The sequence below is a fragment of the Amblyomma maculatum genome, chromosome 5 (genome assembly GCF_055883805.1).
Source record: "Amblyomma maculatum isolate TAMU_Amacu chromosome 5, ASM5588380v1, whole genome shotgun sequence".
NCBI classification, from domain to species: Eukaryota; Metazoa; Arthropoda; class Arachnida; order Ixodida; family Ixodidae; genus Amblyomma; species Amblyomma maculatum.
This window is the reverse complement of record NC_139348.1, coordinates 35,997,481-36,141,659: the sequence shown is the minus strand read 5'-3', so window position 1 is coordinate 36,141,659 and position 144,179 is coordinate 35,997,481. Positions and strand designations below refer to the sequence as shown.

The 144,179-nt window shown below is 47.0% G+C and overlaps 1 protein-coding gene across 1 annotated transcript; it reads left to right on the top strand.

Annotated features, from left to right (window-relative positions):
- Positions 1–29,223: 29,223 nt before the first annotated feature.
- LOC146188021 (diacylglycerol lipase-beta-like) lies at positions 29,224–98,881 on the top strand. Its single transcript, XM_084603605.1, has 14 exons — positions 29,224–29,539; positions 74,147–74,282; positions 75,094–75,262; positions 79,018–79,164; positions 82,359–82,555; positions 83,206–83,296; positions 86,324–86,471; positions 88,080–88,293; positions 89,231–89,481; positions 92,139–92,382; positions 93,419–93,551; positions 95,473–95,613; positions 96,618–96,736; positions 97,567–98,881. Exons 2-14 carry the CDS (start codon positions 74,188–74,190, stop codon positions 97,694–97,696), a joined length of 2,079 nt encoding a protein of 692 aa, XP_084459731.1. The 5' UTR covers positions 29,224–29,539; positions 74,147–74,187; the 3' UTR covers positions 97,697–98,881.
- Positions 98,882–144,179: the final 45,298 nt, after the last annotated feature.

Sequence of the window (144,179 nt, the reverse complement as noted above, 5' to 3'; positions counted from 1 at the left end):
TAATCATAGAAAGCAGCAAGAATACTAGGAGCATCACTATATGTGCAATCACCCTACTGAATTTCCAATATTTCCTTCGTAAGAGCATTCTCTCTTTCATCACTGAGGGCCCGACGTGAAGGTTGCTCGTCAAGAAACCTTCGAGTCCTAGATCTTATTAGGGCCCCCTTGTATCTTTCCGTCGCAAATTGTTGAAGCTCTGCCTTTACGTTATTAATTTCTTCAACATAGGCACCCGGGCTAACCCTCTCTAGCACATGTAGCTCAGTTAGAGTGCGCCCAAGCTCACGAAGGTGGTGTCTCTTTAGGAACGCGATTCTTGCAGAGGCTTCAATTGCTAAGTTTTTGGTTTCCTGTTTAAACAAGTCCCATTTTTGAAAAACTGACAGATCATGGCGTGACCATATGTATTTCAAACAAGTAGGTACAGCACGCTTAAAGATTTCATCTGAGAGCAGACAGTTATTCATTTTCAACAGTTCCCACCGAGGGTGAAGTATCTGCCGACTGCACCTCCCTACCTGAAGAGACACCATACAATGGTCACTGAAGAAGATGGGCCGCACCCAGTAACCAAACACATTTGCTAACGTGTCTGCAGAAACATAAATTCTGTCAAAGCGGGCATTAGAGGAGAACTGAAAATGAGTGAAATGAATACTGTCGCCTTTTTCCTGCCCCACATCCACAAGGTTATATTCACAAGCCAAATCGTTAAGTAATGCAGCACTAGGATCATATCTCTTACATAAGGCTGATCGGTCCTCATCCTTACAAACACAATTAAAATCTCCCAACAACATAATTTTGCGATCTGTGCACAAATGATTAACTAATGAAAGAAAAAAATGCCTTCTGTCTCGCTGTTTTACAGGGGCGTAAACACAAATAATTCGCCACTGCACACCTGAGATTGTGAGGTCACAGCATATAAGTCGCCCCTCGTCATCTATGCAATAAGACATGGCTGTCATCTCTAGTGTTTTGGCCAGGAATAGCATACACCCTCCGGACAAGCCTCTAGCGTGGCTAACAATAATGTTATATTCCGGCAAAAACGGCTCAAGAGCAGCTTCCGTCTCTTCATCGGAGGACAACTTTGTTTCCTGAATTGCTGCTACAGACACACTCCATTTCTTTAACAGATGTCTTAACTGCTGCTGTCTCCGACGATTACGCATACCCCTGACGTTAAGGGTAGCGACTTGATATACTGCGACGCTAGCCATTTTTGGTACTAGTCCTTTTAAACATCATCCCCTGGAATGGGGTGGCCCGCCTGCAAATTGGCGGCCTTTCGGGCAGACATCGCCCTCCTCTTTAAAGTCACCCTTCCTGTGGCCTCTACACAGTGTGCCTTCTGGCCAGCACCATCGATACACACCTCATCACCTGCGGGACGCTTCAAAGGCACTGTGTTGTCCATGTCCTCCTCTGAGACACTCAAGGCTTCGGCCCACGAACCTGAGTGGAGCACATCGCTCGCTGCCACACTGACAGCCGACAGAGAACCGGACGCACCAGAGATCGGCGCCACAGACGACTCACGGTTACCCTCCAACGACGAAGGAGAATCAATGACGAAGGAGGATAGGCGAGCATCCACTGGCAGTATCTTCTCCATTGACTCCACAGGAGGCATATCCAGACGTCCTTCAATGACAGGTGGTTCTTGGGCAGCAAGCGCAGCACTCTGAGTGGCACTCACAGGCGGGTCCGGTTCCGGCGGTTTTGGCTCTGGAGACGCTGGTTCTTGATGGCCAGTCACTGCAGATTATTCTGAGTTGATGTGAGGTGCAGAAAGCTTCTGGTCCCCATCATTTTGAGGTTCACGACCTAACTCACTAGTTACATCAACAACCTCTGACATACATCCATGATATGTTCAGACGCCACGTCATCTTCTCGTGACCACTGGCCTTGACGCAGTCTATCGGCATAGCTTAATACACAGTTCTCCACAGTATGGCCAAAGCGCCGGCACTGGGTGCATTGAGGCGTTCGGCACTGACGCCGTACATGACCTACCCGGCTGCATCGAAGACACAGTGGAGGTCTCCCTGAGATAAGCACTAATGCCTGCACCCTATAAACATTAAGAGTGTGAGGAATTGTACTTGCTGACACTCCGTCCTTGAGCGTGAGGGAGATTTCACGGTTCGCCGTTTCCATGTGCTCCATCCCTGGGCACCGCCACTTTTCACGCTCCACAGATTGAATCGTTCCATAAGGCTCAAAAGCTTCCACAATCCTCCGGTGCTCCATATAGCGGGGAACCCAAAGGAGCTTAACCTTGGCATTCTTTGTATCCGGGTCGAACACCATGCACCGAAGTCCTTTCACAGGGAACTCTGCTTTGTTAATTAGCTTCTGCTTTGAAGAACTACTCTCGCAGGTAACCATCCACACGTGGCTCATTTGGTACTGACCAATGCACAAAATTTCCGGGAGGTCCAAAATCTGTGCAAGTGCGTCTCGAAAGTCAGGTGCTCGGTACGGGCGACCCGTAAGGTGGGCATGCAGGAAAACGGTATTAAGGACAACATTACCGGTGGGCAGGCGTGGAAGGACAACTTTGTACGTTTCGGTAGTGTCCTGAGGAGTCGAAAGACCTCGGCCAACGGCCGATGCGCTGTTTCCAGCAAGCAACATTTTCAGGCTCAGCCGCCCAGAACGCCCTTCTTCAACTGAGCGCTACAGTGGCTAGAATACTAACTGCGCCACGGCCCGGATTTGCCCCTGGATTTTTTCCGGATTTCCCCGGATTTTTGCGGAGTTTTTCCGAACGTTTTTATTTTTCCGGATTTTCTTTCGGATTTTTTTTTCTTTATTGCCTGGCTTTGACACACGACATAACACGAAAGGAAACTCCAATCAAAACACAAAAAAAGACACAAGGCAATGTACATGAATTAATGCCTGATCAGCCTCGTCGCATTAAAACTCCCGCAGCGACAACAAAGCTATTCGGGAGGTTCTGCAGCCAATTTTTGAAAGGGAATATAAATCACTCCATACTGTCTCGAAAATAAATTCGAGCAGGTCTGGCATCCCTGTCACAGTGACAGCCTGCCATTTTGGAGCGCCATACAGTGGATGCATCTTGCCTGTACTCACCTATGGGGCTGAAACATGGAGGCTAACCAAGAGAGTTCTACTTAAGTTGAGGACAACCCAGAGGGCTATGGAACGAAAAATGGTAGGGGTAACATTAAGAGATAGAAAGCATGCAGAGTGGGTCAGAGAAATAACTCAAGTTACCGACATTCTAGTAGAAATTAAGAAGAAATGGACATGGGCAGGACATGTAGTGCGAAGAGAGGATAACAGATGGTCGCTGAGGGTAACAAACTGGATTCCAAGGGAAGGAAAGCGTAGCAGGGGGCGGCAGAAAGTTAGGTGGGCGGATGAGATTAAGAAGTTCGCAGGGGTCAAGTGGATGCAGCTAGCACAGAACCGGGTTAAGTGGAGAAATATGGGAGAGGCCTTCGCCCTGCAGTGGGTATAATCAGGCTGATGATGATGATGATGATGACAGTGGAGGCCCATAAGAATTACGTCAAATGGAACTCCATCCTCATTCTCTATGCTGAAATATCGAATGCCGTGCGAGTGTAGTGAAAAATCCTTCTTTATGGTCTGTTGTATTACATCCCAAAAATATACCCCTTTCCTACAATGTAAAAAAAAACATGATCTATTATTTTCGGCTGTTTACAAATTAAACAATGTGCTCCCCACGGTAAAAAAAAAAGCCCCTTCCCTCCAAAAACGTCTTTACTGGTAATGCTCCGGTAGGTAATTTAAAAAGCTCCTGGCGGCACTTGCATTTTTTTAACTCTATTTAATTTATCTGTGCCTCCTCTGTATATGGCCCTGCACAAGGGTTCCGGGAAGACATTATCTCACAAAATGCAGTAAAACTTTTTTCTCTTTGCACCGAGCAAACATTCCAGAGAGAAATGCGCTTAAAGAAATCCGACACTCTCGATGACCTCCCTGTAATATCCAGAAATTCCACACGCTACTTCTTCGGTAGAGACAACAAACTCAGGCAACCGGCGCCGCAGACTAACTGTGCCGGAAATGTCGCGAAAAAAACAATTGATCGATCACCTGGCGTAAAAAGAGGTGCCAGAGCCCCAAACCCCCATATTTAACACGCCGGAACAGATTCCTCCTGCTGCAGCGTTCTCATTCCGCCGCCCAAATGAAAACGGCAAAAATCCTGTAAAGCCTTTGCAAGTTTACACGCGAACAATGCAACACTTGCAACACGTAATTGCTGATGAAAAAAAAGATTACATACAGTAGCTCTGGCGAAAATGGATATATTGGTGCCTTTCCACTTCTCTGCTTTCTCCTGTAGCTCTTTCGTCTTCCCTTTCCGATTTTGCTCGCTTTGGCGGTAACTATCCAGCTCGATACACCATTAATGGGTTTAAGTTACAAGCAGCCGAGGTGAATGAATGAATGAAAAACTTTATTTACACAAAGGGAATTCTCCCGGCGTTGGTGGGGCCCTCAGTCCAGGGCCCCAGTGGCCTTTGCCGTCTTGCGCGCTCTGTCAATCAGCTTGAGCTGGTCGTCAGGCGTCGAGCAGGACAGCGCAGCCTCCCATTGCTCCGGTGTTGGTGTGGTGTTTATTGGTGCTACCTGTGTTTCTTGACAGGCCCATGTAACATGGTAGAGTGTAGGGGGTTCTCCGCATAGTGGGCATTTATTTTCATATGTAGTGGGGTGGATTTTACTGAGTAGACTCAGATTGGGGTATGTGTTAATCTGTAGCTGTCTCCAGGCAACCGACTGCTCTCTATTGAGGTCTTCGTGGGGAGGTGGATAGATCCTCCTTAAGGCTCTTTGATGTTCAAGGATGGCTCCATAGCGTCTAGTGACTGCGTCCGGTTCCCCGTCGTTGCGCGCCCCCCGGTGGTGGTTTGCCTGCCGCTTCGGTCCCGGTCTCCGGAACGGCAGTCAGCCTCGATTTGCGGTATTTTGCGACGAACCATCCTCCGCTGTCGAGTGTCTTCTGTGAGTCGTTGGTAGCGTTCTCTTCGTGTTTTATCTCTTGAGTCGGTGTCGTGGCTCCGGTCGATGCCGCTGCGTTGTCAGCCGCCATCCTTGGAGGCTCCCGCGTGAGCTTGAGCAGCGTTTCGTCGGGCCGATGGCCCGAAGCTGCCAGGCTTAGCGCGGCGTTCTCCGCTTCGGATCTGCGAACGGCCAGAAGATGGTGAAATCTGGACTTAGAGATGAAAATCTGTTATCAGCAGATTCAGCTTGATTAGTGGAAGCCGATGGAGTATCCCACTTTCTGTAGCGTTGATATTTTCCGGGTAAAATACGGCGTCGAAGCAGGAGGTCATGTGGAGCGCATCCGCTCCATCTGGCTCCCTAGCGGTGTCTCCCCGAGGTGAAGATGTTGGCGTACACGCACGGTGTTGCTGTTTTTACGGTTGACCAGGAAAGCGTACTTTGGAACACGTAGCACTGAGGCGAGGTGGTGAAGCGTGGCTGTTCCTGACCCTTACGGGGCTGTTGTTGTTGTGGCTGCAGAAAGAAGGAAAAGAAAATACACGGGCCTGCTACTGGCTCTACACCTCCACTGCCTGATTTATTTATTTATAGGAAGGGAAAGGCGCGGTAACTGTCTCACTTGTTTTCTGTGGACACCGCAACCGCGCCGGAAGGGAAGGGAGGAAGGTGGGAGTGAAAGTGGAAAGAAAGAAAGAGGAGCCGTAGTGGAGGGCTACGGAGTAATTTCGACCACCTGGGGATCTTTAACGTGCGCTGACATCGCACAGCACACTGACGCCTCTTCGTTTCGCCTCCATCGAAACGCAGCCGCCGAGGTCGGGTTCGAACCCGGGTACTCCGGCTTATATATATATATATATATATATATATATATATATATATATATATATATATATATATAATGTGTGTGTGTGTTGTTACGGTGTGAAATAAGAAAGGGGGTGTTTATTTACAGTGCTGTGGCAGCGGGAAAAGGTGAAGCCTACTAGCCCCCAGAGACCAACGCTTCTTCCTCTCCTTCTGACACCATCACAATCCTTCATCGTCGTCAGTAGCGTGACATTTCCCCCCTACTCAGACGAAGCCCTCTGGGCGTGTTCGTGAGTCGTGCGAGACTGACACCGCTTTAAGCGGGCAACATGACATAGTTAGGTTTTGGCAGACCGATGACCTGACGCTGTCAGGCGGGCTACTGCATAAGGTAAATCACTGATGCGTTTGACGACTAGATATGGGCCGTCATAGTGGGTCAAGAGTTTTTGATGTAGGCCGCGGCGCCGAATTGGACGCCCCAGCCAGACTAAATCGCCTATACAGTACGCGGCACGCCGGTTACTGGCATCGTATCGCACTTTAGAACGTTCTTGTGAAGCAACAGACCGTAAACGGGCGATTCTCCGAGCTTCTTCGGCGAGACAGAGGGTCTCAGCCAGGCAGGGCTCTTCACGGTTTTGAGAAGGGCAGGATAGTATCCAGGGAGTAGCGTGGCGGTCTGGCATAAAACAGGAAGAATGGACTGTACCCAGTCGTCTCATGCGTGGCGGTATTAAACGCATACGTGATGAAGGATAGTATGGTGTCCCACATACATGGCTAGCATGTTGATAAGCGTTCTGTTGACGCGCTCAGTCAAGCCATTTGTCTGGAGATGGTATGGCGTCGAGTGTCGGAAAGTTACGGCGCATAAACGCATGAGCTCTTCAACAACATCAGCAGTGAATTGCCGGCCCGGATCAGTGATGACAATTCGCGGCGGCCCGTGTCGTAAGTAGACTGAGTGCAGCAAGAAAAGCGACACCTGATGCGCCGTAGCAGATGAAAGAGCGGCGGTTTCACAGTAACGTGTGAGATAGTCCACGCAGATTACAATCCAGTGATTTCCATCCACGGACTTCGGAAACAGACCTACGAAGTCAATTCCTACTTGATCAAATGGAGCTGTCGGGGTCTTCACAGGGTGCAGCAAGCCAGATAGAGTTGCAGTTAGACGTTTGTGGCGTTGACATTGCTTGCAACTGGCAACGTGTTGTTCAATCGTCGAGCGCATTCTGGGCAAGTAAAATCTTTCTTGAGCACGGTGGAGTGTTCGAACCGACCCCAAATGCCCAGAAGTTGTTTCATCGTACATAACACGCAATACGTCCGTTTTGGGAACTACGAGTAGGTATCGCTGGCCGACAGGTGAATAACTTTTTCCATAGGAGGCCATCACGCACACAAAAACGGCTTGTAGCTGCGCTGGCTTGGGCGGCGGCAAAAAGAGGCTGCAGACTGCTATTCTTTCCTTTTCCGTTTTGAAAACATTCGAGTCGGGGAACGGTGGCTCGAGGGTCGATATATAATTGTCGAAATCGTCGCTGTCAGATTCGGTCACGGCCATTGGCATCCTAGAAAGACAATCTGCGTCTGCATGACGCCTCCCGCTTTTGTACACCACGGCAAAGTCATATTCCTGTAACCGGAGGGCCCAGCGTGCGAGGCGACCACATGGGTCTCGAAGGTTCCGCAGCCAAAGAGTGAATGATGGTCAGTTACGATAGTAAACGACCGTCCGTACAAATATGAACCGAAACGCTGCACAGCGAAAACTACAGCCAGGCATTCCTATTCGGTGACTGTGTAGTTTCGCTCCGGTTTGCTCAGGGTACGACTTGCCTACGCGATAACCTGCTCTCGTTCATCGTGTCATTGTACAAGTACTGCCCGAAACCGATTCCACTAGCATCCGTGTGAACTTCTGTCACTGCAGCAGGATCGAAGTGACGTAGGAGGGGTTTCGATATTAAAAGGAACTTCAGTTGAGGGAATGACTATCATCTGCGTCGTAGGGACGAAGATGCACTTAATAGCATAATTAGAACAACATACAAAGCGGCCCTTGGCTTGCCAGTATACACTAACTCAGATCGACTACTGCAGTTGGGAATTTTTAACATGCTACCTAAACTAATAGAAGCCCATAAGACAGCAAGTGACCCGCTTGTCACGCAGCCTTGCGGGACGCGTAATTCTCGACAAGCTTCACATACACCCCACTGGGGAGGTGTGCGCAACATCCCATTTCTCGGCTGACATTACTAGTGGACGAGTTGTTAAATTAATAACCAAAAACATGCTACCAGGCAGACATGACGCCCACAGGAAGACAAGGGCACAGACCCTTGAGAAACAGTACGAGGACTATCCACAAGCAGTGTACGTGGATGCAGCTCAACACATAAAAAACGGAGCGTACGTGGCATGTATGGCCACTCCAAAGTCAACCTTCATTAACGCCATAACATTTCATGCTAGCTCCATATGCGAGGCAGAGGAAGTAGCTATCGCACTGGCCATCGCGGATACTCGCACTAAAACTATTCTAAGCGACTCAAAAAGCGCCGTTCAAAATTTCGCCAAAAATTCTGTAAGCGCACTCGCGGCGCGAATTCTGCGCAACCGATCTCTCAATCACAACATCAATCTCGTATGGGTTCCGGCTCACGCGGGTAACTCCGGAAACGAAGGGGTCGACCGTCTAGCCCGAGGCTTAACCAACCGGGAGACAGGAGATCTATCGGGAACGGACGCGCCTGTCGAGGCGCCGCGCACATACGTGGAGATAAACTTTTATCGCGAGCTAAGATGCACGTACCCCGCCCCTCATCCCGATCTCGACTGGGCGCAAGCCACGACACCCAGACGCCTACAAACAAAGGCCATTCTTAGCCCCTACAGACTATCGTTAATTACGAACGGAGAATTCAACCCTGCATGCCGGCACTGCGGTGACGGGACGCAGGCCACTCAAGACCATATACTGTGGGAATGCGCCAGCAATCCCCTCCAAAGACACTCTTGCCAGCCCCCTCAGCGGAGGAATGGGACAAGCTGTTGGCCAGCCCAAGAAAAACTACTCAACTGGCCCACGTCACGCGAGCTCAAGAGGTCGCCCCCGACTGGAGGCCACCCTAGACTCACCCCAGCCCGAAATAATTCCTTTCATTTTGTGGCAATAAAAGTTGTTACCACCACCACCACCTCCCTTCCCTTACGGCGTGGTTCAGATGTCCACAGAGCAAGTGTGGCAGATACTGCGCCTTTCCCTTCCTGTGAACCAACTGCTAGCACTTCGAGCCTTTGGTGTGTCGTGGCGCCTCCATACATGACCTTTCACGTGACCGTGTGACGTCACGCCATACCGACAGACGGGGCCCCAGCTCGCGCCATCGGATGGTGGCGGCGAGTTCATACACGGCGCTGTGTCGCAGCTGAGAGAGGGAGCTCGCTGTTTGTGACGTCATGCTAGGAAGATAAATGGGGCTCCGGATCCTAGCTTAAATAATAAAGAGGCCATAGCCTGGCGGCAATTACAAGCCGGAAATTTCCCGAACCATGTCTGGTTGTTTCACACCCAGATAGATGAGAGAAAAAATGATAAATGTAAAGCCTGCAAAGCGAGGCGAACCCTCGATCATATAATTTGGGAATGCCCTAAGTCTCCGGGCGCTAAGGACAATAAAAGTAGAGAAGCCTGGGTAACCCTGCTGCGAAGCGACGTCCCCGCTGACCAGCAGAAAGCCGTCCGCCTGGCGGCCAAGGCCGCGAATAACCAATGTATATTCGCCAGTCCTTAGTCGCGGAGGTTCCAGCCCCCGTTCCTCAGGCCTGCGTGCCAGGAGCGGGGAGTAGGGGGCCTCCTAAATCGGTGGAAATTAAAGTTTTAATCAATCAATCAATAAATGGGGCTGTGGCTCGGCTCCTCGCAGTAGTCGGGGCGCAGCCGCAGAACAAGGAGCAGCCAAGGGTTTTACTTTCGCAATCTTCCGCCCGCCCGACTACTGTGCCGGAGTACCCGGGTTCGAACCCGACCTCGGCGGCTGCGTTTCGATGGAGGCGAAACGAAGAGGCGTCCGTGTGCTGTGCGATGTCAGTGCACGTTAAAGATCCCCAGGTGGTCGAAATTACTCCGCAGCCCTCCACTACGGCTCCCCTTTCTCTCTTTCCATTTTCACTCCCACCTTCATCCTTTCCCTTACGGCGCGGTTCAGGTGTCCACATAATAAGTGTGACAGATACTGCGCCCTTCCCTTCCTGTGAACCAATTTATTATTTCGCAATCTTCTAGGCTTAACCAAGCTAAGCCTTCAGCCAACTTTTTTCTTTCTTCTCTATTTTCTCTTGTGTCCGCACGAGGTGGCTGTTCCTGGCCCTACGGGGCTGGGACGGTAGGTCAACGCCACTTGCGGCGGGGGCTAGCCAGCCACAGAATTTTTATCTGTTGTAAGCCATCATTGCCCGCACCACCACTTAGGTGGTGGACGACGGCTGTTGCGGCGGCGTATTTGGGTTTGCTCGGTACGGTGGCTCCGCAAGGGACAAAACGACAGAATAGACGAAGAAAACGGGCTGTTCCGACTAGCATCTACCACCCCCAAGAGCCAAGCAGCCAAGCGATTAGCGGCGCATGCTTTTTCAATGGGCGTCTCGTTGGACGCAGCACTAGCTTGAGAGAGCCTATAATACAATTACTACTACTACTACTACTACTACTACAACTACTACTACTACTATATAATAATAATAATAATAATAATAATAATAATAATAATAATAATAATAATAATAATAATAATAATAATAATAATAATAATAATAATAATAATAATAATAATAATAATAATAATAATAATACACAGTAATATTTTTCTTCTAATTATTATTATTAATATTATTATTATCATTAGTAGTAGTAGTAGTATAGAGGAAGACTCGTTTCACGAAGTTGGCACTAAATTGTCTAGTTAACGGCCGAATGAACTGGCTAAATATTATCTTCACAGTTAATTAATAATAATAATAATGATTGGTTCACAGGAAGGGAAAGGCGCAGTATCTGTCACACTTGTGTCTGTGGACACCAAGGGATGAAGGTGTCCACAGACACGCGTGTGACAGATACTGCGCCTTTCCCTTCCTGTGAACCTTTCCCTTCCTGTGAACCTTTCCCTTCCTGTGAACCAATTAATATTATTATCATTAATAATTAAAACTTGGAAGATATTTAGCCAGTTAATTTGGCCGTTACCTAAAGACAATTCAGGGCCAACTTAGTTAAACGAGTCTTCCTCTATACTACTACTACTACTACTACTACTACTACTACTACTACTACTACTACTACTACTACTACTACTACTACTAATAATAATAATAATAATAATAATAATAGTAGTAGTAACAGTAGTAGCAGTAGTATAGGCTTTCTCAAGCTAGTGCCGCGTCCAACATGACGCCCATTGAAAAAGCATGCGCCGCTAATCGCTAGGCTGCTCGGCTCCTGGGGGCGGTAGATGCTAGTCGGAACAGCCCGCTTTCTTCGTCTCTTCTGTTGTTTTGTCCCTTGCGGAGCCACCGTACCGAGCAAACCCAAATACGCTTTGCGGCGCGCGTCTTTCTCTCCCTATTTTTCTTCTCTACTTTCTCCCTTCTGTCCGCACGAGGCAGCGGAGGTGGCTCAGCTACAGAGCCATAGCAGGCCCGCGCGTTTTCTTTTCCGCCTTCCTACAGCCACAAGAACAACAACAAGCCATTATAGCGCGGTGGATCGTAGCCCTCCATTACGGCACCTATATCTCCCTCTCTTCTTTCACTCCCACCATCCTCTCTTTCTTTACGGCACGGTACATGTGTCCGCGGAGAATTGTGACAGATACTGCGCCTTTTCTATGCTGTAAATCAATTTCAAACGCCGCTGACGCCTCCTGTACTAACGCCTCCTATGAAGTTAACGGAATGCATACATTTTAACGAATCAGTCGTTTGACGAGCTTATAGCGATACCAAGGCTAGTGATGAAAGCTCTGGGGAGGGCGTAAAATTCTTGTCGAACCAGTGGCATATAAACCAAATGGCTTTCTTTTGCATTGCCTTGATTTGGTTAATTTCACATAGTTTATGCGGGATCCGGGTCTGCTTCTATTTGCTGTGTGATGCAGTGTAGGCTAGGACGGTTAGCTCGGTTGCGCTGCTGTGTGCTCGCGCGATGCTCGCTGCGGTTGGGACTTGTCTCGAGCCCGTGCCAGTGTTCGCCTGATCTGTCCTTTCGGCAACTCAACCGCCTCTGTCCCGGTTGCCTTTGTTTCGGTTGATGGTGGCGCCATTCCATTAATTGAGGCTGATGTATACAGGAGGGGCTGTTCTATTTTTTTAAACATCTCGGAGGTATAGCGATTTGGCTAAACAGGCGTTCTGTGCAGGTCATCCAGCGTTCAGTACCTGAGATCTTCTAGCGTGTGGCAGGTTACTTCAGCTGTAAGCATTTTTGTTGTCCCCCGCACCTCGCTTGAGTGAAAGACATCGCCCGTGGCGTTTCCGTGAACAGTTCCGCTGCAGAACTATTGAAAACGCATTCACACAGAGTGCGCCATTTTAATCTTCGCCGGTCTGATAGCCCCGTCAGAAGTAAACGCGTGGCTATATCTATTTTGAGTTGGGGTTTTGGGTACTCGTCCGCTACAATATGCCGCAACTGCTGGTGTTTTGGTCCCATGCTGTTGTTGTTGTTGTGGCTATAGGAAGAAGGAAAAGAAACTGCACGGGCCTGCTACTGGCTCTGTAGCTGAGCCACCTCCGCTGCCTCGTGCAGACAGAAGAGAAAATAGAAAAGAAAGAGGGAAAGAAAGACGAGCGCCGCAACAACAGCCGTCGTCCACCACCTAAGTGGTGGCGGGTGCAATGACGGCCTACAACAGATAAAAATTCTGTGGCAGGCTAGCCCCACCACAAGCGGCGGTGACCTACCTGTCCCATCCCATCAGGGAAGCTGCAAATGCCTGCAGGCACTCGGTTCGCTTTTGTTCATGTGGTGGTCCGCAACAGAGTGTGCTTCCGATGTGCTAAGTTGCTGTCTATGCTCTGCCTCGCACGCTGCCCCTGACTCCAGCTGTCCCGCTCTCAGAAACGAGACAATGCTGCTTTCAATAATTGAAAAACGTCGTTGCTCACGTGGAGAGGCTGCTGCAGTGTTAAAAGAGCGCAGCTTTGGGTTTGCTGCTGTGACTGCTCGTCAAACAGCTTCCTGAAGCTTCTTCTGCTGTGGCTTCTGCCATAGAGAAGTCTATAACGGTTGTGGTGGAGTGCTTCTTTGTTTATTTTTCGGAGACCTTTTCAGAGGTGTTTGTGGCAAGGACAGATACTTTTTTTCAGTCTTTGACAGCCAGTGCTCCTGTAGTCCCTACTATGCCCGTGGTGTTCAACGTGAAAATGCCTCCCAGCAAATAAGCCTCTGGTACTGGCCATGTAAGTAATCCTCAGGCGACCGGCACCCTAAGCTCCGGCGCTTAATTCTAATCCAAGACTCGCTGGAGCATGCAATAAGTGCAGTCGCTCTCCTGTTCAAAACCTCGCGAGTCATCCTTTTAAATCTTAACCCATGATAAATTCTGAGGGTGACCCCAGCAGGTATACAGTCCATCTTTCATATACAACATAGGCTTCCTAAAAGTTTTGCAACTGAACTGCAGCTCAAAAAATTCTGGTTTTGACGATCTCCACTATTTATTTATTTCATATTGCAGATCATATTGCAACTCAAAGCAGAACGAGTAAATAAATAGATATTCAGGGGGCAGAAAGTAAAACGAAAAACAAAATGACACATGCAGCATCACTATGCGATGATGATGGTGGCGTGTAAGGCGTGTAGTTAAAATGGATACGTAGGGTGCAGGATCAAGCGTCCACTTATTATTTATGAGCAGGGAAAAAGATTCTCGACGAATATTTTTTTCTTCGTGTCTCAAGAGGATGGCTGTTTTTAAAATTCGTAAGCGCAGACGGAGAATCGAATGGCGAAAATTTTGTATAAATAAACCTTACGGCTTTTCTTTGGATTTTTCAAGTTTTTTTTTCAAATATTGGTTTTATTATAAGGATCCCACACCACGCACGCATACTCGAGCATAGCCCTGATTAGTGAATTATAGGCGAGTAATTTAACTTGAGCGGGGACTTTAGAAAGTTTTTTTTTTCCGCAGAAAACATTGTTTGCGCAAAGCAGACGCGCAGTTATTTCCAACATGTGAATTCCAGGACAGTCATCATTTATTTCGAGGCACGACATAGCACACTACTGATGACGTCATCAAACTAAAGTGTTACGGGCGGACAGGCAAGATCGTGGCTGCGAGAATAAGCTATTAAAGGCACCTTAAAACTGGATACTTCGTGCAATGGTGATTGCCCAAGGCGATACCTGTGATCAAAGGTACCTTTTTTTACATGTCGCGCGAAGGAAATTGGTCATTTCTTTGTTTAGGGCCAGGTCCCATTTCTGGCACATGCTAGGACGTTAGAGAAATATCCAAGATCGATCTCGTAATTAAAACATGTGATATCACGTTAAAGCAAGAAATAATCTGCAAACAAACGAATTTCCACGCCAGGAACAACTGGGTCAACGGTGTTATTAATGTAGATCGTCATCCTTAGCCTAACTATACCCACCGCAAGGCGAAGGCCTCTCTCAAGAACGCACGAAAAATCCGGGCAGATGTTGCTTACAAACCACAAGCAAGCAAAGATCAGCGACGCCTTTGCTGGGAAAGAAATTTAATCGCCTGGGACCCTTCTTGCCGAGGTAAAATTCTCGTTGCTACTTTTCGTACGCGCTGTTGGTGGTTGCGTGGGCCGCAATTTCATTGTAGCAACGTGGACAAGATGACGTTACAGTACAGCTTCCTTGGGTCTCCGTTTAAGTTATCTGTTACATCCTTTCAAAACACGATTTCATTTTCAGCGCATTTACGCTTCGCAAATATGATGCTGCGGTACATCCTTGATGCCGCGACACCATATATAATAATCGACTGTATCAGATTAAGCGACCGAGAAATTCCTCTTTCGATTTAATGAAGTTCCCGATTTAACAAAATATTCCGCGGCTCCCCTCAACTTTGTTACATCAGGTTTTAACTGTATAATAGTTAATTTATGCGATTGGCAATAACGTGCTCAATTCATTTATAACACGAAAAAGTCAGGGAAACTATTGCCACATTCAAGCATAATAGAGGCTTTACAAAAGTTAGCGCCATCTAGTGAAAGAAACAGAAACTGTGTGCGGTGGCCATGTTTTGTTCCGTCCGCCCGCGCCTCCCATCGAGTACGCTGTCAACGTGCACTTTCGTAGAACCCGTGCATGCACCGAAAGGTGCATTGGAATGCTCACAAGCGATTGTTTCATTTTTTAACATCACAGAAGTCGCTGTTAGCTCCAAGCTCTATTCGGAATGATGCCAGCATGTTGTTGCGTGCCCTTCTGCAGCCAGCGCACCGTCGTAGACGCGCACGGAATCAAGGTGTACGCGTGTATGCGAACGTTAGTTTGCAGTCCTAATCGACTTTACAAGGGTCACTTGCATCATGTAAAGCATTACTGCACGTCCCTCTGACTGGGAACTAGCTCACAGAATGGGCTATCACCTAAAATAGCAAGGTTGTTTTGCGCGCTATGGAGCCTTGTGAACTTGAAGGATAAGCTTATGCTGTGATGGAGGACACGGGAGAAGGAGCAATGCATGTATAACGAACGCTATTATGCAAATACGTTCTTTGAAACTTTTTGTACGTAGGTTGCATTTACCATTGTGTATTGGATTTAAGACACGGTCATGATTACCGAAACTACGTTTCACATTCGTACGAAATGGTAGTGCTTGGTGCAGAGAGCAATACGGTTGTCTAGTGCGCCCGAGGTGCGTGTTTCATGCTGCAAAAGCAATCGGCTGCCAAACTCGCGGCGTCTAGAAAAGCAGGAAAAGATGACATCCCACTAGTGTGTTGTAACATGCTCACGTGCAGCCCGTTTCGACCGGTCCACGTCCAGAGCGCGCAGCTCAGGTTTTATACCTGCCATTGCGGCTGATAAAATAACGAAGCGTGCGCTTCACTTTTGTGTGTTTTTTCGAGTCACCCGATGGTTCGCTAATTCAGAGCTACCTGAAATTCACTGGAATTTTTAAATAGGTAAATTTCTTGTTTATTCCCTCTGTCAGAAAGTAAACATTTGAAGCCGTAATTTCATATGAAAGCGCTGACATTGGAAGCTTCGAGGCACTCTGAGGAGGAGGAACTCGGCTGAAACGAAAATAAATTTGAAAAGTCAACTCATATTACTGCGAAGTGTTTGTGCTTTGTGCAACTGGCTGTGTTCATAAAATCAGATTTATATTATATCACATCGTTATATAAAAATTAGGGGGTCACTTATGCTCCGCCGTTAAAGGTATAACGCGATAGTGTTTCTCTCTCATACACACACACGCGCGATGTTTTCTTTCTTCACGTGTTATATTTTAGCTCTTTTATTTATTTATTTATTTATTTTATTTACCAAATACTGCAGGCCCTAACTGGGCCCTAGCAGGAGGGGCGAAAGGAATACAATGCAGTGAAATATGAATTCATCAAAAGTAACATGCTACACACAAGTGTAGTATGTTATATGTTGTTATGTATGTTATATTTCTATCATTTTATTTATTTTTTATTTTATTTGACGTTTTACATTCTTATACACCAATACGCATGCGTCAGCAACAATCGGCTTTCCATTCTGAGCAATTTGACACTTTTGAACACATTCTTCTATTATTTCAGTTATTCAATTACACATTCTAAATTTTATTCCTTAGCATCACTAAGCACTGGTTTTTCATTCTGACACCTTTAAACCCTTACTTTCCAACTTTTCCTTTTTTTCGTGTCCTTATTTCATCAGTTGATAAATTAATTACACAGATTTTATTAACTCGTCATCGCCTATCACACACCAATCAATATTCAATCACTGGAAGCACAAATTACCATGGCACTTTTTTTTACGCAGCCCCCGATTATTTCGGAGACTAATGCCAACTACTGCGTCGACGGCATGGGAAGGAAAGTGCTAAGCGCCAGTCCAACTTACGTCAAATTACGCACGATCTTTTTATCATAAATAAAATGCATTCTCGCTCATTTCACCAACCAAGTATCTTCCAGTGGGATGAGCGACGGCGATTGCGCAAACCAAGGAAACAAACTCGCGATGATCTCTCATAGGCATTTAAGTAAACAGCAATGGCGCACAGACAAAAAAAAATCCATATTACAGAACTCTGGATACTGTACCTGGATTGGGATGACGCTGCGGATTGCCGAGGGGCCCATGCACGATTCGTAGAGCAATTTGTAACTTCGCTCGGCAGCGCGGCTGGTGGGCCCCGCCAGATCTCGGCTGTCAAAATACGCTTCTAGGCGTCGCTAACAGAAACCGCCAGAGACCGAAGAGAGGTCCAAGCACAGCACAGTATGTTAAAACGTGAAAAACGCGAACAGAACGGCGAGCGCTGACGGACGGACAAGAAGGGAACGGATGGAGCGAACAAAATATGGCGGCCAGGGCGGGATCAGCGTGCCAGACGTACTTTTGTAAACCCTCTATTCTAACATAAAGGCGTCGTTATCTCTTCCATCCTTAGAATTTCGCAGAACAATAGCACTTATCTGCCTCTTCCATAAAATTGTTTACAGCCATCATTCCTTCACACTACCTCTTACAAAACCAGCCCGCACATCTAACCTATTGCATAATCATCTCAGTTTTAAACGCCTTTCGGGAAGAACCACTACATTCAAGCCCTGCCCCGTGCAATCATTTATTGGAATAGTCTTCTGACAACATTGTTCACATTTCAGATTATGTTATTTTCAAAGAAAAAATAAGCAGCATTTTGTTCTGAAGTGCGTTCTATAGTGTGATTTTCAAATTTTGTTCCCCTTTCTTGTGCTTGTTTGCCATTGTGTATAACGATAACGTTTTGAAAATACCGATGTTAAAATAACCACCTTCTAATTGCTTCTGTTTCGCAACCCAGTTATGTAATCCCCCTCACATAATAGTCCAATTGGAGCCCGTGAGGTATTTGAATAAATAGATTTGAATAAATAAATAGGCCAGCACTTAGTTCACAGCAAGCGATCACCTTTCTGAGGTACAGGGACGACTCGGGCGGTCTTTATAGTCATCCGGAAATTTTGCAGTTCGCAAGGATGTTTTGAGCAGTACACACAAGAACTTTGCCAAAATTTTGAATATCACCGTAGAAAGATGTTTGAAGTGTTCTCAGGGCCAATGCTTTTTTTTCTTTTTTGAAGTTAGCAGCATAGAAAATACGCCGGCGTAAGAAACAAAATTTACTTCTGCGTCGTAAAACTGGGCGGCTGAGCGGGTACATCAGCTAGAATTCGAAATGACGCTTTGAAAGTATGTGTCATTACTTCGATACAGGGACGACTCGGGCGTTATTTACAGTCATCCGGAAATTTTGCAGTTCGCAAGGATGTTTTGAGCAAGGATGTTTTGAGGCGGAGGGGCTTGCGAAACTCGATGAAGTCGTGAGCTCTGCTGTGTAGGGCTACCCAACATAGACAGGTCACGGCAGAGAGTTCTGACAAAATGCGATTCACTGGAGAAGGTAACGGCAACCCACTCCAGTATTTCCTGCCAAGAAAACCCTATGGCCAGTCACAATAGCATTAATGATATGGCGCCGGAAGATGAGTCCCTCAGGTTGGAAGGCGTCCCACGTGTTTCTGGGGATGAAAAAAGGGCGATTCCTAGTAGCTCCAGGACGAATGAAGCGGATGGGCTAAAGCCAAAAGGACGCTCAGTTGTGGATGAGTCGGGAAGCGACCGGAAAGTCCGATGTTGCAAGGAGATATATCGCATAGCAACATGCAATGTAAGATCTATGACGCAAGGTAAACTGGATGTCGTCAAGCGAGAAATGGACAGATTGAACATTGATATCTTTGGTATCAGCGAGCTCAAGTGGACTGGAATGGGAGAATTTAAATGCGGCGACCATTATGTCTTTTACTGTGGGCACGAATTCAAGAGAAGGAATGGGGTCGCTCTCATAGTAAACAGAAGAATAGGCGAAGCAGTGCTAGGGTACAACCCCAAAAACGACCGAATGATTTCACTTTGGATCCAAGGTCACCATTTCAACATAAGTTATCCAAGTCTATGCACCAACCACTACTGCTGAAGAAGCTGACGTTGAGAGGTTTTATGCGGACCTGCAATGCCTTTTAGACCGCACTCCATCATCAGACGTCCTTTTTCTCATATCAGACTGGAATGCTAAGGTGGGGAGTGAAGAAATATCCGGAAAAACAGGCAATTTCGGTCTTGGTGAGCCAAATGAAGCTGGGCAGAGGCTAGTAGTGTTTTGTCAAGAAAACAACCTGACCATAGCGAATACTCATTTTCAACAGCACAAGAGGCGCCTGTACACATGGACTTCATCGGACGGTCTGTACAGTAATCAGATTGATTATATTCTTTGCCGGCAGAGATGAAGAAGCGCTATAGAAGTAGTAAAAACAAGTCCTGGGGCTGATTGTGGCACCAATCATCAGCTTCTTGTTGCCAAATTTAAGCTTCGATTGAGGAAAACGCAGAAAACTGGAAGCCTTTCAGGTATGATTTGGATCAAATTCCATCAGAATATGCTCGGCAGTGAGGAATCGATTTCAAGAATTAGATCTAGAAGACAGAGAGCCTGAAGAGATGTGGACTGGTTTTCGTGATATAATACAAGAAGTTGCTTGTAAGGTCGTTCCAAAGCAAAAGCAATGCAAGAAAGCAAACTAGTTATTTGAAGAGGCTTTGCAAATAACTGAGGAAAGGAGGATGGCAAAAGTTATGGGGGAAAGAGAAGCATACAAGGTTCTCAATGCGGATCTTCAGAAAATAGCAAGAAGAGATAAGAATGCCTTCCTGAACATGCAGTGCCAAGCAGTTGAGGACAACAGCCAATTGAGGAACACAAGAGCTCTGTATAAGACAATCAAAGATATCAAAGGAAGCTTCTGTGCTAAGCTGGGCGTGATAAAGGACAAACGAGGCAGGGACCTCACGGAAGCCTCAGAGATAAAGAAGAGGTAGCAGGAATACACAGAAGAACTGTACAAGAAGGACCCGGATGTGCAAACCCAACATAAGACGGTTGTGATTACTGATCTCGAGTCGGGCATCCTGAAGAGTGAAGTTGAATGGGCCTTAGCCAGCCTTGCAAAGAAAAAAGATATAGCGGAATTGAAGGCATTCCAGCTGAGTTGCTTCAAAACCTCAACCATGACGCTGTTAACATTCTGCATACATTATGTCAGAAGATTTGGACAACCCTGCAGTGGCCACAGGATTGGAGGAGGTCAGTTTACATCCCCATTCCAAAGAAAGGCAGTGCCAAAGATTGTTCCAACTACCGCACGATCGCGCTTATTTCGCATGCTAGCAAGGTGATGTTGAAAATCCTCCAAGGTAGGCTGCAGGAGTATATGGATCGGGAGCTTCCGGACGTGCAAGCTGGGTTTCGCAAGGGCAGATGAACTGGAGACTAGATTGCCAACCTTCGCTGGATCATGGAAAAAGCAAGATAGTTCCAGAAACCCATCTACTTCTGCTTTATTGATTATGTGAAAGCATTTGACTGCGTAGATCACAGCAGATTGTGGCAAGCTCTCCAAGAGATGGGAGTTTCAATTCACCTCATCTGTCTCCTCAGGAACCTGTATGAAGGGCAAGAGGCCACAGTCAGAAATGGGCATGTTCTTACTGACTGATTTCCGATTGAGAAAGGAGTGAAACAAGGCGGCATACTGTTGCTCTGCCTATTTAACCTATATGCTGAGTGCAGCATGAAGATGGCCAGTTTGGACGAGTCTTCAGCTGGAGTGAAGATTGCTGGAAAACGTATCAACAACCTCAGATATGCGGATGATACCATTTTAATGGCAGAAAGGGAAGTGGAACTCAAGAGACTTCTGTTGCGCGTACAAGAAGAGAGTGAAAAGTTTGGGCTTAAAGTGAACATTGAAGAGACAAAGATCATGGCGTCTTGCCCTATCAAGACCTGGAGCATCAAGAGACAAGAAGTGGAAGCTGTGACAGATTTTCTCTTCTTGGGCTCCAAGATTACCCTGGAAGGACACTGCAGCCATGAAATTAGGAGACGCCTGCTTCTGGGAAAGAGAGCCACGGCTAGCCTTGACCGCCTAGTAAAGAGCTGAGACATTAGACTGCCAACCAAGATCCGTATAACTCGTGCTATGGTCTTTCCAGATGTGATGTATGGATGCGAGAGTTGGACTGTGAAGAAGGCTGAGCGGCGAAGAATAGACGCGTTTGAATTGTGGTGCTGGCGGAGACTCTTGAGAGTTCCTTCGACTGCCAGAAGATCAAATAAGTCGATTGTCGACCATAAACCCTGACTGCTCATTGGAGGGTCAAATTCTAAAGTTAAAGCTCAGCTACTTTGGTTATCTGATGAGAAGAGAGGAGTCGCTGGAGAAAGATTTGATGTTGGGAAAGGTTGAGGGTCACCGGAGAAGGGGTAGGCAGCGAACGCGGTGGTTAGATGGCATTCTCGAGGGGCTGCAGATGAAGTTATGTGATGTTAGAAAGATAATGAGAGACCGGAAAGCGTGGCGTGATATGGTCCATAGGGTCACGAAGAGTCGTACATGACTGAACGACTGAACTGAACGGATCATTACTTAAAGGGCCATGGTCCACCCTCCGGTCGAAAGTATTTTCTTTCCCAGTGACTCTGCGGCTTCGCCCCGGAACGCAGGAAACATTTTTTGAAAATAGTAATTAGTAGCACAGTTATAGCCACCACAAATAAACCGATTGTGGGATGTTTCTCTCCTCCCGTTCCCTCGATGAGGGTTTTCATTCTCCTGCCTGACTGTCTTCGCAAGTCAAATTCCCCTTCCTTCCTCCGCCGCGTTTGGCGGGAGGCGTGGTGTCCGTAACAACGGCGAAGCACACAGAATGTCCTCGGAGCACTGACACCGCGTGCGCGACAATGATACAGGCGAGAGGGAAGCGAGTGGCTCACACAATTAGTGGCCTCTCGCCCACCACTGACCCATCAATCAGAGAGAAGGACCAGTGGATACCGTCCTGGGGGAGTCCTGGAAGATTCGTGGGTTTTGACGTCACTGATTTATTTATAGGAAGGAAAAGGCGTGGTAACTCTCTCACTTGTTTTCTGCGGACACCGCAACCGCGCCGTAAGGGAAGGGAGGAAGATGTGAGTGAAAGTGGAAAGAGAGAAAGAGGAGCCGTAGTGGAGGGCTACGGAGTAATTTCGACCACCTGGGGATCTTTAACGTGCGCCGACATCGCACAGCACACAGACGCCTCTTCGTTTCGCCTCCATCGAAGCGCAGCCGCCGAGGTCGGGTTCGAACCCGGGTACTCCGGCACAGTAGTCGGGCGTCTTACCACTGCACCACCCCGGCGGGGCATTGACGTCACTATCCAGGATCGGCGGCTAGAGTAGAGAGTAAGGAAACTGGCTTTAGAAGGGGAGCATGAGAGAGTTTTGATTTGTATTTTTGTTGCGTTTTGTCGCGCGCATCGCTTTAGTACTTTGCAGAGACAATCTCCGATAGTTGATCGACGCTATTTTTTTTTTTTAAATGCCATACCATGGCCAGTGGCCCTTTAAACTCCACCCTGACATTATTTTACTTGAAGAGCTTCATCTCAGAAAATTTTCGTGCTTTTCTGCTACATCGTCAGGCAGGGGCGGTAAGTTAATAGTTTTAGTTTCGTCTAAACTGTGTCGCAAGATTTCGGTTTCATTTGAATTTGCTTGTGAAATTGTTGGTTTGTAGCTTATGCTGTCCGGTTGTGCCCCTTTTCACTTTGGCAAATACATGCTTTGCAAATGGCGTTCGTTGTACTTCGCAGATGGACTCTCTTTAAGCTCGTTGTTCTCAAAACATTCTACTAGAGGGTGATTTCAATTTTCATCACATTTTTGGGGGGTCTGAAAACGGATTCTTCTGGGCGCAAGTTGTGGGGCTGGGTGGCCTCTATTGCCACATTTCCAGGGATATCACTTACCAGCGAGTGCAGAGCTCATCAGCTCATGACTACTTTTCCAACTAATGGAGTATCATCGTGGGCGTTTATAGATATAATGGAATCAGTGGAGATCATGTTCCTATAGCCTATGTTTTACTCCTTTCAGAGTCTGACTACGGTGCCCGCCAGAGATTTTTTGTAAATTTTGGAAAATACGAAACAGCTCTTCGGACTTCCTTTTCGTGTTTTACCCCTTCTAACTGACGTGCGGCGTCTGTGATATCATAGTTGCTCGATGTCATTGAACCTGCTGATTGATTGATTAATTGATTGACAAGCTTTATTAACTGATAACTGGGGGTTAGGGGTAGTGTGCTGGGAAAGAGTCGGTGAGGGAGCAATTAATGGTCGGCAGTCCTTGTTCTGCAGGAGCCCGTTGGCCTCAGCTGCGGCTCTGGCTCGCTGCACCAACACGAGCTGGTGCTGCGCGTCCGAGACAGCAATTTCTGAGGACTAGGGCTATCTATTTTAGGCACTATGGGGCTTGCCCTACATCTCTATGTTGTGTAGTATAGTGTAGCAGTGTCTGCGCACCAGACACATTCGCTTTTGTATCGTGTTGGCTATATCTTGTGGTACAAAGCTCTACTTGCATTTGTTTTTGTAGGCGCCTAAGTGTAGCGGCCTGCTCTTGGCTTAGTGAGTACTTTCTGAGCCTCTCCCTACACGCTCGTATTGCTTCTCCGTATGTTTCTGGTGTTGTGAAAGGCTGTACTGATCGCGTTTTCTGTTTCATCATCTTGTCACCCCCCGTCAAATTCCTCATGATGGAATCCTGAATGTTCTCGTGCTTATCGGAGCCGAAACGCTGCGTGGAAGAGTCTGCGTAATAATCAGTCCCCTCTAATTGCATTTCAAGCTTCACGTTGCCCTTTTTAAGCGCGTTGTTCAATCTAAATCATAAAGCTGACTTGCATTCCTTTTTATCCTACTAAGCGTCGGAGTGCTGTCTTTCGTTTCCTACACCGGCTCAATCTCCGCAGCAGGCAATCGGTCTTCATCTGTGCTGCTGAGCCTTAGCGAGGTGACTAATTTATTAGATACCGTTGGTCGTGGTCTAGAAAGTTGCTTTTCGTTGCCATATGTACAAGACCAGCCGCATTCCTGGTCGCTGCGACAGTTTATCCCGAGGTGTCTTGTTTCAGAGTTAGAAACTATAATCTCAAAAACCAGCCCTTCGGCCTCAGGCTTTGACGGTATTACAACTGGCAAGTTAAAAATCTTCTTCCATATTTCTTCACAGAAACTGTTCAATAGTATTTTCAATTCTCCTTTATACCTATCTCCTGGAAGCATTCTATTACTAAAGAATCAGCCCTGGCGATGTCTTTGACAATATCGATAAGACCGGTCTATGTAACTTCTGTACTGGTGAAAACAAGACAACGTTTAATTTATGCGCCCTTATCTCTGTTCATTTCACACACACAAAAAAAATATTTCTCCCAGACAGATTGCCTTCCGTCCAGATTGGCCTATATGGCCTGCGCACATTGACTTGGAGAGCAGAATTCGTTTGGCTAGCCGGGCTCGTGAAATCTCCTCTCTATATTACTTTGGATATTTCAAAAGCTTATGACAGCGTTGATCCCAGATTTCTGACCTCTCATTTGATAAATTGTAAAATTCCAAACTACCTAGTTGTCTGGATTCCATCGAATTTCTTCCAAGAAGATTTTTTTGGTGTATACAATCTAAATTCGTTTCTCAAGGTTCAATCCTATCGCCTGCTTTATTCAATATTTTCGTTTATTCACTACCTCTGCGAGACGATGTTCATCTGTACGTCTACGCAGACTATATTTCCTTCCTTTTCCTCGTCCACAGATATCCATATCTTATATCATACCTTGCCAAATTATCTAACCGATCTTGAATCCTGGCTATCCTTTACAGTAAATATCAGTAAATTATTCATTCTAGTATTTCCGGTCAATTAATCTGTTTCTATTTATCTCTCATACCATCAAGCGCCTTTCGTTCAGGTTACTTCTCTTAAGTACCTGGGCGTTTTCTGATTCTTAAATGAGTTGGCGTACTCTTATTGAGCGCATCAAGCGTAAAAAGGAGCGCGCCTTGGGTCTGCTGCGTCGCATAATCCACAAGAGGTATGGGATGAAAAGATTTAAGCTTAATATGATCTACAAACTTTATATGCACCCTTTATGGAACTTTATGGAATGGCAAGCATTGCGGCTTTGCCTTGGCCCACCTAGCTTTGTGGCTAGAAACGTTGTGTGCTCTGAGGCTCGGGTAATTCCTTTGGATTTCCGATTTCAGCAACTTACAGTACAGCTGCACAGACCATTCTAAAATTATATAATTTTTTTCCTGTCGTGTACTCAAATGATTTTCATTACTTCACCAAATTTATTTTTTCGAATTTATCGGTCTCCCCATGAAAGGCCGCAGGCCGCATATGTGCAGGTGCGCTTATCTCCTTTGTTATTAGATATCTGTAGTCTTTCACAAGTCAGTTCTCGACTATATCAGTTTAATTTGGTCTATGATGACATTTCTCCCAATCATTCCAATTCTTTGCCAGTCTCTACCTTGCTTTCCATTTTGGATTATATCACTTAGAGCATTTTGCATCACACACCGTGATTGCCACTGATGCTTCTCAGAGTGGGGAAAAAGCAGGGGTTGACGTTTTTTATGCTCAACGATTGGGCTGTCTCCTTCCGCCTACCTGATTACACCTATATTTATTGCGGAATTTTCAGTTATAGTATTAGCCACCCAGAGAGTTAATTTGTTCAGAGCACTGAAACTATTCTAGGGAGAGGATGCTTTTTTAGTTTGTACTGCTCTGACTTCTGTTGCACCTGCTTCACGTCGACAGTTTTATGATCTTGTGACGTTGCATATCCATGAATTTTAACTTGTGTGGGTTCCAGACCACTGTGACATTTCAGTTTTTCAGTGAACGCGATTCTGGAATCTCTTGCGTGAGCTTCCTTGTATAGGCTTATCCTTCCATCACTCCCATGCTTCCTTTATGGGTGGATGCCCGATTCAAACAATTTCTACCCCAATTCGCCCTTCCTATATTTTGACAATTTCAGACATTTGAAGTATAAATAAAATCCTGGATTGCCTTTCACACCACTGCGAGGTGTCTCTGACAAATTTCAGGTGTAGGATTCCTCCCCTCAACGTTCATCTTCACGGATCTGGCTGTTCTTAGTTCATACAGTGACGAACCCGAGATGTTGGATCACTTTTTATTCCTGTCTGTCACCGTTCTGTCTCCCTCCGGAAACTCTTCCTCGGAATTTCTTGTAGAAATTTATCTATATATTTATCTACACCTTTGACTATGCCAAATATATTCTCATTTGGCGCTACCCAGCTGGGCTTCAGCAGCGAAACAATGTGCTCCGCGGTACAAAAAGTTATTAATGCATCTGGTAGGATTCCCTGCTAGGTGCGCCGATTCCGCTGTCTCTCCCTAATAGTTTTTCTTTTTGATCAGTAGGGATTTCTGTCTATTATGTGGCCGTGTGTGGCCAATTCTAGTGGGTAGCTGCCATTGTTTAGGGGCACAACAACAATAGCAATGAGGGAGACATTTTAGCTCCGCATTATTACTGGAAATATGGAACTCTATACTCACTTCAAAATGGATAACATGGAGTCAAGGCTTATATTAAACCCAGTAATGATGGGTCCCCGTGAGGGAATGTGTCAGGAACATATGTCAGGAATAACAATTTTACGGATAGTCACAAAATACTGCTAGTTGGAAAGTACCTTTAATGGTGGGATAATCTCTCTCAGATCTTATTATGTATTGACGTTTAGAATGCTATTCAAATTGAACATGTACCATGTGCTATTTGTTAGTTTGTAACATAAAAGTAACCCTTAAATGTCAGCGCTAAAATAATGCCTACCTTGAATTTTAAACTATAGTGTTTTTTTCTTTGTTTACGTTGATCAAATTTCAATATGTTTTTATCAGGTTATTATAAGTTTGGGGCTACTGGATTATATCCACTATCATTACGATTTTTTTTTTAGATCTGAACGAAACTGGAGAGGTTTGCAACATATCACTCTATATACACCATCAAGTGATGATTTTTACAATGCGCTGAATTTTTCACGTATATTTAATTAATAGGCCCAGTGCTGTAATGCGATGCAGGTATCCCAAAAACAATAAACATTTAGTATGATTATTTGCAGTGGAAAATTTCTGTGAATGGCTAAAAAAGTCTCATGCATCAATAATTTTCATGAAACGAATAGGGAAGTATGTACATTCCACAATGTACACGGTCCAGATAAAACTTATTCAGTGTTACGTAAGTCGTCACAATATAGACTTGCACAAAACTTTGCTCAAAAGTAATAGCAGTGTCTTCTTTTGCCTAAATACAGTTCAATGAAAATTCTAACGAAATTTATAATTTAGAGGAAATACTAGAACCTGGGTTTCGGCTTGTTGGTCAGAATGCATAATGATAAGAGGCGCAGCACGAAGGGAGACAAGGACGAAACACAAGACAGCAGCGCCAGTAATGTTGTCTTGTGTTTCGATCATGAATGTAGCTTGAATGGAAAAGGCTGCATTTTCTGGCCTGCACAGGCAGTGACACAAAATGCGCAATCTTGGCATCATCAATGGGACATGAACCAGTGTACCCGTGAACCAGTGAATGAATATTGGTATCGACAATATGCGACATGAATGGAGCAGCCAGTGCACCTGCAATGACTAACCATTGGTATGATATTGGCATTAACAATGGGACATCAAGGGAATAGCTGGTATTAAACAGATATCGGTAATACCATGAGTGTATAATGCTATACAGTATTGGCAAGAATCATGGCGCATGAATGGAAAGTCGAATATCGTGCTTATATTGGTGACTCCAGCTTGGTTGAACACTGGACCGGTCTTGGAACGAAAGATGGGCCAAGAATAGATATTGTAGTAAAATGCCCAAATGCCAGTATCAGTTCAATATTGATGCCATTTTTTTCAGTCATGAGCCATTGTTGGACCAATGCTGGTGTGCTGTTTGGGGTCCTTGTCTGTTCGCGCTGCCTCTTATCATTATGCAGAAGAATAAGGCTGCGCTAGGCATCGAGATGACCCATTTATTTCATTCTTCTTTTTTCTTCTTTTACCTGACGTAAAATAACCATTCAGCTTTCCTGTGCGGTACCTGTCGCTCGGGTAGTATTTATGGCTCTCATTCATTTTCATGCACGTATTCTAAATATTCAAGCTGAATTAATACATGTTTTTATAGACGCTCACACGAGCGCGCGAATTCTCCTCACATGCTTACGTAGTCTCCCTAACGCTTCATAGGACAGAAACAAAAGGAAAATGTATCAGCTTGCCCATGACAGGAGGGCAAATATCGCAGTTTAATCGCCCTCTTGTGCCGCTCGCCTAGACCACAAAAAGCGGTTGTGTGGTCTACCATTTACTCCGAAACATTACCACACACTTCTGCACAAATACTAATTACCACACGATGCGAGCCTTGGAGAGGGTCAAAACATCCCGCTTTATGCTATTGTAGCAGAAAAAAAAAAAAAAAGAAAACCCCGAAACGCAGTTTGAGCAATTATTTGCGGTCACCGGGTTAATCAACATTGCAATGATCAGCTGTTAATTTACTTCTTTCTATTTTGCTTTGCCAGCAGCGTAATTTTGGCGTTTGCGGCGTACGTGCTGTGTTACAGCCGGCTTGTAATGAGATCCAGTGGTTCCAAATTTGCTTGTCGTAAGGTTCAGCTGAGATTAGATTGTTTTCCTGTTTTCGTAGCATGCACTGCGCGTGTGTTCCGATGTTAAATACAGAGAAAAAATCCATCTTTCCTCTCCCGTGCACGGTACTACGTGAATCCCAGGGCACAAGTCCAAAGGCTGCTCACGCACGCTACGCATACAACTGCTCTTAAATTTAGTGGCGCGAAGATAATTCGGTTACAAAGAACTTGTTGCAGACCGAGATAATACGAGGAAACGAGAACGTCATAAGTATACGCGTACGCTAGCGTTCGCTTTCGAAAATGAAGACGGCAGACGAGCGGGGATCTCCTTCCTCCTCCTCATTGGACGAGGGTGCTGCGGTGAGAACCAATGGGAGAGCGCGAAAGCGCGAACGTCGTCTGTTATTATAAATGCGGTTTCTTCGTCGTCTGCTCCGAGTGACCGTGACTGGCGACGGGCGTTGAGGGCTGTGGAAAGCATGTGTGAAACCGTGGCGAGCCCCGTGACACATCGCCTGGTCTTCACGAGACTGTGAAGGAACTAGAGCTTTATTTTAGTTTTCTTTTTTGGTCATTGTGTGCAAGTTGGTTCTGGTGTGACGATCTGTGAGGACATGGATAGGAAACATCCGCACGCTTTGTGACAGCTGTTGCGGTTGGGAAGTGACAGAAAAGGGAAGCACCGAGTCGAGGAACGAAATTTATTCGTTGTTGTGCCGGTCTACGTTCCCAACCGAAAGCCCGAGTTTGCAGGGACTGGCGACGAGACTTCAGTCGGGATCACCTTTTTGGGTAAGCGCTTTCATTGCTCTCCATGTGTTCTTCCCTTCAGCAGCGTGTTTCTCAACGCTCTGTTAATGTTACCACGTTGTCATAAAGCCGTGAATGTATACACATAGACTTTTATGAAGCGTTATTCCTATTTGAGAGACCGCGGGTGTTTAAACGTGTCGTTTTTGGTTTGACGTGTAACGATCGCGGCGGGAAACAAAACCTAATGCCTTGCGGACTGATATAACTTGACCCGATTGCAGTGGTCAAACTGAAATATATTCCACCTCCATTGTAACCTTTATTTATCAACGAACGCTTAAATTTGAAAAAGAATGCAGAAAAATATCGCACGGGACTTGAGTCCTTGGCAGACAGCGAAATTCTGCTTATTAACGGGACAGTGTTCTAGTAATCTGTCATTTTCGCCTGTACCTAACGTAAATAAGAGGTTATTAACCTATTTAATTCCGAAGAGCCTGCGCTCCAGGCTGTGCATTCAAACGTGCATTCGGTGAGTACATTTTTGACGCTTGAACTTAGTAGGGGAGCACTTCACGTCTACACCTTGGAGGGAACGCAGATAACCAGAGATTGAGCGACAAGGTTTACTTTGCGGACGGTGATTGAATCCTGTCGTCATGTAATTAGCTTCTGCCATATGTCTCTCTTTGCCGCTATACGAAGTGCATATTGCGCTGATGACCCTACAAAGGTTTCGATTTGGTCGTCTGATGGGCTGACAAAGGCACCGCATCCGCTTCCACAGACAGTTCTTCGCGCACCATCACTGAGATTCAATTGAGGGCGCTGTTTGGGAGGTGCGGTGCTGCATAGCAGCCAATAAAAGTTTATGGGACACAGCGTTAGAGAGAGAGAAAAAAAACCCCACTATGCATACATTACCACGTGTGCAGTCATTGAAGGCTGCTTACGTAAGTGCAGTAATGCGGAAGCTTTATATTTTTACGTGCTTACGCATTGAGGGGGGGGGGGGGGGGGGGTTAGTAGTCGGACAGGTGGATAATTTTTTTTCCGTTGGTAATTGTGTTCGGCGCATGTATTTGTGTATTTGACGTACAGTGTCCTGCTTGCCAGGGCATCTGGGAGCCGTTCGGTTTGAAGGTACACAATTAGAGGGATCAGCCCACTATCGCCGTAGATAAAACCTGACCCCGTACCGTATGAACTCATTGGTGGTCGTTGTTGTTGCATAGATGAACCTGTAGACCTAGACTGTTGTCCCTCAGGCAAGCTCGATCAAAATATGATGAGCGAATATCCGACGAGCCGTACCACAGAATGTATATCTGCACTTGGAAAAAGAATGGCGATTGAGATGACTTGGGCAAGCCTTGGTTGGAGTAATGCCGAAAGTTGGGCGAGTTGGTTAACATTCATGATGGAAAACAGCGCGAAAGTACACGAAGGACGGAAGGAAGTAAGACACGGACAAGCGCTAACTCGCAACTGCAGGGTTTATTGCTGGAGCACGCAATAAATACAGGTCACTTGAAAAAAATAACAGAAAAAACAAAAGGAAAAGGAAAAAAAAAAAGAGAGAGAGAAGCAGCCTCTTAAATGGGAAGCTAGGTCATAACATAGGCAGTGACACACAGTAACACGTGCCACTCATTGCTGGGGTGGGAAGAAAGAAAAAAAGCGCTTGTCCGTGTCTTACTTCCTTCCGTCCTTCGTGTACTTTCGAGCTATTTTCCATCATGATTGGTTGGAGAATTTAGTGCTTTCGTTTTGCTATAATAGTGATTTGTTGACTGCTTCTGCACCCGATTTTGTTCTGAGTATGTGCAAACAAGGAGCTAGTGCGTCGAATTCTGCAGAACCGCCCAGGACTTTGATTACCCTCACAGCAGACACGCATATTCCGAGGCAGAAAGCATCAAAAGTTAAAAATAGTACAGGTATAAAAATGAAACGTAGAACACAAGTGAAGAAGGGCGACAAATCGCAGTCATAGAGAAAAGAAGGTGCATGAATACCGAAAAGCGGTATATACGAAATGCGAAAGAAAAAAAAAAAGCGAAGAAGGACGTGCAATAAGAGAAAGAAGACATACAACAGCGAGAATATAGTGCAAAAATAAAACATTAAAAAATTTGGCAGGTATTTCAGCTGCGAGGCAGGGAGGGGGAAAGAAAGGAGAGGAAACATTGCTCGTGAATGTTACGCACAGCAGGAGACTAATAGCGCAGACGTATATACCCGGTAATCTGGTACATTTGTACGCCTTGCTAAAGCCCTCCAAAAACACCACGGTAACTTGGTCAAAGAATGGCACGACGCAAGATATTCTCGTCTACTGGGCTATCTTTTTCCGTCTGATTACAGATATGACTATGAGAGGTACCTTTGTGCAGTTCGCTCAGGTGCAGGGCAGTTTTTATATTATAAATCTGTAAACAGTCTAAAAAATCGCTTGTTATGCACAAGCGGGAAAGAAATTCAGCGCTGTAAAGCTGAGAAGGAGAAAAGAAGCTACGCGTGGCGAGCTTCAAATTAATTCGGATCGCCTGTATCGATCTCTAACGCCACCGCCCCGCACACAGGTTCGTTTTGCGTGCATCGAAACGCAGCCGCAGCGCCAAGATTTAGTGCGGCGTCAGTTCACCAAGTTTGAAACGCATCGTGCTCGAAAAGCCGCAATGAGTAAAAACAAGTTTCCAGTCGCTTCAGTTCATTCGCAGCCCGCGATTCGGAGCAATTAGCTTTCTAACTCGTAGTTCGTTTCACGCATGGACTCGGCGTCTAATCACGTATGTGGCTCCTCCGCCATCACGTCACTGGCTGAGGACACAGGTGTCGGCGGACTCCCAAATTGAGGGCTGTGCACAAGGCAAGGTTTTCTCCAGGGCTGTGGGGTCGGCGAATACTCTTCTCGGATGACCTCGTCTCCTGACGCCTCCGAAATGATCTCTGCCTCCTCTTTAGCACGAAGCCTTCATGGGAGTGCTAGGCTGTCAGAAAAGCGCTGCGCGAAGTGGGCTTCAACTTGTATCCGAGTTCTCTCGAACACAATGTTCGCTAATATTGTACACAGTACATGCCCGGGTCTTTAATTAGCGTGGCGCTCTTCTCAAAAGGACGACCGGTGGCGGAAGGGCCTTCTAGACAATAAGTTAACTTGCACCCAGTAAACAAAAGCACTTAGCGCCATTGTCTCCTTATACGCCCATTACCGCGTTACATGGACACCGGATGTCAGGGTGCTCGTAACGCCTACTGTGAGAACTTGAATCCAGCTGGGCTAGACAATGTCCATCAAAATATTCCCATGCATGTCCCTTCTTACCGTACGATGTGGCAACGGTCGAATGACAATTCGAACTCGAGGGCAGCCCAGTATATGCTAGAATTATACGTAAACTAAAGCGGGGGGGGAGGGGGGGGGGGACGTCGAATAAACTTGAAGTTCGAATTAAGCCAGAATTTAGTTGTGGCGATGTGCCACTACGCCCTCCGGTACACAAAGCAGTCCCGTCCCAAGACTGCGCGGATCAAGTGGTTAAATGGGCCACCTCCATGACAACCCTATTAAAGTTATCACCTATCAATTACCCTTGGCTTAGATGCTGTCATTTTCTGGGCGTTATTTGACGTAGTCCAAAAGCACAGTAAATTGCGATCGATAGCATTACTTGATCGACTAAGCATATTCCTTAATCGCTGTATCTAGTGCTATAAACGTCATCTGCTCTCGCTGATAAAAGTACAGAATCGTGTTAGAACGATGAATTAAGTTGAGCATGACCGCCTTGCAAAATGTAAAATCATCGTTTCCACGGGTGCCATTGATGCCAGCTCCAACACATCAGCACAGCTTGAACTGTGCGCGAACAGTGGAAAGACGAGACAACCGAGAAAGCAGCAAGTGGCTTCCACGCCAGCAGCTTTCGTGAGCAGCTGCATAGAGATGTGGATTGTTAGCTCCACTCGGAATTCAAAGCTACCAAGGGACGATCAGTGTGGGAAGTTTTCCTTCCCTTCAAAATGTTTAGAAAGCTGAGGACACTGCAGCTCCTTAGGAACCCGCATACAAAAACCTCTAACCGCGCACTTCCGCCTGGGCTGTTTTGCGTACGAATACACCGGCACAAAGTTTCAAACAATGCCGTTCTCCCCATGCAGGCGCGCCCCAAGTACCTGGCCATCGTCACTGGCCAGGCACCAGGGAATCACCTAGACTAACCTAACCTAACTAGTTTCGTTTTTCACGCACCTGGCCTGCCTGAAAACCTCGGCTACGCAGTCACCAGAAGAGGCTGCGGCTTCAGGTGACTGCGATCAAGGTTTTGCGGCCGCACCTGCTACTTGCCTCAAGAATGACCTCGGCAGACGTAATGGCGTCCTTGTTTATGTTGCTGGCAGAGGAGAAAGGGGGGATCATGTATGCCCATGCTGGCAGTACTGCGAGGTACGATGGTCTGAGAGAAGCTGCCAGGCGCATTTAGTCGCGTTGCGATGTTTTAACTTAGAAGCTTGAATGATGTTGCTGCGCAAGCTCAAACAAAGGCCCTGAAAACAAATATACACGTGAGGGGGAGGGCACGAACAAAAGCTGTTGTTTAAGCTCTGAACAAAACGGCTGGGGCGCCGTCTGCAGCATGGTCCACCGTCGGGCCCGCTGTTGTGCCCCGGGAAAGTTGCCATCGTCAGCATACGCGATGGTGGCACACACGTTTGTTTTCCACTATGCTCACACATGCCCCTACCACTTCTTCCTCTGCTTTAATTGGGCGCATAGAAACAAAAAGAAACGACTAAGGAATGTCGTTACGTCACACCATAGGAGCGCGGGCAATGAAAACGAGATATGAAGGCAGAACCCAGTTCGGCCGGCGGTTGTGCAGCTGCAGCTTGGCTATAAGTTTTCGGGAGAGGTCTAGCGGCGTACTAGTTAGACGTGCATTCTCGTTATGGTGTGAGACACATAGCTGCGGCTTCAGCTGTACAAAAACACTACCGCGAGCACCTATTTTCCGGGGCTCACGCTGATCACTTGGGCAGGACCGGTCAGCACCGCCACATAGTGCACATTTTTAGATCCTTTTTTTAATGGCGATTTCCACTGGCCGATCGGAGCTGGGCGCCCGAGCCGACCTAAAGCGCTACAGAGCGAACCAGCCTTGGTCGACCAGCGGAACGTGTAGAGCGCGCGGCGGAAGTAAAGCTGAGCCGGTTTCGAAAGTTGTAGCCGCATCCCAGCGCCAAAATGTTTGCGGTTGATAAATAGGTAGGAGTGCGGGCCTCAACAACTTGCTTTCTCATTATTTTAACGCTGCAGACGTTTTTCGATAGACGCACTTCGACATATTCGCGCAAAAAACGGTGACATACAGCGTCCCCTGCCGATGTCGCTGAAACGGTCAAAAACAGCCAGAAGAATCCAGCAGCATCCGGAAGTGACCGCGTCAGCGACTAGGACTTCCGGCGAGATCCGACTTCGGTCGGCGGATCGAGCTGGAGCGGCCCGAGCTGCCCCAAACGACCAGCGGAATACGCGCAACCTATCTTGGTCGACCAGCGGAATTCGAAATCGTCGTCCCGGAGCAAGAAAACGTGCTCCGTACCGACCAGTGGAAATCGCCATTAAATGCAGAGATCCATTCTAGGCCTTCATCTCGAGCTTTTCACGTTTCGTCATGGAGTCTCCGCCTCGCCGCACATTCATTGCTGCTGATATATGCATCGATGCTGTGTCACTTGAAATTTTAACAAATTTAATATAGAATTTGAATACGGCATACTCCTGGCAGAAGTACTGGACGGTTCCGTGCCCTCAAAACTTTCAGCAAATAAATTTTCGCATCACTAAACCAGAACACTGCGGCCCCAGAACGAAGTTGAAGTGCGCCCTGTTTTCTGTCGACTTTAACTGGCTCCGGTTGGTACTGTTCTGACATGCACCCACTGTAAGTCATGTATGAGGAAGGGGTGCCAATAGTCTCATCTTGAGGGAAAGTTATGTCACTGATATGAAAATACATTCTTGGGTCTCTGATTCATACTGGCGAAACTTGCATAGTCGCTGCAGAACGTAGGCTGAATCAAAGATGGGGCTTGAAACAACCAAAATCATACATACTGAAGTAGATCCAGAGTAAAATTTTTAAGAGGACACTTAAACTCCGGCTTTAAGGGTAAGACGCGACTGCGCTGATGTCTTCCGTCGGCCAGTTCCCCTTAGTGATCCTCGTTCCCACACCAGCAATGTTGGGCTCGTTTCACGTACTTATTTAACCATACTGGTGGCAATGCTTTGGCACTATCAGGAGGAGCATTACAACAAAATAGGTTGAAGACTAAAAACGACGTACAACAAAAAGGACAAAAACCATAGACACGATTTAAACTTTGGTCATCTTGACAAAAAGGACAAAATTCAAGAGCTCAGTACAACTCAAGACGCTTTTGGCTGAATAAAAAGGCGTTTCAGTGTTTCTAGGAAATCATTCGACTCAAAAACAATTGTTGAAAGTTCGTCGCACTCCGTCACTGTTTTAAGAAAAATCTGTTCTTAGAGTTTGATTTTGCAGATATTGGAGTTAGTGTGTGTTGTGTTGTATTGTTCGTGTAGTATAATCTCCAGTGTAATCTCAAAATTATCTTATACATACTCAGTGGAATACACAGGCAAGCTATATACCACATCATGTGAAAGGCCATCTCACATAAATTTAAAGCCCCACTTTAGCCAAGTCATGCGCGTACGTATCTGTGAGGATATATTTCAAAGTATTATATAGAATAGAGTTATCACTCACTTCGCCTGTAGGTAGCGTGCCAGACTCAGTATCCAAGGTTGCCGGAAAATTCCATTTCCATCTCAAAAGAGCTGGCAGCTCCTGCTACGTTGTATGGTCTCGAGCAATGAATGGCCGGTCATGCATGTCCCTGGGCAACTACCACTGGCGCTCGCGATTTTTCTAGCATTGATACCTACCTTGAACGCTCCCCAGAAGATCGATGATTATACGCATTACGCCTTTAAAGTGACAAGAAACAGAGTTATTGCTCTACTGCGTTCTTGAAGCGTCGCTACTTAGCGCAGTGCTCCAAAAAAGACTCAAGTAACAGTGGCAAGACATGCTCCACTGTCAAAAGACTAGCAGAAGTAGTCCGACAACTCTGAAGTGTTGGTCGATGACATGCTTCCTGCTCATATCCTGTCAATGCGGCCAGTTCATGCAACGGTCGCGTCACACTCTGTGGAGCACGCTGATCTTGGTACATGCACACTAGATAACCAGGTTGCAGCTTGAGTGTATTTCTTCCAGAGATAGCTTCAATAGAATTCTGATCGCAGGCCGAACAAACATCTCGATATCGACGACATTTCAAATAACAAGTTCAAACAAAATTCTGATGCCCGTTTCGGCATCCTTCATTTGATTCGGGAAATATTCAGTCTGGTGTGTAGACTGTTGTTGAATTTCTTTTAAGGGTTGACAGAGATATAAATTCGAGAAATAAGGACTCATTTCTGTTTTACCAGACAAAAAATCAAGAAACACTTAGTGATTGCTATGTCATGTTTCCAGCATTCCATCTCGTTGCCAGACGTTGCTGAATCGTTCTGCTCTGTGAGCTAGAGTATCCTCCTTCTGATGTTCCACTGGTTGGATTTTTGTGGACCACTTTACGACCTACTTGACAATTTTCTATTGGGTCCCTCCCAAGTTGTACATAGTGCAGTTGAGTACAGCAGGGTCTGAACAACCTTCCTTGCCATGCGTCAAACTGCACGATTTTTGAATATGCCGACGATATTGTTGTGGTGATCCAACTTGTAAAATGCAAGGCATCAGTGAAGACCTTGCGTGACAACGCATACAACTACTGTCAGAAGGTCTGCAAGAAACCCATTTACGTCAACGCCGCTAAAGCAAAGACTGTGCGCTTTTAATCATCCCATAAGAAGGCCTTAATGGATAAACCATTATTTTTTACACATGGGTGACTGCTCTCTTCGTTGCTGAAACACTGCTCAATATATGGGCTCAAAGTAATATTTGAATGTATATTTCGACTGTGATTTCGCATGAAGCGGTCATGTCACGTATGTGTGTAGTATAAGCCTCAATGTATCCTGGGTAATGTTAAAAAAGAAATCAGTCTCTACTTTTCACTTTGGTTTTCAGCACTGTACTTACGTTACTATAATCCAGTCCAATACAACAGACCATATAGAATTGGCAGAGATATCAAAGATAATCAATAAGCGTGAAGTGGCCGATATAAGGAAGTATAGCATGGAGAAAATTGAGCATGCTGTAAAGAACGGGGGATGCCTTAAAGCGATGCAGAAGAAATTGGGCACAGACCAAAATCAGATGTATGCGCTAAGGGACAAGGCGGGCAATGTCATCTGGAAAAGATAGTCAAAGTAGCCGAGGAGTTCTATACCGATCTCTACAGTAGCCAACGAAGTCACGAAAATAATGAAATTGGCGGTAGGGAAATACAGACAGACGTTCCGCCAGTGGCGAAGGACGAAGTTTCGAAAGCATTAAAAACTATGAAAAGGGGGAAAGCAGCTGGAGGGGATCAGGTAACTAGATTTGTTGAAGGACGCGGGGGATATCGTGCTAGAAAAACTGGCCCCCTGTAAACGCAATGTCTGGTGTCATCGACGATACCGGAACTATGGAAGAACGCAAACATTATCCTAATTCATAAGAAAGGGGACGCTAAGGACTTGTTAAATTACAGGCCAATCAGCTTACTGTCTGTTATGTATAAGGTATTTACTAAGGTAATCGCTAATAGAATCAGGACAACTTTAGACTGTAACCAAGCAAAAGATCAAGCAGGTTTTTACTCTACTATCGATCATATCCATACCATCAACCGGGTGATAGAAAAGTGCTCGGAATATAACCAGCCCTTATACATAGCATTAATTGATTACGAAAAAGCTTTTGACTCGGTAGAAACCTCGGCGGTCATACAGGCATTGCGAAATCAGGGTGTGGACGAGCCGTACGTGAAAGTGCTGGAAGATATACATATAGTGGCTGCACAGCAACCATAGTTCTGCATAAAGAAAGTAACAAAATTCCCATAAAGAAAGGTGTTAGGCAAGGAGACACGATCTCCCCAGTACTATTCACAGCTTGCTTAGAAGAAGTATTCAGAGACTTGGAATGGGAGCAGTTAGGGATAAGGGTAGATGGAGAATACCTCAGTAATCTGCGATTTGCTGATGACATTGCCTTGCTAAGTAACTCAGGGGATGAATTGCAAAGAATGATTGATGACCTAGACAGGAAAAGTAAGAGGTAGGCTTGAAAATTAATATGCAGAAGACTAAAGTGATGTTCAATAGCCTAGGGAAAGAACAGCAGTTTACCTAAGGTAGCGAAGCAATGGAAGTAGTAGGCGAATATGTATATTTAGGACAGGTAGTAACCGCAGAGCCGGACCATGAAAGGGAAATAACAAGGAGAATAAGACTGGGATGGAGCGGATTTGGCAAGCACTCCCAGATTATGACTAGCAGTACCGGTATCGCTCAAGAGGAAATATACAATAGTTGCATCTTACTGTACATAACTATATGGTGCTGAAACGTAAAAGCTAAACAAAGAGGGTTCTACTTAAGTTGAGGACAATGCAGAGGGGCATGGAACGAAAAATGGTAGGGATAACGTTAAGAGATAAGAAACGTACAGAGTGGGTCAGGGAAATAACTCAAGTTACCGACATTCTAGTGGAAATTAAGAAGAAATGGGCATGGGCAGGACATGTAGTGCGAAGAGAGGATAACCGATGGTCGCCGAGGGTAACAACTTGGATTCCAAGGGAAGGAAAGCGTAGCAGGGGGAGGCAGAAAGTTAGGTGGGCGGATGAGATTAAGAAGTTCGCAGGGGTCAAGTGGATGCAGCTAGCACAGAACCGGGTTAACTGGAGGAATATGGGAGAGGCCTTCGCCCTGCAATGGGTATAGTCAGGCTGAGGTGATGATGATGATGACGTTACTTTAATTATAATTAGTTCACAAGAAGGAAAAGGCGCAGGATCGGTCGCACTTGTTTGTCTGGACACCTCAACCGCCCGTAGCCATTTTTGGAAACTGCTTTGTGTACCTTCAAAAACGTGTTGATATTGTGCCTTTGTCTTCTTTTTGTGCTGACAGTCATCTCATGCTGCTTTCGTGGTTTAGATTTTTTAGAATGTCGACATCCCGCTTAGTGCATTTAGATAAATCCTCGCGTATACTATACCGCATCACTCTATGTATTTTGCTACGGAACGCGGGCGATATGCACCCTTACTGCTTTCAATCTTCTTCCAGACGACTACGTCCATGCCGATTAAAACATCATATTCAAACAATTCGTTAAAAACTCAAAACACTCAATTTTCTAATTGTCTGATATGGCAACCCAGATTGTCAGAATGAACTCATTCTCTTGTACTCACTTATATTTTTTGTCGTGCATTCCCTGTCCATAAACTGACTGTGGTTAGTTGACATATCTTAATCTTAATAATTTCGATACATTTGCGGAGATTACGAGGAAGCAGGTGAATGGAACAAGACCGGATTAGTTGGAAGGACCGGGGAGATGCGCATGGCCAGCAGTGGGCACGTTGTTTGGCTGCTGCTGATGATTATCACTTGAATAATTGTTTTTCATGTCTTATCTGAACGTATATGTAATCAAATTTGAAATGGATTAATTATTTTGGGCTAAGACTAACAAACTTCCCTTCTAGCTTTCACAGGCCCGTCTCTTTGTTAAGTTGCATGCGATTTTGTACAATAAACATTAAATAATATCGTTATTATTAGAATTACAAAGTATATAAGAGCTAAATTATACTCATTTACAAGTAACACACAAACAGGCGCCGAAAACCGCTTCCAGAACACAAAAATGACTCGTAAAGCACACTCTAAGCATGTAACCCCGAACTGAAAAGTGCGCTTTGTAGCCTCTTGGACAGCCTGAACAAAGCACCCGTTCATATTGCGATGTTTAGAAAACTTTAGCTGGCACCTGCATACGGCGATCAAAACAGCCGTATCTTGTACAGGGCAACGCTCGTAATTTGCCTCCTTGATAATGGTCGTGCTTCGCTCTCCGCTTCCTGGTAAAGCCGGCATCATATTCCAGGAAGGCCGTAAGAAGCGCGTCCGACGTTTTCCTCAGCCGTAATGCACTCGTGACTCAGTTTGAGCAACACTCCTTAGCCATCAAGCTAGCGAGACTCTGTATTGTTTCGTTTCGTCTTGCCACCAAAGAGTTATCCAGCTCAGGAGTGTTACAAAATAGGGGGAGTATGCGTGGCGTCAGCGAGTATCGCCTCTCGCACCGAGCAAGACAGCGAGATGTTGGCCGTGCAAGAAACGTTGCAACAATATCAACTATCCAGACATCCTCCCGTCCTTGATGGAAGGAGTAAGATGGCATATTTTTTGTTGCTGCATCAACAGCGTTGATGTTGGTTATCACGCCTTTCGTCGTGTAGTTTGAATGAATTGGTGCCTACAGTAGCACTTTTTGTTTGGAAAGGAAACTCCTCACTGTAGCGAAAAATTGAGCCCTATTCGACCTCGACGTTAGCCTCAAGGATATGTCATCACTCCGTCGCCCCTTTTCATTTCCACGGGCTTGTCGTGCGGAGAGAAATTGGACCCTGTAATTTATTATAGCCTCCTGTTGGTCACTTTTGTGTCACACATTACGAGCCACTGCTCCGCACTGCTGCGTAGTGCCCAGTATAATGTTTCGTTTGTGTGTTCGGGAGCAGCCACTCTTTTCACATTATAAAGTAGCCACAGCGAACAGGTGTGCAGACTAGCACAGCTACCCTCGCGCGTATACGTAGAACAGTTCACAAATGGGATCGAGCCCGTCCCCGGTCCAGTTGTGACACAGTCAGGCGGATGCTCGGACAATTGCGCGCGAGTGACGCGAACTCATTGTCCTTTTTGTATTTTGTAAATAATGTACAAACTTCCCCCGGTCCTTTCTTGCTATCGCTCCCCTCTGTACTTTCCCTCGCTGTCCTTTCCCTATCCACTTTTCTTTCCCACCGAGCGCAGCTCGAGTACTTCAAAATTTAGGTAGCAGTTGCCGCGGCCGGCAAAACTCTTTTCCTTCTTTTTTGATTACTTAACGAACCAGCAGAAGTGACCGCCGCAACACGCAAACAACGCTGTGAGAATTCACTTACCGGCACTTTCTTTCTTTCTTTCTTTCTTTCTTTCTTTCTTTCTTTCTTTCTTTCTTTCTTTCTTTCTTTCTTTCTTTCTTTCTTTCTTTCTTTCTTTCTTTCTTTCTTTCATGCATTTGCAAGGCGAGAAGAAAAGATGCACCTTCATTATTTCCCCTCGCACACAATCTGGCATCCTCCCCCTGTATTCTGATAAATCCAACTTTTGAAGAATCTTTGAGAGTATTTTTTAGCTTATGAAACAACTGCCCCATAACAACCACTATTTCCGCAGACTGCATCTCGCCAAGTTTAGCTTTCTGCTATTTATATTCAAAAATGCACACCTTCGGATTTCTATGGCAGCCCGAATTAATCATTGCGAGCGCTGGGCGAATTTCAGAAGCAGAAATCTTATACGCATTGGAAGCTAACAGAGCTTATACTAATATGTTCACGAAAGTAGCTGCTTCACAAATATTCTAGAAAAAAAAACGCAGCCCAGTTCTTTTATATATATATATATATATATATATATATATATATATATATATATATATATATATATATATATATATATATATATATATATATATATATATATATAAGCAGATCAATCAAGGGGAAATGAGGGTGCTCGTTATAATACATGAAGGAAAGAAGCCAACAGTCGGCGAGGCCAAGGAAAGCGTTGGGGATGGTATCTTTATGTAATTTATTTATTATTATTTTTTTTAATGTTTACTACGATAACCACAGAAATTAGTAATGTAATCTGTTTAGGGGAAAGATAATTAGACACAAAGTAGAAGAAAAAACAACGTGCCGATGGTGGGATCCGAACCCACGACCTCCGAATAACGCGTCCGGTGCTCTTCCAACTGAGCTACATCGGCCGCTGTCCCCCCTGCTACTTTCTTGGGTATTTATGTTGTCTGTATACGAACCTTGAGAGTGTTCACCAGCGCCACCCTCAGCCATAGCGGCGGACGTGGGACGTCCTTTGTTACCGCCAGCGTCACGTAGAACGTGATCAAGAGCGAGGGCGAAAGCTGTGCTAGAACCCTCTTACGCTACCCATGGCTTCAAGACTGCCAGAACCGAGACCCCCCTAAGCTACAAGCAGATCAATCAAGGGGAAATGAGGGTGCTCGTTATAATACATGAAGGAAAGAAGCCAACAGTCGGCGAGGCCAAGGAAAGCGTTGGGGATGGTATCTTTATGTAATTTATTTTTTATTTTTTTTTTAATGTTTACTTCGATAACCACAGAAATTAGTAATGTAATCTGTTTAGGGGAAAGATAATTAGACACAAAGTAGAAGAAAAAACAACGTGCCGATGGTGGGATCCGAACCCACGACCTCCGAATAACGCGTCCGGTGCTCTTCCAACTGAGCTACATCGGCCGCTGTCCCCCCTGCTACTTTCTTGGGTATTTATGTTGTCTGTATACGAACCTTGAGAGTGTTCACCAGCGCCACCCTCAGCCATAGCGGCGGACGTGGGACGTCCTTTGTTACCGCCAGCGTCACGTAGAACGTGATCAAGAGCGAGGGCGAAAGCTGTGCTAGAACCCTCTTACGCTACCCATGGCTTCAAGACTGCCAGAACCGAGACCCCCCTAAGCTACAAGCAGATCAATCAAGGGGAAATGAGGGTGCTCGTTATAATACATGAAGGAAAGAAGCCAACAGTCGGCGAGGCCAAGGAAAGCGTTGGGGATGGTATCTTTATGTAATTTATTTATTTTTTTTTTAATGTTTACTTCGATAACCACAGAAATTAGTAATGTAATCTGTTTAGGGGAAAGATAATTAGACACAAAGTAGAAGAAAAAACAACGTGCCGATGGTGGGATCCGAACCCGCGACCTCCGAATAACGCGTCCGGTGCTCTTCCAACTGAGCTACATCGGCCGCTGTCCCCCCTGCTACTTTCTTGGGTATTTATGTTGTCTGTATACGAACCTTGAGAGTGTTCACCAGCGCCACCCTCAGCCATAGCGGCGGACGTGGGACGTCCTTTGTTACCGCCAGCGTCACGTAGAACGTGATCAAGAGCGAGGGCGAAAGCTGTGCTAGAAGGTTCGTATACAGACAACATAAATACCCAAGAAAGTAGCAGGGGGACAGCGGCCGATGTAGCTCAGTTGGAAGAGCACCGGACGCGTTATTCGGAGGTCGTGGGTTCGGATCCCACCATCGGCACGTTGTTTTTTTCTTCTACTTTGTGTCTAATTATCTTTCCCCTAAACAGATTACATTACTAATTTCTGTGGTTATCGAAGTAAACATTAAAAAAAAAATAAATTACATAAAGATACCATCCCCAACGCTTTCCTTGGCCTCGCCGACTGTTGGCTTCTTTCCTTCATATATATATTTATATATATATATATATATATATATATATATATATATATATATATATATATATATATATATAGGAAGGGGGTTGAAGCTCCAATGGGTCCGGTAGGGCATAGACTTAAGGTAGGTGACACACGGTAGAAAAAACAACACTTTATTCCGACGTTTCGGCCGGGGTCCGGCCTTTGTCAAGGAATGTAGAAAGAAGCTGTCGGTTCCCATTTCTTATATACATGCGCAATCGAAGAACACGTGACCAGCTAATATCAACAAATAAACATCAAAATATCAAAAACAAGATTTCACACGCGTGATGTAATGGCGTGCAAGTATATAGACAGAATGACACGTGTGGCGCTTAGGTCATGCATCTTAATATGCTGCACAAAGAAAGGAAGATATATCGCTTAAAAGATTGTTGTCACTATCAGCGCACAAAACAAAATATCACGAGGTTAGGATGGGTGGAATACATGCCACACTTAATTCTGCAATATTCAGGAGGGGGGGGGGGGGGTTCATCTACTGAAATATCATTCTCATTGATAGGCGACAGTAGCAGATAACACGTCAGTAGAATTTAACAGTGAAATATAACTGTGATTTAGCGCGGTACACACACAAAAAAAAGTAAACAGTCACTGAAATCGCGGCATGGTGACAAAACTCGATTTTGTGCTCAATGCTATGGGGACAAAGAGAAGAAGTTAAAGAAGTTAATTGTTCGTAACAGTGTTGATTACACAAGGAATCATGTGCAAGGTTATTGGATAAGTTGTAATGATCAGTGCATGTTACGGCAGGAAGCAATATGATCGTGAGAAACTGGCAAACATGAAAAAGATCAGTGCAAGTAAAGAATGACATCCTGTGAGGGGCTTTGGGCTGTGACCGTAACAGCGCAAGCGGAGAGGCAAACAGTGCAAAATGGAGGCAATGTCGATTAAACATAATATCTTTTGAGACGCTGCCAAAGGTGCTATCATTTAGTTAAAATGCTACGACGAGAGACAAGTTAGCTTGCCAATGTTCTCATTCAGACCACAAGAAACCGTGTTAAACTTGTGTATTAAAAATGATTCGCGAACTTCGCGTTCATGGTGGGTTCTGAAACCTGATTCCAATAAAGTTACTTGCATTTTTTCAAAGGGGTGCTTGGTAACGTTTACATGCTTAGAGATAGGAAGGTTAGGAAGTGTATTACAATGAGCTTTATGGTTATTAAATCGGTATCTGAAGGGTGTTTCGGTTTGGCCAATGTACTGAATTTTGCAGATAGAGCATTCCAGCATATAAATCACGTTGTCCGTATCGCATGAGAAGTTGCCTCGAATCTTTACATTAAAGTTCGATGCAGTGCTGAAAGCTTTCAGTGATGTAGTCATTTGTGCACAAACTTTGCACCGTGACTTGTTGCAAGGATGGCAGCCGATTGGTGCAGTGGGGCTAGTTTTAGACGAAGTTAAAATATCACTGAGGTTCTTGTTACGGCGATAGACAACACGGGGGGCTTGCTCATAAATTTCTTTTAGACGATCACTTTGCATGAGAATACTATGATGTTTCTTTAAAATGCCTGCAACGTTGGGGACCGAGGCTGAATGCGTTAGGCTGAATGAGGCTGAATGGTGAATGCGGTCACAGCCCAAAGCCCCTCACAGGGTGTCATTCTTTACTTGCACTGATCTTTTTCATGTTTGCCAGTTTCTCACGATCATATTGCTTCCTGCCGTAACATGCACTGATCATTACAACTTATCCAATAACCTTGCACATGATTCCTTGTGTAATCAACACTGTTACGAACAATTAACTTCTTTAACTTCTTCTCTTTGTCCCCATAGCATTGAGCACAAAATCGAGTTTTGTCACCATGCCGCGATTTCAGTGACTGTTTACTTTTTTGTGTGTGTGTACCGCGCTAAATCACAGTTATATTTCACTGTTAAATTCTACTGACGTGTTATCTGCTACTGTCGCCTATCAATGAGAATGATATTTCAGTAGATGAACACCCCCCCCCCCCCCCCCCCCTCCTGAATATTGCAGAATTAAGTGTGGCATGTATTCCACCCATCCTAACCTCGTGATATTTTGTTTTGTGCGCTGATAGTGACAACAATCTTTTAAGCGATATATCTTCCTTTCTTTGTGCAGCATATTAAGATGCATGACCTAAGCGCAACACGTGTCATTCTGTCTATATACCTTGCACCGCCATTACATCACGCGTGTGAAATCTTGTTTTTGATATTTTGATGTTTATTTGTTGATATTAGCTGGTCACGTGTTCTTCGATTGTGCATGTATATAAGAAATGGGAACCGACAGCTTCTTTCTACATTCCTTGACAAAGGCCGGACCCCGGCCGAAACGTCGGAATAAAGTGTTGTTTTTTCTACCGTGTGTCACCTACCTTAAGTCTATATATATATATATATATATATATATATATATATATATATATATATATATATATATATATATATATATATATATATATATATATATATATATATATATATATATATATATATATATATATATATATATGGACGTTTTAGCTGCTCGGTACAAGCGCAGGAAAAATTAAACTAATTTTATGTTACATGTCGCAAGCTGAGACCATTCCTGTGCACAGCAGTATCTGCCAGTATCCAACACTTGCCTCCCAAAATTAAAAGGTGTCCCAGAAAGCTTGATTCGCTGACATATATCTCCTCCTCGTCAGCTTCATTTGCCTGCCAGCTATATATCGCTCCCGGCCGAGCACAGTGGGTGCCCCCTATAGCTTACCCGTAAATGGCTTTTGAAAAATTAAATCACATATACACCGCACTGGTATGTTGCGCACAAAAACATATAATACACGCGCCCGAGTTCAGACCTATAAGGGAAGTCCAGCACCAAAGCCAGAGTTGCATTTGCGCTGATATATTTGTGGTGTACTTCTATAAGACGATCCGGATGAACAGGATAACGGTCCGTAAGCTCAATTCTTGGACATTTTTCTTTAGCCCCAGACGCATCATTGAATGCCCGCCATGTTTACTTTTCTCGTTGGCCTCAGAAATGCCATATACAGGCGCAAACCAACAAAGTGCGGAACTTTTTTTTTCCCTTCAAGCTTATTCAATTGTGTATTTTGCAATAAAAAAAATACATTTGTGACATTGACATACTGTCACAAATATTTTGCGTTGCTGTTATAAAAAAAAAAAACAAGAAACGTGGCAACACCTCCTGAAGCCACAAATTGTCTCGCATTATTAACGCTAAACTATCAGTGTGTCATAAATTGGAAGAAGGGGAGGGAGCGCGGTGTTCCGGCAAACGTTTCGGCTAGATGGAAATTGTTTCGACCAGACGAAGACAAGTGACCTTGCCGACGAGTTCCTTACGTTTACGGTAGTTAATGCTTCAAAGATTACAGATATTCCGCCTGACTTCTGTCTCGTGCGTTGACATCGTATGTTTTGTCAACAATAGGATCGATTAGTTGACATGCTCGACCTATAATCGTGCAGCGCAGCGCATTGACGGTGGTCATGAACATGTGCGGTGATTTATTTTTTAACGAACTTAGATTTCAGGAGAAAATGCATCGATGCATGCTCACAATATTGGCCGCCCTGAAATCTACTTTTTACATTACTTGCATATGAAGCGCTTACTGCTTACATAAAGACGTCTTAAGTACAGAAATAGAGTTGAAAAGTCTTTCGATCGAGGAGGATTTTTGCAGGCATCGCATCTATACAAGTTCGTTGTTATCCGCCATGGCGGTGAGTGTGAAATTACGACCGAGAAAAGCGACATAGGGGGGCAGACCAACATATCAAGCAAGCCTTCTAGGAAAAAAATCCTTCGCATGAGTTGTCTGTACAGGTGCATGGAAAATTCGTTGGAGGCAATTAGGTCTCTCTTAAATGAGCTTAGGCCTTTCCTGCTACTCTTTGTACTCATGCATTTGCTTGTTTTTTCAGTGATTTGCTTTTTAATATTTTTTTTTACCTTTTCTTTTATTGTTTGCTCTTTGTTTACTTTTTCTACTTCTCTCTTTTGTTTGTTATTATCTTTTTTTCACTATTTTTACTCATTTTACCTTTTACTATACTTTTTCCTCTTTTATTCTTTACTGCCTGTTTTTGATGTTGTAACGTAATAGCGACATCCTTGGCTATTTTCACGTCGAATTCCCTTTTCTGTCTTCAATTAATTAACTAATTACTCCACATGGCCGAAATTTTGCACACACATTTTTTCACCCTCTGTCTAATACAACCATTCTTTTACTCATCAATCATTTTTTTTTTTCTCGACAGTGATGGTATGTCACCCTCCGCGGACGCCCAAATCCCGTCCACACTAATGAGCCTATAAAGACTTTCTCCTTAATATAAACCACAAGTACGGCGTATAGAATCAAGGATGGAACTCCCCCCCCCCCCCCCCCCCAAAAAAAAAAAAAAAAAAAAAAAAAGTTTGTACCGAGCTACAGAACACACTCTTCATTACGCTGGTGTGAATTTGACACAGTGCAGAATGCAGCGAAGACTGCCAGTCGGGCTACGCATCCGTTAACTTTGGTCGCGTGTGTATTCAAACGATCTGGAGGGCAGCTTCCGGGCGAAGGGGACGATTTCTGACCCACCAGAATGTCATTGCCCCATCGTGTGTCCTTGCGATTTGTTTAAACGCCGGCTCCAATAGTAGCCGATTTACTAATACGTACGCACGCAACTAGGGAGACAAGCATTGGCTGGCCGACTCACAGGATGACGTCAGAGCTGGCAAATTCTACGGGTGACGCGTAAGTCTATGTCAAAGCTATGTTACAGACTGTAAGGCCGAGTTTCAACGCCACCTGTCTATGCGTATAGTAGCTGCAAATGAGTCACACGCCGAACTTTAACCACTGCAATTTTGTCTTGGGACATCGGTGGGCGGCTGTTATGTTCACGTCCGCTGACATCATCACACTTCGGAGAAGTTGCGACACCGCGGTCAGAAAGCGGTGACTGTCGAGTTAAGGAGGACCCCTTTTGCTGGGTCCAGTAGCTTGCGCGTGGTCACCAGAGCGTGCACAGAATGACCCCGTAAACAATTATAGTACGTGAAAACAATGGAAACGAGAATGCAGGCACAGCGCGCCGCGGGGCACAAGGCTTTGCGCCGCAATGATCAAGGTTACATATATGCAATGTGTGACTACTTATTTACGCATAAAAGACAAGAGGAGAGCAAACAAAAAACGCCTTTAATTCTTCCTCCACTTGCATTCGCCAAGCACTGGTAGGAGCAACAATGAAAACAATGATCCCCCGAATTTGGGTTCTCTTTAGTTTCCCGTCCACTTGAGAAGCGAATTCGTGGTATACGATTTCCTCATTTGCTGCCTCTTGCGCATCCTGCGCAACTTGCCCGTTTACGCGTCAGGTTGGGGTTTTACTTTCCCCTTCAAGGCCTTCGCGATATGACCCGCTTAAAGAGGGCATTGATGAAGATGGCGTACCCTCTAAAATACTACCCTATTTCGCACAATGCCATCGAGCGTCACGTGGGCAAAGAATGCTCATATACGGGAAAGTCATTATCCCCACGAGCCTCCGCACTCACTAAGTCAGCAATTTGTTGCTACAGCTTGACCTCAGACGAAACTTATGCTAATTACCAAGAAGCAGTTTAAGAGATACTTACTGGTATCCGACTGACGAGTCAGTATTGAGGAAAATTTTATTTACCTCTGGCAGTCTTCAAACGAACAAGTAAAACGGAGAAGTAGATTTCAGAAAGATTGCACTCAAAGTGTAGTGCTGAAGAAAATTCCGAGAGACTGTGCACTTTGCCACCGGTGTTCCACCAGAGTCATAATGATGAGGTTTTGTATGTATGTATGAATAACGTTATTAAGATGCCGGCAAACGACGGTTTAAAACGTCGTGACGCTGGCCAAGCGTCGACCCGGGGTTATGCCCTACTCTGCATTACCTCATTTTGGCCCGTGTACCACTCGATTCTTGAGAGAGAATTCGCGATATCTTTCGAGTTCTCAGCTGCATTTCCATTATGTATTCGCGTCAGATTTATCACTCGATAACCACATGCGGCCTCAAATTTGTTCGGTGGGCCAAATGGCCATTTTCGAATTCGATTCGGGGGCATTGTGCTTTGTAACTGGTCTTTCGTGGTCACAGTTGACTTCTCTGACGTCATAGCTACCTCGATCAATCAGGAATCTTCTCTCTTACGACGGCGAGCTTTTAGTATAACGGGAACTTATTAATGATATATCTTAGCAAAAACATATTTGGGAGTTACAGCGGTAGCGTTGTACGGAGCCGATGTTAGGAAAGCAACAGGCGTATGACGTCCTTGCTGGCGTGGTTATGGATATGTTGGGGACAGAAAGAGGTAAGAGGGGACCAGTAGAATAAGAGTGAGGGCTAGTTGGTGATTCAATATGCATGTATACCAGCGCAACACAACAAGACATAACTTCTAATGGGTGAAAAATGTACAGCACGCTGTTAGTCTAGTGTTTTTCAGCGCTCTTTGATGGGAGTTATGATATTTTTACCTGAAAGCTGCTTCAACGCATATAGTTCGTGGTATTGGATGTCTGCGCCTTTAGCAGCTCATTGGCGTTAACGGGCGGCAAGTCGTGCAACCGCGCACCTGTTTTGCACGCGTGTATGGTTATACATTATCATCACCAGTCACGTCCGCAGCATGACGGGGTCCTCCTCCGCCGACTCCTATTGCCCTATCCCCGACAATTTTCGGGCATCTCCAGGCTATCCTACCCTGCCGCCTCCTTGCAGGCTTATACCCATGCTACGCGGTTGTTAGTTGGGAAGTACTTTTCCGGGCGTAACCCTGCCTCAGTATGACGTTATTAAGGAACAAAGAGTCTTAAACTGCAGCACGTGCAGAACTGCATGGGGCATACATAGCATGGCAAATTGTTGTTTTGGCAGAACAGCGCATTAACTTCGAGCTGGGCGAAATGTCACTCTATCCACAACCTACTGCGTGTGGCGGCAGAATAAATCTAATTCTGAGCACTGAAAAATCAGCCAACGTTCCTTTACAGGCGAGATGTACAAGAAAAATGCCTTCCTTTATTCCTTGCACCCAATGTCGGAGTCTCCATACTGTACGAAAGTTGAGAGGATGATGTAATGTAGATTAAAACTGTTCGCAAGACGCACGGACCCATGTACGGACCTGTCCTCCTCCGCCTCTTGCGCGCATGACTTCACAGCCCGTGCGAGGTCACGACACTCTCCATGCGCCTCGACGCAGTTGCGTCTCACACCCAAGAAAAGCTGGCGGTGACCGGTCTGCGACCGGCTCGCCGCGAGCCAAAGTTCCTTCGTCGTCACATCGGGAAAAGCCGAGCAATTATGCGGCAGCTTAAAAGACACGGACGCTTCGCGAACCGCGCAGTCCGAGGGGAATTTCGAGAGAAGAACAATAGGGGATGACGTCTTCAGTGAGTGCAGCGCAGCGTCTTTAAATTAAAATAAGTGCTCGCTGGAGGCATGATGTGCGGGGTTGCTTAACGGATGTATTTACACGACACGCAACGTTGATTTAGAGGCAATGAATGCGGCCCCGCCGGCGGCTTCGCACCAAAGGTGTAAGCCACGAACTTAAGAGACGCTCGGATATATTTAATCGGAGCACCTGGGTTCGAATCCAGCTGCGGCGGCCGTGTTTCGATGAAAGCGAAACGCAAAGGCGTCCATGTGCTTCTTTCTCTCTCTCTCTCTTCTTTCAATCCCATCTTCCTCTCTTTCCTTGCGGCGCAGTTAGTGGATAGAATAGGGTAGTTGAGATGGGTGACAGATACCGCGCCTTCCAATTTCCTATAAATCAATTTAAATATAAATTGCGAACTGAAACGTTAAGGGAATCGAGTAGAGACAGGGGCGGAGAGAGTAAGGAGCGGCCGCTTCTCAACAAATGAAAACAGTTTTGGTTGGGAAAACATTGATGACATCCGTGTTTCTAATGCGATAGCGTTAAACATCCTGTTGCATGGCACATATACAACGTTAGCCATATGCAACGTTAACCATATGCAGCGTTAGCCATATGGCCACACAGCGTTATGCAAGGTTTCATTATAATTCATGGGGTGGTGCTCTTGTGACATCCGTGGTCATCTAAACAATTCTGTCGAGCTGGTCAGTTCCTGTCACCATCAAGACATTTAGAAATCTGTAAGATTTCTAAAGGACGCGCGACCGGCTGTCGTATGCGACTAGAGAGCAGCGCAGCGCGACCGATGTTCACACTTGCGAATGCGACCTGCGGGTTGCTTTCCACATCGTGTCTACCTTGACTGTTCACCACATAGAGTAAAGCTAACTTAAGTTCACGTCAGCTGAACCGCTGATTGGTTTAACGCTTTGCAACCAGCAGTCGCATGGCTGGAAAATTGAGCAGTGCTCGGACGGCCCGCGATCTGTCGCTTTTCGACCGATGCGACCATTTGCGATAGTCGCTTTGCGACCAAAACGGTCGCGCGACTTTCGCGAGTCGCAAGTGTGAACGGGCCTTAGAAGCGCAAACCGCACGAGTTCAAAAAGTCCTGATGAGCGCCATGGCGTCACATACACGTCACGGACGCATCCCGAGTTTACGTTGGGCTTTTGTCGTGAATCATCACAGGGAAACAAAAGAAACGGCTCTTTAGGAGTAATACACGCCACGCACGCGACGCGTGTGCGTGGTGTGTCGTGTTGACTTGAAGAGGCGGTTCGCTTCCTCGCGAACGCAGGCTACTTGCTTGGCTCAGTCGCCTGCTTGGATTATGGCGCCTACCCTATCTTGTCGTCTACACCGCTATTTTGCTGTCCGCATAGAATGGAGTGGCTTGCCTTGTATCGCGCCTTATCTGAGCTTCGTTTTTCACTGAATACAAATGTACTAAAATAGCAGAAAGCCCCTCCAAGCTTCTGAAGAACCGCTGTATTTTTATGTGAGTTTTTAACCTAAAACCTAAATCCTGATCGCTTCACTGTGGAGGTCACGAAGTACTTCGTTCTTCGTAGGCTGAAAGCCGACCGGTGTTCTTGCCGCCAACTTACACGTTCTAGGTTTCTGACGTATTAGATTCACGACTGCATTTCAAGGCACGTCACCATTGAATCTCTCTGCTATCCAAAACTGTCCTCCTGCTCACACTCGTAGGTCATGATGCACACCCGCAACCATTGTGCGCAGAAGGGTTGGTTGCCCAACACTGACTCACAACGGAAGCGGGCCTGCGATCTCTTTGTTCTCGGGAAGTCTCGATGACGCAGGGCACGGTTTTGTCACGCGGTTCACACGTTCGTCCTATGTGACGTCATCGCCGAGACCAGTGCCACTGGCTGGTGCCCAAAATTCACACTTAGGTATGAATACATTTCGGCCTTCCGCTTTCCACACCTGTGTTGATATCACTCTAATTAAGTACCGACGTCGTTTGTAGACAACAACAGGAACAGACTTATCGCCACAACCTTGCTCGCTTTGTTTGACACCAAGGAGAGCAACTCTTACGAGCCGTTTGCTTTTTTTGCACCCCACTAAGTCAAGGAATATAGCTAAGGGACAGAAGACTCTCAGGTAATAAACGCTTGTATACGCGACGAGAAACGAGTACATTGTGATAAGCGCTCAGCCGGCACTCCGGAAGTCTCGCACATTTGTGTTCCTATACAGAAGTGACAGGAAATATGGGGAATTTAGTTTGACGACCCCAGTGTTGCAATTTTGCGCCGTACTGAGTCCATAGCTATATAATTAGAAAAAAAAAAAAAATTTCTCGCCGGTGATTTCAGCGTACCAGAAAAGCCTGATCTTTACTTGTGCTTATCCGAGAACTGTGATCAAGTACATATAAGAACAATGCGCGTTGGTAAACACACTTTGTGCGTCGCTGAAGACGTTCTGTTCCTCTTTTCTTCTACGGCGAACTCTCTCTCTCTCTCTCTCTCTTTCCCCAAACAAGGCTTATATGACATACGCATATCAAGTACATAACAGGTTCATAGTAGTACCAGGGTGGTAGAGTACGTTGCCCAGACAACAGCAGGTCCGCGATATAGAAACAATCAGTAAAAGGAGAGACTTATTTGGTGACACACGTGTGTGTAATTCAAGCCAACTAAGCTATTATAGGCGATAGAAGAACAAAACATATGAAACGATGCTGTCGCACCATATCAGAATCTTAGCAGAAATTCTTTGCCATTTTTTTTGCGTTATGCGGAACATACGCCACGAACACTCGTCCCCGTAGTCACGGCAACGTTCATATATTGCGACACAAGGTTGTGCAAAACTCCTATAATATCATACAGCTGCACTCGTGAGCGCCAAGCTACACCTCCTCATAAACTTCGAGAAAGTCTTCATCTTCCAGAGGGTTCATGCTCGTACGCTTGCACAACGAGGAAATTGCGTACCCAATGGAAATTACCACACGTGTTCCATGACGTCTCATAGCCTTCCTCGCACTGTTTCCGCAGCTGCCCACGTTCAACACGGGCGGTTGGCTCAAGATGCCCCCCCTCTATTTTTTTTTCAGTCAAGACCGCCTGTGGCCTTGCATCTTTATCTTTCTAGACTTTATTTCTTTTTGTACAAACAAATGTTCATTTACCAGCACAGTGCGAGAGAAGAAAGAAAGCTCATCATGCGCAAAGCACGGCGTATAACCACAATGGGTCGTCTCGGTGCGGGCGCCGGTGTAATGGATGGGGCTGCCGCACTATCTCGAGACCTCGCTGCGCCGGCGATGACGCTTCTCCGTGTTTGAGCAAGCACGGAAACCGCACTGTCGCAGACGCCATCTTGCCGGAAGAGCGGCTCCCGTTTTGTCTTCTGTGGCGTTAACCCAACTGAAACGTGCAGCAAACGGAGTAAAGATGTCACGCTGGGTCAGGTTTAGGATAGTCAGCTGTTCTCCATAATAAGCTACGGTGTGTTCTTCATAGTAAGCTACGGAAGCAAAAGATGTCAGTAAATGCACGCACAGGCCCTCGCTATCTGAAATGCAGACTATTATTGTCATCATCATCATCATTCCAGCAGGTAATTATCAGCCCTGAAGACATGGTTTTGCGTAAGACGTTGCATCGGTATTTTTCTCTATATACCCGTGATTAGATCGCACGTTCATGAATGATCTTATCTATTCCGCCTGATCTTTCCGTTTAGACCGTGTTTGTATATTGATGCGATAGCGTTAAACATCCTGTTCTCCAGCAAATGCGTCTTCCGTGTCGAGCAAAATAGCGCGAAAAAAAGAAAAGAACACGGAAGATTGGACTAGTTGGTGCTGGACCACTAAAATGCAATATAGCCATCAGTCGAGAGTGCATGGTCAGGTCGCAGATACGCCGACTAATCAGCTCTCGACCAAGTCACGTGTCCTTGTGACGTCATCAATATATCCATTAATCAAAAATTCATGGGCGACTTGGAAAATGCTTTTGTGGCTTCTAATTTGCGGTGACGCGTATTTTCGAACAGTTGAGCAATCGGCTATAAAGCTCTGCTTTTGGGCACGTGTATGGCTCGCAGTTCGAACACTTCTCGTCCTCTTCCAATTGTTTTATCAGCGCGGAAGCGCTTATGCGGAAGCCAGAGTCGAGCAACGATCTTGCTTGTGCCCGACTTCTGACTGGTCCCCTCCAGAGCCTGACGTCACAGTTCACGAAGGGCCCGCGCGCGGGTAATTCAAACAGCGCTGATGCACGCTATCATCTGAATGTCCAGGTTAAAATGCGGATAATTTTATGCCAAAGCACTAAAATTAACACCGTCAAAACCAACCAAAAACTTTTTGGCTCGGACAATAAAAAAGAAAAAAGCCGTCGGCACGGAGCGGATTCGAACCCAGGAGTTCTTCGTAGGAGCAGCAGATCGCCCCGTGTGCAGACTACAACGTACTCGCGCTTTGCACTGCACGTAGTGATCTTTTTTCTTTATTTCCAGTTCTTGACAAACTGAACAGAATACACAGGAAAGCTGCACGTAGTCATCTATCTGTGCGCAAAAGCTTTCACACGTCCTACCCCGTTTACGCACGTTAAATTCCTATACCATGTTTCTTTTCTATATTTGTACCACGCAAGTCATTTGCAATTTATCCGTTAGGATGTGATACCTTCTAGGATTCAACTTCGGAAACCTTTAAGCGAACTTTGCGCCCAGTAAATGTTTTGTCACATCATTTTCTTTGAAACAACAATTTCCACCTACCAAATCATTTAGTTAATTCTGTCGAGGGGTTTTTACCCCTGCAGGTGCCTCAGAGAAAAAGTCGCCGTTTAAAACGCTTTCAGATGACCTGAGACATCGGCGCACTGTACCGTTTGCACTGATCCGGAAACACACGATGACAACACACGGCCTCGCACTGATTCGTCGGCGGGTATGCCTCGTGGCACAGCTGAGTCTAACAAGGTTTACGCATGCTTGTGACGGTATCCACAGCGCCACTGCCTTAGCCAAGCAGCGTTCCAAATTTGTCATGAAGGGAGAAAAACTATTCAATCGAAAAAAAAAACGGCGGTCGGATACAACCGCATCGCTCATCCTATATACACCACTGACTCTGAACAGCGTTCGTTCGGCGCGGTAGCTTATACGCCTCATGCCCCCATGTAGACAGCAACGATACCTTATATTACAGCGACACTTTGTTAAAATTAAGATCACTAATTAGGAGTACTAAGTAGCCTTCCTATAAGTAGCAAGACTATGTCAAACCTGGAAAGCGCATACAAAACGCGGACAACAGCAAAAGACAGGCACTCGAGCGCTTACTTCCAACTGATTTGGGTCAACATGACTAATCAACTCGCCCAAACGCAGCCATTATTCGGATATACAGCACGACTACCTTGCCCTACTGCATAGTGCTACTGTTAAGGGCCAGTAATTACGAATACTAATTCATTAACAACGATGCATAATGTAAGTACAGCGTTGCTATCGCACCAACTGCTTAAGACACGGAAGTCTCCCAAGATACGTTTCCTTTTTTTTTTTTTTTGCTGTTGTTTTTTGTTAACTGTTAATTTCTTGCGACAAATACTTGGGAATGAGGTTCTCGTGGTATTGGACTAGAATTTTTTGTCTTTGCCCGCACCCTAAGGAGAATGTTGGCCAAGTGGTCCCGGAGCCTCCTCACATGTTTGTGGGCCGCGGGCGCCATCTATATATAGGTCCTGGACATGCCTACATTACGCGGCCTTTCACCATTCCCCGCATCGTGCGCACTGCAGCCATCCAAGGAAAAATTGAATGCCCGTCACTGGGTTTGTGGTGGCAAATCAATGCCGAGACCACGCGAAAAAAAAAAAAAATCGGCAGAAGGACCGACCAGTGGATCATAGACCATGCCAGCCCATGCCGCAGTCAGTTAAATGTATTTTATTTATTTAGAACCATTAATTCAGAAACAATTTCGTCTTAAATAATAGGTCAAAATACAGATGATGTCTTCGGGACTAGGTCACTGTCACCGGCCGGGAACAATTCAGAGAATACAGCATTTCACCAATGCCAGTTCGAGGAAAGAGGTAAAAGAGACATACGACATGCATTCACTATTCGCGTCAAACAAGAAATGAATGATCGTGAATGGATAATTGCTAGTATCAGCTTTGTATTAGGATGCTAATGTTTGCCATCTATTTACGAGTTCCAAACGCCGACTTTCCTCGAATACGCTGTGCCACACAGTCCCCGTCTCTTCCCATAAATTCCCTGTACTCCACTTGCTTGTTTCAATTCCCTGAAACGCGACCTCACCCGCGGTCGTGTATAAACCATCAGAACATCCAGGATCTTCGCAGGGACTGCGTGCACTACTTGGAATCTCCAGTGCCGCGTATCTCGTAGGCACGTAGCTCACACATCACAAAGGCCATGGGCGAACCTGCTTCCACTCAGGCAGAGATGAAGTCCTGCGCAGTTTATCCTTGCCACACCCTTATAACCGGGAACAAAGACATAAAACAATATATGGGGGACACTTAAACTCCACCTTTAAGGGTATGAGACGATATCGTCACATCCACACCCATGTTCAGGAGCACTGTAAGGTGGATTCTTCTTCTACCTTCCCACCTCAATTGTCAGCTCCTCCCAACTTTCTGAAAATGCTGCATCGGCGTAGTTTCTTGCTTCAATGCCTCGACTTGCGAGGCACTGTATACGGGCTGCATTTACTACCAGCGAAATTGCACCTGAAAACATGCACTAACAGCCCCTATACAGATACTTTGATACTCCCGTCGGTAACGCTGCTCCATTCTGCTAAAAAGGAAAATAACAACAGCATTCGCGCGGAACCCTTACCGCTCCGAGATCGGCAGTGAGTGTTTTATTTCACCCGTCGTGACCTCAGCCCCTGCTTTGCAAGGTTTGTCTTGTTCCAAGCTCCGAAGAAGACGAACACGAGAATTGCATACGCGGCTGCGCTAGATAGGATGTACAGACAATGGGGGCAAAGACGCACGACGGAAGCCGAAAGGGAAATCCTTTGGTGCGGATAACGCATTGTGTATATATCCGGGCGTCACAGCCTATACATGCATTTATGCGATATATGCGAGCAGCTTCGATAGATGTATGTTGGACACTAATGGTATACGCTAACTGCGCTATTGTCTCAGCAGCAACGGTCGCGGCTGAGTGCGATTTCAAGGTTGGCTCAAGTCCTGAAAGAGGAGAGGGGAAAATCGACCTCCGTACAAGGGAACCATTTTCAGAGAGAAAATATCAGTAACCATTTATTTTAACATCACGATAGCTACGTCTTGCGTGAAGTGCCACGTAACACCCATCGACGCCTTTTTGTCTCCCTGCGGTTGTTTTAATGCACGCGGACAATCGTGCTCAGACTTGAACCCGATGTTCGCCCTCCACGCGTCCCTGTCATCAATGCACCTGGGTGGAAGGCGGGGTCGGACTCCTGACTAAACTTCGCCCCACAACATAGGGATTATACTTCCTGTTGTCTGGTAGCTTTTAATCTGTTAATGAAATATTCGTGCTTAATTACGTACGTATAGCGCCAGAAACACAGAGATGTTAAGTTCGAGCTGTGAGCCAAGGTAGACAGAGTGAGACAATTTCGTGCGCTGGTGGGTACGCGTATCACGGGTGCTCAACAATGTTTGCGTCTTGAGCTTTAAATTCTTCACATTTGATGGAGCTTTAAGCTGCCATCTTCAAATACCAGCTTGGAGTGCATCGCTCCTATTATAGCGTCAACACTTGTTTTTGTGAGGATCCGGCATGTTACAAGAAAAAAGTTGGCGAGGGAGGGGCTCGCCTGCGGTCTAGTGAGCTTATGACTGCTGCATGTTTTTTCAAGCTGAAGCAACATTTGAAGGACGCCTTTTATTTTAGGAACTGATCAGCAATGTCTCGTCCCGTCAGCGTGAGCAGCTGCGCTTAATGTTCTACGGCGGCATTTTTTTTTAATTTGCTCCATCGATGTAACCTCGCAGCAGTTAGGGTTCATAGTTTGATGAAAAAAAAAAAGAATAACAGCGTTAATTTTCAGCAGAGCGGGGACGTACTAGCGCATGCGTATGCAGGACATCTCCATGAGCACGCGCAGTGTACCACACCGTGTCCCACCCCTGCCACAGCGCCTGCGCAGGAGCCGGCCGGTCAGGCAAACCGGTACACGTATGTACAATGCCGGTGGTTCCAATTGCGGGTCCCAGTTCGCGTTCATGCATTTTGCTGCTCGCCTAGTTCCCAATTACTCAATTTGTGCATCTATTACATCTCATGCATCGGAATTGTTTTGGGACGTTAAACCCCATAAGTCAAACCAATCCAATATCTCACATATGGTCTTTAGCACACAGCTACCACACGAAGTACCATGAGTCATAGATACAAAGCCCCGCTTTAACCAAGCCGTACGGGCATCCATCCGAGGCCTAAAATGTCTAACTAGGGATCCAGAGTTTCTGAATGGTTCTCTTCCTCGCACCTTCCCATCTGAAAGAAGCAATCCAAGTGGGCGCTCCTGCCAGCTCGACTGTGGCACGTGGCGTGAGCCGAAATGAGCACCGGATTTCTTCGCGCTGCGGGGGCTTTAGAAAATTAGTTTTTCGTTGTTTCAAAAACTGATATGCCATCTTATTGCCAAGACTTTGAACTCCCCATTGGCACTAACAATCTAACTGCGTTAATTATAAAGTTGATTAGGGAGCTTCAGATAGTGTCATAATTAGAAAGGTTTTAAAGAAACACATATCCGCGAATATATCCCTGCAAATATGTTATTTTCTAAATTTTGAACTCACAATGAAACTTTTTAAATTGTTCACTGGAACACTCGGTGTGGTAAATAACCAGACAGAAAATAATTAGAAGGAAGGCAAACATTTTGTCAAAACTGGCACGGAGAGAAAAGGTGAAAAAGCTTTACGCTGAAGATGGGAATGCAGCTTAAAATTGATTACTCCTCAACCAAAGCACTAATTTTGTGCCAAGATGCGACTAACCGATTAGTTATATACTGCTGTGCCATGACCGGAGCGAAAGTCTGAGCATTGGAATGTATCATCTCTAGCAGAGTGAGAGCATGCTGGCTTTGCATTGTAGCTCTGACGTAAGAAAGGAGAATTGACGCCATACGAGTTATGTAATGTAATTGACCTCCGATTGTTTTGAACAGATAGCTCAAACGACAAACCCTACTTCTGTCAGAAATGGGCCCTTGCTTTGGAAGTGACAGACGCTACTACATATTTGTAGAACAAAGACGAACAGCCTTGTTCAGCCCCCTTTCAACTAGAGTTGTGAAACTATAAGAAATTTTGAGCACTGAAAAAACAAACAAGGAAAAAATATCAGGAATATTGAAAGGGATACACAGAACAAGAATGCATTTCTTCATATGCAGAGACGCCGGAAGTTTGATGCGCGTAATGATTTTTCATAAATTCGTGTTAACATTCAATCTCATTTTCCTGGTGTTTTGGCTTCCCAAAAGACGGTGACCTGCTCACGTGGGATATCGACGGTGACACTTTTTTGTCTGAGGTCAGAGAAGGTTCATACAGAGCCACGCTGTAAGGGGCAGGTATATATAGTGCATTGTAAACAAAATTGCATCCCTATGCATTTCCGTGCCTATAACTCTTACCACGTCTATAACAGGTTAAAATAAACTCCAGAAGTGGGGCACTGAGATACTCGTGCACCTGCAGTGCAGCTTGTTGCACCCATTAAAAGAGTGCATCAGTGCAGTGCACCCTTTTTAGGGTGTTGAGCAATAGGCACGTAAAGGGTGCGATTTTGTTTACAACGTGGCTGTTCAGTCTCTATACACGATGGTGCTTCGAGGGTCCCCTCCGTTTGCAGTCTCTCCGGAAGTCAATATAGCAAGGCTGTGCATTCCAAGGAGTGCTGTCTGCAAGATAAAATGAGAAAGTTGTCTGAAAAGTCCACGTTTTAGAAGTGTTGAGCAACATCAGGATTTAGTTCCCTAAGAAGCTTGCTGAGGTACTAACTAGAACGATGTACGCATGCGCGATAGCTTTATTGCAAATTCCGTTGTTTGCTTGCCACCTTCGAGCTTTGAAGGCTCGCAGTTCGCGCAGTAGTCATGTGCACTCACTAACGGGGTGACTTTCGATGGTTGGATATGATGGGAAAATGAAGCAAGAATATTAAAAACTCTCGTATGTCTCGTATGGTATCCATACCTTTCCATTAAAAGGGAGTATTCTCGCCTGATCCTGATTTATTTCTCTATCACCAGCACGATAATTTCTTTTCTTCAGAAATAAATAGTACTTTCATATTGCCTCGGAGAGGAGGAAATTAGTACAAGCTGTTTTGTGTTTGAGGTATTAATTTTTACACATATTTAGGCTGTAAAAGAGTAGTAAACGTAGAAAAAAAGCAATTTTACAGTTTGCTACACATGCAACCCCATAGCCACGCAGAACCAAATTCATATTCGGAACCAAGACCAGCTGACCCTCGTGCAGCAAGCCAGCAGCCACCTTCTGGGAATAAAGTATGTCCCGGTCGTGTATATATAGAACAGGCGTGCGCAATCATATTTCACTTAAGTCTTTTTTGCGAACTGATGCGTGATGCAATGGCTCAAACCGTCGCAACAGAAACTCAATACTAAATCAGGGCACTTAATTAACCGCGTATCTGTATTTATTTTTTCTGGCACAGCCGTTCATCACAGTTGAAATATTCTGTGAAATATTTGCTCAATATCAAGTTTACGCGCCTTCAAGATAATATCCATTTTTTAAGCCATCGAAACAAGGAGGAGGAGAAGGAATAACTATTTGATGTCCGGCAGGGGTTAATGCGACCGGGCCTAGGTCTCCAACGTGGGAGCGTCGAAATCTTGTCTCTTTGCCGCCATGAGGGCCTGCTGGACGGCCCAGAGTTGGTCGTTGAGGCTGGAGCAGCGCAGAGCGGCTGACCACCTCGACTAGAGGGTTTCGGGATTAGCATCTTTCAGTTGTGCTTTGCACTCCCAGAGTAATTGCTTAAACGTTTCTATATGTTTGTCTTGCAAACCTTGTATCTGTTGGTGTCATATATTTCGGGGTAAATCTAGTTGTACTGCAACGGGTTCGGGTATATATTTGTTTGTAATTGATTCCACGCGACTACCTGAGCTCTGCATAGTTTGCTGCTAGGCGAAGGGAAGAATGCTTTGGTTAAGTCATTAAAGCTCGTCATCCTCTCTCTCCCCCCTTTTTCGCTTTGACTCTGTCCACCACGGTAGGTGAGCCCTCGTGCTATGTAGTGAGCGACTTCGTTGAGGTTGGTGGTATGCGGAGAGACGTTCCCCATATGTGCCGGGAACCAAACTAGCTCAAACAAACACTAAAAAGATTTTTTAGTGTTTAGGTACTTAGAAAAGATACTTTCAGCACTTGAAGTCAAAACTTGTGTGTGGACTCCCATATTACGTTACCATAATGGTGGATAGGACCGAGAGCTGCCGAGAATTCTGGGTGGAGAACATAACCGCATCGTTGATGGTATGAAGTGTATGTTGAAAGATAGTGGGCTCCTGTGGAACGGTGCTTTCCGATCTTACTATTGAAAGTACCATATGCATGCTTTTGCCTAAGCAGGCAGAGTTCTCAGACGCGGATGCATGCTTTATAATAAACATTCCTTCGTACATTCATAATCTGCCCAACAGCGGCCATTGTCAAAATACAAAGTCGGAACAGCGTTTAATTATTGACGTATATGTCGTAAAATAACCTTTTTCATTGCTTACAACGGGATTGAGCGTACATAAGCTTTGGCTGTGCGGTGCATGACCAGTGAGCTGTTTCCGTGAAATCTTCGCCTACTAATCCGACTGTGCTCAGGACTGGAAATTAGAAAACCTGCACACACCGCACAACGCGGGTTGAGATGACCACGGAACACGGCTGCTCCGAGTGAAGCGATTCGTCGCCAGGCGCGCCGCATATACGCGCCTTTCCAGCTCGTTCTTAATTGCACCTCGTCATTACGGGGAAACACACGTACACGCACATTTGCGACCCCCACCTTGCCCTTGATGCGCAAGCCAGCGGGGAGGGGGGGGGGGAGGCGTTCCCACAATTAAGACGTGCGTATATATTCCGGCACCTTATCCGCAGCCTCAGCAGAGTTATGCGGCCGGCCACAACGTGCCTTGCTTGCACAATCTCACAGTGCATTTCCATTTCCTGAACAACACGCAGCCACCAGAGCGGCTCCTGATTTCTCGGGGATTACGCCAGCCGCAGATCGCGCGAGCGTCGCTACAGTGCCTTGATCTACACACAACTGAAGGCCTTGAATTTCCAAGCGAGCCTGACTCAATGAGCCAGTGCGCTTTTCAGCGCCACCGGTGGCGATGGAAGCAGAGGGAGAATGGGTGCATCCAGAGACAAGAAAGCGGAGACGTCAAAGCACTAGGAAAACGCTTACAGCTCATGCCGGTGTTACAACCTTACTTCCGGCACTTTTTTTTAATTCATTGTCTACTCTGATCTAACGGCATTGTAAAATATTTGTGAGCTTCAGTCCTTCGCCGCTTCAGATTAGAACGATTGCGCACAGTGAGTGAGTGAGTGAGTGAGTGAGTGAGTGAGTGAGTGAGTGAGTGAGTGAGTGAGTGAGTGAGTGAGTGAGTGAGTGAGTGAGTGAGTGAGTGAGTGAGTGAGTGAGTGAGTGAGTGAGCGAGCGAGCGAGCGAGCGAGTGCCATTTTTAATTTCCTCACAACAACAATAACAACATTGGCAATGATAAGCCCTTCAACCTAGACTTGAACCGTCGGCCAACGAGCATATCGGATTGGGAGGTCCAAACTTAGAATTGTGAAATGTGTCGCCTTTGCATTGCAGATGTGTGGAAGAGCGGTTGTAAGGAAAAAAAATATTTCAGTTTGTCTAAACCTAACAAACCTTTAATGACTGGAAAATGATGCTTCGTCATACACACGCCAAGTTACACGCTATAAATTATGCACCGATCTCCCTAGTCACGTATACCTGCTGACGATCGAAGCGTCAAAATTAAATTAGGTTGTTCTGTTGGAAGAGTTCTCTTCCGCCTTGAAAGATCCCAAAGCGAACTCTTTGCATCCCTGTCAGCTGACAGCTCGCTTTGTCGCGACGCACGGGGAAATGCTTCTACAAAAGCTGCGGGGGACTGAATATTTCTTTTTGTGAGTTCGGAACAAAAACATCAGCGTTTGTACACCACATGTATTGCATATATTTGGGTGCGCTTTTCAGTGCAAGGCTCTCAATATTTCCCGATGCAATTAAAAGCCCGAGAATGCAACGGTCAGCCTAATCAGCCTAACTATATGCGACAACAGAAGGACAAATGCTTGTCCCCACATCTTTCCAATTAGACCCGTGCGGTGCTAACTACAGACTTACCCCCTATTCTACTCATCGCTGAGTGACACTAGTCCAAGGTGCCACCTTGGTAACCTCGTCCGGCCATCTGATTTTTCGCCGTCGTCTGATAGACTTGCCCTTTAGCGACCATCGGTTATCTTCTCTCGCATCGCAAGACCTGTTCGCTCCCGTTTCTTCTTCTTAATTTCGATTAGGCTGTCATTAACTCGCTCTTATTCTCTCGCAAGCTCTGCGCGCTTCCTGTCTCTTAACGTTGCACAATACAGCTTTCCCTTCCATAGATCTCTGCGTTGTCTACAACTTAAATAGAACCTTTTTGGCTAGCCTCCGCATTTCAGCCCCATAGGTGAGTACAGGTAAGATGCAACTGTTGTATACTCTCCCCTTGAGCGATTCTGTACTGGTGGATTACTGTTCATGATCTGAGATGACACGACCTGCCGGGCTAGTTGCGATTCCTGATTGTTTTCGCGCTGCTGATGCATATCATCTGATAGTGCCTGCGGAATTTCTGCCGTAAGTTATGGAGTAATGTATGCAAAGCTTGCTTTCGTTCCGGCATTGTAACGCAGGGGCCACTTCATGAAAGAGAGAGAGAGAGAGAGAGAGAGAGAGAGAGAGAGAGAGAGAGAGAGAGAGAGAGAGAGAGAGAGAGAGAGAGAGATGCAAATAAAGGAACAGGTGCGCGCAAAGATCGTTCCGCGGAAGAAGTCGCGCCACTCGGGTTCGTCGCCTGTCCTTGGGTGGCGACGGCGCTCACGCACATATTCGCCTTCCCTTCTTTCCCCTCACTCTCCCCGTCGTCAACGCTTACTGCAGCGGACGCGATTGCGCCGCCGCTCAATTAGCCGACCATTGTCTTTTTGTTTTCGCCGCAACGAGAGTTTCGCATTCGGCGAGGAGCTGCTTGTTGTCTGGCTCCGCCAGGAGGTGTTATTGGCTTTTACTGTGAAGGTGGCGATTTCGCCTGGCGGTAACCCCCCGTAGCTACCCGCAGACCGTCAGGGGGCTGCCACGCGCGCGACTGCTCGAGTCGCTTGACGCGGGATCGGAAGCATGAGGTGAAAGAGATCACTTCGCTCCTTTCTTGCCCTTTGCCCGTCTTTCTGCAAAAAGAACAAAAGATCTGAAATACGAGAATGAGGGGCTCGTTAATAAGCCATTCTCTGTCTTTGTGTGCTTATTAGGTATTTTTTATCCACCTTGTGCAATTTATGCTAATATATAATGTATCATGCCGCGCTTTGTATGGTACATATGATGTGCTATGATAAGGGGTATCGCATTCCCGTTCCACAAAAATGTCTCCGTGGCGGGGGTTAGGATGACACCGGTCTACACTTTCAGACAAATAACCCAACTGTATCAAAACAGACAAAACTTTAACCTCCACCCGTGTAAAGGATTAACGAGAGCGAAGGAACGTGTGTTTCTCCGCCTCTTTACGAACACCATGATGTGCCCGGCGTCGCTTAAACACTTTGACACTGCCTTCTCCGGTCAGTGCCCGCACTGTGGGGAAATGTCCTCGGACCTCTTCCACATGGTGTGGGCGCGCCCCTCCAACCCTTTCCTTACACCCAACCCAAACCCCACACGGGAGGACAGGGAGGCCACCCCACTCGCCTGCTCCGGCCTGAAAGCCCAAAATGCGTTTGTCAAACGAGCTATGGAGGCAGCTGAAGCCACTGTGGTCCCCCGGGGGTTCCTAGGATGCATCGATGCCTTTCGCCGAGGTCCCATACTAGAGACTCCACCTAGTGTTTGCGAGGGGAAAGACACTAAGCCTGACCTTAGAGCAACCTCCATGTTAACTCTCTATTTTCATAAATGTTTTTAACACCACCACCGCCATTGGGTTCAGCAGCCAGCCGAACGACAGCCGTTTATCCACTTTGAAAGCCACGGTACGACTTAGAGATACACTGTTTATGCTATAACAAATAAGAGGTACATTATTATGGGCAACCGCCCCCTATGGACGCCCTCTCTCCTCTGTCATGGCTAGCCGTGGTGGCAGCCATTTTGATAACGCGTATTGATAGCCATCATACCACACAGGAGAAGGCAAAGGTTTTGCTGATTAAGCAGCAAATGTCTTTCCAGATCGCTTTATTGTGCTTAATACCATACTAGTCGCACTGCTACTACAAATTCGAGCTTTATAGATTGTATTTAAACAATGTTTGTACATGATCTGGAGTGCATTACAGAGGAAAATAGTTTCCCCGCCCTGATTTCAACGCTTATTGAAGAACTGAGCAGTTTGCTTCGTGCCTGGGCCACAGTGACTCCGCTGTGAGTCCATTTTCTCCTGCTCATCATTTGTCACAAATAATGAGTCAACTCGCGCGGTCATTAAAAAATAAGCACGTTCAGGTCGCTTGATGCCTCAAGCATCTATTATTTTCCCAACTTTGGCCTTGACCTCCTCTGAGTAATCATAGCTTAAAAAGAAAAAAAAGCGGCCCGAGGGAACGCCACTTTGCAGTAGCTGTGTTGCAGATGTTTTAAGAGCTTTCAGCGCCTTCGGAAGTGCATTGTACGGCTCTCGGGCAATTTCGCTCGAAGGAGTTCCTTCATCGTAACTGATGGTGCAAGCGATGCTCATTGTTCGCATTAGATAGATAGACTAAACTTTAATATCCAACGGATAAGGTGGTCTCCCACCCCCCCGACACGCAATTCAAGGGACGGGTGCTGCCACCTCAGATGGGAAGTCTTGGGTCTCAGCAGCCTCTTCAGCCAGTTGGACGAGCAGGAGCTGGAGCTCAGGGTCCGAGCTGCGCAGCAGGATCTCCCAGGTGTCTCTACTGCCTATATTGTGCGTCCCCTTGGGAGAATACGGGCATTCCCATACTATGTGGTCGAAGGTCCCTCTCGTCCCACAAAGAGAACACTTATCACTCCTGGCCTCAGGGAACATGTGGTTCGTCATAATCGGGTGCGGATATGTATAAGTTTGCAGTCGTCTCCACGTGACTGCTTGTCTGCTGTTTAATTTCGGGTCTGGCGGAGGTACCAGTCTACGACCCAATCTATAGTGCTGCGTGATCTCCACATATTTCCCATATTGTTCGCATTGCCTTTTTTTTATTGCGTAAGTACTCCCTAAATCTAAACAATGTTCTAAATATAAATATAATGTCTAAATATAAATATACATATAGATATAATGATCTAAATATAATAATGGAGGCCTGTGGCATCTATAAATGCCAACAACTCTGTGAGGCCACTCCTGTATCAGGTGGTCGGGTAGGGTGATAAGCGTGGCCTCGAAGCTGTAACTTGCGTGCCGCAAAAAGTCCAGGTCAAGTTGTAAGGAAATGGTCAAGTGTCGCCTGCGTAGTGGGAGCTGGGTAGAAAGGGCAAGGAGAGCCGTCCAGTCTGCGAGGTCCAGGAGGATTTCACCACAGGTGTCAAAGCCAGGAGGATTTGACCACAGGTGTCAAAGCCGCACCCACGCGGATTCTCCTCAACGCGACTTCCTCGCGGCGAGTTAGACTGCCGGGAAGATTAAATACACACTACTTGTGGAGCAGCAGAGAAATTATTTTGCCTGCTCTACGACGTCTCCTGGAGACAACACAGGCAGAGGGAGGGAAGGAGGCACTATTTTTGCGAGCCGATTACCGTCCCGAGTTGCCTTGAGGATTGAGTACTCCGATGTGCGATAGGGAATTATATTGATCTGACCAACAAGTTCTCGGCTAAACTACTAATAGAGCGGTGTCTCATTGAAATGGACACTTTTGTTCCTCTGTAAAATTAATGACTGATAACCGGCCGCGAAAGAAAGCAAAAAAATAATACACCCTAAAAATATCTTTGGTGTTGCGGTCCGCTTCTGCGCGCAGAGCGGGTGAGGTGATACTGAAGGGAAAAAAATAGAAGAACGTTTATGTTTCGCCCTGTATAGGTGGGGATGGCAATACTGGATATAGCAAACGAAGTGACTTTCTTTGCACCTAACTCTTTATTGGGCTGGCTAGCGCCCAATAGCAGCAAGAGTGCTCGACGGTGACCGAACTACGAATGTCCGTTGCACTCGTCAGCGCCTAAAGTGGGCGAAAATACATCTAGATAAAGCCACTAAATATACCCAGAACAACTTGGAACAATGTTGAAGGAGACGCGAGTGGCTGCAATCATTAGAGATGCGTCTCAAGGAGCGCCAAGGAGAACCTACTCCCTCTCCACAAAGACCTTAATAGAGAGCAGTCGATAATTGCACGGAGACAGCTTCAGACTAACACATAGCTCAACCTGAGTCTACTCAGCAACATTTGTCCCACAACATAGTGTAACCCGCGCTAACCGTGTCGTGAAGGGGAAGAACAGAAAGATCGTGCGGAGTGCGCGTGGTCCTGGGCCGCCGCTTCTTTGCCTGGTCGAGCTCCTGTTCTCTGCCTCCTGCGTCTCAGCGCCTCGACCCCGTCTTTTGACCCTGTCCTTTTGGACTGCCATCTGGGTAGCGAAAGAACCCGTGACATTCTGATAGAGGTGCTGGGTAGGAGGCGACGATGGCTGTTTTATCGGGATCTATGCGGACACCTGCGCTACTGACGACGTGGCCAAGAAATTTTAGTTCACCGTAAACAAACTTGCACTTTGTTGGCTTCTGAGTGAGGCCTGCGCTTCTTATAGCTTGTAGCACTGCTTTCAGGCGAAGAAGATGATCGGAGAACGTGCTTGAGAAGATTACAACATCGTCAAGGTAGACCAGGCAAGTTTGCCACTTCAGTCCGGCCAAGATGGCGTCTATAACGCTCTGAAAGGTAGCTGGGGCGGTACAAAGGCCGAATGGCATCACGTTAAACTCATGCAGACCATGCGGGGTGATAAAAGCAGTCTGCTCTCGGTCGCTAACGATAAAAGGATCCCGCTGGCGCAGAGCTCCAGCGTAGAGGACGGGGGCGAAGAGCCGGCTGGACTAGGGCTGGTAGCGTCGGTTATGGTTGTTATCGAGAGTGTGCGGCTGTGGAGCTCCAGGCCGGTATAGGAAATCCTCACCTCCACCAAGAAAGCTGTTTTACTGAGCACTTAAACGGGGAATATAAACCTTCTTAAGCTTGGACAATACAAAAACACAGCCAGTTTAGGCACACGAGCGAGCTCGAGCAGCGCTGTGGCACTTCGTCGTTCTCATTCTCGTCTTCCTCATATGCTTCCATAGTTCACTGCACAGTGAATATGTTCGTAACAGTATATTGCAATTATTATGTCGCAGTGTCGCCATACATAATGAATATTGTTCAAGAATTGTGAACTTGGTGATCCCCCTTGTTTAAGGCTATGCCCGTTGCAAATGCTGATAGTAGTCTTAAATATTTAAGTCCACTTCATGGAAGCGCTAGAGAGAGAGAGAGAGTCAGCTTTCAGACTAGCTCGTTAACTGTTAACCAAACGCGTACATGCAGTGACCTCGTGCCACGTGCCAAGGAAGGATGCAGTTTTGAGAGCTGCGGACGCCAGCTCGGTTTGCTTCGTACCGCGCCCTCACGGTTCATTATTTCACTCGCACCCCTGAAGCGTAGAGCATGGTAATTAGCATGATAATTAGAGCATAATAACTGGAGCACATGTATTCAAAACGGTGGCTGCGCTCACAAGCACTACACCGTAAATATGACGGTTCTTCAACCTCGCAGCATTAAAAATGTCGCTGCTTAAGGCACATAAGGGCGTGTTACAAAGCCATTGTCACAGTTCCGGGGTCCCGTACCAAGCAAGGACTCGCCAGGCACTTCTCACGCATGCGAAAAGAAAACACAAAGAAAAAGAAGAAAAAAACGGTGGGAAGGGGTGCGAGCACCGCTTTGCATTGTGGTGCGAGGACATACATCCGAGGTGACGTGGCGTCGCGTGCGGGCTTTACACCGGAGGTTCTTCCGTAGGGGCGGGCGGGAACGTGAAACACAATGGTCTGTGTTCACCCAGTGCAGCGCACGAAAGACGTGAAAATTAGCCATTCCGCTTCAAGAAACGCGTGAAGGAGGCGTACGCTCTAGCCGAGATTATAGCCGTGCGAATGCAGTGCACGCTGGCTGTGGCCGCGTTTCTTGTCCTATACCTGACCTTCCATTTGAGTTCATTGGAATAGCCCTCTTGAACAATGTGAGGGCTGCAAGCGCTAATTGTTACCGGCACTTAAAGCAAGGCAAGAAATCGAGGATGTAAACAAATTTCATGACGCACCGTATGTTAGTCCTTGAAAACACGGCTTTTTTCTCTCCAGAGGTTGTGATGGCGGGTACGTTATTTCACACGAAGTGGAGTAAAGGGAATTAAGATTCGCGTGAATTCCCCGCATTCACCAATATACCGAGGAGAAGGACTCTTTGAAGTCCCTCATTCACGGAATGTCAGAAAACTAGTATGTAAGCGCTACGTTTATTAACAGCGAGCGAAGCTCAAGAGAAGAGGTAGGAGAATATGCTTCTTCATTGGTGGAGACCACAACGAATACGCGATTATAATTCGATTTGTATAATAGTACTCGGGGTTCCGTTTTTGCGGGGCCAGAAGCAACTCGCCGGTCGAGAAAAAACAATGACCAAGAAAAAAGATCGTCGTGCTAAGTACCCCTTCACGATATCTAAAAACTTTTCCTTTTAGTGAAATGTTCGGATGCAGTATTTGATCCCGAAATAGTCTTTCAGCCCCTTAGCTGTAAGTGCCGCGCTGCTGATTGTTGTCATCGGCTATATATCTATACTATCAACCAGAAGAATAGTGCTCGAAATAAAACCAGCCCTTATACATAGCATTCATTGACTACGAGAAAGCATTTGACTCGGTCGAAACCTCAGCAGCCATGCAGGCATTGAGAGATCGGGGTGTAGATGAGCCATACGTGAAAGTACTGGAAGATATCTTCAGTGGCTGCACAGCAACCGTAGTTCTGCATAAAGAAAGTGATAAAATTCCAGTTAGGAAAGGTGTTAGGCAAGAAGACACGATCTCCCCAGTGCCATTGACAGCTTGCTTAGAGAGTGTATTCAAAGCATGGAATGGGAGCAGTTAGGCATCGGGGTCGATGGAGAATATCTCCGTAATCTGCTATTCGCTGATGGCATTGCCTTGCTAATTAATTCAGGGGAACAGCTGCAACGAATGATGTTAATGACCTAGACAGAAGAAGGAGAAAGGTAGCCCTAAAGATTAATATGCAGAAGACCAAGGTATTGTTTAACATCCTGGGAAAGGAACAGCAGTTTAATATAGGTAGCGACGCGCTGGAAGTGGTAAGCGAATATGTCTTCTAAGGGCAGGTAGTAACTGCATATCCGAACCACTAAAGGGAAAATAACTAGGATAATAAGAATCGGATGGAGCGCATTTGGAACGTACTCGCCCATTGTGATTAGCAGCTTATCGGTAACGCTTAAGAGGAAAGTATATATAAAGTATATAACAACAGGGTTCTACTTAAGTTGAGGACAACGCAGTGGGCTATGGAACGAAAAATGGTAGGTGTAACCTTAAGAGATAGGAAGCATGCAGGGTAGGTCAGAGAAATAACTCAAGTTACTGACATTCTAGTGGAAATCAAGAAGAAGAAATGGACATGGGCAGGACATGTAGTGCGAAGAGAGGATAACCGATGGTCGCTTAGGGTAACAAACTGGATTCCAAGGGAAGGAAAGCGTAGCACGGGGCGGCATAAAGTTAGGTGGGCGGATGAGGTTAAGTTGGGAGGGGTTAGGTGGATGCAGCTACAGTCGGATATAGGTAAAAAAAAAAAAGCGGCACACAGCTGTCAAAAGACCCCCCTTCAGCCAGTGGCATCGCTCCAAACGTGTGACGTCGCGGCACACACGGGAAAAGAAAACAAACAGAAAAACGCGTTCTTCCGCGCTCACGGTCTCGCCAGCGGTATCACCTCGTAAGGCTCCATGGCGGAAAAGAGATGCAGTGAAGCACAGAACAACGAAGCGGTTTAGTGGAAAGTCGACCGTGCTGAAATTCACCATCAATATTCGTCGTTTTACCTGTTGTACTCTGATGAGCAAACGATATATCGATCGAATTGAGTAAAGGTATGTATTTTTGCTGGAACTCGGGAAGCATTTAGGAACTATTTGCCAGCACGGACTCACTCGAAGAAACCACGTTCCAAGCGCTATACTCGAAGATGCAAGGCGGTCGGCCGCGACATCATGGTATAGGTCGGCAGCTATTGGTTGGAGGGAGGTCGTTTGATAGCTGGGTGCCGCTTTTTTCTTGACCTCTATCCGACTATAGTACAGGACCGGGTTAATTGGAGGAAAATAGGAGAGGCCTCGCCCTGCAGTGGGTACAGTCCAGCTGCTGCTGCTGCTGCTGCTGCTGATGATGATATCGATGCCACTCTGCATTAAGTGTTTTAGACTGACAAATTTCAGCGTTGTTCGTTTCTTTCTGTTTTTTTCTGCGAGTTATAAACGTTATTGTGGCATTTTGTATAAACAAGCGCAAAAATTAACAAAACTTGAAGTTGGGCTAGATGGTGCATTGTAACTTGACTGAAGATAAAGCGCACGAGAAGACACACACAAGAGAAGAAGACACAGGACAGGCGCTAACTCACATCTGATTTATTTGCAGCAATAACAGCAAATATATGCTGAAAAGGGGTCATGCGCAGTACATAACAATCCCATAAAGACAGAGAAAAAAAGTATAAGTAATATTACAAAACATGATCAAGGAATATCACAAAACCCGATCAAGAAAACTGATCTCTGCCTTCCAGAGCCGCACCGACGTATCGCTGACACACCTATCTCCCCTTTTCCCGATATGGAATGCCTCCAAAAGCTCACGCGCTATCTATATCGGCAGAGGCACGAATAAATATCAGAGAAATATGCGTCCATTGAAGCCTCTGCAATACTAATTAATTACATATGGTTATCTCCAAACTGTGCGGACTATGCGGTGGAATAGTGTTGCCTCATACGTAATGACGTTACTGTTCACAATAACATTCGCATTCATATATGTTCGTAGGTAGTGTAGTTGTCTCTTAGTCATATACCTCTCATTTTTCTGCGAACCGTTTGCACGGGGATGTCCTCCGTCGAACAATGAGAACTAGGGAAATAAGGGGCTCTCTTAATTATGTCGCTGTTCTGTTTCTCCATTGCAGGACCATCCTTGTTCGTACTGCGGCCGAAGTGCACAGTCACCATGCCGAGCATCGTACTCTTCCGCCGGAGATGGATAATCGCCGATGACGACCTCTACCTTCCTCCCCTCTTGGAGGCCATCTGCAGGCTTGGTTGGTGAGAGACATTGCGTGCTGACACCGCACATGGTTTTGCGTATCCCGAGCTTTGTGGTGGGGAGCTCTTTTCGTGTTTTGTTCCCCTACATAGGTCGCCCCTAGCATCTGCAGACTTCCCAATTTCTAAAACCCACCCAATGCACTGCTCATATGTCGCTTCATCAGTCCTCTAAAAAGCTTTATGCATACGTCCATTCAGAGGCTTCCGAAAGTGATCAATGTTCTGGGATTCATGTTCACAGAACTCAAGACTATTGACATGTTCCTCTTCATACAGGTCCACCTGTCCTGCTCATTCTCCCCTTTTTTTGTCTGTAATGTCTTTTTGCTGTCCCTACTTTTTGATCCAGGGTACATGCGCACAATATGCTTCTGTTGCCTCTGAGATTACCGACACTGCGCTGTAGAAAGGCCGCGCACCAGAAGCGAGGTGGTACCCATTTAGCCTGCGCAGAACAAACCACACTCGCTGCGTGCTTTTGGAAGGGCGCCCTACACATCCTATTGATTGTATGCGCAACGACAACACTTAATCTTTACATTTATAGGCTTAAATTTCCGCCAGCTAATATTCTTCGATGGTCTCAAAAAATCGACTGTGAAAATCTTCAGCTCGCCACAAACGTTATTAACGTCATTTGACCAGTAAGGGTAAGTACACGCGTGTATCATATATCGTTTCGTTTCTAGTCTACGAGTCTGCGCAATGGTCCGTATTCCGACCGATAAGAATGCAATAGTGAGCTTGGAGAAAAACCAGAACCGAGAGGCCTTCGGCAGACCTCTCCAAACTCCCTGACGTCTCGCAGGCTGGTGGCGTCTGGACTGCTCCTCTGGGAGCACCGTCCCCTGTGGCTGTGCGGTGACTCCGACTGGCTGGCCTTCTCCTACCAGGTGGGCGCCCAGATGTTCTGCCTGCTGGTCATCGGCTCCGACCTCGCCCTCGCGGCCATCACAAGCCGAGGAGGCGTCGTTGCAGTGAGTGTGCCGCTTCCATCATACTTGACACTGAAAGCGATTGAAGATCGCGCTGGAGAACATAAGGTTTCGACGTCTCCTCACACTTACGCATCTTGTGTCCTTCTTGAATTCTCGCGCATGCGTATATGACGCGCGAATCCTTGTGCATGGTGCATTACAAATCCTAATGCCTTTTAAATCCTTCTTTTGTAACTTACATATTGCGTTCAACGAAATTCACGTAAATTCAGATTGCTTCGACCATCTCCGTAACGATAAGGAAACAGCGAAAGATGTATATTTGCATTCATCTCAGAATGAAAGCGTCAGTGAAATAAACATGTCAAAGCTAACGAGACTAATGGCTTAAAAGCAGCTAACTTAAATAGGCAATCATCTCAGAATGAAAGCGTCAGTGAAATAAACATGTCAACGCTAACGAGACTAATGGATTAAAAGCAGCTAACGTAAATAGGCAATATATGCGTACACTTTACCTACCTTATTTACAATTTGTGTGCCACAGACTGAATTTGGAGTCTGATTTTTTTTTTTTCAAACTTTACGGACTCTTGTACAGGAATATCACTCTTCTTAACTATACTTGGCAAGAAGCTAAACGTTGAAAGTTCCTTTGAAGTTCCCGAGGAATGTTTCACGCACGCACGCACGCACGCACGCACGCACGCACGCACGCACGCACGCACGCACGCACGCACACACACACACACACACACACACACACACACACACACACACACACACACACACACACACACACACACACACACACACACACACACACACACACACACACACACACACACACACACACACACACACACACACACACACACACACACACACACACACACACACACACACACACACACACACACACACACACACACTGTCGTAACACGCGGCACACCATGTGTATAGATGGGCAAGACGGCTCACTTTAGTGAGAGGGTCGGACCGGCTCCGCTCACTAAAGTGAGCCGGCTCACTTGAACGGCTCACTAGCTCACTTACATCTGTCGAGGTGAATGGGTCACTCAAAAGGGGCCGAATCACATATATATATATATTAATAATAATAAAAAGTAAAATAAATTTTGGCCCTCACGTGACACAGCAAGCGGTGGCAATTAGCATCAGTTTCTGCCTGCGGTTGTGATTGCAGTTTCGGTTTCTGCCTGTTGAGACGACTGAGGTAGGTGCTACGAAAGAACGCGGAACATTCGAACCACTTCGCTTTGCTTTTCTCCCCTCCGAAGCATGGTTCCACTCTAGACACACAAAACCAAAACACCACGTACCAAGCACGCTTGGAGTACGACAACATTGGCCTCGATCTCCTGACGCCCGGCCTCTAGGGCGTCAGGGGAGGATGGTCCCGAACCGTCCCGTCGAATCCAGCTCGCCGGATTTTTTGCTGCTCATGATGGTGACCTGGTGTTTAGTCCCTTCTTTTTGGGTGGAGACCATGATGGTGCTCCAGCTGGTAAACACAAGATAAAAGAGAAAACGAGGGGAGAAATGATACACCCAGCGCTCTCGCATTTGGATAGTTGGCGCCTTTTATGTTTTGCAGCTAGAGGCACGCGCACTCAAAAGTGCGACTTCTGCGTCATCTATTAGCGGTGCGACCGAAGAGTGTCGTGAGACATCGTTCGAACAGCAGCATGGCAATGAAAGGCGCTATACTTTGCCAATTAAGGCTTCTTTACTCCCCTCTTCAGTGGCATCGGGTGTCACACTATATTACGCATACAGAGCCAAAGGGATTGCCGTGGACCACTTTACACAGCAGACGGGTACGAGTACCGGTCCCCACTCGTCGGCATGGAACGAAACCACAAAACTGCAAGACAAAAAAAAAAGTGCGGGCACCAGCAGCAGTGCGCCCGCGGTACCTGCGGGAAGATCCGAAGTCAATGGGTTGGTTGTGACACTGTCAAGGCAGGGCGGTATAGTTGCTTTTTCGCTTTGCGTTTTGAAAAATCTCACCCGCTCCGACAGACACGGCTCACTGAACGAGAGAGAACAGGCTTTTCAAGAGAACCGCCGTTCCAGCCATCTAGCAGATCTTCATCCATAGAACAAAAGCAAAAGAACCACCCCACTCGCCCGTGGCGCACTCCGCTCAAAAGAGAGCCTAGGGCTAGGACATTACTGCGAATCTTGCGAGAGCGACCCATCCCTACACCAGTAACGACGCCATAAGCTTTCGCACACCCACACCCATGATCCCAGTTGAGTGAGTGAGTGAGTGAGTGAAAACTTTATTGAATATTTTAAGGGTTTCGCGGTTGTGAAGTCTCCGTCGTCTTCTCTGGCGCTGGCGACTTGAGACTTCTCGTCAGCAAGGGTGGGCCCCTATTCCAAGGCTCCACTGAGTCGTGCTGCATCAGTCGCGTGCTGCACTAAGGCCCTTTGGGTCGCGAGCTCGCTGCTGGTGAGCCGACTCTCCCATTGCTCCGCACTCGGGTTTTCGTGTTGGTGGAATGCTTTGTTGCGTTCGCATTCCCACGTGATATGATAAAGTGTAGGTGTGGCATCGCACCAAGGGCAGGTGGCTCTGTATTGTGTCGGGAACATTTTATTAAGTATGTGTAGGTTAGGAAAGGAGTTGGTCTGTAATCTGCGCCAGCCGGTCGCTTCCTCCTTTGTTAGGGCTTTGTGTGGTGGTGGATATCTAATTCTAGCTCCCCTATGCAAGTGCAAGATCTCTGCGTATCCCCCCTCGCAAGCTTGTAGGCGGAGCTCCGGAGCATTTGACTGCCCTGCTCGGAATGCGTAACCTCGAGCTAGGCTGTCTGCTCTTTCGTTCCCCCCTATGCCCGTGTGGCCCGGGATCCAGATTAGGCTATGCCTGGGTTTCTCCTCGGCGGAGGTTGCCCCGCTGAGTATTTTAAGGGCTGTTCTGCTGATCCTGCCCCTCGTGTAGTTCCTGCACGTCTCCTTCGAGTCCGTCAGTATGTTGAGAGATCGGCCCGTTCTGTAGCCTTCTGCTGCCGCCAGCGCGACGGCAATTTCTTCGGCCTCCGCTGTGCCGGCGACCTTTGCCGTGGCACACGTGATCATGTTTCCTTCCTTGTTTACCACTACCGTCGCGGCTACGCGTTCTCTCTCGCGCAGATATACGGCAGCGTCCGTGTATACAGTGTTGTCTAACTGGGCTAGCGTTGGCTTCCCTATGGCTTCCTCCTTGGGGGTACTCGGCGAAAAAGATTATATTGTGCCAGCGAATGGACTACCTGTTGTTGGTTACGACACATTACAACGACGGTGTATATTTATCACAGTCCCTTAAAAGCTGTCGCAGAAGAATGCAGAACTAGGTGTCAGAAGGCGGCAATAGCTGCACCACTCAAATTAAAAGACTCCCAAGTGCGCTTGGAGGCATTTATATATTCCGAATTTGCGCTGTTGTAAGACCTCCTGTGGCACGTGGCGCTTCTTTTGGCATTATAATAAAATTATATGTTTCAATATAAATATGCTGTACTGGCGAGCAGCCCAAAGACGCCGCGGAAGACTCTAAACAGTGCTATGTGGACACATTCGTTCGTTATTAGTGATCCCCTGTTGACAATTGTCACCCTAAATCGTATTGACCGATAAGGCACACACGATACAGGAAAGAGGCGCCTTCGATATTTCGCCACCTGGGTTGCGGTGCGGTAATAGCTGTCCTCTCTTCGCCCTGACAGAGAAGGACAAGTGTGCGGTGCTCATTGGTGCTTTCCTTCACTTGGTTCTTGCAGAGTAGCATGCGCCGGGCGGAACCTCCCATCTTATACGCCCGCAGCTTCATGCTGTTTGCCGAGATCGTGTGGAGCGCCCTGGGCACAGTCAAGGTCTTCTTCTACAGGGACCCCTGCGTGCCACTGGACCTTTGGAAGTCACTCGAGGTAATGAAATAGAGAGGCGCCAACAATCGTTTGCGCAATATAGCTGTTATGCTAGAAACATTCTTCCCCTGCCAAGTATTTTGTCACCACTTCCCAAAGATCGTTGCGTTCACGGTTTGTCCATTGTTTCCACCATTAAAATCTCTCTCTCGCTCTCACGGTGAATAGAAACCACTGAGGGTCTATAACAGGGAAGTCTCTGGGCACCGCTTCGGAGTACCTTGGAGTAGGGCGGAAAGAATCATAGTACGGCGAAATGCGCCCCTCCAGTAGTACAGTCGGGGTGAGGGAGCCTGACTTGGTGGACGGGGAACCCCAAAGTGGCCCAGCAGCCTGTCTCATCTGGCGGACAACGGCGAACGTGATCGGGATGTGAATGCGCTTGAAGGCCGAGGGCCGTGCATTTCGGCTAAGGCGAGTGCTCGCCCTCAACTGAGGCCAAGGAATTGGAGGTCGACTCGAATCAGGATCATTTGAGAAAATCCCTACGCTGCCCCGATCCCTCCCCCAATCCCGTAACCCTTTGCCTACATCCATTTCCCTTTTCCAATCTTTTCCCTCTACTTCCCAGGGGAGATCACGGGGGATCTCCCCGGGCCCGTTCTCCGGCTGTGGGCGGCTGAGTAGAGATTCCCGCATTCTTTTTTGGAACCTTCGGGTTCTTCGCCTGCGGGTGCAAAACACAGACCAAGCTTGTTCTTTGGGACCGAATCTTTTATATTCCATTGGATTGAGCCTGTTACACCTAGTGGCAGGGGTAGAGGCTTTTTATTCTACTTTCTTTTACGGTTACCTCCCCATATTATATGTCTCCACACCGCTAGGAGCATCCGGACGCATTGTTGATGACGATGTCGCTGGTCTTACTTTATTTCTCTCCCCGCTTCGAGAGCCATACTCCTCAGTCTACACTGTACGGTACTCTTCTACGAGTCGTTAGCTCGAATGAAATATGAAAAAGCCGACAATCAAGTTGCTTGGCGATGGGGCCGTCAAACTGCTCCACACTCCGAAGCTGTCGGCGTGCTCCCCTCTTAACTGCGTTAATGCGTATTCTTCGTCGATGTCTTTTCCTAAAGCTGGCCGTGGCAGGAGGCATTCGTTCGGATAGGTTCAAGCGGCGCTTCGTATCCATTCCAGGTGGTCTTTCACAGAATGTGTGTAGATTACGACTTTATGCTAATGAGCGTGTGCGACTTGCAACCGAAATGAAAACAGAACTGCTAGCGCACATAATGCGCCATTGCCCTAACTAGGCTGCATCGGCCATCATATTTAGCTTCAACTTTTTGTCAGGGCTCTTCGAATGTGTTTGTTTCAGAATAAATACAAAATTATGGGGACGCTTAAGCCGCCTTAAGAGAATTCGATAACATTACAAGCTTGCAATGCTGTCTTTATATAAATTTATTTAATTGCAGTTCGATGTGTGTATTGTCACTTTTTGTTGTTGTTGTTGCTGTTGTTTTTTCAGTACGTAAAGGAGGCTGATCATACAGCATATACCACCACAGCTCTTGGTAACGCCTCGTGACTAGCTCACTTGCCATACTGCCAACTGTCAGCGCATATCCGATACAACTGGCAGCTTTTTTTTTTCATCCATTTGTCACTTCTTTCTTGTCATCGCAACACATCACTTTACTCCCATATAAGGTCATCTTGTGACGTCACGCGGCCCGAACACGTATCACCGCTCGGCCATTTCACCTGCCAACTTTAGCGAAAGCACGGCGACGTCTGATAGGCAGCAGTCATTTAGTTCTCAGAGGTCATTCTAATGCCAACGCATTTTTAAATGGCAGTAGGGAGAGACAGTCAGCCAGCAGCAAAGGACCGAGTCCTAAGAGATCGCATTTGGGCCGCAGAGCGCAACCAGCGCGCAACCAGCGCGCAACCAGCGCGCACCTTTTGAATGGGAGAGAAGTCAGTGCTATCCGTAAATACTGCTTGCAGGTCACTGATTAGGCCACAAAGCAACTAAATACAGTACCAGCAGCCCGGGTAGCAGGGACGGGAATCGCTTGCGGACAGTGCGTGTGCGTCCCGAAACGCAATGAGACGTTTGAGGAGTGAAGCTCGCGAAGTCACGTGAGAACGGCCGCGCTGCTCGAAGGTGGTTCACGAGAAACGACATTTAGGGTAATTTTTTAATGTAACACACCCGTAGAACTGATCTTTGTGAGTATTGAGTCGTATTTAAAAGCTCTGCGTAGCCCTTTAGTTCACGAGTAATTTTTAAAAAGTACTCCTCGCGACGCCTCCGATGAGGGCAACACCTCGCCGCGCGTTCATGGACGTCGCGCGTTGATGACGAATGCTCCTCTTCATTGGGCGCCCCCAATTGACGTAGGCGGGATGGAGCGCCGTCGCGACCTGATTTTTTTTTTCTTGCACGCCGGCGTGTGCGGATCATCATTTCTGACCCCATGTACCTTCGGAGTTGGTCAAGGTAGCTTAATAAAATGCGCTGGGGAGAGAACTAACTGAAAACTGATTGTTCATGCGTGTCTCTAGCTTTAGTATATAGCTTTTCACGGCCCCTTTAAGGCCCCGTTTCCTAGGAAGTCCGGTGATGTGAGTGAAAAGTCATGAGAATGCCTCTGACAGATGACAGTTGACAGATGACATGTCGTGCATTGATTGGTAGCGGGCTGTGTGGCGTCACGAGATCACATGACACAGTCAAAATGGCAGGAACTGCCATTTAATTCGGGATATTCGTCTGAGATGAGAAGGTGAAATGGGAACCGGACCATGGCAAGCCCGTGGTTCACGATAGTACTCCAAAGAGGATTTTAACATGCGAATGCGTAGCAACTAAATGTAGATGCTGTTTCCAGAAGCGTTAATGATAATTATGACAATGACAGTGGGGAGAGTAGAAGTCTGCCAGCAGTATACAGGCTGAATTGAAAATGTCTAAACTTGTCTCCGCATTATCCAACAGTCGCACTGAATTAATCAACGTACAATTTTAGCCATCCCCAAATAATTACAGCCGCTTTGCAGGCCGAACCCTCATACCGAAACCCTAATGGTCCATGTCGTTTTCAAGGTTCTCTCGACCAGAATTAGGGTCCGCAGAATCATAGCTGGACAATCTAAGGCTCCCCTTTGGGTCATTTTGAAGTCCTTCCTGTCGCTCGTCTCACTGTCTGGTACACTGTCTTCATATGCTCCAATCCACGCAGACGCTGGTGATCGTGATCTGGTGCTTCCTGGTGATGCTGGTGCTGTGCGTGTACGCCGTGTACGACCCCGCGGGCTCTTTGAAGCACAACCCCTTCAGGGACCTCGGGGACCTGGAGGCCAGCCGCGACGTCAAGAGGTTCTTCCTCACGACGTCTGAGAAGGGAGGTCGACGCCGGCGTCTCCTGTGGTCCGCCAGGTGCGCTGCTCGACTATACGTGCGCGGTAATCACATTGCCGTTAGTTTGGTGAACTGAGAACATGCGCTAAAATCCGTGTACTTTGATCATGTTCACTACATGCCTCATCCCCTGAACCTCTCTTCAGAAGGCATCATTTCAGTGGCATATATGGCTACGAGTTATTGCGTCTCCTCACGTGACTTGTAGCGTCGAGAAGTTTTTTCGAAGCATGGGCTGTTCGTGTCCAGGCACTTGAGAAAAATAAAATTTGGCTTACCTTTTTCACTGCGTAAGCGAGTGCTCACTCATTGTTGCTGTCACCTTTTTGTCTCTGAAGAGGATCATATTTCTGACAGCCTTTTACGATAATGCCGACAGAGGGCCCCAGGAGTTCTTTTCACCCATTTTGAAATTTTCACTCGTAAATTATTTTCTGATGCCCAATACCGCGAGCCCTGTTACCTTCAACTCAAATTGTGCTAATTATATCTGTCGCGAGGTTTACCCATGAATGCAAAGATCGGTTTGCACCGGTACTATACAACTATACAACTAACTAAGATAACTAAGCAGACAGTCTCATCGACTGTCAGGTACACAAGTAGACGCGTTCTGTCCGTCCACCGCTTTCACGCTAACTAATGCCTTTCCCCGGCTTCATGTGCAGACTGCGTCGGTTCTTCTGCTGTGCCAGCGACTCGGAAGACAACCAGGAGGCGTACCAGCACATGGCCGAGAACACTTGCATGTTCTTCGAGGTGAGCGCCAGTGCTGGCGGTGGGGCTCCCTGGTGCGAAGTGCGGGCTGCGATACTCCATGCTGTAATTGAAAATTTCATCAACCAGGCTCATATTACGCCCTGTTTATTTGCAGCTGCTCGGAAAGTCGAAGATTTGGGAAATAAGCGAGAAACATCTGATTATTTAAGTTCCCTGAATTAAAACGCACGAAGGATCCATTTTACTCATTTTGCTCCGGAAATTACGTGAAAAGTTAAACTTCCTAGCCCATATCTGCAAAGACAAGTGCATTTCTTTTCCATCCTTCATTACGTGGTTACCCCAGCAACCACACGTCATTGGCCTCTTGCAGTTCCCTCCATGGGTGTTCCCGTAACACCAGGGGCAGCAGATGATCATCTGTTCGGTCTAGGTTGGGGACTTTTCAAGGATAAGGCTGCCTTGCGGGCACAGGACACGACAGATAGAGGGGAATGGGAGAAACATATGCCCTATAGTTGCGAAAACGGGTTCCTGTAGGCGACTCCAGTGGAGTAATATATAAAATTTAAATTATTTTTGCATTTCCCATACGTATTTCACATTAAAAGCAGCAGGGTATAATAGAAAAAAAAAACATGATTAAAATAAAACCAGTATCTTCGGTACAGCAGCCAAAGCTCGCTTCGTCCGAAATGACTGATATAGAGCAAGCGGTCAGTTCAAGAAAGTGTTAGTTATCCGAATGAATAAGATTGGGATGGAGCGCATTTGGCAGGCACTCGCAGATTATGACTAGCAGCTTACCGGTATCGCTCAAGAGGAAAGTATACAACAGTTGCATCTTGTCTGTACTCACCTATGGGGCTGAAACGTGGAGGCTAACCAAGAGAGTTCTACTTAAGTTGAGGACAACCCATAGGGCTATGGAACGAAAAATGGTAGGGGTAACATTAAGAGATAGAAAGCGTGCAGAGTGGGTCAGAGAAATAACTCAAGTTAACGACATTCTAGTGGAAATTAAGAAGAAGAAATGGACATGGGCAGGACATGTAGTGCGAAGAGAGGATAACCGATGGTCGCTGAGGGTAACAAACTGGATTCCAAGGGAAGGAAAGCGTAGCAGGGGGCGGCAGAAAGTTAGGTGGGCGGATGAGATTAAGAAGTTCGCAGGGGTCAAGTGGATGCAGCTAGCACAGAACCGGGTTAATTGGAGAAATATGGGAGAGGCCTTCGCCCTGCAGTGGGTATAATCAGGCTGATGATGATAATCCGAATGAAATAGTCAGTAAGAAAACTAGTTTCAGCAAACAGCATACGAACTTTCAGCATGCGATTGGAAGAAAGGGAGTTGTAGCGAGCAGAAGGGTGGCTTCGATGGCGATCGTTGGTATACTGTCTATCATTTGGAATCAGTTACATTTTTTCTGCCGGGCGAACAAATGAGGGGACGAGGATAAGGGCTGCAGCTATAGGATCTGCGGATCCGCCAGTGAGGACATAGGAATTCCGCCGAGGAGGTTGAAAGATGGTCGGTTTGTGGGGTTTAAGTTCCCAAAGCTACCCATGCTATGAGAGACGTCGCAGCGGAGGGCTTCGGAAACTTCGACCTTCCGGGGTTCTTTAATGCATTGACATCGCACAGGACACGGGCGCCTTGCTTTTCGTCTCCATCGGAAAGCGGCCGCCGTGGCCGAGATACGATCCCGCATACTTGAGCACAGTAGTCGAGCGCCCTATCCACTGCACCATCGTGGCGGGGCGGCTGGAAAATGTTTCCTTGACGCTGCGGACATGACGTGGATGACAACTGCATAAATAAAAATTGCTTTACAGGAAAGTAAAACCGCAGTATCAATTCTCCGTGCGCACCTGATCGCGCCGCTAAGGGAAGGAAGGTCGCTGGGATTGAAAGGAGAGGTAGACAACAAGGTGCTGTAGCGACTAACGTGCACTGACATTGTAGAGCATAAGGACGGCTCTTCGTTTCGCCTTCATCGAAACGCCACTGTCAGCAGTCGGATTCGAAGCCGGGTACTTCGATTTAGTAGTAGCCGCTTCTTAACCACTGAGCCACAGCGGCGAGGCGACGACTCTGCCGATACCGATTACCAAGGCGAAAGCATTTCTTGGCCTATGAGTGGCATCTGGAGGAATGTGTCGAACGAGACAGATCCATAACCAATCCAACAGTAGCCACATAATAAGCCAGCATTGGCTAAATTGGCTGAATTATCTGAAAACTGAGTAATCAATAGCCGAAAGCCACAAGCCAATCCAGAGAGGTCGTAAATAAATACAAAACTCCAAAATATAGTCCAGTAGCCACATAATACGCCAATGATGAATCAAACGCTTTTATACTAAAAATATAAAGATACAAAATATAAGAATTATAAATCAAGATGAAAAATAAAAGAATAATGAAATAAAATAAAAACAAACAAAAATATTAGTAAAAACAAAATTAATTGTGGTTTAGTTCTGGTTAACCATAGTTGAATTGCGAAAGCAATGGCGGAAGCTTCCTTTGCGTGCTATATTATTCCCCTATCACGCCCTATCAGTGTAAGGTGCTACATTATTGGGGACACTTAAGCTCATCTTTAAGGGTATGACGCGAGAACGTAAACTGCCAGCCCCCATATAAAGTCACGCTTCAACCAAGCCGCATGGACGTGCCTGCATGTCGTAGGGGTAACGAGATTGCAAACGGTTCTGGCAGGCTGATTCTGATATCAGCCTCCCATATGGAAGGAGCGACCAGAGTTGGCAGCTCTTCCCGTGGCACAGAGGTAATGTGAATTCAAATGTCATGGCAGGCTGATTTATTATGAGGAGACCGTAGCTACGCCTCTTCACGGCGTAGCTGCGACCACCAGATGTCTCACTTTGGCTGTCGGAGTATTGCTTTCGCAATAAAATAGATATTCACTAAAAATACTTACCTTAATGCACCCAAGCGGTTTGAGTGCCTCCTAGTATATTGTAGGGTTAAACGCGGTGTTGATGTCAGCGTGAAGCTCCACTCGGGTTGAAGGCTGAATTAATCCCTCTGTAATCCAGGACGTGGATGTGACCCCTTCGGACATGTTCTCGGCGCTGGTGCTGCTGCGCAAGAAACAGCGTCGCCAGCTGGCCCGTATGGGGTCCACATCGGAGGAGTCCCGCGAGGGAATGGCGGTGCCCTACTGTGCGACCCCGCCTTCCTCCGGTAGGTGGAGCCCGAACATGTCCCACTCTGTGGCTGGACCGAACAAGCAATGTAGGACGTACAGGGTCAAGTCAATTTCAAACGTCTTTCGGTGTTAGCGATCCAGTTAACTTGCGTTTATATTAGCCGCAGTCATAGGCGTGCTCGAAGTTCTCCATATGTAGCTAAGTTTCACCTCAGGGTCTTCGGGGCTCTTCCGAAATGGGGTAGTTCTCTTCTCCATCATCTAAACCGCTTACGCGATAGTCACGCATATTTATTTATTTATTTATTTATTTATTTATTTATTTATTTATTTATTTATTTATTTATTTATTTATTTATTTATTTATTTATTTATTTATTTATTTATTTATTTATTTATTTATTTATTTATTTATTTATTCATAATACCTTACAGGGCCCAGAAGGGCATTGAGTAAGCGGTGCAGATAACAGCAAAATGTGCAAAAGAAACTAATTAATACAACATGAGATATAAAAGAAACTATTTTACAAGGCAAAACTAAAGGCGAAATTATACATAGGATACAAGGTACTTTGTAGCATGAATGCCGGACATACGGCAGATACCACTCGTAAAAAGAAGAAAAGAAAAAAAATGCAGAAGCACTAGTCACTGTAAAAGTCGCACAAAGCACCAAAGCAAAACGCAATAGCAACGAAGGAACAAAAAATACACTGCGACAAACAAAATAAAAGATAAGAGAAAAAACAATGTCATGTGAGATATAGTTCAACAGTCCGGTAGTGTGTCCGAATGGACAAAGCTGGAAGCGGCTATCTTCTCGGCTGTTGTTGTCTTCTTAGAGTGCGGCGAGCGAACTCTTCCCGGTAACTAGCAATGATCAATAAGTTCATGCTCTGTAAGAAACAACAATAAGTCTGTAGCATCCTGTAAATATCACTGCACACCACTTAGGCAAAAAAGGAAGAACTTCACAAATTATATCCAGCTCTGACTGATGCTGTACGCACGGCTCGTGATGCAGTGTCTCACATGCGTACAGCCCCCTTGCGCAGTCTTTATGCACCTGCGAGTGAGGTCTGCGAATGCACATTGTCACGTTGTCCGGAGTCAGGAAGGGCGTTTAAATTATGCTTTTTTACAAGCCTGACCTGTGCTCACAAGGAACTGTGTAATTCGACGACTGAGAGGAAGTAAACGCGCTCGGCCGTATAGTCGCAGGATGGAATACGCTTGCTGCTCTCCCCCGCGTTCAATTTCGACTTCACAGTTCAGGAAGCATTGAGATAACTTAACCAAATGCAACTACAGCAATATACAACGATTTGCTAGTGGTCCCGTCTGGCTGCGATCCTTTTCCATATAAACATCATCTCTCGTTGACATAGGGTGTGAACAAACGAACACACCAAAGCTTCGCGACGATGTAATATGGTCAAATTGCATTAAGTGAGATGTCCGAATTCTGCAAAGCTCCTGAAATTACTAGGCACTTTATTCAGTACGTCGGACATGTATACATATAGTCAACTACCTTAGTCGGAGTAGTCAGTTCAGACGCTCTAGTCTTTTGAAGTTATGCCTTTAGGCAATAACGAAGTTACAGAAAGCTCAGTTGGCTGCCTATCTGCCACGCACAGCGCCGGTTGACCGGGCTCCGTGTACCAACGGCGTGCCGCCCAATGCACCAGCGGCCGAAGCAGCGGCGACAGTCCCAGACCCGAGTGTGCATGCGTGGATGAACCCGGAGCAGGCGCTCTACTACCTCAAGTTTGCCTGGGGAAGCTACGGATGGCCCGCCTACATGGCATCCCATGTCTGCACGGGCCTGTGTGATCTGTGGGCTGGAATCAGGTATGTGTACACGACTACACCCTGAAAGCGTTCGTCTCCTACTTTCAGGTTCGGGAGTATGTTTGGACAGTACATCGTACACACTACAGCATTACAAAATCGAGCATTCACTTTTCTGCGACGTGCTGCTGCAAATGCGAACTCTCGTTGTTAAGAACAAACCGAAGAAGCAAGCTCCCTGTGTTCACAACCTGTATGCAAGCGTGCTTTCGTCGCGCCGGCATCTACAAGGGAGCGGAGGTAGCGGAGAACTGCTCTTTGGAATAGACAAAAAGTACGACTTGAACCAGGGCATTTGTGCTGTGTGAGAAAACATCGTCCAATCACGTGTGCAGACGATAAGTAAATATAGCCATTCTAACAAACAGGTGTTTGTCAATGCTGATTTCTAAATGGCGAAGTAGCCTGACGTGTTCGCCTGTAGATAACGCTAGAATCGAATGCCCCTCATTTCACAGGGTATTATGCAACCCCCGTGCGAAGCCGTACAGTAAAAGCGGCAGTACGAACTGTTCCAAAAATAAAATTGGTAGACTTATAAATAAAAAATAGGCTAGAATGTGAAAGAACGAATTATATTAACATTTAAAAACGTACGAAATAAAAATTATCAATTTCAATTTATTAGGCAAGCGACAGTCCCCACCTGTCCGAATAAACAGGCGTTCCAATCAGAATTCCCTCTATCCTAGGACGATTTATGCACACAACTGCCCTCGAGTGACGGGCGGACAACTTGGTTTAACATATGACTGATGTGTGCATGGAAAGCGGACGAAGAGAGAACAGATAACAGCAAGGTGTATTGATATCCAAATCCTTTCAGTGCGAGCAGTGTCTGTGATCCATGTTCTGCCTACTCCAATAAATGACCCCGTCCACTTTCGTCAGAAGAGCGACTGGCCGCACGCAATGATGTTGCTAAACTTGGGCGCAGGTGTTGCTCCTGCCTGCGTGGTAGCAGCGGCAACGTGTCCGGAGACAACTGCCTCGAGTGCCACTTGGCCACCGTGAAGCACCTGACCCGGGTGCGCCCCGAGGACCTGCTCTGCTCGTCGTTCGCCAACGGCCTTTACAAGGTGCCCTTCTACGTGGCGCTCGACCACCGCACCAGTGCAGTCCTAGTAGTAGCCCGGGGCACGCTGTCCGTGGCCGACACGCTCACCGACGCCATGACCTCCCCCGTCGGTGAGACTCTCTCTCTCTCTCTCACACACACACACACACACACACACACACACACACACACACACACACACACACACACACACACACACACACACACACACACACACACACACACACACACACACACACACACACACACACACACACACACACACACACACACACACACACACACACACACACACACACACACACACACACACACACTGCGCGGAGACATGACCACCTCGATAGCGGGATCACATGGGCAGAGAGTACTCGCAGGTTAAACTAATATGAAATGTAACATTTCCGCTCAAAGTACTATTTAGCAGCATGGGTTAGGAGCATACACTTTTTAAGGTAATACTAGTACTGCTGTGGATACGATTCGGTGATTGCCTTTCAGGTTAGGAGCTCAGGGGAATATTAATTCTATTACTTAGTGCGCCATGTGTTCCCAGTTATGTTGTTCAAACCTGTGCATTTATCTGCAGTAGCGGTCTTGTCTCCAGCTGCCTGCGCGAACGCAAGATGTGTGCCTTGACACTAATACATAATTATATACGCGGTTTCCGTTTAGATGTATCAATATTAAAAAAGAAACTTTAACCGTCCTCTCCGATTAAAATCAAGTGAATCTTTGATAAGGGTCCCGCAAAATATCCACTATATTACTTTTCTGTGCGACTACTGGACTAACTGTCGAATAAAGTAATCACAAATTTTTTAAATGGTGGGAATGAGAAAGTGGTCAAAAACACGAAAATAGTCCTACACATCCGACCAGGTATCATTAACGCAGCCCTCCACATCTGGCAAAAGCCAAAGCCCGCAATGTTTAAAAACCACAAGGTGACAGAGGGCTTCATGCGCCAAAAAGTTTTTGCGATTGGAGCGCTCTTACCCGCGACTGGGTGCCAGGTCCGCCTCTTCTGCGCATGCTCACGACATACCAGCTTCGCCTTGCAGCTGCCTCAGAGAAGCGCTGCAGCCGACGTGATGGGAAAGCTCGCTGTCGTTGACACCATCTTAGTGCTGGGAAAGTGAATCATCAGATCCTAGTAGGAGCGGGTCACACGGGTTCTAGAACCCGTCTGGGCGCAGAGTTTGATCCCCACTGCTCCAGGCACGCACCCATCGGCTTTTGATAGGTATACAGTCCTCAGAAAGAACAAAGTCCAGTTAACATGTCTCTGCACGCAATACGACCCGCCACGATGACATGCTCGTTTAGCAATGCGCAGATACATTACTGCTCACTTGAAATATACCATCACTGATAAGGGGGTGGGGTTACATGCGTTTTAGCCCAGGAGCCCCATTTTCTTAATTCGGCCCTGCAGGCGGCAGCTGACATGGCCGCGCACTGGCTCTACGTAGAGTTGACTGACATTACTTTTGGCGGGAGACTTGGGCCTCTGCTGTGAAGAAGAAATGGGCATAAGCAGGACATGTAGCACGAAGAAAGGATAACCGATGGTCTCTTAGGGCAACAAACTGGATTCCAAGAGAAGGAAAGCGTAGCAGGGGGCGGCAGAAAATTAGGTGGGCGGATGAGTTCGCAGGGGTCAAGTGGATACAGCTCGCACAGGACCGGGTTAATTGGAGGAATATGGGAGAGGCCTTCGCCCTGCAGTGGGTATAGTCAGGCTGAAGGAGATGATGATGATGATGGGATACGGGAGAATATTAGAATCAGCCTAACAGGGCCCCTGAATTCACGTTACCCACACAGGCACGCTCATACATGTAAAGCGGGGCTTGGTAGCCTACGCTATCGAGTCATACTTTAAAGGCGGAACTCCCACATTTTTTTATCTCAAGTTTCTTCACCTTCACCGGAGATCGTTGACGATCGTGTCTGTGAACCGGCATGGTGGTAAAGCAGCAGACAATGTAATCAGTGTGACGGTGAATGCCCAGATGCAGGCTATCGGCATGCGTCGCGCGTGCAGCCAAAAGCAGCCCGTTAAATCGCTCCAGGCAGATGTGCTGACGACTGTACAAGCTTTACAATGGGCGGGCGTTCAACTTTCATAAGGGCAAAATGCTTGGAAAAACGCGTCTCTGACTCCACCTGGCGCATTTCGAATGCGTCGTAAAAGGAGATGAATGGCCAAGGTGCTTTTCGGACATTATATTAGCTAGTCCAACTTTCGCTTTAGTTACATCAAAAACGCACTACGGTGCGGACAAAATATTACGAAGCACGTTTCTTGGAATTTCCTTGCACGTTCCGGAAATAAAATTCTATAGTTGCTTGGGCCCATACGCGAGCGCACAACTGCATGTGCTAATGCATAAAACACTTCCTAATAATGGCTATATAGCTTACTCGTGACGCAAGTTTCTATAGACGAGGTGTATTCCACATTATTATGGCTGTAACTATACATGATCAGTTTTTTCAAATGTCTCTAAACCACAAATGTTACCTTTTAGGTCGTGTTGTGGAGCTCTTTAGCCATTCTTGGAAGTTCTACCTGTTGGAAAGGGTACATGACCGAAAAACTCATCTTCATGAGATTTGGATCCCTGACGATGCATTACGAGCCACACGATATAGCTTAGAAGCAAAAGCCCCTGGGCACTAAACTTTTGACGGAGGGTTTACGTGTAGCACGTGATGCCACGTGACTCTTTTGATAATAATCGACGCGTCTGCGCATGCGCAGAGATGCCCGACGGCGTCGGCCTGTGCCATCAGGGCGTGCTGCAGAGTGCCCTGCAGATAGTGGGCCAACTGGACGAGCCCCTGGCACAGGCCCTGTCACGACACCCGAGCTACACCCTGGTGCTCACGGGACACAGCCTCGGGGCGGCCGTCGCATCGGTGCTGGGCATCCTGCTCAGGCCTAAGTTCCCGACATTGCGGTGCTACGCCTTCTCGCCACCGGGGGGCATTCTGAGCGTTGAGAGGTAAGTGCAGCAATACACTTGCATCGCCTGCGCGCCTAAGTTTCAATCGGTCATGGAAAAAAACGGTGCTGGAAGCGTTACTACCCGATGCAGACAGAGAGCGAGTAAATTTATGCCGGATGGGATAAAGAGGTGGTCTCTCCTGTCCCATCCTTGCATCGCCTGTTATGCGAATGAGAGAACAGGAATAATCGAAGTATGCGTTGTACGGACGTCGGAGGTAAAACATTGTTTATTTCTGCAACACTCGTGCACAACTTGACTGAAGATAAAGCGCACGGGAAGACACACACAAGAGAAGAAGAAACAGGACACGCGCTAGAAACAGGTTAGCGCGTATCCTGTTTCTTCTTCTTTTCTTCTTCTCTTGTGTGTGTCTTCCCGTGCACTTTATCTTCAGTCAAGTTACAATGCACCATCTAGCCCAACTTCAAGTTTTGTTAAACTCGTGCACAAGTCGCCGGCGTTGGCATTTCCCTCTGAGTTCCCATGCGGAAACGCGCAATCGTCACAAATGAAGCAGGATGAAATGGGCGCTCACAGGCACTACATTTCAAATTTTCCTCTTAGCTCCATTTTCGTTTGCCCTGATCAAAGGAAACAGTCCGCTATAATATAATGACTGGTGGGTATGTTGTAATGTACCAAAAGTATATCCGCAATTCTTACATAACCTGTTCGAGTTAAGGCACAGAGAAACGTTTCTTTTAGATCCTGCACGAACGCCCGTCTAGTCTTTGATGCGAGTGGAAGGCGATCACTTTAGCACTCAACCACGTCTTATGTTCCGAGGAAGTGAAAATAAGCGAACGTAGCAGAATGAGAGGGTTATTCCTCTAGCCCCGTTTACGCATAACCAACACCTTCACTTACAGTTTTGTTCCCCTCCCTCCAAACCTCCACGCAGCGTGTCTTCCTGTGGGGTTCTTCTTTAAGCGTCATCAGCCAACTTGTACGCACGCTCTGAAGTCACGGTGTATACGTTGTGTATAGGTGGCCAACTACGTGCTATAATACCTGTCCTCTATCGGCGCAGGGCGCGGGAGACGCGTGACTTCGTGATGACCATCGTGGTGGGCGACGACATGGTGGGCCGCCTGGGCTACCGTCAGGTGGACAAGTTCAAGAGGGAGGTTGTCAGCTGCCTCCTGCAGTGCGACATGAACAAGGTGGGTACTCGCTGCAGGTTACCCTACAGAACGCAAACCTCAGTTCCGTGCCCTTTCACCTCTGTGTCTTTAACCCGCGCACGGAGAAACGTCGCGCGTGTGCCTAATCCGTTTACCGCCGCTTCTCCACCTTTTGCCCTTGCTGGTGGTGATAAAGCAAATTAGGCATGCGCTCGGCCTTTAGCCACGGAGCGGAAATATGACGTCCCGGGAGGCCTAGTATAGACGGACAAGTGGTCCGTGGTGCGGCGTGTGAATTCACCTATGTGGAGAACCCATGGCGTCCCTGAGGGCCCGAATCCCTTGAAAGTCGAAGGCGAAGGAGCTCCGGTGGGTTATATTTGCTTGTGCGACCGAAAAGCCTGAAGGATTTGGATGAAGAATGTACACTAGTAGTTTTCCCTTCGCATATGTGCTCATTTGTTGTCCGTATAGTGTGTGGGGTTTTAGTGGGGGTAAATGCGTTTTCCGCGCTTAGTCGCGGCTGACGGTCCAAACCGCCGACCCCGCCCTACGTACGCTACCGAGCGGACGGCGACCACTACAGGCCGTGCTCTTGGGAACAAACAGGAATTTATTGCTGTAATAACGCCGATAAGTGGGATCCCTCGTTCTCGCGACGAGAATTAAAACACTCTGGGACAGATAACGATCTGTACGTATAGTTACAAAGCATTGCCAAAGGTACATCTTGGCCCCTTCAACGCGTATGCTGAGCGAGCAGTTCTTTTTAATGAGATAGCATCAGAAGTGCCATCGGAGAAAAATGGTGAACCGCGTAAGACAAGTAAGGAAATATTATTCCCCGTCGGGGAATCGAATCCCGGTCTCCCGCGTCACAGGCGGGTATACAGAATTTTAATGTAACAAAGCCTACGCCATGTTTTCGGTAGGCGGCATGTGAATGCTTTCCGGTGTGTGTATGTGTTTTAATTTGTCGAGAACTGGAAATAAAGAAAAAAAACTCTCTATACTAACGACGAAGCACAACTCACCCCTGAACCGACGCTTAGCCAACGGAACTACTTATATATTCTGTTGTAAAAGCTCGACGAATGGCTCACACGCTGCTAAGACGGAAAAGTAAATGAATTGAAAAAAGAAAACAGCAACAACAAATGGCTGGAAAGGGGCGGTTTGACCTAAAACAAGATGTGGCAGGAAAAAACATTCTAGGGGGCACTTTGGACCAATAAAGTGCAGCAAACTGCGATGAGGCGAAAGCCTTTCTTAATGCGTGAGCATTGTATGGCTATGTAGGCGGGTTTCGTGTGGGCATTAAACATGTCGGTGCTGTAAAAGAGGAAATAGTTGGTACATCGGAAAATGAATGGTACCATCGGTTAGAGCATCAAGAAAAGGTGTGCAAGTGACGAAATGGTTGATTTGATTTAATTAGGTAATTATAGCTAGAGCCAATGGCAATAATAATTGGTTGACAGAAAAGGAAAGGCGCAATGGTCTGTCTCACTTGTTCTGAGGACACCTTAACCGGGCCGTAAAATAAGGAAGAATTGGATTGAAAGCGTAAAGAAGGAAAGATGGACCATAGTTGAGGTTTCTCGAGTACTTTCGACCTCGTAGGGATCTCTAACGTGCACTAACAACGCACAGCGCACGGACGCCTGCATCAAAACGCAGCCGACCAAAACGCAGCCGACCACATGCACTTTCGGTTTCAGTGTTTGCGTACGCGCGCGTCTTACATAATTCCTCAGTAAAATGCTCGTTTTGAACATGCTGACACGTGTCGTCAACACCAGTTCCTAGTGAGCACGGCTTTCTATATTAGCCTGTGCTAATATAGGAAAGCGAAATGAGCACCCGTGCACTGTGCGATGCAGTGCGCGAAACTCCAAGTAGTAGACGTTAAATCCTATAAATGAAAACGTTTATTTTTCTCCTTTTTTTTTTGTGGAAGAACGTGCTAAACAGGCATGGTCTGGAGGCGCTGTTCTGCGGACGACGACTGACGCCCCCGCTGAAGAACAAGGAGGCGTTCGAGAAGATCAATGCCCCCACGGGAAAGCTCGCCGAATGTCTAAGGCCACGCGAGAAGCCCGTGAGTACGCCTTTCTTTCTTTCTTTCTTTCTTTCTTTCTTTCTTTCTTTCTTTCTTTCTTTCTTTCTTTCTTTCTTTCTTTCTTTCTTTCTTTCTTTCTTTCTTTCTTTCTTTCTTTTCTTTTCTTTTCTTTCTTTCTTTCTTTCGCGGGCCACAAATGAAGGGAAGGTAAAATACATTTCTACTTGAGAGGAGGAGTGACAGGATTATAGTGAATAGTGATAGACAGGACCAAAACGATTCAGCGAAAATGGGCAAAATAAGGAATTACGAATAGAAATAGAACAAGAAAATAACCACAAATGAAATAGAATTAGATTGCAAATACATAGGTGAGAAAGCTACGTTAATTATGAAGTACTGGCAGAAAATGTGCAGCAGTAACTGTTCCGCTTTACGAGTAAGTACTGAACTACCTCAAAAGTTTTCCGGCTCATTATATTCGAGGTGGTGAAGGGTGGCAGTTCCTGGCCCTACGGGGCTGGGGAAAGAAAAATGACATGCCGTATTTATTTCGCCTGTGTCCAATTTGATCACCCTTCAATATTTTTTCTACCTTTCGCTTCCTTGTCTGCATGACTGAATTTGCACAAAACGTTAGTGTGCATCCTTTGTAAATGCATCTGCAGTATACATTTGTAATTATACGAAAGTTTTATACATATCCTCCTCGTCTCCCTGCTAGTGCCGCAGCTCCGCTTTGCGGGAGCCAGCCCTGAGCTAAGCATTCTTGCCGGGAGAGTGTGCCCTTTGTATTTTCCTTAACAATTGAACCATGTCATACTTTACCATATGCACTTTCTATTGCGAAGCTCCAAGCAAACGCCCGTCACGTACCCATATTTTCCCCTTGAAAACTCACTGCTAGAAAGCCTATGCGTCCAGAAAATTTGTGTTCTCTTGCTGGTATACTAACACATTTTGAGCGAGCATGTACCTACAACTCATCTGTACAGGAAAGTTGTAGGTAAAACTTGACATTGTGGTGGGCGCCTCTGCTGCAGGGAGTGGCACCGGCGTCTCTCGAGCTCATCATCGAGAGGGGCGTTCCTCGTACGGAGTGGCCCGAGATGCACATGCCCGGCAAGATCCTGCACTTCGTGCGGGAGAGGAAACGAGCAGAGTATGTAAACATTCCTGTGTCCTTACCTACCGGCTCACGGAAGGTCACCATTTATCATTATATCTTAAGAGGCCCAAATGGGGCATTACACGGAGGAAGGTACGATACACAACATGGAGCTTGAGTGTCGGCCTCGCTAATGCCATGAAAGCTGCACAGTGTTCGTATTGTGCAGCGTGTACGCGAGCTTGGCGATAGGCTCACATCGACTATTCGCAGTAAACCCTGCGTCGTGACATGAGGGGTAGACGGGCTCTAATAGTACGGCACTGTCCCGGCTCGAGGGATATTTCGAACTGAGGACTGCATGTAGGGGATGAGCACGCGAACTCCACGGAGTGTCAGTGACCTTACCGCGCCTCAAAGACGTCTGCCCCTTCGAGCTCCTGTGTAATTTTGCGTAGATGCGTGGCACTCGCAGCTAATTTCGTTCACTCAAATCACGAGTACCACAATCATGGTACTCAAATGCGATAGTCATGTGATTTTACTTGTATTTCACGAGCTTTCTTTTGAGCCTGAAAAAAAAAGAAGATACAAATGTGACTTTTTTATCATTCCTGCATTCCTTGACAAAGGCCGGAGCTCGGCCGAAACGTCGGATTAAAGTATAACCTTTTTGTACCACGTGTCACATCGTGTATGTTTATGTCCTACCGGAGCCATTCTAGCTTATACCTTTTGCCTATAATATATATATATATATATATATATATATATATATATATATATATATATATATATATATATATATATATATATATATATACTTTTTTGGCAGCAACGCTGTGTCGCCGCTTCTTATGGCCCTTTGCGCCGTCTTCACGCAGGTACCAGATGTTCTGGACGTCACCAGAATACTTCGACCACATCGTGGTTAGCCCTCGGGGCATCAAGGACCACATGCCGGACGTCGTCTACGATGCTCTGCGAAGTGTGTGCACTGTCACCGCGCTGTGACGAGCCGCGAGGAGTCCGTAGACGTCTACTACACTTTGTGGTCCTCTCGAGCTTCAGTGTAGTCCCACTGATGCAGCGATCGCGTCCTGGTGAATCTGCCACGCGCCACCAAGTTTGTTCATCGCGACGACCGAAGCTCTCAGCGGCCTGTAATATCAAAAGCACACCATCGAAGAAGGGCAGCTCTGGTTGCGTCATCGCACGATGGTCGTTTACGAAACCAAATGGAAAGGACAATCTGCTGAAGATGGGTGAACTTCCGCATAATTCCTTAGGCCTACTACAGTGCGACCAAGTGTTTGCCATCTTTAGACAACATCGTGTTCCAGTCTTTGAGCTTCTTCCTCGAAACTGCAGTGTCTCCAGCAGAGAAGAGCGTGAATAACTCGGTGAAAGTACTGATCACACTGTCTGATGGACTACTTGCAAGTTCTTACCGAGGGCGAACATCATGGCGGTTGTGCGCCAACATTTTTTTTTTTTTTTGCTGTTAACCGTCATCTACGAAGGTTGTGCCAGCTTCGAGCCACGGGCCTTCAGTGCCGTTGCATATTGGGCTCCCACTTCAACTCAACAGTTTATGCACCTTAGCTAAAAAGTGCGGACTACCTGTACATAAGCCCATTATTTCTTTCTTACCTGTCACTTCATCAGCAGCACCTTCTATGTACTGGTTTCCCCCGTGACTCTAACAAAGTGAGTTTTTATAGTTTCGGTGTCCATAAGACCACGCATATCACATCTATCACATGAGTTAGCCAGAGGGAAAGGAAGAATGTTCAAAAAAGTGTAAAGCGTAAAAACGTAAGAGCTGCTCTGTAAGTCAAATGGTCGAGTGCATGTACAGTTTTCGCAAAACGTCTCCGGGCCGCTAGATTCGCTGTCGAGACTTGTAGTGGGATAGTCGCAGCGCACTTTTGAAGCTCTGAATGCCCGCAGGAATGAATGCAGGCTGCGTGTCCTCCCTTCTGTGGGAGCCCTGTACAGCTCGGCCTCTCAGGTTTGTTTTTCAAGTTCATTGCGCGTCGCTTTCACCTTGCCTTGTAACTTGAAAACAAAAGTATCCAATCTAGGAGATGAGTAGGTCGTATAAATGTTTGAAGGAACAGTTTCCATGGTTGTACATAAAACACGTCTGCCATCAACATGAAATAAACAGTCGCTCATTCAATGTCATCTGAGAGTCTTAAAAGTACGCAAACTGCTTTAAATGTTGCTTCCTAACCCTGTTTTCTTTTAATCCTCGCTTTCCTTTTCTGTATATTGCAGGACACTTAGACATGACATATACTCTCAATCCTATGCTCACAAAACAACACAAAGAGGTAGAAGCTGCATGTAGCTAAATGCATACGTGCAAGGAATCTGCTTGCACATTCTGCTGATGCACAAACACGGTGAGTACTTTCAGGGCTCCCGATCATTACATGTCGTCGCTAGGGGGTCCTTAACTTGCAGTGGGTCCACTCGGCTTCCGTGATCACGTTACAATGACGACTTATTTCTGTGACCCGATGATTAGCGGTTGTTAGATGTGGGGTTCGAGTGCCGCTCTTTACGATTGCTTGGCCAAGCCGACGCCCGTTCCACCCAGAAGAGAAGTGGTGGCGAGTGAAGGCGGCACGTAGTTGAAGGACTAAGAAGACTGACTGGGTTTGTTTACGTTTCTGAAGGGGTAATCAAGAACAAGAACAAGAAACAGAATAACAGTAACGGGCCTGCACCGTCACCTTTTCTTCGCACTGCAACGGACTGAAACGACCTTTCCCACAACGTAGCTGCCATCACCTGCCCATAAAGTTTCCTAAACAATTTATGCAACCATTTCAATGATATCACGTAATCACTAAAACCAATAATTTTTGTTTTCCCACTCCTCATGTAATACCCCCACCATGGGGTCTTTAAGGTAATAAAGTGAAGTGAAGTGAAGTAAGGAACTAGGAACAAGGGCTAACAAGTAACTATGATGCCCGAACACACTCAGATATTTATAGAGTTTTCACAAACGCGTCTCGACTCGACGCTCCACCTCCACTCCTTGGAGCGGAGAATACAGCCGCTACTCCACTCCAGGGCCGATTCGGATTCAAGAACGCCCCTCGGCGTTTCCTCCGACAAGTTCTCCTCGAGAATACCTCCTTCACTCGGAGCAGCGCAAGTAGCATATGGGGACGAGATTAAGATGAACTTTCGGCCCGAACACTGCGTGCTGGTAACATGCTCAGTTTTTCATGTCAAGTCTTCTAAACAACTTTCGCAAGCGACCTCGACGTTAACAGCATAGTGTAACTTGTTTTGTGGGCTGAATGAAAAGCGCGGCTGTGAAAAATGGCTGAAAATGTTTTCGCATCTGGCAACAGTCGCTGCTGGTGACGTCAGCTTCGAGAAATGGTGTGAATACTTCAGTTTATGTTTTCGTGTGAGATCTACGCTCGGCCTTTGCCGCTTTGCCTTTTTTTTATTGCCAGGCTTTGACAGACGTTTTTTTTTTTATTGACAGGCTTGATCGACTTTTTTTTTTACCATGCTTTCTTTTATTGCCGGGCGTCAAAATACATTGCAGGAAAAAAAAGTACAAGCCGCGAACTCCTACTGCTCCTACGAGCATGGCTCTGGCCTGCTCGAAGACGGGCTAAACATGCGTGCTGCTTCGCAGCGCATTGCAGCTCATGCACGCTGAATTCGACCCTCCAGAAGAAAATGCCGCGTGCGGTTTCCAAACAAGTAGGGAGCCCTAATTGAAAACGTGCTTGAAAAGCCATGCTCTTCGTCGGCCGCGAATATCCCTCCGTAGGAGGAGCACACCAACGCGCTCCCTCGACAGCGCCGCGCGTCCGAAGACGTACTACGAAGACGTACCCTCAGGCGACGGGCAAGCCATTTATATCCGCAAAGTCCCACCGCGCCTCCGGTGTTCGCCAGCTTACTGAATACAACACGCTGTTCCCCCACAAGTTCGGCGCCGTCTGTGGAAGCGCGCGGGGCGAGCCACGGAAAGTGCGCCGCCGCAGCTCGACTCCGGCCGCGGGCGAGCTCACCATTTGGCCAAATCGCTCCTCAATTCTGCACTCGGTGGGCTCCGAAAAGATTATCCATTTATCCAGTGACGACTTATTGAAATGTGCCCGCGCCACACACGCGCAATGCGACGATGCGACATCAAACACAGTCGTCGGTGGCTGATCACGGTTATCCATGTTCGGCGTGAGCGGCAGGGACGGTCGGAGGCTAGCCATGACCACATTCGTAAAACGATAGCGTGCCAGAAGTCTCGGGTCACTGTCACTCTAAGCTGATGCTTTCGAGAAAGGTTCGGTGCATCCTCGTCGTATCTTCTTTCGTGAAAAGTTTGGTATACCGGCAGAACGAATTCCACACAGCGAGCGAGCGATGCGATGTCGGCCATGTTTACAAGCGGAGTGGCGGTCGAGGAGCGGCCAAGGTAGCGTCGTCGCAGACTCGAGATTCTCGAGAAAACTCAAATTTTCTCCGCCGCTGAAGGAGCGATTCGAGTGGAGATTGCTTTGTGAAACGAAAAACAGGCCTCGAGGGCAGCTTGGAGTAGAAGTTCGAGTGAAGGCGTGTTTGTGAATACGGCAGTTACGCCCGTATTCACAAACGCGCCTCGACTCGACGCTCCACCTCCACTCGTTGGAGCGGAGAATACAGCCGCTACTCCACTCCAGGGCCGATTCGAATTCATGAACGCCCCTCGGCGTTTCCTCCGACAAGTTCTCCTCGAGAATACCTCCTCCACTCGGAGCAGCGCAAGTGGCACATGGGGACGAGATTAAGATGAACTTTTGGCCCGAAAACTGCGTGCTGAACTATGTAACATGCTCAGTTTTTCATGTAAAGTCTTTTAAACAACTTTCGCAACCGACCTCGACGTTAACAGCATAGTGTAACTTGTTTTGTGGGCTGGATAAAAAGGGCGGCTGTGAAAAATGGCTGAAAAATGTTTTCGCATCTGGCAACAGTCGCTGCTGGTGACGTCAGCTTTGAGAAATGGTGTGAATACTTCGGTTTATTTTTTGATGTGAGCTCTACGCTCGGCCTTTGCCGCTTTGCCTTTTTTTATTGGCAGGCTTTGACAGACTTTTTTTATTTTTTTTACAGGCTTGACAGACTTTTTTTTTACCGTGCTTTTTTTTATTGCCGGGCGTCAAAATACATTGCAGGAAAAAAATTACAAACCGCGAACTCCTCCGCCTGCTCGGAGGCGGGCTAAACATGCGTGCTGCTTCGCAGCGAATTGCAGCTCATGCACGCTGAATTCGACCCTCCAGAAGAAAATGCCGCATGCGGTTTCCAAACAAGTAGGGAGCCCTAATTGAAAACGTGCTTGAAAAGCCATGCTCTTCGTCGGACGCGAATATCCCTCCGTAGGAAGAGCACACCAACGCGCTCCCTCAAGAGCGCCGCGCCGGCCGCGCGTCCGCAGACGTACTACGTACCCTCGGGCAACGGGCAAGCCATTTATGTCCGTACAATCCCACCGCGCCTCCGGTGCTCACCAGCTGGATACAACACGCTGTTCCCCCACAAGTTCGGCGCTGTCTACGGAAGCGCGCAGGGCGAGCCACGGAAAGTGCGCCGCTGCAGCTCGACTCCGGCCGCGGGCGAGCTCACCATTTGGCCAAATCGCGCCTCAATTCTGCACTCGGTGGGCTCCGAAAAGGTTATCCATTTATCCAGTGACGACTTATTGAAATGTGCCCGCGCCACACACGCGCAGTGCGACGATGCGACGATCAAACAACACAGACGTCGGTGGCTGATCACGGTTATCCATGTTCGGCGTGAGCGGCAGGGACGGCCGTAGGCTAGCCATGACCACATTCGTAAAACGATAGCATGCCAGAAGTCCCGGGTCACTGTCACTCTCAGCTGATGCTTTAGCGAAAGGTTCGGTGCATCCTTGTCGTATCTTCTTTCGTGAAACTTTTTGGTATACCGGTAGAACGAATTCCACACAGCGAGCGAGCGATGCGATGTCGGCCATGTTTAAGCGGAGTGGCGGTCGAGGAGCGGCCAAGGTAGCGTCGTCCCAGACTCGAGATTCTCGAGAAAACTCAAGTTTTCTCCGCCGCTGGAGGAGCGATTCGAGTGGAGATTGCTTTGTGAAACGAAAAACAGGCCTCGAGGGCCGCTTGGAGCAGAAGTTCGAGTGAAGGCGTGTTTGTGAATACGGCGGTTAGTCTCCCTACTGAGGTGAAGGGCGGGCCCGTAGTTGAGGCAGTGTCTTCATTATCATGCACTTGCACCCTCTCACTCCTGGTGACGCGCCTCCGAAAGAGTTCATACTTGGTGGCGAGGAGGAAGCTGTTGTGGTGGTAATGATGACGGCACAAGAAGCGCTCAGTGTCTGCCGCGGCGGCTCATGTTCTGGGCGCACACCTGCGTCAAAGGCGCCGACGCGCGCCGTAGGCAAGGAGGGAGACACGTAGCCCGAAGCGATCGTTTTGTCCCTTCGCTCGGCTACCCATAAAGGAAATGCCCGAGCGGCCACCTTGAGCGTACCGACCAGTGCGGAGCCACTTGAACCTTTTTGTTTCCGATAGTCCACTCGTTGACCGCTGTCGATGACTGGCCGAGCATCTCCGCGTTCCTTTCCGGCTCTTTCCTGATGGCAGCTTCATATCGCGTCTCGCTATACGCATATACGCCGGCGACCTCACTCTGTGGATTACACACGGCAGTGACGGCCAGATCGAGGAGACTCTGCAGACAGCCATCGATCGCGTTGGTACCTACCTGGCCACAGTCGGCCTATCCTGCTCGGCCACCAGGTCTGAATACATCATTGTCCCAACCCAGGGAAGACGCCCCAGATCACCTCCGGCGTCCTTCAATCTGCAAGTACAGGGCACCCCCTACTCCGTACCGACGTACCGACCGAATCCTTATCCTGAGCCTTCATCTACAAGATAATGGAGGAAACGCCACTACACTTCAGCGAATAGGTCAATTTGTAATCCAGATCAGCCGCCTGCTCAAGAGAGTCGCCAACAAGCATAAGGGCTTGCGCGAATCCTACCTTTTGCGCCTCGTACAAGCCTTCCTTTGTACGCGCATTGCCTACGTTGCCCCTTACCTTCGCCTCACGCGAACAGATCGGGAGCGACTGGATGCATCACTGCGCAAGGCATACAAGACAGCATTGGGTCTACCCATGTCCACTTCCACCACCAAAATGATGACCCCCGGGATCTCCAACACAGTCGACGAGCTGATTGAAGCGACTCTAACGTCCCAATATGAGCGCCTCTCGCTGACACATGCGGGCCGTGCAGTACTGAGCCAGGTAGGAATCACTCCTCTGAGGGCGACTTCTACGTATATTGACCTCACGCCTGAGCAGAGACTCAGTCTTCGTATACCTCCGCTTCCCAAACGTATGCATCCAGAGTATCATACAGAGCGCAGAGCCGACCGAGCCCGGCAACTCCACAAACGTTTTACCGGTCGCCCCGACGTTACATACACAGATGCCTCCCCCCACCCCCGTCGCCCCGCTATGGTTGCGGTTGCATTGGCACCGCACCGAAACTGGCACAACGACTGCAGCGTCTTCAACACCTCAACTATTACCACCGCGGAAGAGGTTGCCATCGCGTTAGCTCTGACCGACCCCTCCACCAAAGTAGTCGTTAGCGATTCCCAACAGGCAATTCGTAACTTCGATGCAGGTCGTATATCCCGACAGGCGCACACCATCCTCCGATCTCTCCACTTACCGTCTACACCTCGTCTTCTCATATGGACCCCAGCTCATGAGGCGCTCAGCGGGAATGCACAGGCGCATGCTCTAGCCCGAGAACTCAGCGACCGGGCGAAGCACCCTCCTCAGCCTGCCGCTTCAGCTGACACTCCCCAAGGCACTCATTCACGCCTTGTTACATACACGGACATCCTCCAGCATTATCGGCTCGAACGGTGTCTATACCCCCCTGCACACCGGGAACTATCCCGGCGCGAGGCCGTCCATTGGCGAAAAATACAAACGGGAACCTTTCCAAACCCATGGCTATATAGCAAAATTTTCCAAATCATATTGCACCTAGCTGCAAACACTGCTCACAACCGGCCACATTCATTCACATGGTGTGGACATGTATACGACACAACGCAGACAATACAGCTACAATGGATGCGTGGGAGTCCCTCCTGCGTACCACCGAGCTCGCCCAACAGCGCCAGCTCATTTTGCGCGCATTGGAGGCCGCAGAGTCCCAAGGGATCCCTGCTGACCTTCTCTAAGCAGTGCAACCAGTCTTTCGGCTGGTTCCCCTTCTTTGGGAGTAAATAAAGAGTTTATCATCATCATCGCTGTCGCCGTTCTTGGCCGTTCCACCTCTTTCGGTCGGGATTTCTCGCCTCGATGGTTCAAAGTGGCAGCTCCCGTGTCCGACTCTTTGTCGGCATTCTTAACACGGTGCAGCAGCCCTAAGTGCTAAATGTTTACAAGCGGCCCCACTCCCTAGCTCGCTCACCCATACACTCACTCGGCGACCTGCAGCGAAGGACCGGGGAGCTCTACATGGATGACAGCACACAGCAGTGGTCTATTTTCTCTCACGGTAAGGAGCAAATAGGGTTCCCACGCCGCCTGAGAGCTATCAGAGGACACAGTGCAGTTCATTTACCAGTCACTGCCCTACTACACACTAACAACGGTATTTGTGTATAGTATATAGAGTGGAAAGAGGGAACTCCTCCTAACTCTTTTTGTTCGATACATGTTGCACGTCATCCACGTCAGTAGTTTGAGCTCACGTGCTTCTACATCTGCCGCACTTTAGGCATACTTTAAGGCGAAAACAATCCTTGGCTCATGCGCGCTGTGTACAGAAAGTGTGATCAGAAAACGTCCATCACACTCTGTCGTCTCCACTGGGAATCGAACCGCTATCCCTCCGATCCCCAGCAGAGCGCGCATGAGAAACAGATTATAATTCTCTTTGTCTACAGATGATAGTAGCAATGAAAATGACACTGCAGTCAGTGGTAATGATGATAGCAGTGAGGACAATGACGCTGCAGTTAATAATAATGATAACAGTAGCGATTACAATGACGGTGAATTTAGATGATTATAATGATGATAGTAGCGATAATAATAGGACCGAGGCAGTGACGATGCTTTTAATGAAAACAGTCTTGCAAATTGGTTTTCGCCATTTCCTCACTTAAGCAACATAATGGCGTAGTCTGCAACCTTTTCTGCTCATTTTTTGTCGTGATGGCGGAGTGCACTTCAATTGGAGCTTAATGGCACAGTGGACGCAGGAGTGGAAGCACTGGGAAAGGAAAGACGCAGTATAACTACTTCCCTTTTCGGTGGACATCTTATTAAGGGACGATGGAAGCCGCGAAGGCAGGAACAATGAGCAATTTTACTTCAGGCCTCCGGATTATCACATCCGCTATCTGGGTCTGTAAATTGCGCTGACATTGAAAAAAAGACACGGCCGCCTTTAGCATTTAGCCTCGGTCAAAACGCGAGTTCATTTCTGCAGCCACTCTGCATCGTCTAGGGTGGTTGGCAAAGTTAACCGTAAAAATATTGTGAAACAGACAAAGGGAGGCAGGATTGGAATCTTCTAGATCACTATAGGAACGCGATGCCGATGAGCAGGAGTTGTGAGACCTTAATGTGCATTAAGTGACGATACGCTGACTCTTCATAATACTCAGAATGAATTAACCTCGTCAGGCGATTTTGGCCTGATTCAAGTGTGCTGATGAGATATTCCTAGTGCGGACTCCACATAGCGTAATTCCTTCTCCTCAACGGTAGGGTCCCGCAACTTCTATCTCCTCACTGGTTGCGCGGGTTAAACGGCGATTTTTTCCGAGAGGTGTTCCTGAACGTAACATAAAGGTAACATACACTCACTGAAGGCAGGAAATGATTGCGGTGAAGCTAAATAAATAGTATTACCGTTGTCATGCCGTCACCTCGTGGTTCTGTTCACGGCTAGTTTTGTAGCTATTAAGAATTAAAAACATCACATAATGCAACCTAAAAGGGAACACACCCCAGGAAAGATCTTGGTAGCTTATTTTAAGGTTGCGTTTTTAAAAACAAATCAGAAAAGAGTTACACTTACAGGATTCGAAAAGATGTTTTATTCGCTCAGTGCTGAGGTATTGGATTGGAAAACATATATTGTCAGTAATGCGCGATGTGTAGTGCTGAGGTAAGTAGTGTCAATCCATTGCGCTTGAAGCAACGGCAGGCTTTAAATTCGCTCTTATTCATTTTTACGATATTTACGCTATCTGTCACCAGGTGACGCTGCTCAGAGGACCCTACCGTTGAGAGAACGGAATTTCGCCTCAAGGATAGCAGGTGGGTACTCCAGCTGCGGTCTGATAAGTGATTAGTACGCGAGAAGCTTAACATTCCGAGGATCATGCCGTAGATGACGCATAAAAAAATCCCAATGATCGGTTAGCGGATGCGAAGATGTTTAATAGGTGTGTGTCCAAGGCACGAGGTGACGCCTAAGTACTTACATGAGTGTACAGATGCCAGGGGGATGTTAGACACTGAACACGTGAAGTGGTATTAATTACGACGGCGATGAAAAGACAGCCATGTCATCACACCATGCACCACGCGGTCAGGATCATTTTAGAGCAACATATGATCTGAAATGTTATTGCGCGATATGATGACGCAGTCATCGGCAAACAAACGAGCATTACAACCTAGTGGATGGTAAAACATTTTTTTTATTCGGTTTTAGCGGTGAGGGATTATTTAGATTGTTGGTCGCGCCAGATAGCCACCAGTTGCGTCCTGTCGGCGATCTCTTCGGCCCACTCAGTGACCCGAGCCTGGACGGCCGGGTCCGAGCAGCGCAGCACGGCCTTCCACTTCTCCAGAGATGGAAATGGCAGCAAATCGGCGGGTGGCGGATAAGCCGCGCATCAGCATATGTAATGTGACTCCACACTTTTTTGCATCTGGCGCTACTAGCGCGTAAATCAGCGTGAACAGATAGAGATGCCCGCCTGTTGTTCTGCTGCTTTCAGGGTCCTCTTGCTTCCCGTGTCTAGTCTGCGTTCTTCGTCCGCGTTTCATAGTCGTCAGGGGACGCGCGGAGGGAGTGGATCATTGGCGGAGCGGAAGAAATAAATTTGCCTCGCAGAGCAGCAGGCTGGCCTTAGATGTCGCTGATAGTTTTGGTCGGCGAAGGGTTTGTTTTGAACTGTTACCCTACGCCATGCGTCAAAAAAGAGACGCATATCCGCGTGTGCCCTGCGTACAGGAGTGCTCCCAGTCTCGCTACAGAGTGGCTTCTGGGCCCCGTGGGCTGCGGTTTCGTGGCTTCATTTCCTCTTCCCTTACTGGTTGTCCCACGCAGCTAGGAGACCCTTCAAACCTGAACAGATGCAGCTCGCCACTGCAAAAAAAAAAAAAAAAAAAAAAAAACAACACGTCACATAGAAATCGCAAAGGGCGCCAGGATATTCTAAGAAGGTGACAGAGAGAAAATGTTAGAGGAGAAAATCGTGTTTCAGGTTTTGATCTCTTCTATTTTTCGTGAAAATAAAACTAACGAAAATGGACAAACTGCAGCGGCTATATTTTCACGCTATCGCTTATCACATAAAAGAGGGAGCTTAGCTAGTACAAACTGTAGGAGAAAAAGATCTTCCCTCTATCGGAGTTGGAGGAAGAGCTCCTCAGCCTAGGGTGCCTCGATGCCAGCGCCGCAGTACATCGAGGCACCCTAGCTCAAACTATTGCGACCTTTGTGGTGTTACTGATAAAAATACAATAGCAAAGAAATGTTTAAAAAGCAAAATTAATGCGGCAGACAGCCCCAATCCGCATGTCCACCTCGAATATAACAGGCGCCAAGTTCTGGGCGTCCGCCGATTTTCCAATGGGTACAAGAGTTCCACCGGTGTTTGACTTTTTTGGGGTAAAATGATTGAGAAAAGGGTCTGCTATCCTCTCTCACTGGACTCTCCGAATGGTGTGATGCGGCATGTATGCTCAAAGGATATCATCCATGCTTGGTTTGGTTTGTTTCATGTGGTTTACCGTCCCAAAGCGGCTCACGCTATGAGGGACACCGTATAGTGAAGGGCTCCTGATATTTCGTCCACCTGCGGCTCTTTAACGTACACTGACATCGCACAGTACACGTGCGCTTTGCTTTTCGCTTCCATCGAAAAGGGTCCCTGAGGCCAGGATTTGATCCAAAGTCCTTGGATCTAGCAGTCGTGTGCCTTCCGCGCCTTTAACCATGCATTAATCCACCGCGGCGGAGCGAAACGATCGGTGTGTGCGAGAGGTCGAACGAAGAAAAAGAAAGAGGAAAGTACATGGGCTTGTGACTGACACTTGTTTCGAATAAGGGAGTAATTACTCATTGACATCCACCCAAACGCAGCCATACGGCTACAAAGGAAAGCTATACAGCTTTCTCAGAAACTTCGTAGTTAAAGAAAAATTCGTCCTGATCCGGGAATCGAACCCGGCACCACCGCCTTTCCGGGGCAGTCGCTCTACCGACTGAGCTAACCAGGACGGCTAGCAGATCTTTTTTTTTCTTTATTGCCTAATTTGTTATCAGATTTTACACTTAAAGAACATTACTCCACACACACACACACACACACACACACACACACACACACACACACACACACACACACACACACACACACACACACACACACACACACACACACACACACACACACACACACACACACACACACACACACACACACACACACACACACACACACACACACACACACACACACACACACACACACACACACACACACACACACACACACACACACACACACACACACACACACACACACACACACACACACACACACACACACACACACACACACACACACACACACACGGAATATACGTGACAAATACACAACATGAGTTAAAACCACGCAATTTGGGCTGCGTGATTCATTACAAATCAGTCATTTGCAGCAACACTTCCGTTCTCGGAAGCCACTCAGGCACTTCATCTTGTGTCTTGAGAACTTCAATAACACTCGCAGCGGCTTCGAGAAAATACTGCCGTATTTTCCTCGCATCAACGTCTGCATGCCTGAAAGCCATTCTGGATCGCCAGATACTGTGCAGGCCTAATGACATTATCATGTCCAGCGGTAGCCCATCATTATCTTCAGTTAGTAAAAATCGAATTCCGAATGCATCCACGGGTAGGTGTAGATTGTTCCAGAAGAGAAAGGCTTCCGTTGAAAACGTGTTCGATAGTTTCCGGTTTGCGGCATATGAAACAGTGATTTCCCCAAGGTACACAAAAATCTTTCATTTCTAAATAAGTCTTAACTTCTAGTGTATTGCTATAGAGCTTGAAAAAGAAAGTTTTTGTTCCCCCTGGTACAACCATATTTTTTACTCGTTTAAGGACTGACTTCCATGTCAGTACAATGGGATCGGGAGAAAGACATCGCACAAGTCGTTGTAAAGTTTCTTTCGCGTCACAGTTGATAAATATTCAAACGAAAAACGGGCCTGGAATACACAACATGACATGTACACTTCTTTGAGGATTTTGAAAATCCTCCCTTGCATGCTCGCCGAACTTTCAACAAAATTTGGTAGCACTCTGTTCAATCTAACCTGACACACAGTTCGTTTAAATGGGTGCTTTGTATCACGAAAGAACATAAAACGGTTAACCACTTTGCGCAAATACAATTGCGCCAAACCATCTCCTCCAGAGCGGACGCGATGAAACAAGCTGGTTCGGCGGGTGCGCTCCCAAGTACTTCCCCACACAAACATGGCGAACACACGGTGAAATCTCTGCACATTCATACGAGAACGATGCAGTACTTGTAACATGCACCATATCTTGGTAACAAGAAATAAATTACAAATCGTAGCACGTGCAAACATAGACCAACCGAATCCTTTTAGTCTGTCGGCCTTCTCACGTACTTCTAAAACCTGCTGGTTCCAATATGATTCACTGCTTCGGTAGTTTTCCAGTGGCACTCCTAAATACTTCACTGGGATTGTTACCCAAGGCATGTTCACGAAATTCGCAGGGGTTGTGTGCCATTCTCCATGCCAGAAACCCAGACACGTATTCCAGTTCACAGCACCACTACTAACAGAACAAAAGTCCTTCACCAATTTGTCAACACTGCGAATGCTTTCGTAGTCGGTACAGAAGACGGCAATGTCATCGGTATACGCGAGTATGCGGACCTCTGCTGCATGCAAATGAAAACCTCTGATACGGCTGCTCTCGATAATGCTGAGACAAAATTGTTCAGTATACACGCAGAAAAGCAATGGCGACAGGGGGCAGCCTTGACGCACAGAGCGTTGCACTTGGATGCGCTCACCAACCTTCTTATTTACTATCAGGCGCGTCGTGCACCCTCTGTACGCCATTGCGACTCCTTTGCAAATAACTGAGCCCACATTAGCATGCTCTAAAATTGATAACAAGACATCATGCGGCACCTTGTCGAAGGCTTTCTCTACGTCAAGCTGGAGCATGGCAACGCGCCCATGCAAGGCGTCGCAACACTCCAGCACAGACCGTGCCTTGTGGATATTTTAATATTGTCACGGACAATAGAGCTAGACGTGGCTAAAAAGACAGGGAGAAGGTGTACCAGCAGCCAGTGTTCCGCACAAAGCGTGCGAGCAGACTTCAGCGTCTTTTTCTCCCAGGCGCCACCTACGAATCTCGGGAACACCAGGTGGCATTACTCCCCCTCAAAAAAAAAAAGAAAAGAAAGAAAGAAAGCAGAGGTTGATCGGGAGCGATGGGCGATGCCAGAGAAAACAAAAGGATCAGCACAGAAACCAAATAGAAAACAGAAGCGGGGTACGTGTCCTACACGACAACGAAACAAGCGCATCGTACATTGCGCATTACCGCGTGAAATACGGCTTCATGCGGACAACGTGCAACACTTCGGAACGTGGTTGCCTACGCGAGGGCTGCACAGTACCCGCTGGAAGAACTTCGTATGTCTCTTTCGTGACACGGCGCAGAACTTCGTAAGGTCCAAAGTAACGCGACATTAGTTTTTCAGACAAGCCAGACCGGCGCACCAGTGCCCACACCCAAACTTACTCTCTAGGTTGGTATGTGACGTGTCGATGACGGAGGTTGTAGCGACGCGTATCTTTGCCCTGCTGTTTCTGAACGTGAATGCGGGCAAGTTGACGTGCTTCCTCGGCGCGCTGAGCAAACTGTTCGGCGTCTGGCGTGAGAAGATGATCATCAGTGCAGCACGGAAGCATGGCATCCAACGTTGTATGAACGTCACGTCCGTAGAGCAGGCGAAATGGCGTAAAACGCGTCGTCTCTTGGATGGCAGTGTTGTAGGCATATGTGACGTACGGGAGAATCTCGTCACAGGTCTTGTGCTGGGAGCCTATGCACATTGCAATCATGTCGGCGATCGTTTTGCTGAGCCTCTCCGTGAGGCCATTCGTCTGTGGGCGATAGGCAGTGGTTTCGCGATGGCTCGTGTGACTGAGCTCAAATACATCGTGCATAAGTTGTACCGTAAACGCCGTGCCTCGATCGGTGATGACTTGGGACGGTGCGCCATGGCGCAACACGATTTCCTGCATAAAAAAAACTGGGCGATCTCAGATGACGTGCCACGCTTCACCGGCTTGATTTCCGCATATCGTGTGAGATAGCTGGTCGCGACTATAATCCGTTTCTTACCGACCGATGCCAGCGGAAATGAGCCAAGAAGGTCGATGCCGATTTGATCAAACGGCGTCTGGGGAGGCGCAATAGGTTGGAGCAAACCCGCTGGCTTGAGAGGCGGCGCCTTTCGACGTTGGCACTCACGACAGCCTCTGACGTAGCGATGAACGGCGTCAACAAGTTAAGGCCAATAATAGGCATGATGAACTCGGGTGAGTGTGCGTGCAAAGCCCAAGTGGCCAGAGGCGGGCTCATCATGACAAGCAAAATCGGCACGGAGGTCGGTCGGCACTACGAGGAGGTACGCTCGGTCAACAGTGCTGGAGTTTTGCTTGAATAGAACGCCATTCTGGAGACAGAAAGCAGACAGTTTCCTAGCAAATTGGCGAGGGATATCAGCAGCTCGACCTTCCAGGTGATCAATGACAGGTCGAAGGTCCGGGTCAGCTCGCTGTCGGGTCATTACGTCTGAAGCACTCATCAGTCCAAGAAAACCGCTCTCATCGTCCGTGCGCTCGTCGACTAAACCGACGGGTGCGCGTGACAGCGCGTCAGCGTCTTCGTGCTTCTGGCCAGATTTATACACAATGGTGTACTCAAATCCTTGGAGGCGAAGGCTCCATCGTGCTTGACGCCCCGATGGGTCGCGGAGGTTGGCCAGCCAGCACACAGAATGATGGTCGGTGACTACTTTAAAACGGCGGTCATAGAGGTAAGGCCTAAATATCATGGTTGCCCACACAACCGCAAGGCATTCCTTTTCCGTAGTGGAGTAGTTTGTCCCGGCGCGGGAGAGCGTGCGGCTGGCATACGCGATGACCTTTTCGATGCCTGCCAGGGTGTTGAACGAGTACAGCGCCGATGCCGATATTGCTAACGACGGTGTGGACTTCGGTGTCAACGTCCTCGTGAAAGTGGGCCAGAACAGGGCTCGTTTCCAGTCATCTGCGCAGCTCCGTAAAAGCCTCTTGCTGCTCAGAGCCCCAAACGAACTGTGTATCATCGCGCGTGAGGCGAGTCAGGAGGGCGGCAACCTTGGAAAAATCAGCGATGAAGCGGAGGTAGTACGCGCAGAGACCTAGGAAGCGTTTCAAAGTTCTCTTGGTTGCGGGAACGGCAAATCTGGCGACATCAGAAGTCTTCTCGGGGTCTGGCCTCACGCCCGCGGCGCTCACGAGATGACCGAGAAACTTCAACTCTTTGTAGCCAAAGTGACGTTTCTCTGGCTTGAGTGTTAAGTCAGCTCACTGAAGGGCGTCTAACACTGTGCGCAGGTCTTGAAGGTGTTCCGCAAAGGTTTCAGAGGACACGACGACATCATCGAGGTAAACTAAACAAATTTGCCATTTGAGGCCAGCGAGGACCGTGTCCATCATGCGCTGGAAAGTAGCCGGCGCTGAACATAATCCGAAAGGCACCACTTTAAACTCATACATACCATCTGGGGTGACATATATGGTTCAGCCTTTAATGCCGCAGGTCTGATGCGGTCCTACTAATTCTTCCATTACAGTTTGAAGCCTTTTAGGTAGAATTTTCATGAAGATCTTATAATCTGTGTTCATCAGGAATATTGGCCTGTAAGCGGTAACTTGTTAAAGCTTGGCTTCGTCAACGTTTTTTGGTAATAAAACTGTATGGGTTCTTAGAAAATACGGGGGAGCATATCCTTGTCATTTACCTTATTAAATAATGTAGTCAAAACTGGGGCGAAATCGTCTTTGAATTTCTTATAAAGGGCGGCTGCAAGCCCGTCTGGTCCTGGAAGCTTTCCAGGGTTGAGGTCTTCTATGGCTTTATTTACTTCTCCTTCTGAGATTGGCAGCTCGAAACGTTTTTTTTTTTTTTTTTGTTTCGTCATACAGTCTTGGCATAAGAGAAACTGGACTTGAATTGTTCGATTTTACCTTCTGTGTGACTAAAAAGTTCGCTGTAGTATTCATAAAAGGCCCTCTCTATATTCGATTTATCTCAATAGACTACACCTTTCCATTCTATTTTTGATATGTCATTCCTGCTGGCGTGCTTCTTTTCTAACCCAAGAGCACGTTTTGTGGGCATTTCGCCCGCTAACAGGCGCTGTGCCCTCGCCCTCACCATCGCACCTTGATATCTCTCCGTATCTATTGCCTCCAATTTCTGCTTGACGGAGCTGATTTCTTCCATGCACGAGCCCGGCTGATTGATTTATTGATTAAAACTTTAATTTCCACCGATTTAGGAGGCCCCTACTCTCCGCTCCTGGCGCGCAGGCCCGAGGAACGGGGGCTGGAACCTCCGCGACTAAGAACTGGCGAATATAAATTGGTTATTCGCGGCCTCGGCGCCAGGCGGACGGCTTTTTGCTGGTCAGCGGGGACATCGCTCGCAGCAGGGTTACCCAGGCTTCTCTACTTTTAATGTTGTCCCTAGCTCCCGGAGACTTAGGGCATTCCCAAAGTATATGGTCGAGGGTCCCCCTGCTTCGCAGGCTTTACATTTATCATTTTTTCTCTCATCTATCTGGGTGTGAAGCAACCAGACAGGGTTTGGGAAATTTCCGGCTTGTAATCGCCACCAGGCCATGGCCTCTTTATTATTTAAGCTAGGATCCGGTGGCGGCATCAGACGTCTTCCTAATCTATAATTTTCGATTATTTCTTTATAGGTTTGCAAACATTCGTCCATCGCCTGGCAGTCGGACGGCTCGTTTGCCCGGAAGTAGAGATCTCGGGCTAAATCATGGGCCGCCTTGTTGCCGGGGACGGATGTGTGTGTTGGGACTCAAATTAGGGTGATTTTGCGATCGATTTTAGCTGCAGCTGTTAGATTCGGGCGGCTTCTTGCGAGACCCTGCCTTTTCCGATATTCCAGAGAGCAGTTTTACTGTCGCTAAAGATCAGTCTATCCTTCGTTCCGACGCAAGCGAGCGCTACTGCGACCTCTTCAGCTGTGTTTATGTTTCTGCTTCGGATGGTGGCAAGACGATTGGTGCGCCGCTACCATCGACTACCGCGGCGAATTCCGCCCCCCATCGGCCGCTTGCAGCGTCTACGTAGGCAACTTCTTTTACTCTAAATTCTTTTGCTCTTTTAACCAGTGCTTCTGCTCTCTTCTCCCGTCTCTCCTTGTAATATTCTGGGTGCATGTTGCGGGGGAGAGGACGGACAATGATGTTCTCGCGACATTGTGGCGGTAGGGCAACCTTGTCAGCTGTGCCCCTATTTTTCGACCCACTCATTCTAAGGTGGTTCGACCCGAGCTCGGCCTACTTAATCTCTCATGTTGGGCGATTCTCACCGCTTCAGCAAGTTCCGTCCAGCTATTATGCACTCCCATTTCTATCAGGCGTTCCGCAGAAGAGGAGATGGCTAGACCCAGCGCCCTCTTGACGCAACGCCTGATGAGTGCGTCTATCTTATCTTTTTCATTGGTCCTGATGTTGAGGAACGGTGTGGCATAGCATATTCGACTTATTATGTGCGCCTGCATCAGTCTCAAGAGGCTTCTCTCTTTGAAGCCTCTGCCTCTGAATGCAATCCTCCTAAATATCCCTGTTATTTGCGTCGCGTAGGCAGTGAGTTTTTTTATCGTTCCGTCGTTATACCCGTCCTCTTGAATAAAAAGTCCGAGGATTCTGATTTGCTGGACTTTTGGTACGGTTTTGCCGTCGACCTTAATTTCTACGCTAAAGTCGCCCTTGCACCTCATTGATTTTGGGTCATATATGAAAAGTTGGGATTTTTGCGGAGAGCACGCAAGACCCCTTCGGCCGCGAAGGACACAATGGTGTCCGCCGCCACTGCCATTGTTCATCCTGAGATTAACGTCGTCCGCGTAAATGCTGAACTTTAGATCTTTTATGAGTTTAAGAGCGGCGGGAAGGCCTCTCATCACCACGTTAAAGAGGGAAGTAAAGGAACGCCGCAACGCTCGGTTCTCTCCCCCTCCCACGAGCCCGGCTGCTTGTACTCTTGCGTCAGCTTGTACTCTTGGGGGTCGAGCCAGCGTTTTGAAAACTACCGGTCTTCCATTTGTTGCCAGATATTTCTTTCACTTCGCCGTATACGGCAAACGCGCGTTTCAACGTATCGTTGCTGACGTTGAACGCGCACCAGTGCACTTTAAGTCTTACTTCTTACCTTTCGGGGTCAAAAAGCACGTACTTTTTCCTTTAACAAAGATTTGCCCTAAACCAAGTAACTTTTTCTTTGCCTCTTCGATTCGAAAGTTGACTAGCCAGACATGAGACATCTGGTATGCGCCAATACCCCCTACCTGTTCGATGACACCGGCGTCTTTCATCGGTTGGCAGAAATCGTCTATCCTGTAAGGCCTTCCACTGATGTCGCAGTGAAGAACAAGCATATTTTTAGTCCTTCCCCGGTAGGCAGAGGTGGCAGTACAATCCTGTATTCTTGAAGTACTTCCAAAAACGATGTTCCACGGCCATCATTCGCCGTTACCGCAGCTCGCGAGAAGCCAGCCATCCTGCGTCTGCACACTACGGCGTCCAGAAGCAGACGGAAGACGGCTAGCAAATCAGAGGGTAGGGTGAGGGCGAATTGATCTATAACTCGAAGTGGGAATGGTGTTGGTTAAATATTTAGAGGAAACCCCCAAGGTAGAGTATAGTTTCTAATAAAGGAGTAATTACTCATTGACATCCACCCAAGCGCAGCCATACGGCTACAATTATACAACTGGCTGCGCTTGGGTGGATGTCAGTGAGTAATTACTCCCTTATTAGAAACCTACTCCATCTTGGGGGATTCCCCTAAATATTTGATCAACACTTGTTTCGGCGTCGCCACCACTACTAGCATATAGATAGAAGACGAAAATGATAGAGGGGAGAAGAGAAAATGAGCAAAAAGAAAGGATTTACATGAACCCGAAGTCGCCGGAATACTGCAATCCTACAGTAAGGCGCCCTAGGACGTCTCTTGTAGGAAGTCTAGGAGGGCCCGAAATTCCCCTGAAGGCTTGTGGCCACTGGGGAAGAGAAGGTCTTCCGAGCTGCAGGAGGGGAAACCCATGTGCTGGTAGGCCAATCGAATGCGAAGCCGCTGGGTATGAAAGGCGGTGCACTCACCGAGGAGGTGGCCGATAGTTTTCTCGGCATGGGAGTAGTGGCCACATTCCGCAGAGGGCGCCAAGCCGTTTCTGTGAAGGCAGGCTCCGGTCCAGGAGCAGCTTACTTGAAGGCGGAGGAGGAGAGACCTCTCCTACCAGGTGCGATCCTTGGATGGCAGTGGTCGTGGCGGTGCCTCTGCCACCCTGTGATCAGGATGGTCCCGTAGCAGCAGGCGTAAGAACAACATCCAGGAAGCACATGTCAGTAGAGCACGGAATGAGATCGCTGTGCGCAGCCTTCGCCTGGGTGTCGGCGGTCTCGAGGAACTCCAGCCCAGCCATAGTCGACAGCCCTGGGAGGCCAGCTGGTCGAGTCTGCAGCCAGCCTGCGGGCAATGCGCAGGCGGGAGCGTCGATTCTGGAGGAGCTGGAGGGCAGAGGGAGGGAGGAGAGTGCTTCAAGATGGCAGCCGCAAAGACAGCTGGGTTGCCCCCCAAATTGGTGGTTGCCAGGTGAATTGCCATTAGCTCAGCTGTTGTGGAGCTGACGGAGTAAACGAGCCTGGCCTGTCTGCTGGTCCCAAGTGATGGTACCAGGCAGGCTGCATAAGCCGAGGTGCAGAGGCTGGGGAGGACTGACTCACTCACCAGTATAGATGTAATGGTAGTCAGCCTCCAGGATGGCAGATAAGTCTTGTCTGAGGTCCTCCTGTGGTGTGCTGTTCTTGCACCTACGACTCGTGTGGGGTAGAGATCCGGAAGGAGTGTCCTAGACCTGGCCATGATGGGAGTGGGATCTCCTTGGGGAGCCACCCAGGAGCTGCTCAAATTCGTGGGTGCCATTCCTATCTTGGAGTGGGGTAGCTCCAGGAGCCGCTCGATGCGGGGGCGCCCATCCGTGGCCAGATGGAGGTGCTCCATATCGCGATATGTTCGCCTCGCCAGGAGTTCCATGGGCCGGGCTCTTGCCTCCGTCAGCGTGGCTGGGACTCGGGAGCTTTCCAGCAGGCTCAGGCGCATGCGGATGGCAGTTCTCTGGCACCTGTCGATGGCAAGCCGCTGTCGGTTGGTGAGGTGTACAAAGGGAAGCGCATAGCGGTACTTCGCCAGCTGAGAGGTGCAATCCGATTCGCGGAGTGATGCCATTGCCGCCAGCGAGCAGCTTCCAAATGGCTCACTTGACGCGCTCGGCGTGGCGGTAGACTTGCTGGACAGCAGGCTGCCAGGACAGGTTCTGGTCAATCTGGAGGCCCAGGTAGCTGACAAGCCGGCTCCAGCAAAGCTCTGTTCACGCTATGGAGAAGGCTGTCTTGCCTGACCCCTGATCGTGTGTTCAGCAGCATACCTAGGTCTTGGATGGTGAGAGACCAAGCCTCACCAGATTCAGATAGACGTACGTCGTCCCTGTTGAAGGTCAGCTGGACGTTCCTAATGACTTGGGGGTGCTATCGCCGTGGCACGCTGCACCAGACGACAATGTCGCCTGCGTAGATGGATATGCGGACAGGGTGCCTCAGGTCATCAGGAAGGCAGCTAGGGGGTCGCGCTAGGACCAGTTGAACAGCATGAGGCTCAGAATGCTGCCCAGAGTGACAGCTCGTATAAGGAGCCTTGGTGTGCTGGTGGTACTGCTAACATGAACCAAGAATTACCTGCCCTCGAACAGGCCATGGTTATAACTCTGGAGGTTTGCAGAGAGGCCCAGTGTGTGCACAACCTCCAGAATGGCTGCATGAAAAATGTCAAATGCTCCACGGACACCTAGGAGCGCTAGGCAGACAACGTGCTTGCAAGTCTTGGCCTCCTCCAAGGATGCCACAATGCATGATGGCGCCCGCTCTGCATCGGTGACGCCGGAAGCCAAACTGTTGGGCGGGTAGGAACTTTGTGAGCTTCCCCAGCCATGAAATCCGATCCAGGGCGATGCACTCCAGGATCTTTCTCAATGCAGATGTGCCTCCTGATGAAGGAACCGAGTAGGTTCCGAAACTTGTTTTTCTTCCCTTTTTTGCTGCCGTTCCTGTCTATCCCACTTTAAGTCGTAAGATTGTAGCGGTATTCCGGGCCGGTTGTTACATTGCATAAAGCTAGCACCGCAAGTCAGCATGATAAAAGCAATCAGATGAATATATTTCTTACCTTTAATTTGGTGGTTTTCGATGACGCACTGATGCTTGTCTGCGCAACGCACCCTTGGGCTGTTATTCGGACCTCTTCACCCGAAATTATCTCCTTCACGTCGTGTACATGAACACCAAAATGCTTCTTTCCTTTCCCGATGTTTGCGCCTCGGAAGAATTTTGCAACCCCATTAACAGCTCCAAATCCCGCCTCTACAATCAGCGGTACACCGCTAGCAGACGACATTCTTGCGGAGGGAGCCTTCATGGCAGGGACGAGGACTTAGCCACGTAGGGCGCTAAACGCAACCTCTACTTAAAAAAAAGAAAAAAGAGACCATAATAGTAACTTCTATTACCCTGTTTCAAAGGGGACGCTCCTATATTCCAGCCATTCATCCACGGTGGCGGCGCCTCGCGGGCGCCGAGTCTGTGAAGTTCATCCAGAATATATCTAGTAAACAGCCAGACCGGATCAGTGACTATTCTAAAGCACCGTACAGTGACGAACTGTTCTAAGGCAAAAGCCATTAGTGCCTCATCGTTGTCGACAGAAGGTTGTCAGCAGAGGTGCCCTCTCTGCACCGGGAATAGAACCTCCATCCCTTGGATCCCCAGCCCAGCGCTTTACCAACTGCGCCACTCCCCGGATAGTGAAACGCTCTTCATAATTCCCCTTGTCTACCTTGAGGATGATAGCAGGATTCCACGAGTGACAGATATTGCGCTTTCCTTTCCTGTGAAGGAATTATAGAACGCCGGTGAGCTTTGATAAGTTCAATGAAATGCTGGCTGTGTTCGCCAAGGGGCGCGCGATGTAGTCACGACAGGTCATGACTTCACCAGGCGATTTGTTTTGGTTAAAAGAGCAAAAGACGTCGCCTAAGTAGACGCTGCGAGCGGTCAATCGGGGGCGGCAGTCGCCGCGGTAGTTGATGTTAACGGCGCACCAGTCGTCTCCACCAACATCCGGAGCAGAAACATAGATACGGCTGAAGAGGTCGCAATAGCGCTCGCTTGCGTCAGAACAAAGGCTAGATTGATCTTTAGCGACAATAAAACTGCTATCTGGAATATCGAAAAAGGCCGGGTCTCGCAAGAGGCCGCCGGAATCCTATCAGCTGCAGCTAAAATCGATCGCAAAATCATCCCAGCACACACGTCCGTCCCCAGCAACGAGGCGGCCCATGATTTAGCCCGAGATCTCTACTTCCGGGCAAACGCGGAGCCGCCCGACTCCCAGGAGATAGACGAACGTTTGCAAACCTATAAAGAAATCATCGAAAATTATAGATTAGGAAGACATCTAATGCCGCCACCGGACCCTATAGCTTAAGCAACAGAGGATATAGCCTGGCGGCGATTACAAGCCGGAAATTTTCCAAACCCTCTCTGGTCGTTTCAAACCCAGATAGATGAGAGGAAAGATGATAAATGTAAAGCGTGTGAAGCGAAGGGGACCCTCGGCCATATCCTTTGGGAATGTCCTGAGTCCCCAGTCGCTAGGGACAACATTAAAGTAAAGAAGCCTGGGAGACCCTACAGCGAAGCTAAGTCCCCGCTGACCAGCAAAGAGCCGTCCGCCTGGCGGCTGAGGCCGCGAATAACTTAGTCGCGGAGGTTCCAGGCCCCCTTCCTCAGGCCTGCGTGCCAGGAGCGGGGAGTAGGGGGCCTCCTAATTTGGTGGAAAATAGTTTTAATCATCGATGTGCATATACGAAGCTGACCCCGCCGGGCATCCGATTCAGGCGTCCGTGCGGCGCCTTTCATTCGCCGCTTGCTCCAATGCCTCATCACACAGCAAACAGAAGTAGCCCCAGATGTCTAGGAGGCGTTAGTACAGCAGGCATCAGCAGCGTTTGAAATTGATTTACAGGATAGAAAAGGCGCAGTATCTACAATTCTCCGCGGACACATGTACCAGGCCGTAAAGGAAGGGAAGAAGGTGTGAGTGAAAGAAGAGAGGGAGTAGAGGTGGCCGTTGTGGGGGGCTACGATCCATCGCGCTTTAGTGGCTTTCGCCTCATTGCACTCTAGTAAAGCCCCTGAATAATTTGAAAGTAGCGACGCTCTCCTCCACTCCAGCGTTTTCCTCCTCGAATATCCTCGCCCGCCGGCTGCGCGCGTTGCACACGGCACGCTTTTTTGGGCAGCGCTCGCTCGCCGTCCGGGAAGTTGGCTGGCACATGCGCGCGCTCTTAAGTTCGCGCTTTTTCCACGCTCTGTTATTGAATGAAAACACGAGTAAGACATGCGACATGCTTGACTACCACGAGCCACATAAATTAGCGTCTCGTACGCGCAGTGAAAGTGCCAATTACGATAGGAGGAGGAAGAACATTTATTTCCGCCGAATATGGTGCAGCAGCCACCTACGAGTCCGCACGCAGGCGTCCGGGGAGGCAGTCTGTCACACATCTCACATTCCTTTTGACTTTTCAATACCGTCTGTCTCAACACGGCATAGTATATAAAGCTTAATATTTACAATATATTTGAACATTCCAGAATATTTTCAGCATACCAATGTTTAGTTAAATGTAGATTCACCTCGAACTAATTTTCGCGGAAGTACAGTTTATGAAGTTGCTCACGAGTGGAGTTTTAGTAGTGGGATGTTTGCTGGGAACAAGCTGAGACATTTGCTTTGATGGCCGTCCTAAAATTTTTAATTAAGGTTCAGTCTGAGTTTGGCACCGCACTGTACACATGCCACGGCTTGTTTTTGTAGTTGAGAATTTTCGCGGCGGCTTGAAAACGAATATGAACTTTTTTCTGTTAAGCATAAAAAGCCTTTTAGCTCCCGCTGTCGGTAACCTTGAGGTGATGTAGAGCCGAAATCAAGAGCCAAAGAACCGCGCACCGATTTCTCGCTATCCAAGGAAAGTGTCCACACCCCAAAATTTGGCCCTGTCGACCACCGAAATTTAACCTTGTCCGAATTTCATCAAAACTGGAGTCAAGCCTATTTTTAGTATGACCAATTCAATGGTCACCTCAAAAATTAGGTGGGCTATCCCCAAAATTTGTCTCTCTGGAACCCACATATTTGATGTCGTCCATATTTGACCAAAATTGGGGTCCAACCTAATTTAACTATGGCGAATTTAATGGTGACATCCAAATTCAGGTGTGCCACACCAAATTCTAGCCCACCTGGACCCTGAAATATAACTTATTCCGAATCTGATCAAAATTGGAGTCGAACATAGTTTGATTATGGGAAATTCAGTGTTGGCTTCCAAATTTAGGTAGCCCCCCCTTCCCCCTCCTTAAAGTTTGGCACACTTGGGCATTTTCCGCCCACATTCTATTCCTTTTTCAACCCGCTTCAAGAGATGGTACATTAGGAAAGAAAAAAACTGATAGCAACGACCGTGACAAAACCCAAGAGAAAGTTATAGGGTCTTAGCAATTTGGTTAGCCACAGTCAAGGCTAAACTAAAGCAAATGCCTGACTAATATCAGTCTTGAGTATAAATACAGTAACAATATGACACAGACAGACAGTTTTTTAGAAGCAATGTTTATTACAGGTGAGTCCTGTAGTTTTACCCCGAAAATATACATGAAAACCACGAATAAGCCAGCTGTGGACATCTGTGACCGGTTGGGTGCAGTCTTCAAAACAAAACATACTTAGGGAAATGAAACAGCTCAGATGTAGGCCTATTGTTTTTGAGCAGATGATGTATTCCACAAAAGGCCACGCTCAAGTAAAGCAAATGATCAGGAACTGCAGAAATGAATATACAAAAATGGCACGCATTGGATATTTACAATACTTGAGTACATTTAGCAACACTGAAAGGCCTGAAGTGATTAAAAAATGAATGATTTATGTGAATGCAATATGAGGTTTTTTCCGAGAATGTGGCATTGATACATCTCACTTAATGTAACGGCTCAGCAAAACAAATAAGCGAAGATCGTTAGACAAGCTGCATTCATAAAAAAAAAAAAAAATCTAGGTTAAATCTCGCTCTGGACTTGCGCCGCATTACTGCGATGTGCACCATTAGCAGAGTTTCAAAATATTTACCGCACCGCGGATACCGCTGCACGCATACCAACACTTTTGCTTCCGCTGTTGGCAACATCAGGTGTGCTGTGAGAATCCTCAGTTCGAATATCTGCATTCGGAATGTGCGAACAAATTCAGGCTATGACAAGAAGGAAAAACACTGAAATGCTTTTCATTATTGGTTCCTCAATTTCCGACGGGCCGACACGGTTCGACAGTAGTGCTTCTTTGTTTGCACGGGGAAAGTTTTCTGCTACTTAACGACTTCAGCCACACCTTCAGAAGGGCTGGTGAGCGACAGGTGCGATGAAGAGAAGTTCTTAAGCTCAATTAATTTGCAACTTGCATCATTGGATGTTAGAGAAGCCCTGCAGTTTTCGCAATGAAGTCTCTTGATTATTTTTGAGATAACGTAGCCAGCTAAGTAGACTAGTGACGCTTCTCCTTCCGTGCTCAAGTCCAGAAGGTCAGTGGGAGCCGTTACACTGCTGTTTACGCTGCCTTCGCTCCAGTCTTTTCCTGGACTCAAACCAGTGAGCAAACATCCTTCATCGTCCGAGTAACTGCCGTACCTGCTTGGCCTGAGAAATTGCGCTAGTGTCGCGATCCTGAGGCTGCACTTGAACTCGTAGAGGCGTGGAATAGGGTTTTTTGAGCGCAAAGTTGAGAACAAGTTTTCAAGGCCATCTTGGCTGAATCTATTTAATAGAACATATTCGAAATCGTATGTATTAAGTAGCTTGTCTTGAACTTCAAGGGCCGACAGTGTCGACAGAATAATGCCTGTCTGAACTGGCTTCCAAACGGCTTTAGTCTGGGCACCGATAGAAATTTTAGAAAATAACTCTTTTACCTCATTTAAAAAAGATATGCTGTCCTCATGGATTCCTTCAACTGCGCTGCTAAACGCGAGCTTGATAGTCCTGGACGTCAACAAGCGAAACCAACGAAATACTGTTGCGACAAACCATGCCGTCGAGAGCGCATTCTTCGATATCAAGCCTTTCTGTACCAAAAGCTGCAAACCAGCTGATGTGTCATTATGAAATAAACTGTAGGCCATGCTGATTTTCATTTTGTCATAGTGACTAGGATCGACACATGCAGCATTTAGGTGAAGAGCAAGTTTCAGTTCCGATTTAGCATCACGCCGGACAAGAATCTTTATATATTCAAGGTTTACAATGTCTGTTGGCAAGTCATTTTTCTGAACTATATCAACTGGAAGGTAAATTACCTGACCTTTAGTTAAGTGGTTCCTCAATTTTTTTTAGCAAGTGCGGCACGTCAGCAAAAAACCACAGTTTTCTTTCAGAGTCACAGGGGTGATCACAACTTGTTTTCGGCCTGCTGTGTCTCCCGGCATGAATACCAAAAAGCCTCCAGAGCGCTAGATTCCCGCCCCCATGTCTGAGGTCACGGCATGAATTTTCAATCCAAGTGACTCGCATGTCGTTATTACCTTAGTGATTTCTTCTTTCAAAGTTACAGCATGAAATGAGTTGCCCGTTAAATGATAGGCGATCGTTTGTTTCCACCTAGTGGACAAGCCTCCCAGCATGAACACTAAGCCCTGAGTAGCTAAGGTATCTTCCGGCAGTGAACCATCAGATAAAGGCAAGGTCGGAGCACCGAGAACACTGCGACATGAATGTTCGTAAACGAGCCCTGGTGTAACTTGCATTTCATCAATCATTAATGTGGCGTGGCGTTCTTCAGGCTTCATGAGGTTTACCTAAGAAGAAAAACAATAAACGGCACTGAGTCAAGATATTGTCGAGTATATATCCACATCTAGACATTGATGTACCGTCCATTTTGCAACCAATCCGGAAACATTGCTGAAATGTCCGTACTTATATTTAAAGCAAAACAAGCTAAAATCGAGCAGGTATAATGTATAGCAACCGATATCGATCTTAACTGTATTGTTAACGCCATCATGAGTTTACAGCTGTCAAGTACCTCTCACGTCGGGAAGAGAGTTCTAAGCCACTGCATCAGGTGCCAAAAATAATTTACCTTCATCCGGAGTGGCTCGAGTAAGTCTTGAAGAAGTCCAGGACGGAATTTGAAGTTTTGTATGTGACGTTGGAGTGTACGCTCAGTCGGAAATGGGAAACCGAAACTTCTCATAAGACTGTAGCCTTGGGATCCACAGGCCAGAGGTAGCTTGAGTGATCCGACAAGCGTGTTGGCCTCCCAGCGCATACCTTGGCTTGAAAGCCGCTCCATTGACCTCATCTGGTCGTCGCTGAAAAGATGTTTAACCTTTGACTTGAGCAGTTCCTTTTCTCTTTCACTTTTGAGATATCTTCTTCTGGCAGCAACTAGCTTCCTTTCTGATTGTTCTTGAAGGCGCTCCAGCTGTTATATGCGGTCTATCAGGGCTTGATGTGTTGCTAAAAAAAAATGTTCACTCAGATTCCAGAGGCAACTTTTTAAAAATGCTGAATTAGCGTAAATAAATTTTACAAAACATACCAGCATGCTGAAGGTCAGATGCAGGAGGCTCCGTTGTTGTTATACCGTCCAGAGAGGAATGCGTGCCTATTTGTGTATCTGAAAAAAAAAAAATTGAGGGGCACTTCAGCTGCACCTTCAAGGGCATGACGCGACAGAGTTAATGGCACCCACCTGCGGATTGCTACTCGCTTCCCCTAATTTGCGTCTATTGTTTCATATGTACACATTATCACATAGACTAAGCAACCGCATTAGTTGCACCCTCCGAATGAGCCGATACGAACGTGCCTGTGTTGGAAGGGCAGCTTGTGCGACTCAAGGTCGAACGTCTGGAGTCTTTCCCATCCCATTTGAAAGTAGCTCTCCGAGTTGGCAGCTCTTGAAAACTCGGTAGTGTCACGTGATGTCACACAACCCGCCTATCAATGAGTGCCTTGCCAATACACCTGCCTATTGCCACCTGCCAGAGCCATGCTCATGATTTTTATTTTTCGGTCACAACGCCGCCACCGCATTTTCTGCAGAAGAGGGCCTTTTAACGCTGTCACGTTCTAAATCATCAAACACTGTCAACAATACCTTGCAAAGCCTGAGACTCACCGTCGGGAAAAGACGACTGGTCCGCACAGTCGCGCATATCGAAATCCTCATCTGCTTGTACTGAAACGAGAAAGCCAAGAACTGCTGAATTACCGAGTCCCTAATCTGCCGTTTTTATACAATGACCACCGCTTTCAGTATTTACACCCTTAATCTGATTCCACACACAAATGCCAGTTATATGTGGAAATTCCACTTATAACTGGAACATTTTTATCGCATATGTGGAACCAGTTTAAGAGTAACGAGTAATGCGTAATCATTTAACTACTGTACTTTGGATGAAACGCAGCGAATCTTACGAGCATAATCAGGGCAAATCAAAGTACACCTTGAAGGCATCATGTTGTCCTCAGGTAAGTGTGTGACCGTCGGCAGATCTGCATAAAAGAAGAATGTCAGCCACTAAAAGTGTATGTGGGGTGATCACGGTCTTACTCGCCATCAGGAATGCATTGCTTGTTGCTAGCATCATTAATCGACGCGCCGTTCAGTTCAGTCGTTCAGTCGTGTCCGACTCTTCGTGACCCTATTGACCATGTCACGCCACGCTTTCCGGTCTCTCACTATCTTCCTAACATCACATAACTTCATCTGCAGTGCCTCGAGGATGCCATCTAACCATCGCGTTCGCTGCCTACCCCTTCTCCGGCAACCCTCAACCTTTCCCAACATCAAATCTTTCTCCACCGACTCATCTCTTCTCATCAGATGACCAAAGTAGCTGAGCTTTAACTTTAGAATTTGACCCTCCAATGAGCAGTCAGGGTTTATGGTCGACAATATTGACTGATTTGATCTTCTGGCAGTCCAAGGAACTCTCAAGAGTCTTCGCCAGCACCACAATTCAAACGCGTCAATTCTTCGGCGGTCAGCCTTTTTCACAGTCCAACTCTCGCATCCATACATCACAACTGGAAAGACCATAGCACGAGTTATACGGATCTTGGTTGGCAGACTAATGTCTCTGCTCTTTACTAGGCGGTCAAGGCTAACCATTGCTCTCTTTCCCAGAAGCAGGCGTCTCCTAATTTCATGGCTGCAGTCTCCTTCCGAGGTAATCTTGGAGCCCAAGAAGAGAAAATCTGTCACAGCTTCCACTTCTTGTCCCTTGATGCTCCAGGACTTGATAGGGCAAGACGCCATGATATTTGTCTTTTTAATGTTCAGTTCAAGGCCAAACTTCTCACTCTCTTCTTGTACGCGCATCAGAAGTCTCTTGAGTTCCGATTCACTTTCTGCAATTAAAGTGGTATCATCCGCATATCTAAGGTTGTTGATACGTTTTCCAGCAATCTTCACTCCAGCTGAAGACTCGTCCAGACTGGCCTTCCTCATGATGCACTCTGCATATAGGTTAAATAGGCAGGGCGACAGTACGCAGCCTTGCCTCACTCCTTTCTCAATCGGAAACCAATCAGTAAGACCATGCCCAGTTCTGACTGTGGCCTCTTGCCCTTCATACAGGTTCCTGAGGAGACAGATGAGGTGAATTGAAACTCCCATCTCTTGGAGAGCTTGCCACAATCTGCTGTGATCTACGCAGTCAAATGCTTTCGCATAATCAATAAAGCAGAAGTAGATGGGTTTCTGGAACTCTCTTGCTTTTTCCATGATCCAGCGAAGGTTGGCAACTTGGTCTCTAGTTCCTCTGCCCTTGCGAAACCCAGCTTGCACGTCCGGAAGCTCCCGATCCACATACTGCTGCAGCCTACCTTGGAGGATTTTCAACATCACCTTGCTAGCATGCGAAATAAGCGCGATCGTGCGGTAGTTGGAACAATCCTTGGCACTGCCTTTCTTTGGAATGGGGATGTAAACTGACCTCCTCCAATCCTGTGGCCACTGCAGGGTTGTCCAAATCTTCTGACATAATGTATGCAGAATGTTAACAGCGTCATGGTTGAGGTTTTGAAGCAACTCAGCTGGAATGCTATCAATTCCGCTAGCTTTGTTCTTAGCAAGGCTGGCTAAGGCCCATTCAACTTCACTCTTCAGGATGCCCGGCTCAAGATCAGTTATCACAACCGTCTTATGTTGGGTTTGCACATCCGAGTCCTTCTTGTACAGTTCTTCTGTGTATTCCTGCCACCTCTTCTTTATCTCTGCGGCTTCAGTGAGGTCCTTGCCTCGTTTGTCCTTTATCACGCCCATCTTAGCACAGAAGCTTCCTTTGATATCTTTGATTGTCTTATACAGAGCTCTTGTGTTCCTTAATTGGCTGTTGTCCTCAACTGCTTGGCACTGTATGTTCAGGAAGGCATTCTTATCTCTCCTTGCTATTTTCTGAAAATCGGCATTGAGAACCTTGTATCTTTCTCTTTCCCCCATAACTTTTGCCATCCTCCTTTCCTCAGCTATTTGCAAAGCCTCTTCAGATAACCAGTTTGCTTTCTTGCATTTCTTTTGCTTTGGAACTACCTTAGTAGCAACTTCTTGTATTATATCACGAACATCAGACCACATCTCTTCGGGCGCCTTTATTAGGAGGCTCTGAAATGGAAAAGCCAAAAGTCTGATGCACTTGCTTAGGTTTGAACGAAACGGCAATCTCTTAAAAGAGCGTGCTCACGGGACGATTCAGCAGGCACACCTTCTGCAACGCTGCCCGCAGGTAGATATGCTGGAGAAAACAAAACTATTATATAACCTGTGAGCAAATAAAATTCTTGAAAAGGTTCGCCAACCATAATCACATTGCTCGCTTTTGGCTGTGCATCTAGACAAAAAGTTTCAAATGGTGAAGAGCAGTGCTAAAGAAAGGGCGACGAGTGTCATTTACCTTTTTTATGGGGAAGTGGCAGCCTTTTCGCAGGGGGCTTCCTTTGCTTTGGTGCAGTGCGGTGCGAGAATATGGTCGGTATTGCATTAGGTTTAATTTCTTGTTCCCATTGCGCTGCAGTATCAGCGGCTCAAACTGATCAACAGCAAAATGGAGCTGAGCCCATACAAAAATGGTCTATGTACTTCAATGGAAAAGTTTATGATCAGCTATGTCTCTCTATGGACTTTTATAGTCGGCTATAAAGCGCCATTGAAATATTTATTGAAAATTCTATACCACTTTTTCTGTAGCTTCTGGACCATACAAAATCTCTTTAGCTATAGAAAACCATATGTCCATGAAGCTACAGACTATTAGATATACAATTATCTTTAGCTGTCTATAGAAATTTGAATGACTCTAAAGCTACAGACTGCAAGCCACAGAATCAGTTTTAGCAACCTATAGAAAAATTTATGCTCCTGAAGCTATAGGATATTAGTAATACCGATATCTTTAGCTGTCTGCAGAAATTTGAATGCCTCTAAAGCTACAGACTACAAGCCATATAATCTGTTTTAGCAAGCTATAGAAAAATTTATGCTCCTGAAGCTATAGACTACTAGTCATACAGTTACCTTTAGCTGTCTATAGAAATGTGAATGTCTCTAAAGCTACAGACTACAAGCCATATAAGCTGCTTAGCTGGCTATGGAGCAGTGTATACTCCTAAAGCTATATACTATTAGTCATACAGTTATCTTTAGCTGTCTATAGAAATTTAAATGGCTCTAAAGCTACAGACTGATAGCCATATAAGCTGCTTTAGCTGCCTATAGAAAAATGTATGCTCCTGAAGCTATAGACTAGTAGTCATACAGTTATCTTTAGCTGTCTATAGAAATGTCAATGGCTCTAAAGCTACAGACTGCAAGTCATATAAGCTGCTTTAACTGGCTATAGAAAAGTGCATGCTCTCGAAGCTATAGACTAGTAGCCATACAGTTATCTCTAGCCGTCTATTGAAATGTCAATGCTTCTAAAGCTACAGACTGCAAGTCATATAACCTGTTTTAGCTGGCTATAGAATATTGTATATACCAAAAGCTATAGACCAGTAGGCGTACACCCTTATATGAAAGTACATATATCGTCGGTTCAAATCCCTCGTGCGACTTGTACTCTGTCTTGATTAAGAGTTTTGTGCAGTATGCAACTAGAAACCGTATGTAATCAACTACAACGCTATACGACAAATAGATTACGTAACAATCTTGTTATAACTGGTGGGAGCACTGTCACCGTATGGAAGTACGCCTGCAGTGAGTACCTCCGACCCATGATGGTCTTAGTCGTGGGGAAGGCTGGCCAATTTTCAGTTATTTATTCATCGAATTGAAAATAAACGTCCGAAGATATAGAGCATGATACACATATACATACACACTTGCGCATGCACAAATACACGCACACACATACACACACGCACGCGCGAATATTCTATAGCTGACAATAGAAAATGCTAAAGACTGCAAATACTTATATTAGGACACCAGAATTATTCCATATAGACTTCTATAGCAGGCTATAGCTTTTTGGGCCAAATACCTTTAGCCGACAATACACGGGATTTTCTATTGCTGGCAATGAACGTTTGTATGCGACCATAGAAAATGCTATAGACTGCAGTACATGGGGAGCCCTAAGTCTATAGAATAGGTTAAAGACTTCTATAGAACAGACTATAGAAAAACCTAAAGACAACCATAGAAGCGGCTATAGATATTTGGGCCAAATTTCTTTAGACGACCATACAAAGGATTTTCTATAGCTTTTTGTATGGGAAATGACAAGTAGTGCTATTAAGCACACATATGTAGCAGCTTGCAAAAATTTAAAAAGTGTAATAGATTCAAATTCTGCGCCTCATATTTTAGGGGTATTCCACCGAAATTTGGACATCACCGCTGAATCCGCCATATTCAAATTAGGTTGGACACCGTTTTTCGCCAGATTCGGACGAGGCAAATTTCGGGGGTCCATGGGACCAAATTTCCGGGGAGGTCCACCGAAATTTGGATTCGACTTCACTGAATTCGCCGTACCCAAATTATGGGTTAGACACCGATTTTGGCCACATTCGGATGAGGTCAAATTCAGAGGATCCCTGGGGTTGCATTTGGCGTGAGGTCTCGAAATTTGGACGTAACCACTGAATTCGCCATATTCAAGTTAAGTTGGACACCAATTTTCGCGAGATTCGGACAAGGTCGAATTTCAAGGTTTAAAGGGAAATTTTTGATGTGCGGATATATAGTTTTGCGGACACGCTCTGTGGCCAAGTTCTGTACACGCTTTCCTGCGGCATAAGCCTATTAATGCTTAATGCACGCGTTATCATTGAAAAGCAAGTGTATACGAATGTATGCGCACTGTATGCATCAGCCGTCGCTATTATAGCACGTTGAGCGGAACCATGAAGCGAAAACAATAACACGCATAACGACGCAAAATGATCAGTGAATTAAGTGAGATTGCCAGATTTGTGATGCGCTTGCATGCAGTGTCAGTATACACAGTCGCTTGGAAGAAATGCACAGTACCTCGCAGAGATGGGCAGTCTTCGTCGGCGTAAAGTTCTTGCGGCCGATGTTGTGCAGCTACTTTTTTCTTCTAACGACGTCTTTCTTGCCGCTCGGAATCGCGAAAAGAACCAAGCCTTTTTCACGCCAGCTCGTGCACTGAAATGCGCAGCAACTGGGCATAGTGCTGCACTAAAAGAGTGCGAATAACGCGAAGAGCAAGCGCGCAATGTCACGGAGCTCGGTCGTAGCAGCGGCCACTGCCCAAAACATGGCGCCGACGAAAAACGAAAACACAAAAAGAGCGAACTTTTCGCGCACTTTTCCCGGAGACCGCCCGCTGAGCCAATCACCATCCGATGGGAGAGGTGAGAGAGGAGGATCGGCAAGGGTGCGCGGCGCGGCGGTATAGTTTACAGAAAGTCGCTACTTTCAAATCATCAAGGGACTTTACCCTCTAGTGGCCCAAAGTGCCCTCGGGAATTTTTTTTCTGGATGCGGTACATTGCTCCGACTTTCATTGTGTACAGTTTGAAAATCTTACAAAACATAGGGGCAATCATCGTCATCATCATCAACCTGACTACACCCACTGCAGGGTGAAGGCCTCTCCCATATTTCTCCAATTAACCCGGTTCTGTGCTAGCTGCATCCACTTGACCCCTGCGAACTTCTTAACCTCATCCGCCCACCTAACTTTCTGCCGCCCCCTGCTACGGTTTCCTTCCCTTGGAATCCAGCTTGTTACCCTAAGCGACCATCGATTATCCTCTCTTGGCACTACATGTCCGGCCCATGCCCATTTCTGTTTCTTGATTTCCGCTAGAATGTCAGTAACTTGAGTTATTTCTCTGACCCACTTTGCGCACCTCTTATGTCTTAATGTTACCCCTACCATTTTTCGTTCCGTAGCCCCTCTGCGTTGTCCTCAACGTAAGTAGAACCCTCTTGGCTATAGCCTCCCCGTTTCAGCTTCATAGGTGAGTACAGGTAAGATGCAACTGTTGTATACTTTCCTCTTGAGCGATACCGGTAAGCTGCTAGTCATAATCTGCGAGTGTTTGCCAAATGCGCTCCATCCCAATCTTATTCTTGTTATTTCCCTTTCATGGTCCGGCTCAGCAGTTACTACCTGTCCTAAATAGACATATTCGCCTACTACTTCCATTGCTTCGCTACCTTACGTAAACTGCTGTTCCTTCCCTAGGCTATTGAACATTACCTTAGGTTTCTGCATATTGATTTTCAAGCCTACCTTTCTTCTATTCCTGTTTAGGTCGTCAATCATTATTTGCAATTCATCACCTGAGTTACTTAGCAAGCCAATGTCATCAGCAAATCGCAGATTACTGAGGTATTCTCCATCTACCCTTATCCCTAACTGCTCCCATTCCAAGTCTGAATACTTCCTCTAAGCAAGCTGTGAATAGCACGGGGGAGATCGTGTCTCCCTGCCTAACACCTTCCTTTCTTTATGAGAATTTTGTTACTTTCTTTAAACTATGGTTGCTGTGCAGCCATTATATATATATATATATATATATATATATATATATATATATATATATATATATATATATATATATATATATATATATATATATATATATAATATTGTTACGACGTTTATTTACACAGATGGTAGGATACGCTGGAGATTAGCACATTGCAGCGGACAGACCCAGCTTCCTCGTCCTCTTCTCCTTATTCCGCCAAACCTCATCTTCCTTCAATAAGGACCGCGGGAAGTGCGTGACACTGCCCCCTTCGCAGACGATGCCCGCCGGGCGAGTCAAGGTTCGTCACGTTGATAGAAGGGCTTCATGCGGGCCACGTGGACTACTTGAGTCTTCCGAGAACGACGTCCTTAGGTGGTCACGCGAGAGACTACAAAGTTTACTGCGCTGAGGCGTTCCAATGCAACGAAAGGGCCAGTATAGTGGTGCAACAGTTTCTGGCACAAGCCACGCTTACGCAACGGCGTCCAAAGCCACACCAAGTCACCAGGGACATAATTAACATCTTGATGCCGCTTGTCGTAGCGTTGCTTGTAGCGTTCCTGGGAGGCTAGAGTGCGAAGTCTAGCGAGTCGACTAGCTTCTTCAGCCAAAGAGAGAGTTTGCGCTAGTGAAGTTTCAGCAGGGAGTGAGAAAGGCAGAAACGTGTCCAAAGTGCTTCGTGGAGGTCGTGCATAGAGAAGAAAAAACGGACTGTAGCCTGTCGTTTCGTGCTTAGCAGTGTTAAATGCATATGTTATAAACGGAAGGACTTCATCCCAGTTTTTGTGGCGGGAGTCGACATACATTGCGAGCATGTTGCTAAGCGTCCGATTGGTGCGTTCGGTAAGACCGTTTGTTTGTGGGTGGTAAGGAGTTGAATGGCGAAAATGGGATGAGCAGAGGCGAAGAAGTTCTTCTACAACTTCTGCCGTAAACTGTCGGCCACGATCGCTTATTAACACACGAGGAGGCCCATGTCGAAGAATGATGGACCGTAGGAGGAACGCCGAGACATCAGAAGCAGTGGCTGACGGTATAGCAGCAGTTTCACAGTACCGCGTAAGATAGTCTACGCACACTATGACCCAGCGGTTTCAGTTGGAGGAACGGGGAAACGGTCCTAGAAGATCAATTCCCGCCTGTTCGAATGGGGTTCGTGGTGGCGTTATAGGCTGAAAATGACCCGGCGGTGAGCAGGTTGGGTGCTTGAAACGCTGGCACTGGAGGCAGCTGGCCACATAACGTTGAGTAGTTTGACGCATCTTCGGCCAATAAAAACGTTCCTTAGTCCTGTGCAATGTTCTTGCGAAACCCAAGTGTCCAGCTTTGGCATCGTCGTGCATTACCCGCAGAACCTGACACCTAAGACTTGTAGGAACTACCAGAAGAAGCCGCGCACCTACTGACGAGTAGTTCTTCCTGTATAATACACCGTCACGAATGCAGAATGAGGTCGTAGGGTTCCGGGAACTTGCTGCCTCAAAAAGCGGTGCCAACTCGTTGTCGTGCCGCTGCGCAATCTTGAATTCACCAACATCAGGGAAACTTGTAGAGATAGCAGCTATATATTCATCCAAGACCTCATTGTCGCAATCAGTAGTTTCAAGAGGCAACCGTGACAAGCAGTCAGCATCACCGTGCTTACGACCACTCTTAAAAGACACAGTAAAATTGAATTCTTGAAGGCGCAAAGCCCACCGCGCAAGGCGCCCACAGGGGTCACGAAGGTTTACAAGCCAACATAAGGAATGATGGTCCGTCACAATTTTAAATGCACATCCATAAAGATATGACCTAAACCGTTGCACACCGAATACAACAGCTAAGCATTCCTGTTCAGTTACAGTGTAATTACGCTCAGCCTTGCTCAAAGAACGGCTTGCATACGCAACGACATGTTCATTGCCATTGTGGCGCTGTATGAGCACAGCACCAATTCCAACTGCGCTGGCGTCAGTGTGAAGTTCTGTGGGAGCTGATGGACAGAAGTGGCGTAGTACTGGTCCTGATGTCAAAATAAACTTTAACTGACGAAAGGCGGAGTCACAATCGGCAGTCCACTTGAAAGGCACATCTTTTTGCAGAAGACAAGTAAGGGGATATGCTAGATCAGCAAACTTCGGAACAAAACGCCGAAAATAGGAGCAAAGCCCCAAAAAACTCCTGAGCTGTTTTAACGATTTCGGCGGTTTAAAACAAGTGACAGCTTCGATCTTTTTCGCATCAGGCCTGATTCCATCCTTGTCTATAAGATGTCCAAGTACCACAGTCTGGCGTTCTCCAAAACGACATTTCTTGGAATTGAGTACCAGACCAGCTTTCTCAATACACTCCAAGACAATCTCTAATCGACTGTTGTGTTCATGAAAAGTTGTCCCGAATATCACTACATCGTCCAAATAACACATACAAATGTGCCACTTCAGCCCGCGCAAAACTGTATCCATGAATCTTTCGAACGTGGCTGGAGCGTTACATAATCCAAACGGCATCACATTAAATTCATACAGCCCGTCTGGGGTGATGAATGCCGTCTTTTCTTTATCTTCCGGGTGCATGGGGATCTGCCAATAGCCTGATCGCAGGTCAACTGAGGAAAAATAGGAGGCGGAATGTAAGCAATCAATGGCGTCGTCAATACGTGGCAGGGGATACACGTCCTTCTTGGTAACAGTATTCAAACGTCGATAATCAACACAAAATCGCCATGTGCCATCTTTCTTTTTGACTAGAATCACAGGGGCAGCCCACGGACTAGTCGATTCCTGAATGATGCCCTTATGCAGCATGTCACGAACTTGTTCTTCGATTGTTTGGCGCTCTGATGGGGATACACGATAAGGCTTCTGGCGGATTGGATCAGCAGTTCCTGTATTGATTCGGTGCTGAGTACGGGACATGGGAATCCGTGGTGGCGAGTCCCGAGAGAAATCGAAAGCCGCAGTATGTTTCGCCAGAACTTCCACTAAACTGTGACGGTCACTTGTTGGCAGGGATTTGTTAATCATGGCAAGAAATTTTGTCTCATCTTCTTCTGAGCATGCGGTAGGCTGGGAATTGTCTGTGCTGATCACGCCACTGATTTAAAAGTGTCTTCGTCAAAGTTGGCAAGTTTTAGACCACGTGGTAATACAACAGGTTCGTTAAAGCAGTTAGTCGTCCACAAAGAAGAATGGCCATTCATGACTGAGATGATGCAGCGGGGAATCAGAATACTTTTCTTCGCGCAGTTGAGGGTGAGTGGTTCAACCACAGCGTCGAACGCATCACTGGCACAGCTGGAACTAACAACTCGTATAAACTGTGCTGACATTGCAGGAATGACTATGTCTTCCGAAACCGAAAGCGTGCTAGGATGGGTCCGCGAATTTTCACGCAAAGCAGATTCACGCAAAGCAGATTCAATTCGAGTGCTCACAGAAATGTCTCCATTGCGAAAGTCGAGAGTGGCCCCACATTGCTCCAGAAAATCGAGTCCAAGAATTACGTCATGCGTTGATCGAGTAAGTACTGGGAATTCAGTTCGGAATGTGTGGCCGGCGATAACAAGATTCACGGAACAGACTCCAAGTGGGTTAAGCGGTTCGCCACCAACACCACATAATGTTGTCGTACTATCCCAAGCAAACATAATTTTACGACCAAGGCAGTTTTTAAAAGCGAGACTTATAATAGAAATAGTTGCACCTGTGTCCAACAACGCCGTAGCACGTACACCGTCCACAAACACTTCAATTCGGTTCTTTAACATCGAAACGGGCAGAAGTATGGGTAAGCTAGAATCATTTGCGACCTCACCTCCATCGGCCGCACTCACTAGTTTCCCGGAGGTGGCGAACGTCGTCGGGGAGAGGCGGATTGTCGTAGGCGCCGAGATGGTGGTGTCAGGCTACGGTCAGAGGCCGGTGATTCGTTTCGGTTCAGCACCATTCTGCGTTCTTGTCGGCTAGCTGTTGATCTGTACTCATTCCGGCCAGGTGTTCTTCTATATGAATCATCATTTTCAGCAGGAAGCCTTGTACGAGAGTTCACCCACTGTCGGCGATACTGCTGGCACGGACGACGGTTGCGGCAAAAGCGGGAAATGTGGCCGATCATCCCACAGGCATAACACACTGGCGGCTCACTTTCATTCGATGAATAAGGTTCGTCGTCGTCGCTTGTATTAAACGTTTCATGCTCTGGATGTGGTCGACGAGGAGGACGAGAGCGCTCGCTGTTGTAGGCGTTGATGTTGAGAGGCTGGGTGTTCGGGCGATGAGCAGCAGAGCATCGGGTGCCCGAAGGAGACGTAGCAGAGGGATCATAACAGGTAGAAGATGGGCTGTCAGACGAAGAGGTGCTCCTGTAGACGGGTGTGACGTGGCCCCCAATACCTTGATGCCTCCGAAGCTCTTCGCGGACGATCTGGCGAATTGTATCTGCCAGGCTTGTCGTTTCAGACACATCCACACTAGCGACAGTTGTCACATTAGGCAGCCGACCAAACTTCGGAATGATACGGCGTCGCTTCAAAGATTCAAACGTGCGGCAGTGTCGTCTTACATCAGCGGTGGTATTCAAATCGTCCTTGCAGATAAGAAAGTTGTACACGTCTTGCGCTATTCCTTTCAGGAGATGACCCACTCTGTCTTCCTCAGTCATCTGAACATCAACTATTCTGCACAGCTTGAGGACTTCTTCTATGTAAGTTGTGCAGGTCTCCCCCGGTACTTGCGCTCGTTGAGCCAGAGTCTGTTCGGCGCTTTTTTTTCGAGCATCGGCATCACCAAATCCCGCTCTCATTTCTTCCATGAAGCAATCCCAGGTGGTAAGGGATGCTTCATGATTGTCAAACCATGTTAGCGCAGTTTCTTCAAGAAAAAATACCGCATTCGCCAACTTGGTAGTCGCATCCCAGCGGTTGTATTTGCTCACCCGATTGTAGTGGGTGAGCCAGTCATCCACGTATTCCCCGGGCTTGCCATAGAAGTGCCGGGGTACCCGATAAGGCTGTGCGGTGGTCGGATGAGCTGCTGGCGTGTGCTGCGTTGAACCATCTGCTTGCGCCATCTCCGTCCGAAGGGGGGGTAGCCCAGCAATTCTTCTGCTCCGGCGAAGTAGGAGAGGTTCCGTGGCGATCTGTAGCCCGCAAACTCCACCACACTTGTTACGACGTTTATTTACACAGATGGTAGGATACGCTGGAGATTAGCACACTACAACGGACAGACCCAGCTTCCTCGTCCTCTTCTCCTTATTCCGCCAAACCTCATCTTCCTTCAATAAGGACCGCGGGAAGTGCGTGACAATATATATATATATATATATATATATATATATATATATATATATATATATATATATATTGTGAGTCTTCTGTGGACCTTCTTTCATTTGTACATACCATCATCATCGTCCCGCGGCGCCGGCTCCGGCGCGTGCCTGGGTTGGTGATCGGATTAAAAACGCTAGACAAGGCTTCGCTGTCCTTGCCGCCACGACCTCGCCGTCTTGACCTAGCCTTCTTCCACAAGTGGTGGAGGTGAGAATTGATCCCCTTGCTGTTTTGTGCCCTGCCTCTCGCTGGAGCTACGTTCCGGTCGCTGTTTACCGCCTGCCACTATCGTTGTGTCTACCGAGAGCACCCACGAATCGGCAGGACCCTCTACCTCGGCTGCACCACCCCCTCCGACTGTGCCCACACGACAACGCGACCCGCCGCTGTTCGCTGGTCGTCGCGACGAAGACGTCGATGACTGGCTGGACACCTATGAACGCTGCAGTAACTACAACCGGTGGGACGATGCTCTAAAATTTCGGAATGTTTCTTTCTACCTCATTGAGGTCACCAGAACCTGGTTTATTAACCGCGAACCTCACACCACTAACTGGACAACATTCAAGCAGCAGTTCCGCCAATATTTCGCCGACCCAGCAGTTCGGACTGAGGTCGCGAAGAACAAGCTCGCCTCTCGCCTCCAAGGTCCCGATGAGTCGTACGCGTCTTACATAGAGGCCATACTTGCACTCTGCCGGCGTGTTAGTCCCACCATGCCGGAACCTGAACGCGTACACCACATCTTAAAAGGAATTAATTCTGTGGCTTATAATACCCTGATTGCCCAGAATCCTTCTACTGTTGACGCCATTATTGCGACCTGCCAACGCATCGACCAGCTGCAGTCCTCCCGATTGCAGCCCGGCATTGCTACTGGCCCGACCTATGCTGACCTGGATCTACGGGCACTGATTCGAGCCATCATCCGGGAGGAGCTCCAAGCCCTCAAGCCTGTCTGTCGACACGGGTGCGATCATTCTTCCGTACCTTCTAATGACGCCGGTCTCCGCAACATCATTAAAGATGAGCTGGCAACAATCACGCGACCTATGGCGTCCGACCCTCCTGCACCCCGCCCAGCATAGACTTACGCGCACGTCGCAGCATCCCCCGCTCCTTTTGTTCCGCCGCCCCAACAGGCATCACCCTACAATCACATCAATGCCGTGACGACGGCTCAGCCTACGCCATCCTATTACGCACCCTGGCGCCCCTCTCGCCCAGTGTGCTACTACTGCGGAATACGAGGACATATATCCCGCTTCTGCCGTCGACGTATTCAGAACGAGCGGCGTGGTTATGACGCCTTCGAGAGTGACGTACCCTCATATTATCAGCGACGACCTATTTCCAGCCAACCTCGAAGATCATCCCCACCTCCAGAATCCTCGTTTGAGCCTCGTGGAACCCATGCATCCCGACGTCGGTCCCTATCCCCATACCGCCGCTCAGTTTCCCCTCTCCGACCCGCAACAACTCTCCCTGTCCGCCATCCGGAAAACTAAGCGTTGCGGTTTCCGGAGGTCAAACTGCAGTCTGCGAACTTACCAAAAGTCCTCCAGATCGCCCGTATAATGTGATTTCTGTTTTCGCTGAAGGATTACCGGTCGAAGCATTGATTGATACAGGGGCTGCAATTTCTGTCATTCGCGCTCATTTGTGCTATCGTTTGCGAAAAGTTACGACACCATATGATGGGCCTGAACTCCGTGGAGCCAATGACGTCCCTTTGCGCCCTTTAGCAAAGTGCACCGTACGAGTTGTTATTGACGGCGTCCGCCATCATGTGCAGTTTGCTGTGCTCTCACCATGTGCGCATCTGATGATTTTTGGATGGGATTTTTTGTCAACCGCTTCGGCGTTAATTTCTTGTGGCGACCGTGTTATCCATATGACAGACAGCGATTTTTCATCTGAAGTTTCCGAACGACATCATCCCCTCGTTGCAGCCGCTGATTCCCGCTGATTCCCTCTCAGAACGAAAAGTAATTGAAGAAAATGTAAACGACATGCTCCATCGCAATATTATTCGTCCCTCTACAAGTCTATGGTCCTCCCCAGTAGTGTTAGTTAAAAAAAAAGGACGGCTCGGTACGCTTTTGTGTTGATTACCGCGCACTCAACAAAATTACCCGCAAAGATGTATACCCAATGCCAAGAATTGATGACGCCCTTGACTCTCTCCAAGGCGCCGAATATTTCTCGACTTTGGACCTCCGCTCAGGTTATTGGCAAATACCTATGCACGAGGACGATAAAGAAAAAACCGCTTTCGCAACTCCCGATGGCCTTTACGAATTTAATGTTGTGCCTTTCGGACTTTGTAATGCACCAGCGACATTTGAAAGGATGATCGATGCTGTGCTTCGTGGCCTAAAATGGAGAACCTGTTTATGTTACTTGGATGACATTGTCATCTTTTCGTCAACTTTTAACGACCATCTCACGCGCCTGAATGAGGTCCTCACGTGTCTCGCTTCAGCGGGCCTTCAGCTTTCATTTGTACATGCCATGATCTTCTTCTTTCATTTGTACATACCATCATCATCGTCCCGCGGCGCCGGCTCCGGCGCGCGCCTGGGTTCGTGATCGGATTAAAACGCTAGACAAGGCTTCGTTGTCCTTGCCGTCACGACCTCGCCGTCTCGACCTAGCCTTCTTTTACAATATATATATATATATATATATATATATATATATATATATATATATATATATATATATATATATATATATATATATATATATATATATATATATATATATATATATATATATATATATATTGTGACTGGCCATAGGGTTTTCTTGGCAGGAAATACTGGAGTGGGTTGCCATTACCTTCTCCAGTGAATCACATTTTGTCAGAACTCTCTGCCGTGACCTGTCTATCTTGGGTGGCCCTACACAGCAGAGCTCACGACTTCATCGAGTTTCGCAAGCCCCTCCGCCACGACAAGGCAGTAATCCAATTGTGGTGCTGGCGAAGACTCTTAAGAGTTCCTTGGACTGCCAGAAGATCAAATCAGTCGATATTGTCGACCATAAACCCTGACTGCTCATTGGAGGGTCAAATTCTAAAGTTAAAGCTCAGCTACTTTGGTCATCTGATGAGAAGAGAGGAGTCGCTGGAGAAAGATTTGATGTTGGGAAAGGTTGAGGGTCGCCGGAGAAGGGGCAGGCAGCGAACGCGATGGTTAGATGGCATTCTCGAGGCATTGCAGATGAAGCTATGTGATGTTAAGAAGATAGTGAGAGACCGGAAAGCATGGCGTGACATGGTCCATAGGGTCACGAAGAGTCGGACACGACTGAACGCCTGAACTGAACTGATATATATATATCTTCCACCACTTTCACGTATGGCTCGTCTACTCCCTGATTTCGCAATGCCTGCATCACCGCCGAGGTTTCTACTCTACTGAGTAGAAACCTCAGTGAATTAATGCTATGTAATCAATGAATGCTATGTATAAGGGCTGGTTATATTCCGAATATTTTTCTATCACCTGGTTGATGGTATGGACATGATCGATAGTAGAGTACCGTTTCCGAAACCCTGCTTGATCCTTCGCTTGATTGCAGTCTTAGGTTGTCCTGATCCTATAAGCGATTACCTTAGTAAAAAACCTTATACGTAACACAGTAAGCTGATTGGTCTGTAGCAGAGGTGGACATTTGACCTCAAAAACCTCGACCTCACCTCAAACATTATTTGGCGACCTCACTCAACCTCAACCTCATAAATTAAGGTTGAGGTCACCCAGGCGACCTCACCTCACTTTTCAGGTGGCCATTGGTGACCTCACGTCAAACTCAAAATGTGAGGTTGAGGTCGGGCGCTCAACCTCAAAAAAAAATTAATAAATTAAACCGTAACTTAAAGCAAATTTACATTTCTTGGTAATCTGAGATCTATAGTCAAGCCAGAATTTTGTCGTATGAAGGCTGTATTTTAATCTTAATTTTATACAACAATTAATATCCCGGATAAAATCATAAAAACTCCGGAGACATGTCCAACTCTGCACTAAAGTGGCAATCCTCTACCCCTCCTCGCCTACCCTTTTGTGGTCGGTTTCATTTTAAGGCCTGCATGGGTACCACGTTACTATGCATAGGCCTATAATGCAATACAAAGAGTTTATCCCATCTGACCCACGCAAATAAGATTAGTAGTAGAAATAAAACAAGCTTGTTCTTCTTACTATGTACTGAAAAGACAAATGCTGTTGACCCTAGTGACGATGACAACAATGACGATATGCTCTTTTTCTTAATTCGAAAAAAAAATTGATGATTGCCAAGTTTTTTTTTAATACACTGTACATTGTCTTGCGACCGAATACATTAAAGAAAAACTAGGAATACAGTCGTGCCTCGTTAGTATGGAGCTTTGGTTTCCGACCAAAACTGTCCATAAAGCGAGTCATCCATGATAACGAGTCATGAATAAAAACGAAAAGTATATAATTAAGAAAGGAATTATAATTAACGGCTGCTGTTTAAATTAAATTTGTAACTAAAAACACTCGAGCTGTCGATGCTACCCCCGTCTCCGTGAATCCGTCGACCCGAAACGTCGTCTGTTCTTAAACCTTGTCAGCATCCTCTTGAGTAGCTGAAGTCAGTAACACCTAGACAGAGCGTAGAATAATATTTCTCAGTAAACATCACCCTGTTTTACTGAACAAAAATTCCGTAAGTACGGTACGCACCCATAATGTTGCCGAGGCAGCGAGCCTACTGTTGAAGCATTTCATAGCTCACGAGTCACGACAGCACCATTCGCGCGCATATTCCCGAACCACATTAACAAGGCTGACCCCATTTCTTCGAACTGTGCTGGGCGCTGTCAGACTGGGGATGACGCTGCGATGCCGACGTTGAGCCATTTATCGGAGTCCTGCAGTATAAATGCTACCGTCGACCTGGCGAGGCTGAGGCCTAGCTGAACGTCCAGTCCCTCACGGCTTGAATTGACTGAGATGGCTTTTTCCGCTTGTATTCACAAATTTGCTGCTTCGCGCCTAAGTTCAGCTCATTCTTTTGCGTTTAACTCCCGCCATGCCAAAAGTCAGACTAAAGTTGAGGGTTACAGGCACTTTTTTTTGCCTAGTTAGCCTCCCTGACTTTCCGTTCTTCTGATTCTCTCTTTTTTTGCCTTGTACTGTTTCTGTAAGGAAGCGAGGGAGTAAAGTTGGCAGGCTACTATACAAAGGGTTATCGAACAGCCCTTTCCTGTGCCGTTTGTATGCGTTCCTATAAAACAAACACTGCAAGCTGAAGTACAGTTTAGAACGACGGCTAGCCGACTACGAAGAACTA

Excerpts from the sequence above, each read along its gene's own strand:
- LOC146188021 (XM_084603605.1), top strand. The coding sequence starts at position 74,188 with ATGCCGAGCATCGTACTCTTCCGCCGGAGATGGATAATCGCCGATGAC. Across the intron at positions 83,297-86,323 it reads ACACTTGCATGTTCTTCGAG|GACGTGGATGTGACCCCTTC; the intron begins GTGAGCGCCAGT and ends TCTGTAATCCAG. Across the intron at positions 92,383-93,418 it reads GGCATTCTGAGCGTTGAGAG|GGCGCGGGAGACGCGTGACT; the intron begins GTAAGTGCAGCA and ends CTATCGGCGCAG.